Source organism: Anolis sagrei, chromosome 4 (genome assembly GCF_037176765.1).
Source record: "Anolis sagrei isolate rAnoSag1 chromosome 4, rAnoSag1.mat, whole genome shotgun sequence".
Classification (NCBI taxonomy): domain Eukaryota; kingdom Metazoa; phylum Chordata; class Lepidosauria; order Squamata; family Dactyloidae; genus Anolis; species Anolis sagrei.
The window spans coordinates 210879047-211003651 of NC_090024.1; the positions used below are offsets into that span (position 1 = coordinate 210879047).

At 39.4% G+C, this 124605-nt stretch overlaps 3 protein-coding genes across 3 annotated transcripts; 1 reads left to right on the forward strand and 2 right to left on the reverse strand.

Annotated features, from left to right (window-relative positions):
- Positions 1-3144: 3144 nt before the first annotated feature.
- On the reverse strand, positions 3145-56554 carry NCOA6 (nuclear receptor coactivator 6). Its single transcript, XM_060772321.2, has 16 exons — positions 56333-56554; positions 41156-41291; positions 40064-40185; positions 36928-37206; positions 36005-36160; positions 34177-34299; positions 33352-33477; positions 31664-32482; positions 24944-25090; positions 23363-24482; positions 17612-17733; positions 12474-15464; positions 8238-8291; positions 6362-6398; positions 4869-5017; positions 3145-3761 (listed from the first exon to the last, which is right to left on the reverse strand). The coding sequence occupies exons 4-16, from the start codon at positions 37157-37159 to the stop codon at positions 3715-3717; spliced, it is 6123 nt and encodes a 2040-aa protein (XP_060628304.2). The 5' UTR covers positions 37160-37206; positions 40064-40185; positions 41156-41291; positions 56333-56554; the 3' UTR covers positions 3145-3714.
- Positions 56555-59883: 3329 nt separating this feature from the next.
- Positions 59884-100471, reverse strand: GGT7 (gamma-glutamyltransferase 7). The gene is made up of 15 exons (XM_067468147.1): positions 100165-100471; positions 88157-88383; positions 86074-86225; positions 79114-79231; positions 78603-78670; positions 77676-77749; positions 77022-77218; positions 76721-76808; positions 75425-75552; positions 71834-71922; positions 70500-70649; positions 68949-69066; positions 66836-66973; positions 65856-65955; positions 59884-64328 (listed from the first exon to the last, which is right to left on the reverse strand). Exons 1-15 carry the CDS (start codon positions 100397-100399, stop codon positions 64165-64167), a joined length of 2046 nt encoding a protein of 681 aa, XP_067324248.1. The 5' UTR covers positions 100400-100471; the 3' UTR covers positions 59884-64164.
- A 6628-nt stretch (positions 100472-107099) lies between these two features.
- LOC132773358 (ubiquitin carboxyl-terminal hydrolase CYLD-like) lies at positions 107100-120553 on the forward strand. Its single transcript, XM_060772611.2, has 13 exons — positions 107100-107151; positions 107671-107767; positions 110067-110494; positions 112158-112293; positions 112824-112965; positions 113242-113349; positions 114342-114421; positions 114970-115036; positions 115581-115710; positions 116712-116820; positions 117589-117701; positions 119834-120023; positions 120354-120553. The coding sequence occupies exons 2-13, from the start codon at positions 107728-107730 to the stop codon at positions 120551-120553; spliced, it is 1743 nt and encodes a 580-aa protein (XP_060628594.2). The 5' UTR covers positions 107100-107151; positions 107671-107727.
- The last annotated feature ends 4052 nt before the right edge of the window (positions 120554-124605 follow it).

Here is a 124605-nt window from a genome sequence, read left to right on the forward strand (position 1 = left end):
ATCTTCCTAAATAATAGATATATTATCCTACACTGTTTTTAAGATAATGCATTTGAGAGAAAAGCCCACTCTGTATTATCTATGTCTGCATTTTGAATTGATATTCTTCACAATTAATCATATTCATAATTTTTACACCTTTCTTCCCTCTGTATTAATTTCCCCCTGCAAATTAAACTAAGAAGAAAAAGAAATTCCAAAAGTTGATTTCAAGTGGAATGCCTCATCTTCCAACATACCAAATCGCTAAAATCAGTGTAAGCATAAAGGTGCGTACTGCCTTAGGAGCAAACCTCCAAAACTTTAGAATCAACAAGACCATTAAGACGTATAGCTCTTTTCTAGTGCCGCAATCAGGCAAAACTAGCTTTACATCCTAGGCTAACTTATGGAGTAGTACATGTAACTGAAAGTGGCAAGAACTGCATTACAAGAAAATATGCTTCTTTAGGCATATTTTGAAGTACAACTGGTAATTCCAGATATTTCAGTGCTGAACTAAAATTAATTTATTTCCCTATAGTATCAAGTACCATCTCCAAACCAAGCATCTTTTGCCACTAACTCACATAACTGGTGAAATTCTACTTGTTTTGAGGTGAGGTGACCAATGCCACAACTAGACACAAGAACATGTGGAAAGAAAAACATGACTGGAGGCTGAGGGAATATTTTCTGAATTTTAGATGGTCTAATCCCTTTAAGGTACTTGCTATTAAAATTGTCTTTAAACACTTAGGATTCACTCATTTTGCAGCATCAGGCCTTACTTATAGTGAACATATACTAGTCATATAGTATGCATTCTAGCAAAGGCCACTTTGCAAACCATGGTTTTTTATGATTGTTCTCCATGTTACTTGTTTTCCCATGAAGACTCAATGTACAAAGATTTATACAATGCTAAACATTTCAAAGTTACATATTTCCTGTGCTTCTAGTAAGCATTCAAGGGTGAGGATTTCAACTGCAGACTTTCAAACTCTTTCAGCACTGTGAAATGAAAAAAATTCATTGGGATTTCTACTTTTGTACAAATACATACATGCCATGCATAAAGGTTGGTTGTTCTCAATTTGAACCAATATCAATTCAGGATTACACCAATGAATATCCTGGGCTGCCTTTGCAAAATAAAAATATATTATGCTAATAGGCATCTTTGCAGGATGGAACCATAAGGAATATGGATCACTTCTTTTCCTCATATATATAGACAAATCTTGGCTACAACTCCATATTCACTACCAGTATGAAAAAATGTCACCAGCATTTTGCCAAAACTGTTTAAGGACAGCAATCCCTAATTTTCTTTGGAAGGCTCTGATCACAACCAATAGTGCTGGATTTTGAAGGGTTGCCTTAAAACCTATTTTTAAAGATACGTATTAAAATACTATATATCTTCTGTATTAGCCACATACTTTTTGCTTTTTGTTCCTGGTTGAAATAAAATTACCTTATTCAAAGATAAGATATTTCATTAAAATGTGCATGGTGGAGAGGACCTTGAACTTACAGATATTGAATGCAGATTACTTCCCAGCCTTTCGTACTCTAGTCTGTTCTGCAAAAAGTGGACACATGGTTTTAAAGCATGGATGATCTCTATAGTATGCGTTACAATTCAGGACATTACAGGACAACGACTATAATTGGACACTTTGGCTGCCAGAAAAAAACTTCTTGCCACTAATCATTCTTTTCTGGCTTTTAAAAACATATATTGTAGATGTGCCCTTGAGTACAACCCACTAAAGCAGTGGGGAAAGGAGTAATGGAAAAAGTAGGGTAAACGTTTAGGCAACTACCTTGTGTTAACTGAGCAAAGGACACAACTGCCTGGAAAGTTTTCTGTGGTGTGCCTGTGTGTGTAATATGGTCTTGGTTGTTAGATTGTAATGTTGTCCTTTGAGAGGAAAGAATTAATATAATGTGAGGGGAATAAAATATATTTGAACCCTAACAAATATGGAGTATTTAATTCTTATAATATAAGATATAGGCATGACATTTAACAACGGTATAGGCCACATAAAGAATTATCCTTGTAGCATCTACCCAGAGTAGGGGTGTTAAGCTCATTTTCATGGAGGGCAACATCAGCCTTATGGTTGTCTTTCAAAGGGCCACTGAATCCATGGTTGAAGAATCCATGTATACAGAAGGCCAACAATAATTTATTTTAATACATGGTCAGTACTTTTTAGTTTTGATCCAATTTGGGTCTCCGGATATTATTAAACGACAACTCCTATCACTTTTGATTATCCACCTTGTGGACTGAGGATAATGGATACTGTACCCCAACAGCACTTGTGGATCTGAGGTTGGGGAAAGGTTAATGGGCATTTTAAAATTAAACATCATGTTCACAAGTTTTGCATCTAAATTCAAACCCCACCATGCTGACTAAACAGAGCAAACTGCAGCCTTCCAGATGTTACTGCATCACAACTCTCATCAGCTCTAATCATGATGCCTAATGGTGAGGAATACAAGAATTGTAACCCAGCATCTAGAGGGCCACATAAAATGACATGATAGGCTGTATTCGATGAATGGACCTTGACACATGTGACCTAGAGCTTTGTACTGAATTCATTTAGGTACTGTCTCAGCTAAGGAAGCACAAAATCTCAGATAGCATACCCTAAGTTTAGTTAAATAAGGATATAAGTCCAACTCAGAGTGCAAAAGCCCATTTAATGTCCTCCTTTTCCCCTCTCTGATGTGTCACTTTGGACAGTGTCAATATGTACAGTGAGCAACAACCACCAGCTAAAGACATGACAGGGGGCTATCCAATGGCACCAAATTGTGTTTCGTACCACTAGGCCATTCAGCCGGCTCAGTGGCTGACTGTGAGGACTCTCCTGGGGATGATCAGGAGGACCCCACTCCAGATTAGCTCAGCCATATGTGGCCCATGTAGTCAGGCAACATTGTCCTTCCCTGGGAAAAATGAAGGATATCTCCAGCTTGTATTTAACATTCAGCAATTAAGAAAAAGTGGTCAGGTACACTGTGGTACTCTTGACTAAAATAAAGTTTAAATACAATTGTGTTGAAAGCTAATGGCCGGAAGTAGGAACTGTTCTCTCAATGAAAATGATGGAGACACCAAATGCGATACAGTAGAAATTATAGGTCAATGACATTTATTTAGAGCACTAGGTAATGCACATTTCACAAACCCTCCCCACTTCATTTTATTTCACTGGTCCTTTTCTACAAACAAATACATCAAGGTTACTATATAATAAAACTATTTACACTTCCAAGATTGGGCCACATATGACCCATTTAACTGCTATTCACATACAGTACTTGACCAATAGCACAATACATTATTTTAGTATCTAAAAAAAGACAACCCTGTAGTCTAGTTTGTCCTATGAAAAGTGGAAACATAGAAATAAATTTACAATTATCTCATCAGATTTTTTACAACATGCTAAATCTAGTGTGCTAAGTGTTCTCTTTACAAAATCAGAAAATTGAACAATTTCCCCTCATCATTATTTTTTTTTTAAAAAAAACACATTTGCATTTATTGGGAGCAACAAAATAACAAAATTAATTACTATACAGAATTGTAGGGGTTTGGGGAATAGTTTTATATACAGCAAAAAAAAAAAATAATAATCACAGCTCAAAATTGCTATGGGTAAAATTCACACATTTACAAGCCTTCCATATCCACTCAGTAATTCATTTGGATTTTCTTCTTTTTGACTGCATAGCACTAGCATTCGTTTCTGTAGGGGGGAAACGGTTTAGAAAAAATACTTGTGAGACATTCAAGTAATAAATAAATAAAATGGCCGTGAAAGACAAAATAAACATCATTGTTGCATTTTCTGTCTTACATTTTGTCAAAATAATCCACTACTTTCTCCATAAGTTGTTTAATATGTTTAGTTCATGGATAGGAATTGGGAATCTCACACATATCATGAACTTGATTTGTCCTATGCAGAAACTGAAATCAGCAACGTCTTCTACTATGTATTACATCTTAGTAACACTGTAATTCCATATTTTTAAATTTGAAATAAGCCCCACTATGAGATATACTCTTATGAGACTGGAAATAGGAAGACTTATAGGATAAACTAGCTATTGTATTAATTCTACAACTCTTAACATATCTCATTTACATAAAAATGGTGTGCAGAAAGCTCTCCAAGGGAGAACTGGCATAATACAGAAATTTCTTGGAAGAATCTCCAGGTTCTTTCTTGATGAAGAATGGGCCACATCTTTCTTTTACCAATAGTCCACATGCAATTAAATCACACAAATATGAACATCATTAGATGGATAGGGAACTTCCATCTTGTGATCCCACTCTCTGCAGAAACAAGTGGGTTGCAATCTGGCATGTGGAAGTCTATGGGAGTTATTCTGAATTATACCCACTCTTAATTGTAAAGGATTAACTTAAGATTCTGCTTTTTTATTTCATTAAACTGTGATGGGGTCCAGAGGATGGCTTTTAGACGCGCAGTGGTAGGGAAATCTTAGAAATAAATCCAATTTCGCAGATAAGGAGCCAAGCATTTTTCTTCTTTTTCTCATAACTCAGAAGGGAAAACTCTTTTAATCCTTCAAATATTTATCCATGGAAGAACTTTAAATGACTTCTCGAACATGTTTTTTATGAACAAATACTGAACATGTTATTTTATAAATGATATAAACATATAATGGTGCAGAATAGAAGAATGAAAATTACATTCAGCATTTTTAGTATAATACTATAGTTTTAACACCACACACAGTTTAGCCTCAAGCAAATGCAAACATATTAGTTGTAATTTTATATACAAGCAGCTTTCCTTGCTATAAAGATTGTATCTTACCTTTTGTGGTGCTGGATGCTGATGCCGGTCGGGAGGATCTTTTACGCTGACCATTCTCTACAGCTTCTTGCACAAGGGCAGATTCTTCTGTCCTTGAATTTCGTCTACTTGGAGTTTTAGACTTTTCACAACTTTCTTTTGGGTCATTGCTAATAAAAAGTGAGACAATGCAGAATTCATGACACCTGTAACCATAGATCATCAGCACTAAATATTTTTACTGTGTAAATCCTTAGCAATTTTAACAGGGGATAAAAAGGAATGTTGGTTAATTCAAATCAGAGTAGACCTATTCAATATATTGTTGAATGATGAGTTGACACACAGACAAATCCTATTGATATAACAGAATCAGAGAATCCTAGAGTTGGAAGAGAGCTCTTGGGCCACCCAAGCCAACCCCCTGCCAAGAAGCAGGAAAATCACATTCAAAGCACCCCAGACAGATGGCCATCCAGCCTGTTTAAAAGTCTCCAAAGGAGGAGCCTCCACCACTCTCCAGGGCAGAGAGTTCCACTGCTGAACAGCTCTCTCACACAGTTAAGAAGTTCTTCCTCATGCTCAGGTGGAATCTCCTTTCCTGTAGTTTGAAGCCATTGTTCCACATCCTTGTCTACAGGGCAGCAGAAAACAAGCTTGCTTCCTCCTCCCTATGACTTCCCCTATCATATTTATACATGGTCATCATGTCTCCTCTCAGCCTTCTCTTGTGCAGGGTAAACATGGGTTTACTTCAGTCAGGACTAACTAAAGGATTTAGGTCAAGGACTGTTGAATATACTTATTTTAGGTAAAATGCTTCTTATGTTCCAAAAGAAAGCAAGGAAATTTTGCTAGAGAAAATAGTGTAAAAAGGCAGAAATACATAGTATGAGTCCCGTATCTGTAGGGAATACATTCCCAAACTTCACGATATGCAAAATTATGAATAATAGCAACCCCTATTGGAATGAAGGACACCCAGCCCAATAATACTATAGAGTTGTATTGAATACCCAAGAAAACACCTACAGAGGTCATGTTTTGTCAGATATGGATAAACGAGACCATGGATATGGGACCTGGGGGTTGTATTGTACAGGCTTTGCTAAGATGGAGGGGACAGGGAGGTTCAGCCTTTGATCTCATGTTTAGTTTAGGGAGAATAATTATCAGGTTACTACATTTGATTGAGAAGCATGATTGTGCGTGTCATGCTATATAGCATGCAGTCCCTACACTGACATGCAACTGAAGGTTCTTGCTTTGATAAAACCCTAGAATATGTCAATTATTGGAATAAGTTCAGATACAGAAGTAACATGCAGGTCTTCAAAGGAACCAGTCTTCAAATAGCATGAACTATGTATTTCAGACAAAATTTGTAAGCAAACACCCCAGACATAACTGAAAAGGGAAAATATGTCAGAAAAATAGTTTAAATAGTCATATAGCCACACAAACTTGCAGAAAAATATATGCAATTTCCCATTCTTCTACTACAAATTACTTACGCAAGGCCAATGGTAATTGCAGAATCTGCTTCCAGTTCTGAAAGGAAGAGAAAATATTGTCACTAATCTAAACCTGAAACATATATTTAGGGGGAAAATCAATTATTAAGAAATTAGACTGCCGTTTGACTAGTGGGGCACACAATCCTAAGAATTATTCAATACCATCCAAGGACATCACCAAGAAAGCTGTTTTGAATCACAATGCAAAATTTACCAGACCAGATTCACAATTCTATACTTTTCCTGGGTAGAAAGTGATCAGATGAATGATGATGCCTCCTATTGTGATTAAAAGTGTGATAAGATATTTGCCTGCCTCCAACAAAAAAGAGAGGAAATGAAGCTATTTTCCAATTCAAATTTAAATTTGTTATACCCAAGCATATAACCTGTATTGGTCTACTTCATAAAGGTACGGACATCGTTCAAAATGAATTAGGTCTTCTCTAAAGCAACCGTAAGTGGATTGAGCTATCATATTTATAATATTTGAATGTCTGAAAATGTCATCAAAATGTGATAAAATGTTACAAAGTTATTTGTTGATTTATTCATTATAATAAATTTCAGACATCTGAAAAATTGGTTAGCTACTGCCCACATTATATTGAGGCAAATTAATCTCTCAAGTCAAGGCAATGTTCCTCCTGCATGCCCCAAATGTGTAGGTGATGTCGTAGCCATACCTGAGTCCATACTACTAGTTGCCCACATTAAGAAGCCTGTCCATTTGAGGGATAAGGGATATACAGTCTCTATATTTCAGACCTCTAGAGAGTATAAAATGCCCACCTCCTCAAACATACCAGTGATAGGGATAAGCTCACCTTACTTCTTGCAGACACAGAAAATCCAAAATTTAATTATGGATCCATTCTTGTGAACTTTGCACTATTTTTCTAAGTCAGATGTGCACATCCTGCATTCCCTTCAAAACTACAGTGGAGACCCCCATCTGTCCCCTGTCAATCAGAGGAAAACATCAACTTGTTCCGTCATTCCCAACTTAGAATGACCCCAAGGCAAATCTATCACAGGGCTTTCTTGGTAAGATGTGTCTAAGGATGCCCAATGAATCTCCATAGCCAAGTGATTATTTGAATCCTGGTTTCAAGTCGTCTTCCACAGTTTAAACCACTAGAAACCATTCTACCATTTTGGGGGGTTTTTTGCAGCTGCAAAATGGCCATCACTGAGAGATCTCCTCCTCCTCTTTCAAGAGGCCCACTGCAGCCACTCTTGAAGAGTCTCCCTATATCCCTCTCAGTGTGAAAGGCAGAACATTTTCCAGCAAACTCTCTTAACATAATGCCAATAGATGGTATCATTCTTGCCTTATGCATTCTTTTCGTTGTATTTGTGGTCATCTGTGATCTGAGGAGGTGATGAAAGATGAGGTGGGATGTGAGGAAAATGGAGTGGGGAAAACAAACTCCAAATTAACAAGGAAATTAAATAGAAAAAAAACCCAAAGGGAATATTGAAAGGAAATTAGAAAAGTAATTAGAGATTAAATCAGTTACTCTTTGTTTTTTGAAAGACAAAACATGTTTCGATTGTGGGCTGCACTATGGTGTTTCAAAACATGCTTTTCAGTATCTAACTGGAGGTAGGGAGGAAGAAAAGATATGTTAACACATTTTAATCTCCAGCCCCTCAGATGGCAGGGCTACTCTAACGGACGGTTGGAGTGAGCTTGGAAATGTCCGTTACTGCCTGCGCGCGCGCGCAGGAATACCAATAGTGTGATTCACAGGCTGACCACGCGGGGAAAGATACGTTAACACATTTTAATCTCCAGCCCCTCAGATGAAATTTGATGTGGCCCTTGGAAAAGAAAAGAGGTACAACTTGGAAGTAAAACAAAATATACCTGTTCTTTGAACAGTACTTTCCAGTGTGGCAATTGGAGACTGACCTGAAGAAGCTAAAACAAAAGAGATTAAAAGTTACCAATGCACTTTTCAGTTTTTTTGGAAAACAGCAATAAGAATCTATTTACAAGGACTGACAAAGTCAAACATTACTGTTTTATGCTGTGAAGTAAACATGTCCCAAGTGTGGAAACGTTAAAGAGTAAACTTATTTTAAACATGTATTCCTGATGATAAATTAAGCTATAAGCCAGGGAGAAAAGCATTTGAAAACAATCAAATAAATGATATTTGAAAAACTGCCAAGTACTCTTAGCATATTATAAAGTAATGATTGTAACTATGGCAAATTTGGATCTCCTGGAATGCCAAGTGCATGCATTAATCATATTTTTATCCATTAAATATCTCTTAGTTATAAATATGAAATCTAACAAGAATAGTTTAATAGCAGAGTTCACTCTTAGTATATATCCTGATTAAAGAATATAAAGATGGATATGATCAAGTCATGTTCCCTAAACATGCATGCACACAACACATACACAGAACAATAACTGATCAACAGTTGAGTTCTTAATCAAAATCTTGTTTTCTTTTTTAGATAAACAGCTTTGATTAAACATGTTTTATTAGAGACTTTGCTGTGTAATTATTTTACTAAAACTGTATGTACACAGGATTTTTGACTCTGTTAGCTTTAAATTGTTTAAACTGTTTTTATTGCATGTTGCCCAAAAATAATCTCATGTAGGACTTAAAATATATTCACTAACACAAATACCAAACTATTTAACAAAAATAATGGTTGTGATTTGGAAAACCATATTGCATTCTTCATCCAAAACAAGCTACACAGAGACACTTAGCATTCTGTCACCAAGTTACATCATAAAAGACACACAGCCCATATGATATAAGAGGGTCAGGCTGAGATTGAAGCAATCTAGGCTCAAGTCCTGTCACCCCTGCTCTACACTAACACAGAAATGGCCATGTTGGAGGAGGCCATGTGGTAGTTTGCTGAGGTGCCAGGATTGGGAGATGTAGCCATTACATCAGAGGATGATTGCCCACATTGATTATGTAAGAAATTGCTAATACAAGGGGGAATTTCTTCTCTTTGGGTCTCACTCTACCATCAAATTTAACAGACCTTTCAAGACAATGAAAACCATCAGCTTATGCTTATATTCATGCTTATGTCTATGTTTGATGTTTTTATAGTTTTAACGGTTTTTATCTACAGTTATATGTTATTGATTTAGATATGTGGTATTTAGATATGTGATATTTTATATATATATGTGAGGCATTGAATTTGCCATTTATTATGTTGTAAACTGCTTTGAGTCCCCCCAGGGGTGAGAAAAGTGGTATAGAAATGTAGTTAATGAATAATAAATAATAATAAAGAATAAATCAGACATGATAGTTAAATTAAAGACATACACATTACAAGCCAGGGTCCAAAAACTATGAAACCAGCTTCAGTGACAAGAGGCCCTTGGGTTTGTAGGATCTATTTTCTGGAATCATGCTGGTGCAGCATGTTAGTCATTGCATTTCCTCCACAAAATGTAGAAGGAAGAGGACATTTAATGGCTTTTCTCTAACCATATGAAATCCTGTTCTAATCCAATACAGTAAACTATTCCAAAAAGCAACATAATTCAGACCTCAATAAATGATATAACAGTTGTGCTTTATTTAACAGTGTTGCTCTATTTAAACTTGGAAAGCTCTGAACAGACTGCGCTCTGGTACCATGAGATGCAAAGCCAACCTTAAGAAATGGGGCTACAAATGAAGTAGATACATGTAAGTGTGGAGAAGAGCAAACCACAGACCACCTACTACAATGCAACCTGAGCCCTGCCACATGCACAATGGACGACCTTCTTATAGCAACACCAGAGGCACTCCAAGTGGCCAGCTACTGGTCAAAGGACATTTAATAGAATGCCAAGTTTTTAAACTTTGTGTTCTCTCAAATACACTGATTTCCATGTATTCTGTGTATTCTTCTAATAAACATTTAGGAATTACTATCAATGTTTATGAAGAAATTTTTTTTGTCTTTCATTTGAATGTTTCTCTCTTCATCCTCCTTAAATCTACTCATACTATAAACGTTTTAAACCATCCAATAAAACAATCTTGTCTTTCCCTTTTGAATAGATAAATCAGGCCTGTATCTATCATGCCTAAATCTACTCTACCATCATAAAAACAATCTCAGCAGAACACTGTACTGTTTGGTACATTTATAAAGCATAAAAATATAGATGAAAGCAAATCGTAATTGCAAATTAATCCAATGTATATCCAAAATCACAATGTGGTGCACACACCAAAGATTACCATATTTTTACTAGTTGCTGAAAACTATCAACATGATAGCAAACAATAGGAAAGGTTGTTTTTGTTTGAAAGCTTAGAAACAAGAATTATTAAAGTTTGACTGTTACACAGAAATTCAAATTCCTTTTTCAAAGAGCAGGTCATGTCATATTGGGAAACAGAAAGCAACTTATTTGTGTATAAAAAGAAGATCTGTGGATAAGTCGAGGATCATTTTATGGAGAGGGAAAAATGCCAATGGCACTTTATTTCAGAAAAGATTTTAGCACTCTAGTACAGGACTTCTTAAAACTTTTTCAATTCATGACCCCTTTCCACCTAAGAATTGCTGTTGCAACCCGAGAAATTTTTACATGACCCCAGGTATATAAAAAGGTAAACATTTCCCCTGACATTAAGTCTAGCCGTGTCTGACTCTGGGGGTTGGTGCTGATCTCCATTTTTAAGCAGAATAGCCGGCGTTGTCCATAGACACCCCCAAGGTCATGTGACCAGCATGACTGCATGGAGCGCGGTTACCTTCCTGCAGGAGCAGTACTTATTGATCTACTCACATTTGCATGCTTTTGAACTGCTAGGTTGGCAGGAGCTCATCCTGCTCCCCAGTATATAAAATAGGTATAAAAGTTATGCATTTACTGATAATAAATCGGTATTTACAAGGCTTGCTAAACAGAACGATTTTCCTTTTTGTGGAGTACAGTTGAAGCATTTTCTACAAAGTCCACTGTAAACACAACACATTGTTGCTAACAGATTTGTGTAAACGGGTAGCGTTCAAAAATCTTACATTCTTCCCAATTTTTGTGAGTCAGGACAAAACTGTGGTTGATAACTGTTTTTCGCTAACAAATCAAAACACGAAACCCTGTAATGACCCTGGTGTAGTTAAAATAGCAATGGATGAGTTATATCATAGTCCCACAACTTTAGATATCACAGGGAACCAGATTTATCTCTAACAATAGAAACTTCCAATATTTTCCTCAAAGTGAGAGAGGAGCATTATGCGCATGCATACTTATTTTGGTAAAACTAAGCCATGGAGTACTATTACCCCTGAACTGATCCAAAATCTGGAAGGGTTACAGCTTTCTCATAGTGAACTTTCATTCTGAACTTCTATTCCCAACTTCTTTTGTCCTTTTCACACATTACTTTATTTCCCATTTATATATATTTTCATAAACATTCATCACTTTATTTCATCTGATGCAAAAGATAGAAATGAGAAATGGCTAGTCATAGGATGAATTATATACATTAATATTAACAGAAGACTGTTTGACAATGATGCATTTATAAAAAGATCTACAGGGAATATATGTTCCTATGATGCTCAAGCTGCGTAAATCTTTCAATTAGTTCTTACCAGATTCTGTTTACGTGCTATGCACATTTTCTATAGACATTCTCAGGCTGCACATAGGGACCAAATATCTGAATATTTCATGTATTCTACAGAGTTCAGAAATATTTTCCTTTAACATTTGTCTATAACTGCTTTCATTTAATAATTTACTTAAGTGCCATTATATGACTAACATTGACATTAGTGCCTTTGGAGCTTAGATCTCAAGAGATTTGTAGCTATGTGAGCAAAATACTTTTAAAACAGTATCTGAAAATATTGTTAGCATTAATCTGAAAAGTTTTTCTTTTCTTTTCTTTTCTAGCAAGAACCTCCTGCCCTGACCCAATTTATTCAAACATCCAAGCCTCAAAACAAAAATAAATAGCTCCCCCTGCCTACAAATCCAGTTCTAATTCATATTTCTAGTAGCAGAACATCACACAAATTCAGATGCATTTCAGTTTCTTGGTGTCAGGGAAGGTGAAGCAGCCACCCTGGACTGTCGAAGAATACATACCTATATTCTGTGGCAGTTCATGATGAGCTTCTGCCTTCTCGTCCGCTGGTCCAATCCCAACATGCTCAGATGGTAAATTACCAGGATTGCCATTGGTAGTTGGAACTGGGGATATGTTGTCAGTGATCACTGGAGTGGTTACTACTGAGAGTACATTAGTGGAGGGAGTGCTGCCTGCAAGGCTCAGCGATATAGGGGCAGAAACAGTAGTAGTGCCACTTGTATTTAAATGTCCAGTCCCTGAAGTGCTTTGTTTCAAAAGGGTGGGAGCTGGCAATGCCGCAGATTTGTCTTCTAATTCAACAGGTAACTGCTCCATTTCCAGGCTGCTGGGCACTGAAACATCTTGTCCCTGCCCTTCCATTTCTCCCTCCGCTGCATATTGGTCATCTTCTTTCTCAAAGGAATCTGTGACTTTCTTGCATGCTTTGGTCAGCAAAAACTGACCAATTCTATCCAGTTTCCCTTTCCCTTTAGTCGATGACACTGGACTTCGTCTGTTGACAGATCCAGGACTATGTGCATGAGGTGGGGAGACCACAGTTCCAGACTGTGAGGATGGTTCAGCACATGGATCCACAGATGCAGAGCTTTGAGAACTCATCTCCTCTGGGTTAAAATCTTTGATCTGCTGAACTGAAGAATGTGAAGAATTGCTTGAAGGGGCTGCTGATGAGGGTGAAGGAAGTGGAATAGGGGTTGATAGTGAATTAATGACCAATGATCGACTTGTGGGTATACTTGAGACAGATGTATTGGAAGAGGAGCTAGGAGGAGCAGGCCCTGATGTGAACTTTATGTTCTGTGATAAATGTAAAGGGCCAACAACTGCAACGGACTGTGGTATTAAATTAGAATTGGAAGTCATTGGGGTTGCAGGGATTGTACTTGGCTGAGACCCTTTCATAACCTGAATGATAGAAGATGAATTTATAAAAACTGGAGTAATGAACTGAGGTCGAGCATTAGACTGAACTGTTGCCTGTCCTTCAGAAGTCATAACCTTATTACCCACATTAGGCATAGTGACAACAGTTGGCATTAATGCAGGCTGTAAATGGGAAGGCAAAGATGCCGGTGTGTTAGATGATGATGTAATGGGATTGGAAGTTACAAAAACAGTTATCTGATTGGGTGGCAGTGATGTAGAAAGAGAAGCAGAACTAACAGGCCTCTGTATTACTGGAGACATATTCTGAGAAACATTTGAATTAATTTCACCCAGGTCTTGTGACTGAGTTGAACAAGCCTCAGTACTTGGAGGTAAACTCACTGAACAAACAGGTTCTTTGTTACAAGAGAGATCCTGCTGAGGAACAGAAATGGCAGATGCCTTTTTGAATTCATCTGCACAAGTCACTGCTGGAGGCACTTCAAGACCATGGAGACCAGAAGGCTTGATGGTAACATTTGGAGCTCCAGAATTGTCCAGAAGTTGACTTAAGGAGGTGGGTGCCTCCCGCATAGCTGGAGAGATAACAGTGTTGCTTTCATCAAGACCAGGGAGCTTGTTAGATTCTATAGGAGTTTCTCTCTTCTGTTGCTCTTCATGGCCCAGAATTTTGATTTCTTGACTGGGAACACCTTTTGGGTCGATGTTGTGCTGATCTTTATTCACTGGGATGACCTGCATGCTCTGACATGTGGTATCTTGTGAGACACTGAAGCTTTCTTTGTTATCCTCTGGAATACCAGTCATAACAGACATGGGGACAGTGGGATTCTGAGTTGTTAACATACCATTATTTTGAAAACTTCCAGGCATAGGTGGTTGCAATGAAGTTGGGCCAACCATCATACTTCGTTGTAAGTCCATGTTCTGCACGAGTGCTGGATTCTGCTGTGAAGTCAATGTTAATTTGGCTCCTTTTGAGTTTTGCCTGCCAGGACTTGGTGTGGTTTTCCTGCTGGATCCAGGGCTGGATCTCCTACTGTTACTAGGACTAGCTCGCTTTGCCCCACCAGCATTGGTTTGTTTTCCTGAATTTATAGCCATAGCATCTAACTTGTGGGTCTGAGGGGACATAAAACCTGACTGATTATTCATTGTGAGATTTGAAGGTGCTTGCCCAATGGCCTTCAAAGTGGTTGGATTAAGACCCTGTTGATCAAATCCTCTATTAAGACTAGGCCTAGGTGGCAAAGGGATATTTATCTGAGGAGGGAAAAGTCCAGCAATAGAAGCATTGAGTCTCTCTGGAGATAAACTTATTTCTGATGGCTCTGTGCTTGGAGGACGATTATTAGGAGTCTGAGGATAGTACGGTCTTGGACTTGCCCTGTTTGGTGTTTTTGGTCTTGATGTCTGGGATGCAGTAGCAACATTTTGAAAATGGTGTGAGTGAGAGCCAGGTAATGAATTGGACTGCTGTTGAGGGCTTGCACCCTGAGGAACTGACATTGGAGATGGTCCAGGTTTTGGCCCTGCCATCATCAATTGGTTTTGCGAAACTATTAAATGAGATGCTATATTGTTTTGAGGACCTGCTGTTGGAGGGGTAACTTCAGGACCATTTCCTTCTGGAACAGAGGTCACTGATGGGACTTCTCCCAAGGGAGAGCTGGTAGGATTCTGTACATTATCTGCATACCCCATCTTTCGCACATTATTCACCAGAGTCTGATTACTTGCCATTGAAATTCTTTGCTTGTCTGGAGATGGGGGCACTCCACCTGTACTCTGGAGACTGACCATAACTGACATGTTGCCCCCTTGTTGCACCGGCATCCTTTGTGCCTCTACATTTAGAGGGCCCCTAGGCTGGTGAATGCCTTGGGAAACAGGCATTCTGACTGACTTAGCATCCTGTTGCATCATGAGCATCATCATCATCTGTTGTTGTTGCTGATGCTGCTGGTGCTGTTGGGACTGTGCTTGCTGAGGTGTGGGTGGTGGTAGTGACGGTGGCGGTTGCTGCTGCTGTGCATGTTGCAAAAGCTGTTGTGGCATCTGTTGAAGAGATCTTTGTTCCATTGGCTGAGCTGGGTAGCCTAGAAATACAAAGATACATATTTACCAAAACAGGCAACTTCTTTCTAATATTGGCATACAAGATGATACATCATTAAAATAAAGCATTTTGGGTGGGGTGGACCAAGATGTTTCAAATTGACTAGGTCTGAAAACTGCCCCACATGAATTGATGGAAAGAGTACTGATTACAGAACAGTAAGTATTATGAAGTTATCTAAATCTACAGAAGTAAGCAATATAGCTCTTCACTATCCAGATTTGTAATATGACTGATAGTTTGGAAAATTATTTGGAGTACGGGGTGAGCAATGAGATAATAAAATCTGCAGATTATATCAGGAGTATTTAGGATGGAAAAATCTAGCCTGCATTGAATTTTTTTTTAAAAATGCACTGGGTTTCTAAAACACCCTTCCAAGTTGAATAAATGGATGACAAAAAGAGGGCAAAGGCTCACTGATAAAGTGATGCAAACTCCACACTTTAACTTCACAAATTCACCTATAGAATCCAATTTAGTAATGACTAAAAAGTCAGTAGGGCATAGAGGTTTGCATGTTTGAATGACTCTGGAGACCAGGGTTCAAATTCCTGCTCAGCCATGAAAACCCACTGGATGTCCCTGGGCAAATCACACATGTGCATCCCATGAAACCCTGTAATTGGTTTGCCTTATGCGCACCATAAGTAGGAAATGACTTGAAGATACATAACAACAACAAAAATCAGAAAAAGGAACTGCATTCAGCAAACATTTCAGTAGATCAATTTGGCAATAGGAAGGGAGACAAATGACATAACAGGAATTTTTTTAAAAAAGGTACTGGAAGAAATGAATATAAAGAAATCAATTCTTCATTTGCCTTCATGTAGATGGTACAGCTACATTATGAATACTATTGACACTTATAGTTGTCATGCTTTTAAAGGATGCCGCTGAGACAAAAAGTCAACCCCCCAAAAAACAAATAAGAGAGATGGGGTGTTCTCTACAATTATGGGGACTTTTCATTCTAAAAAAAAAAAAATTAAGACTATGGGTAACAAGGGAAAGAGAAATATGAAAGAAGTTTTAAAATTTTGATGCCCAAAAAAGTGAACATCTTCATAATACTAAAAATTAGAATCAGTCAACAAAACTGAAAACCAGGACACCCAGTAGAAAGTACTCCTATATACATAGCATAATTAAATTTTTGGACATAATTATAATTAATTCATTATTAATCTTTATATCCTGCAATTGACAAGTTCTAAATGGAATCAAAAATATTCTAGGAACACGTGATGTGGAAAATAAAGAGCTCTCAACTGATATTAACTCTAATGCCTAAATGGAAGCACCAGAAATAATAATATAATAATAATTTTATTTCTTACCCGCCGTTCCTCATGGCTCGAGGTAGGTTACAAAACAATTAAAATATATAAACACAGCAAAAACACTACAAACACACACACTAAAACTGGTTGACACACCTCCATCCCCAGATTAGGATCCTTGATGGCAACACTTCTGTGTTTTATTTATATATGTGTGCGTTTGTGTGTGTGTGTTTATTCCAATACATACACACACACCTCAATTGCCAAAGCAGTCTGATAATTAAAAAAAGAAAACAAGTTCTATTGTTTTTAAATGTATGTTAAGAAGGAAATACTCAGTTGGAGAAAATGGTGGAATTTAGCTGCAGCATTTGAATTTCATTAGAATATATCAACAATGGAAAAAATGTTTAAATAATGATGAAAGTGCATGTTCAATGTCACATAGCAGAAGAAAGCAGAAGAAAATATATATGAACTAGGGTAGTAACACTTTATAATGCAACAAGAACTGACTGTGTGCCAAAGGACATTAGTAGGTATGTTCCTCTTACTAGTCTTTTATCCTTCAGCGGGATACATTCATTCTTTTTGCTCAGTATAGGGAGCTGTAACCAATTGCATCCTTTGCATGTGTTTGTACATTTGTGTATATGTGTGGTGAAAACAATGTATACAAGCTACCTGCATTATATTTTAAGGTATGCTACAACAATGTGTGCTTGAAATGGCAGAAAGATCACATTTTGGATCAGAATTAATGGCAAAGGAAATCACTCTGAAGCACCAGAAATAATACTGATGAAAATGTCATTCAACATGAAAATGTGTTATTCACCTGGAGGCCTGTTTGGGAATTCTGAAATCTTATGTCCTATGTTATCCAAATTTACATTTTGCTCTCCTGGCAGCGGTGGCTGATCTGTTTCTTCTAGGCTCGCTGGTCGTGGTTCTGAAGCACTAAAGAAAGAAATATGTGTAAATAAATGTCTTTTAAAAATGCTAAAATTATCTTTGCAATCCAGAAAAAAAATATTTGCAGAGTTTTCCCCCCTTATATCATACTTCTGTATTATAGTGAGTTGTTGATTATGGGCAAGATTCTTGGCCAGACATATTAATATCAATCATGTAACTGTCTTCAAAAACATTGTTATTTACAACCCACACCTATTACCTGTTCTTGTATCCCATTTTAGACTAAACCAAGATAAGATATAACTCAATTCTACTCAGAAACAAATTCCATCATGTTCAATGGCATTTCTTCTCTAGTAAAGTGTGTTTTGAATTGCACACTCCGTTTTTCAGATTCATATGTAATGTATCTAAAGGAAAAAGGAGAATAAAAACCCATCTATGGTAAGTATTGTTATTGTCGGAAAGAATTTCTTCACATAGGAAGGCAAGAAAATAATGGCTACCAAAAACAAAACTGAACATATGATCTGGATTTCTTACCTAGACAATAGTGCTTACATGCTTACATACATACATACATACATACATACATACATATTTGACAGCCAGTGTGCTGTAGTGGTTTGGTAACTGGACTACAATTCTGGACATCAGATTTCAAATTTCTACTTGGCAAAGGAAGCCCATTAGATAACCTTGAGCAAGTCACACTCTAGGCCTCAGAGAAAGGCAATGGCAAAACCAGACAGCCAAGAAATTTTGCCAAGAAAAACCTATGAGAAGTTTGCTATGCTGGAAACAACTTGAAGGTGCACAACACCAATGAAGCAATTATACCAATTTAGAAAACATTTCACCTATGCTAGTACTGCCCATTAATTTTCTATAGTCTGTGACAGACTATTACCTTAATTCTGGTTATTCTTAAAGAGATATGTCCAATATTGGACCATCCATCTCATATATATGAAGCATATGCTCCTGTCCACAGGGATGGCTCTTTTCTCTAATGGCCACTTCACCCATTAGACAACAGTTATTTTTAGATTGTCATGACATTAGCAATCTAGCACTGAAGAGAGACAGCATGGCACAATGCAAGGGTTTCCAGATATCAATGCCATAAGCAAGCGCCATTTTTAGACACAGAATCATTGTTTTTTCATTCTATTCCCTGCCTTATCCATTATCAAGCACTTTGATCTAGAACTCAGCCAAAGAATCATAGAATCATAGAGTTGGAAGAGACCTCATGGGCCATTCAGTCCAACCCCCTGCCAACAAGCAGGAAAACTGCATTCAAAGCACCCCCGACAGATGGTCATCCAGCCTCTGTTTAAATAATCAATATTGCCATCAAGGCAGGGCTTTTGAGGTAGAAATTTTGTGCCCCACTCAACAAAACAAAGAGAAGGGCCCTCAAAAGAAACCGAGCTGGCTTGCCACATTTGATAAAGTGGGAGATAACATATTACTCTCTTTCCCATTACACCTTATCAACAATTACCTAATTTTTACAATGGTCGTAATATAGATGCCACTTCAAAGTGCAACACAGTCTCTTTAATTCTGTGCAGCAATGTGGGAAAGTCAATGAAACAAACCTCTCCAGCCACTCCTACATGAACAATTTAAAAATTAAATTATCATTCCAAGGTTAAGATTCTAGATAAAAAAAACCATGTTAATCTGCTGCAGCAGAGATAAGCAATCCCAGGGCAGCAAAAGAGATTCATTTATTGCATCATATTACCTTAAAGGTTACTGGGAACAAGTATTTCTTCATCATGTATCTGATAAAAGTAAAGCTCTTGCAGCAATCAGCAGGGTTTTAAGGGGCAACACAATTCTTTGATAAAGATAAGCAAGAGCATTTTTCAAGTTTTCTGCACAAAGATTTTGTCTCAAGTATATTCAGCAGAACACTCACCCTTATTTTTCACATGGCTATTGAACAGATAGACTGTGAAAACTAACATGTTCCAGTTGCTACTTCGTGCCATTTTCACAACAAGAATACAATGCCGGGCAGGCCAAGGATCAACTGCTCAACTTGAACTTCACTGTTTCTTAAATTTGTCCTGATTGTATGCATTTACTAAATAATTCTGCCACTAAAGGTATAATTTTGCAATGTCAGGTAATGACAGATTTGCAAAATATAGTTATATATTTCCAATGCATTCATGGTTTAAAGGCAATATTAATCTTGTTCTGAGTTTTTAGTATCTAGCTTAATCATTTTTTAACTTAAAACTGCAAAGATTTTGAGGAGGTTTAGTGGTTTTTTATTTTTAAAATGCTTGTTTTAAAAATTATTCCCAGGATGTTCAATAATTTTGCTGAGATTTTCTTTTTTGCATTGTCAAAGGCTTCCACTGCTGGAATCACTGGGATGTTGTGTGGTTTCCAGGATGTATGACCGTGTTCTAACAGCATTTTTTCCTGATGTCTTGCTTGCATTTGTGGCCGAAGATGCCAGTCACAGATACAGGTGAAACAACAGGAGAAAATGCTGCTAGAACATGGCCAGACAGCCCTGAAACCACACAGCATCCCATTTGCATTTTTGTTTCAAAAGATATGAGAAGACCCATTGGACATACAAGGATAGCAAAGAGCCAAGGTTAGAAAGGCAGAGTCTAAGAGAAGACTGAATTTCTGGTTTGGCTTCCCCAAAATTAGGATGCAGAAAGAACAACTAATGAAATGTCTCATAGTTCAGGAGATAATGGTTTAGTGGTCTGTTTCATGGAGGCACTATCCTATTTTTTTAATTTTTTTTTGCTAAAGGGCCGAAAGCAGATTGAAAACATGGAGAGGTACAGAACTAGACATGAACTGCACAATTGCTGCCCAGAGTCACAATAGATCATCCGGTAGAGTAGAATATCAATTTATTCCCTCTTTTTAATTCTTGTATATTTTTTGCAGTATCACTCAACTTTCCCTTTTCCTGGGACCTTATCAGAATCAGTCTTCTCTGCAACTTCTCCCCGTTGCCAAAACAGAGTCCTACGTCCTATCACATGACGCAGAGCAACTTTTGGTGGGATTCCGTGGGGCTCTGTTTTGGCAGCATGGAGAAACGGGCCCAGAGTGCCTTTGGAGGAGTTGGGTGTTACCTAATGCCTAAAGAACATGAAGAGGAAGTGGGGAAAGAATGGGAAATCACCCAAAGACAGGGAAAGATGGTAGGGAATGAAAGAGGATGACTCCCTCCGCTTTTCCCCTGACCATTTGATGAGGTCCCTAGTCTCATCTGATTGGAGATGAGTGAGTTTTATGTGAAAGTATGTAACTTCCAGGGATTTCTGGAGGGAGTTCTATTTCACCATAGACATTTCATGGATCATCCTTCCCACAACATTGGTTCAAACATACCTCTAGAAACCACTGGACGGTAGTGAAAGTAACTTACTGCTCAATAAATCTCCCTTTACTTTACTTTTATTTTGGTCTATACATATCTGTATGATAGTCATCACAACAGGAGGCATAACCTGTCCCCATGCCAGTGAAGTTCTGGTAGTTTCTTCCTTATCTAAATTGCATTAATGATTCTCTGGGAATCATTTGAAAGGAAAGGAAAAGTTGGACATCAAAATAATGTTTAATTAAAAAATGTTTAATTAAAAAAATAAAACTGTCTGGGTAAAAACTTTAATATAACAAATGGAGATTTGTGCTACCTTCTGTTAATATCAAAAATATTTGGAGGAAATATTTGGATTTTTTAAGAAATCAACACAAAGCCTCCAAACTGTATAACCTTTTTTTTTCTGTCACTATCAAAACCACTGCCAACAAAGTACCCATATTTAAATTGGTCAAGTTTTGCTTTTGGGTCACTGCGTTTGGGTCACTCTCTTATCTTTGTTGTCTCCCTCTTAATTCGTGCTCACGGAAGATGAGAATTGACTGTAAGCTGCATGTCAACTGAACGGCTGACAGAGTCCGTGTGGCAAATGTGTAGTAAAAGTACATGTAGCAATCTTGTGCTTCCTTTTCCCTTGGGATAGTTCCATCTGCTTCAATGTGAACACTACATCAGTGTGTTCAATGTGTATGTTTTTCATTAGTAACTTTTCATATTGATTTTAATGCATCCAAGTACAAATAACTTAGTCTGGATCTAACTCGGTATTTAATTGAAACAGAGATTTCTTTGCTTCAAGAATTAGATTTTTCTGTTAGCAATCATGTAATACTTCATTAAGAACCCAGAAGACTCATGTGTGTTGAAGGGCTCTTCAACTTGTTTCCCATTCTGATGATACTTATATTGAAAAATTAATTTTAAACTTTTATAACATTGGAAGCAAAGTTTCCTATCATTTTTCTGTAACAGAAAGCAAACTACATTTTGCTATTATATATTTTTACAACCTATTTTATCTAGTAATATACTGAGTAATGGCAAAGTAAATAACTCTAATATTTTTTTCTAATTAGATAAAACAATAGATTGGGTAAAATATATTATTAGATATATTTTTCAACCAAAATGTATTACATATTTTATTCAAATGTGTTTTGCAAGGTTTCATTTCAATGACGTCAAGTAATAACCCAAATTTATTTGGAAAAGTACAAACATTTTACTCGACCATTGCCATAAAACTGACATAAAACTAAGTCTTCTTCCTACGAAGGAAAAGAACTGTAGAAATAAGGCGAATTGTGTGAAGTCTGGCTCACATAATTCTTTGTGCTAAGCAAATGGACCAATCCTGAACCTTAACACAAAAAAGCAAGCTGAATAAATCACCATGAAATGAATATGTTAATGTGAAATCAGTCTTGATACAGGAATACTTTTTCTGATTTGTTCATTATAATTTATTATTTGCATTATGTGAAAAAATCCATTACTGGACATAAGGATTATGTATAAAATCCACTGTGGAATAAAAAAAGTTTTATCATTTGGTTACAGCTTAGGTATATTGCTTTTTAGATCTTAACAAGGAAACAGTTATTTGTTTCATCATTAAATTTTCAGATATCCTCACGCCATAAGCAAGACTCTATGCCTCTTACCCTGCTCTAATCTCATTGGCTTTCAGAAAGTGTGATCTGGCTAGCAATTTCTTAAAACTCAAGTAGAAAGGAAATTAGATATTACCAACACAAATTTACATTATGATCTGCAAGAAAAGCAGCAAAATCCTGGTAAACAAGGAAAATTGCAAGCCATGTGTAAACATACAGTGGGAGGTGGAGGGGTGGAGTTAAGGAATCTAGGAAAGTGTGATAAAACTGTATTATATAAATGCCTACAGTAGTCATTATCATGATATCTTGTATTAGTATATATATGTATTAGTGTATAGGCAATGTACTAATACACCCGGTAATGAAATGCACCAAGAGGGAATAGTCTGACTTGTATCCTTTCTTTAAAATCTATTTCTATTGCTATTTGTGTATACCTTCTACACCAATCCTATACATGTGTTTTTAAATTGGGAAAATGGCATAATTTTGTGTACTGACTTAACATCTAACTGAAACACATAAAGAGTCATTAATCTTATTTTTATTACTGAAGGTGTCAAATTACAAAACTGCCACTGCTTTATAATTTTTGAATTATTCTTTAAGTAAATACTTAAAAAGTTAAGAAAATTAAACTGTGTAGGGAAAAAGAACAAACAAAACCTACTTAATTTGTTCTACTTGCTGGTTATTTTTCTTCTTCCTTGGAGGCTTTTTCTTCTTAGGTTTATTGACATTTTGATTATTCTGTTTGTTGTTCACACCAAAATGCCCTGCAGATATATCACTTTGCAGCAAGTTTACCAACAATGGGCTTGTTAGCGTGACATCTTTATTGACAGGAAAAGCTGGGTTTTGTCCACAGGAAATCTGATTTCCATTTTGAGCTGCACTAAAAGGGGCACTGAAAGCCATCCCGTGTCCAGCAAAATGGCTCCCTGATGTACTGGTGTTTCCCTGCATCCCTTGCAAGTGTGGAGGCACCATGCTTCCTTGTTGCATGGAAACATCTGGTAGCATTTGTGACAAATTCACATCACTGTTGGTTGTAGTGGTGGCATCACCCAGCTGCTGCGACATGTGAGGGTTCGGTCCCGTGGGTCTCAGAACTTGTCCTTGAATCCCCATAACCTGAGAAGGATTGCCATTCACAGGGCCCTGCTGAGTCATCATCTGTCCTGTGAATTGCACCATGTTTCCTTGCATATTGGGAGTTGGTCCCCTCATAATCTGAGCTGGCCCCGTCATAACATTGGACTGGTTTTGAGCACCAAACTGCTGTTTATTTCCTTGCATCTGATTGGTCATCATCTGCTCCATCATTGAATTTTGCTGTAGCAATACCTGGCCTTGGGGTCCCATCATCTGATTATGTGCAGCCATCATTTGCTGGCCTTGCTGGGAAAGCATCTGTTTGGGCGGAGTCATTCTTTGCTGAGATGGACCAAGATTTTGATTTTGAGGCGCGACCATCATCTGGCCCTGTGGCATGAGCTGAGCTCGAGAAAGTATCATCTGGTTTTGAGGATTTAGAGATCCCTGAGGTTGAATGTTCACCATCTGTCCCTGGGTAGATCCTATTGGTTGGTGCATCCCCATTAACTGAGACTGTGGTCCTTGGGAAGGCTGGCCCTGCATGCTCCCCATGTTGACCTGTGGAACGCCACTGTTGCCTGTCTGCTGGTTGTTCATATTCCCATGGAGTCCCATTAAATTGCTCTGCATCATATTTGATGGACCATGTTGCACTTGCATCTGATTCTGTGAAAGACCATTTCCTTGGCCACCTTAAAATTGATACAGTTCAAGTTAGAAAATAGAAAATCACAGTAAAGTGATATTAATGTGTGCAAGCTAATGAATTGGTTGAGAGAAGAAAAACAATTTCATGTTCACAATACTATTCAAATTCCAATATATCTGATAGCAAATTCTAAAAGTATGTCAGAACGGCTGACATTCTAATAGTCCTGACAAAACTTCTAACTATCACAGATGATGATAACATTCAGAATTAAGATGCAATAAGTGAATGGACTAAAGTGGAATTTTCTGCACTTTCCTTTCTGAAAAAATAACAAACTTTTGAGATCGACAATTCTGCATCATTTAAAACAGCAATTTGTTTAAACTTTATGTATACTGAAATTACCATTGCTATTGCTAGCACTCATGTCAAACATTCTGATATATGGTCAAATACTGCAATTTACCAAATAGAGTAGTAATCCATCAAAATACAACAGACCTGTGTGTTGTGCACTTTGACTCGTCTGCAGTTGGGGTGCTCCAGTACTTGCAGGTGTCCCTGGTGCTGTAGAAGGCACCTGACTTGGCATGAAGTTTTGATTTGTCTGTCCTGAAGGAAAACCAGGTGGCAGACGCTTGGGCATTCCTAAACACAGAAAACACGGTCATAAAGACTCTGTTTATTAGGTTAAGACCTTTCTATTTTCCCCAGCCTTTGACTTTTAACAGTCTACTGCAGAATATTTTTTAATTGAGATGTGATAGTCTATTTTTATCATCACTCTTATATTATAATGATCTTTAAAAATCTACTTTAAATTAATGTTTTAATATAGTATTGTTGTCAAAGGCTTTCATGGCCGGAATCACTGGGTTGCTGTAAGTTTTCCGGGTTGTATGACCATGTTCCAGAAGCATTCTCTCCTGACATTTTCCCTGCATCTAAGGCAAGCATCTTCAGAAGTTGAGAGGTTTTTTACTTTTAATATAGTATTTGTCCAATTGCTTTAACTTTTGTGTTATCCATTATCCATTATTTTAATGATATTTTGCTTTAACATATTGTGAATCTATTGGGAGAAATGTAAAATATAAAATTAACAAATCCATAGAAATGCTAAAAGAATAATGAATTTGGCGGCAAGTCATACAAGAAAAAGTGAATTAGACAGAGCTTAGATGAAAAAGATTAACAGGACTCTTGGTAACAGTATTCATTATGAAATAAATAATTAACTATCAATTTAAGATACAACACAAACTAGTTACAACATAGCAGATAGTAAGGTTGCTTACCTGTAATCATGTTTCTTCTAGTGGTAACTGTGAAATTCACACCTGTGGTATTTCCCTGCGTCCACGCAGCTGACTCAGATCTTTCTTGAAAGCTTTTCCTAATTAGGGACTCCAGCCCCGCCCATCTACTCCTAATAAAGCCAGGCAGCGGGGCTTGGAGCCTTAATTCCGTACCGCGAAAGACAGTCGGAGATAAAAGGCATGACAGAATGTGGGGAGGATGGGCGGGTTGTGTGAATTTCACAGTTACCACTAGAAGAAACATGATTACAGGTAAGCAACCTTACTTTCTTCTGCGTGGTACTGTGAAATCCACACCTGTGGTAGACTAGCGAGCAGTCCCACGGACGGCGGGTGTCATGCTAGTGCAGAAAAAAGTACTGCTCTCCCAAAAGCTGTCTCCTTCTTGGCAGCTAAATCCAATTTATAATGGGAGACAAAAGTATGCGGTGTTGACCATATGGCCACTCGACAGATATCATGCAGAGGCACACTGTGCAAAAAAACCATGGAGGGTGCCAATGCTCTAGTGGAATGAGCATGGATCTGAACAGGTAAATCCAGTCCTGCCATTTCGCAAACTAGCCGGATAGCTGCAACTATCCAGGCCGCCACCTCTGGGTAGAAACAGGAAGGCCCACAGTATCCCTATGGTACTTAACAAAAAGTCGTAGGGACTTCCATAATGGAGCTGTGCGGTGGACATAAAAAAGCAAGAGCCCTCCGCACATCAAGAAGGTGCAAAGACTGCTCCAGGGGAGTAGAAGGATTTGGAAATAAGGTTGGAAGGACAATGTCCTGAGACATATGAAACTATGATGCTGCCTTAGGTAAGAAGGAAATGTCTGTGCCCAGCATGACATCCTTATGAAATTTCAGGTAAGGACTATCGACCCAAGAGCCATAAGCTCGCTAGCGCGACAAGCAAAAGTAATAGGCACTAAAAATGCCGTTTTCCATGATAGATAGAACATGTCAGAAGTGACCATTGGCTCAAATGGTGGTTTCGTAAGGGCGAAAAGAACAACCTCCAACCTCCAAGGGGGGCACAGGCCTACTTGGGGCCAGAAATTTCTAAAGCCTTGCAGAAATCTCTTTACAAAAGGATCGAATAAAGGAGAGGGAAGAGAATGCTCGCTTCTAAACGAATCTATATTTGCCAGATTGACCTTCAAGAATGATAATGAGAGTCCTGAATCTGACAGAGAGATCAAAAAATCCAGGAGGGAAATGGAAACAGACAGAGGCTGAACCCCTTGCTTTTGTGAAAAAATGCAAAAATGACACCACTTACAAATGTAACAATGTTTAGTGGCAGGGCTCAGGGCAAGGTCCAAAATGCCCTTTACTGGTTGAGAGAGGACTGAGGCTGGAGCTGCCACGCCGTCAACCGGAACTGAGTGACCTGGGAGTACGGGACTGGGCTGTTGCTCATAGCCAGCAAGTCTGGTCTGAGTGGCAACTGAATGTAACAGCTGCCTGCAAGTTGGAGCAGAATGACAAACCATGGCTGGCGGGGCCACCATGATGTGATGAGAATGCAATCTACCTGCTCTGCTTGAAGACGAGAGACCACGCTGGACAGCACTGGCAATAGTGGAAAGATGTACAGGAGGGTGGACGTCCAATCCAGGAGGAAGGCATCTCCCAACAGCCTGTCTGGTGGAGGCAAGACGTGCTCCAAAGACAAACAAGTCCAGAAGGGGAGTGTGCCATCTGACAAAGAGTTCCCATGCCTGGGAAGGATGAAGGGACCATTAGTGGTCAGTATAAACTGTCTGACTGAGGGAGCCAGCAAGAGAGTTCTTGATGAATGGCACTGATGGTTATGGTATACCAGTCCCCGATTCTGATGATGAGGGCAAGCAAATCACAATCGTGGTGGTGGTAGTAAGGTGGACTATACTGTCCATGAGGAAATGAGAGATAAGGTGCAGTGCCATTTGTACTGCGAGTAACTCCAAATAGTTGATGTGCTCCATGCCCTCTATGGCCGCCTAAGGACCATGGATGGTGTGACCCTTGAGGTGAGCTCACCACACTGAGAGGGAAGTGTCGGTTGCTAACATCGCCCACACAGAGATTGGAGCAATGAGTCCACTAGTTGAGAGACCTGTGGATGGCTAGAGGGACAATGACACATTCATTGGGCTCATCCTGCATGGGATGAAGTGCCCGAAGAAACCAATTCTGGAGAGGCCGAAGGTGCAAACAGGAGAAAGGAGTGGCAGCTGTGGTGAATGCCATGTGTCCCAAAAAGCACTGGACATCCTTGGCATGGATGTATGGCGTCTGCCAGACTCAAAGAGCTAATGAATGCAGATTCAGAAACCTGTCTGCTAGCAAGTAGGCCCTTGCATGCCAAGAGTCCAATACAGGCCCCATGAATTGGTTGTTTGGATAGGCTGAAGAAGAGATTTTATCTTGATGATAAAAAGACCAAGCGTCTGCTATAAAGACAGAGTAAAGTGAATGTTCCTCTGTAGATACTCACAGGACTGTGCACCAGCAACCAGCCATAAATATAGGGGTAAACTACTACCCCGTGCACCCAGGGATGAATCGGCATACAGCCATCTCCTTAGTAACACCTGTGGAGCTGTGGAGATACCAGAATGAAGAACTTGAAATGAAAAAGCCTGACTGCTAGTAAAAAGTGACAAAAATCTACCGTCTTGTGGTCTAATACCACATGAAAAAAGGCATCCTTCAAATCAATGCTACTGAACCATGTCTTGCTGGATAACAGAGGCAGGATGGTTGGTAATGACAATACCTGAAATTTGCAATATGCAATATATGCATAAAATCCTGTAAGGTCCAAACCTGGCCAAAGCCCACTGCCTTTATTGGAAACCAAAAAACAGCTGGGGAAAATGAAAAAGAAGGAAACATAGAAAGATGTAAAGAAGCTACTGCTCCTTTTGAAACAAAGTAATTACCTCCTGCTAGAACACAGGAGGAGGAGTGGCCCGTAGAGTCCCTACTGGGGACAGTTTGAAAAATTCAATTGCATAAACATGCTCTGTAATCTCCAACACCCATGAGTGAGAAGAGATCTAATGCCATGCATCTAAAAATGATGAGGTGGAGCTCCAAAAACTGGAGCTGAAGGGTTGGAGGCTATGAAAGAAGAGAAAATGCATGCGAAAAAACTATTGGCCCTGATCTTCTTCTTCCCTTTAGTTTGTTGTCACCCCTGGATAATTAAGCTGAGGGGCTGGCCACCACAATCTAGGCTAGATTGTGGTAAAAAGCCAAACTTAGAAGCAGGCTATGTTCTGCCATGGGCAGTTATCCTGCCATTGCTCTGCCTTCTTTGGAGAGGGTAGAGGATCTACACATGCTGGTGGATGGCTGCTGCAACAGCAGCAAACACCTTTAGTACTGTATCGGTGCTGTGCTTAGCCGTAGCGTTGTGATGAGAAGCTAAGGTGAGATACTACTGACAGAAAGCCCTTGGGAGCTGTTGATGTTGTAGGGGAAGAAGATCCAAAGAAGGTGCTGAGCTATGCCACAAGAGCACCTGATAGGCTGCCATACAAGCATGGTAATGAATCATGCAAGTGAGTAGGCTAGCAGTGGGGTGGATCTTCTTATCACAGTGGATTAAACAACTCTGACCACAATAAAGTTCAGTTTAGTAGGCTTAACTAACCACTCTGCTGAAGAGGTGCGTATGCAGTAAAGTGCATTTACAAACTTAGAAATTCCAGACACAGATACAGGAGTTGCCCTTTGTTTTTCTCCAAGCTTAAGCGAACATGGAAGTGCTGGGAGAACTGGGAGAACTGTACTTGGAGCTTGTTTCTGCTGTTGCTCAACTGAGAAAAGCAGATCCTCTAAGCAATCAAGGAGGAAAAATTAGGTAACACATCCCCTAAGGAAGCAGGGATGGAAAAGTCCTCCTCAAGAGTAGGAGAAATCTGCTACTCATAGGAGTCAGAATCTACATCAGACTCATTGACTGGTTGCAGCTGAGGGAAGCACCAGAATGAGCTTAGGAAAAAGTTTTAATAAACTCCTGAAAACCAAAAGAAGGGACTACAAATCCTTGAAAAGGAAAGGAGGGTGCAGTTTGCCTATGCAAAAGAGTAGCAACCTACCTGTTGAGACATGGGCCAAGTGGAGATGGGGCCCAAAAGACACAGTACTTACATTCTGAGCCGTCACTGAAGCTCCCAGGCAGCATGACGCAGAGGGAGGATCGTAGCCCAAAGGCCCCTCCAAGGAGTTATATTCCATGGGCTTAGACCCAAAGCCTTGGCAGCCATCACTCACACAGGTGGCGTGGCTGCCTTGAGCCTCCCCTCCCTGAGGGGGGCAAAAGCATGGCAGGAATTGTTGCAACCCGAAGGCCCCTCCAAGGCGTTATATGCCATGGGCGTGGAGGCAAAGCCTTGGCTAGCCATCACTCACACAGGTGGCGTGGCTGCCTTGAGCCTCCCCTCCCCTGAGGGGGGCAAAAACATGGCAGGAATTGTTGCAACCCAAAGGCCCCTCCAAGGCGTTATATGCCATGGGCGTGGAGGCAAAGCCTTGGCTAGCCATCACTCACACAGGTGGCGTGGCTGCCTTGAGCCTCCCCTCCCCTGAGGGGGGCAAAAGCATGGCAGGAATTGTTGCAACCCAAAGGCCCCTCCAAGGTGTTATATGCCATGGGCGTGGAGGCAAGCCTTGGCTAGCCATCACTCACACAGGTGGCGTGGCTGCCTTGAGCCTCCCCTCCCCTGAGGGGGGCAAAAACATGGCAGGGATCGTTGCAGCGTCCACTGCCTGCTGGGGTAAATGGGGCAGAGAAAGCACGGGCAGTGAGAGCAAGCTGTCCTTAAAAAACAGAGACAGCTGAGAGGTGTGGCTGTAACCCAAAACAAAGTTATTGGCACAAAGCCACAGTGGCAGTTTGTTGCCACAAGCTCTACCAGTTCCTGGGTCTGGAAGGGGTGGTAGGCTGGTAAAAATCTTCTTCCCTCCTGCTTTCTGAGCGAGGGGAACAGAAGGAAAAGAAGGTAAGTTACTGCCCATTGCCAAAGGCAAAAAAGCCTGCGCCTCAGAGGACACGGCATTTTTTTTTGTTTTGTTTTAGAGGGAGGGAGTGGGTTTGTCCTCCCACTAGCCTAAATAGGATAAACAAAGGTCCCAGAACAAAAGTTGGAATTGCTGTCTGTTAGAGTAGTCAAACTGGAGTCCTTGAGTCAAACCAATAGTTGTTTTAGGAGAGAACACCGAGTTGTTGCTGCTTTCGCGGACAAAAGGAATTAAGGCTCCAAGCCCCGCTGCCTGGCTTTATTAGGAGTAGATGGGCGGGGCTGGAGTCCCTAATTAGGAAAAGCTTTCAAGAAAGATCCGAGTCAGCTGCGTGGACGCAGGGAAATACCACAGGTGTGGATTTCACAGTACCACGCAGAAGAAATAATAGGAAACAACAACAAACACAATCATTTCAGAAGCTGAACAAGTAGATATGGCTATTGTAGAACTTTGCTCATTGCATGGTTTTAAACGAAGACTGCTCAGGTGCCTGTTGGTAATATACATCAAGATAAATGTGTGGTGTTTTGTCTCAAGGTCTAAGTGAAATGAAGAATTTCTTGTAAATCTGTGTTTTTACAAAAATGGCATATGTACAGAATAGACACAGCTCACCCTAGAAATCCTGAGCCATATACAATCTAATACGTTAATGCCTTGAAGTTAGCAGAGAATTCACATAAAAGTTATGTACCACGTTTCTTCAATTGTAAGACGCACTGAAGTTCAGTACTACCAAAAACAGCAAAATTACATAAGATACACCTGTAATTCTAAGAGATGTTTATATAGGAAAAAGTGAGTATGATAACTGAATAAATATAGTCATTAACTAAACAGGTAAAACATAAAAAATAGGTAAAAGCATTCGTTCATTAAAAGCTTTACTTACCACCTAGCCCAGGATGTAAACCCTGTGGACCCTGGTTTTGCTGTTGCATCACCATAAAATTAGAAGGTACATTTCCTTGCTGCACCATAGGATTACGGCCAGGAGAATTTACAGGCTGCTGAAACCCTTGGGGGAGATTATTATTCTGGGTGGGTCTTGGTCCCATCTGCTGCTGTGCTTGGTTAACAGTGGGGGAAGATGCAGGAGAGCCCTGCTGAAAGGAAGAGGGAGAGGAGGCAGGGGACTTGCTGGTCAGGTGGGGCTGTTGTAGTGGTGTAGGGACCCGTGAGGGTCCTCCCTGAAGATTCTTCATCTGAGGAGCAGTAAACTGCCCAGAACTGTTTATCTGAGGAAAGTTTGTGTGTGCCTGAGGAGCTTGTTGGCTTCCGAAAGGATATGGAGGTGGAGGGTGGGAGGGGGTTTGTACAGTTGCTAAAGATGGCCTGGCTTGAAGTTGTTGCTGCATTTGTCCAGGCAAAGGGGCCTTTTTCCACCCCTGGTTAACTGTCAATGTGCCTATGTTTCCTTGGGATGGAGGAGGCTGGACTGTTCCAGCAGCCACCTGGTTCCAACCAGGAGGAACTGGAACCTGAGCTGGGGCTGTAAATGAAGGTCGAATCCCCTGTTGCGTCTGCTGATGCTGCTGAGGAGGCCGTGGTTGCTGCTGGTGCTGCTGTGCCTGCATCTGCTGGAAATTGGCTGGGTTTATTTGCCTGTTAACAGGAACTTGCTGTACTGAATGGAGTTGAGGTACTACAGATCCAGGTGGATGGTTCTGCTGTTGAATAGTTAGCCCTGACAAGAGTGGATCCATTCCATCTATGAAAGCAAAACAAAGAATTAAAAGAAATGCTGAGGGGGAAAAATATAATCTACAGTTGGCCTACAGCTGGTCTTCTACAAGAAACAGAAAAACATATTAGCACAATTAGTCTAATTTTCAGAGAAATCATCATATTTTTTGTCATTCTCTCTCTTTCACACACACACACACACACACACACTTAAATAGTGGTTTGTGAAATTTCACAAGGTAGTCAAGTGGAGGCTTGTTACTGGGGAATAACAGATGCAGTACAGACCCTAGTTCCACATGGGATACATTCCCAGACTTTGCTTCGATACGTCAAACTGTGGTTAACAGCCAGCCTTACTATTTTCAGTGGGACAAACAATAGAGATACAGGGAACATGATATAGCTTGAATAAGCGAAACTGTAGATAAATGAAACCGCATATACTGGTTCCACAGATATAGGAGCCATACTATAACTGATTTGGTAAATGCATTAAACCATACTCGCTAAAACAAATGCTACTGAGATGTATTATACTGGATCTTCCATTGTCCCTGTCCTTGCTGGCTTGATTGGAGGAATAGCCCAACACACTGGAAATAGTGGAAAATGTATTTTAGACTGCAGACTGGATCCTGACCAGAATTCTGCTCAAGCAACGGAGGTTTTCTGCCTCCTTCCTTCCTAATACCGCCATCTATGCCTAAAACTCTACCTCAGGGTATCTGAAAGAATGCCTACCATAACACTTAAAGAAGGCACTTCTATATCCAAGCCCAAATGTAGTTGAAAAAAAGTCACATCAATGTATTCATCTTCAGAGACAATTATCCAAGGAGAAGCCAATGGTATTAGAATTACTTTAAGTTACAATTGCAATTAGTTTACTACCTGACTGAGATGCTGGACGAGGTGTTCTGGGCTGCAGTTCAGTGTTAGCTGCACTTGTCATCATTGATGACACATTCCCACTCTGCTGCATCATGACAGTTGCAGGATTGTTTATTCGTATTAAACCTAGAAATGTAACCATAGTTATCATTATGTGAAGATGTAGTTCAGTATATTCATCAACACTGAAATGTAGCTGTCTTAACCAAGACACTTAATCATGTTAATTTCCCCCAACCCCCCTTTGTAATAAATAGAAGAATGAGTTGCTGCATACAAATACAAATTTGAAATTTCTCAAAAATCCATGATACTCTCTGCATCTGTTTTAAGTCTTAAATGAATCTGAAACCACTATGTAATGTAGTCTGACTGCTAACTGTATGTCCCCCACTTTTGAAAAAACGTCATATTCTCATACATACTAAATACACTATGTAGAACTGTCTACAAAATTCCAACAAGTAATTCTATCTACCCATTGCATATTTTTTCTATCACTCATTAAATATTCTCCCATTTCCCATATTTTCTCTGATTTACTTATATATGGGACCCTGTACTTAACATGCATCCAGGCTAATAGTTCTCACTATTTTATGATTTTTTTCAGCATATTTTCACATTCTTGATTTGGGGTGATGATTGTATCTTTTTTGTACATTTTTTCCAGCTTAAATAAATTATCCCTTCAGAAATGCCTCAGCATCTCCCAATACCAAACATGTTACAGGAAATTGAACTGGCAAGGCAAGCTTTAGCACCACAGAAAAAAAAAACTATTGCCCATTTCACAATCCTCTAAATCTGAACAGCCAAACTTGCCTTGGTTTCCTGGCATGGAAAATCCTGTCTCCATTCGTACTGAGTTGCCTTGACCAACAGGCCCATTAATCCTCACATCTTGACCTCTGTTTTGAGCTAATGACAAATTGATGGCACCTTCACCTGAAAGCGATTAGAGTTTGAAACATAATATAAATATGACTTCGATATGGCAAGGAAAGGAGAAAGAAAAGTAGCATTTTGAAAAAGTTATGTGTCAGACCAATGAATAGATGAACAGCATATATCTTAAACAAATAATTATAAGATGTAGCTTGCACACCACTTGGCCTTCCTGTAAAATGCCATTTGAGATCTTAATTCTGTTTGTTTACTTCACTTGTCCCAATCCTGCACACGGGGCTTCCTTGCAGATAAACGTTACCCTGTTCATTTCAATGTCCCTATGCATAGTCCTTTATGCTTAACAATCTTCTCCCCGAATAAGGCAAATTGTAATCTGGTGTTCATGAATCACTGGTGACAATGGCACTTGTGCCATTACTTTTTATGGATTATGTACAACGGTCTTGCAAGGAAACATAACCCAAGCTGTACTGCTGGTTAACAAACGAATCATGTTCCTAGTCAGGAAGCAATATTGTACAGAATCACAAAAGAAACCCTTTATCCAAAGGAAGCTCACTTGAGCTGGAAAGGCATGGAAAGATCTGGAACTTTTAAAGTCAATTTTAAAAAACCCAATATAGGAGCACACGGAGATCTAGGAAAGAGAGTGGAAGAGAGGGAGGATGGCTGGGGCTGGACAACACCTGACTCTTAGAACACCTGACCACAAATGAGAGCAGAACAAGAAACAATTTGTAATCTGATGCTTCAGGGTAAATTATGCTTATTCTGTATGTGGCCGATTGCTGGCAGTGAGAGATTCTGTAACTCTTTAATCTTTCTAAAATGCATCTGAAAATGTGCCTGCAAGCAATACATCTCATTAGCCTGATGTAGTCCTAAAATTAGCATAAAATGGTTTTTTTCTTAATATCACCGTAATCGGAAACACTAATCCCGAGAAGCGGGAGGAAGAAGACTCTTGACTGAATGGATTTGCTTCATTTTACCCGCCACCAGACTTCGAAAGTGAGAATCAAGACCTGCAAGTAAACATTTCCTTCTATATACATGGTCAAAGGAACAGGACAAATTGGTGGCAGACCAGCCAAAGAAACATGTGCTAAATTGGGTAAAGGTTATTAAGACTCTCAAATATGAACCCCCCCCCCTTCCCTTTATCTACTGGTCTAAGAAATGGAGAAACCTTCCACACGTGGAATACAGCAGCTACTTTTAAAAACACAGCTTCATATAAGCAAGGATTAGGAAGGAAAACAACAATATGGTAAATCTATTTTGTAATAGTCCAGGTTTGCCAGCAATAAAGCTCTAGCACCCTTTCATACAGCTGTAGATGTGAAACTGTAGGTATGGGTAAAATGTTTAAGCACTATGGCATATTTATTATGCCTCCTGATGAGGATACCATCTGATGCTACTTACCATCTGATTTTTCTCTTTCATTCAGGCCACCAAATATGATGGGGTGCAGTGACAGAAAAGCTCACAATTTCATGACCAGAATGCACAAGGCAGATTGTGTTTAAACAATAACAGTTGTGATATCGAAACTAACATGTGTAACATACAATCTACTCCAAATCAGGATACCAGGAAGCTAGTAAGATGTGGGATTACTTGGTGTGTTATTCTTTCAATCAATTACTTGAAAAACTGCTAAAAATTTCAATTTTGTTAACAATCTGAACAGAATTTCTCACAGGACAGACAGAGCCATAAACATAGATGTAATTACCTTCAATCTGCACTGACAGAATTCCTAGGTCTCGAAGCTGCTGGTTGTTGTTCTGAGCCAGCATTCGTAGTCGCTCAGCAGCTTCACGAGGAATATTGAAAGTAACTCGTACACTGTTCCAGGGTTCCACCTTCTTCAATCTTAATTTGTCAGATTCTTGTAAAGGAGGAGAAAAAAAAAACAAGCTAGTACAACTACTAAAGTAATGGGTGCTCATATTAGTGAGGCAGCAATATTCTTTCAATTTTCATTGCTTGTTATTCAAACAAACATTTTTTTCATGTAAGTTACCGACTGGCACATGACTCTCAGGAGGAAGTCAATACTGTACACTGTGGACTAAAGCACACAAAACACAATACAGTATATTTATATATATATTTCAGTAGGTTTCCTAATTCAGGAAATGTTTCCAGAAGTAAGTGAACTACAAATAATGTTGCTAGCAATAAATTTTAACTTTTAGAGTGGAATGAAGGTGTAAAAAAGTCAAATTTTAAAAGTAACTCAATTTACTTTAGAGTAACAGCAAAAGTAACAAGATGTGTAACAAGCAAAATAACAAGCTTCTTTTTCAAAATCATAATTTTTGAAAGCACTTTTCAAATTCTGTAATTCAAACGAATGAAAGTAATATATCAACTTTTATGCAGATTAGACAAAGTAACTTGCTCCATCTTGAAGCAAGGACTACCAAAGATGTGAACCACATTATGACAGAAAGGATACCAATGTTTGAAGATATTAGCTCAAAGTTATGTAAATCCTATGCTTATCATACCCATTTCTTATCAAAAGGAATACTAGTGAAGTCTCAAAAGTAATTTAAGCTCTTTGGAAAAATACTGCATTTTCACACATATAAAAATATTATTAAACATATTCCAGCAGTCTCAGTAAAAAATTACAAGAGAATGAAGTACCCATGTTTAAAAGGTCGGGAACGTTATCCAAGATGATGTTCAATTTCTGTTTGAAGTCATCGTCATCTATGTTCCCTTTAAAAGCAACAAATATGGTAGAGTCTCCAGGACTATCAGGTTGTGTATCATCTTCTTCCAGCCCAGAGTCAAGATCCATCTCCAGTTCTTTTATGGTTGAAGAACACAACAAAGTGTAGTTTTCTTTTAAAATAGGTATGTCACCCCAAACCATGGTATGTAATTTGCTATAGTAGGAGCTAATCAAGTGTTAAGAAGAACCTAAGAAAGAACATAAACAATACAAGACATTGTTTAACACATAGATAAATGGGCATTTAAACAAATACACTTTTACTTTGTTCTTAACGTGTTTAGATCTGAGGAGCTTTTCCTATATATTCCTTTTTCTTTATATACAGTTGATGACTGATATATAACTGCTCCCAAATTCATCGTACATTTAAGATGTCAAGTTTGGGAAGAAATAAATTTGGCAAGCAACTTCAGCTAGCTTTTTCTTTCAAAAAGTTGTATTTTTGCCACTATTGCAGCTGGCAGCAGAAAATCTCTTCTCAGCACCTGGAAGCTGTCATTCTGTCCCCTGAATGACCCTGGAATTATTGTATGCTGCAATGCAGTGTGATTTGGAGATGAGTCTGAGAAAAACTCTTCGGCTATTTCTTCCTATAGAAAACTATTTCTTTCCAAACTATCCCACTGAGCTTGGAAGATCTGGGACAGGAGGACCAAGTTTTGAAGTCCTTGAAGTTAAAAAATCATATAAATGTAATGTCCCCTCATTAATGTAGTATACATCCTAGGAGAGAGAGAAACTGCCACTGCTATTCAACATTATGGTAATCCCCTTAAATAGTTCCAGTACTCTTGCAAATCAGTTATTGCAAAATTCTGAACTAAACAATAAAGATTGCAACTATTTTAAAAAAACAACAACAACTCCAGCTAAGATCTAATGGGCGGAATTAATATTTCAGGGACATCAGCACAATTAAGGGACTTCTGATGCTGTTACAGATAGAGGCTCTTAGCATCGGTGCACAAGGTGATACTCTGGCCTATTTGCTTGCTACTGAGAGCCAAAATGTGATCCAGTGTTTGTGGTACAAAACAAACAACCATCTGTGCTGCTACATTCATGCTCCAAAAGAGCCCCTTCACAATGCTAAAGCTTCAGACAAAGAGCATTAGAGTGGCCTGGATGGGCAAGACTGCCCCTTGGTGGACAAGACTGTCCTAGGTGCCAGACCCATTGTATGATAAATACATATATATGGAATTTAGGAATTTTCAGAAGCAAATACATAAGGGTTTTAAAAAACCCTATGTGTCTTTTTCTATCTATTATGGCACATAGTTCTGTTTGTGCCAGAGCAACTAGCAAGGGTGTTGCAATCATTTTATACAGGCAGTAGCACAGTTAGTATACGTATGTGGGATTGCAGAGAGTTATGCAGATTATTAGATGACAAAAGCACAGAACCCAACACAGAACTACATGTGCTTAAGTATACAAATTTCAAAGGGCTAAAAGAAACCTAAATATACAGTACCCAAGTTACAAACATCCGGCTTCATAGTTAAGAACAGGGATGAGACAACAGGAAGTGAGAGATATCTACCCCTTAGAAAGGAAATTCACTCCTGAAAGAGTTATCATGCACAAAAGATGTCTCCACTTAAGCTTTGTCACCCATACTTGTCTCCATAGCAAGCCAAAATTCTCAAAATCAAATAATTCAAGTGAGGTGAAATTGTCTGAACAGGAGCACAGACAGCAAAAGAAACACCACATGGGTGTGACGCCTTCCCTATGCTAGCCAAAGCTTTATATAGGTAGATAGATAGATAGATAGATAGATAGAGAATGGAATTACACTTAAAATGCTGCTCTGAGTCGCCTTCGGGCTGATATGGGCGGGGTAGAAATAATGCAAATAAATAAATAAATAAATACTTGTTCTGCCTTTCATACAAATTCAGATTAAGAACACACCTACAGAACCTGAGGGCTGAGAAAAGTGGTATATAAATGAAGCAAATAAATAAATAAATAAACCTATTTGCTCATAGCTTGTGAACAGCCCATATTGGGTTATGATAAAACTTTAAGTATGCAGTTATATGCACCATTACTGTAGTGTGTGAAAAACACTTCCAAATTTAGATATTAGGTTATACCTATATTTACATTCATCACAAAGTCTTTTTTAACCTCATGTTGAAAATAAATACTTATAAGGGCTAAATACAAAGGTCTACATGTATATTACTTAGCTATCTAATATGGAACAGTTGATTAGCAGAATGAAATTTCTATATAAGGATGTTCCTTGGTGATGTAAAATTTAAAGAGATGCTTTGAAAAATGTGGTAAGTTAGATACATGTTTTACACACACACACACACACACACACACACACACACACACAGTGGGCCCTTGGTATCTGTTGAAGTTTCCTCCATAGATACCAAATTCCATGGATTCACAAATTTTATTACAGTATATACCAAGGCGTAGTAATATGGTATCCCTAATAAAAATGGTAAAATCAAAGTTTGCTTTTTTGCATTTGGGTGGGGGGGGGGGGGGGGAGGGAAGAGATATTTCCCCGCCATGAATGGTTGAATCCATGAATACAGAATCTGTGGATATGGAGGACTGACCATGTGTGATTGACTATAGATTTCTTTGAAGTACTGTTCGCTAAATTAAGGTCCATTTTATAAGTGAAAGACACAAAGATCTTACTTTCCAGAAAGCACTTTTAAATGTAGTACAAATGTCAGCATCCCTTTAGTTAGCAGAACTACCAATGACAATTACTAAGAAACCATTCTGTTAATTCCAAGTGCGAATCTTCTGTACTGTTTCCTGTAAAAGAAGTACTACTAAAAGCACCTATGTATGTTATTTCCAGACACAATAGTTCTTCCTAAAGCTGTACATTTAATAAAAAAATACAGTACTAAAAGACAGGCATATCTATTTCCTGAAGAAGACAAGCATCTGAAAAGGTGTTAGGAAAGAACATCATGTCAGGATAATAATGTTTTCATGCAGCAAAAATGAATGAATGAATGAATGATATCACTAAATAAGGAAAAAACAGCCTACCAGGAGATCCTTCTATTAGAAGTTGCATGACTTAAATTGTCCCAGAAAATTTGAGCCATTACAGCATTCAGGTTGCTACTCTGTCAGGGTTTGATCCTTTGAATTCATCAGCTTTGATAAATCTGTAAATGCAACCAATCAACAATCAATGAGACCTTAATGAAGAGAAAACAATTTCATCCCCATAACCTCTTTTTAAAAAAATCAGCAAATATAGGTAATGTAAACTGTATATTAGAGTTGTGAACTTAAGACTAGTAAAGCATGCATTCAAGCCACAATCCCAACCTTAACTACTCATTATATGTAACAAAGACCAATATTTATTTTAAGAAAACAAAACCTACATTTTAGAGAAGAGAAAGCAGAGGCGGAAGAGATGCTTAACCCCTTTCCCTACTAATCATTTTCCACTCCAAATTCCCTTCCTTGGTGGGGTTTCAAACATGCATTTATCAATTCATACTTCAAGGACACTTAAAAAAAAACCTGTAAGAGTGGGTACTTCTGACATAATCAGTGACTGCATGATGGGCAGCATAAACATGCCTGTAATGAAACCAGCCTCATCTGCATTAATGAGAATAGGGAATTTCTTACAATCTGGGAATCATTTACACTTTTCCTTCAACCGCAGGGGATCATGCTTCTCCTACAACACCACTCCCCAAATCCATCATCAAAATAATAAACTGTGACCTAAAAATCAAAGGAGGGAAAAGAGAAATTTGCCCTTTAAAAGTTATTCCTACCCACCTCAAACTTTCCTTAGAGCAAAACATTTTGAAAAGAATTTTTAAAAAGTTTTTCTCATCTAAACTTGGCCTAGCTAATGAGTGGAATAACATTTATGTGTTAATTAACACTTAAATACACACACACACACACACCACCATACACAGACCCTGGGATGGTAGGGTTTTTACTATTAGGATAAATGCTTTTCAATAACAAACAGCCCCCCCCTCCCCCCGCTTCACAGCTACCTTGGAGGACCACACTTTCACATGCTGTCACATCAAAGTCATCAAGGCATGGAAGATTAAAAACTACATGCATACATACAAATATAAACATTAAACAGATCTTTACTTTATGTCTGATTATGTCCTTGTCTTTCTTACTAGCTGAATTTGCAAACTTCTTCAACATATGTGGTTGAAAAGGGGATTCATTAGCCTTGCAAACATATTAGACTGTGATGTCTTCTAATGCTCCACGTTTAAACCTGAAAAAGAAGAATATACATATATAATGCAATAGTTTCCCCTGAAAGCTATATATTTCAGCAAATACCCTTTCCTCGGTGCATGAAAGCGATTTATTCAGCATCAGGCTACTTGGTCTATCTCACCCACTGTTGTCTCCTTTGAATGAAAGGAGTTGGCGAATTAAAGTGTTGTTCTTTGCCAATTACTTGTCCAAAAATTAAAATAAAATCTCCAAAATGGAGGTGGTGAATAAGTAATATCGCAAAGAAGTTGTCCTATTTTTGTTGCCATGAAAAGTTCAAACAAAAAGATAAACAAACATTTTCCTTGAAATTATTTTTTAGAAAATTGTATAGCCTAAGCATATTGAGCTACACAATTTCTACTAAACCAGTTATACAAAACAAACAAATAAAATAAGCAAGGAAAGTTACTCACGGGCATACAGAAAAAGTAAGTACCACTCTCAATGGACAGTCCCCACCTCCATGTCACCCCGAGTCCTTTCCCATTTTCCCTTTTGTAATGTTTTCCCCCATTCCAAGGGGCTGAAAATCCTCCCTTAAGACTCAGCTATTAGAAACAGAATTCTAAAATATATTCATATTTTAGCCCTCACCCTTCTGTTTCTCACTCTACTCACCCTTGGCCAACCCTAATGGTTTACAAGAATTGAATTGCCATAAAAACATCCTCTTAAGACCTCTAAGAAGTATTTAAAAGTGGGTTCCAAATCAAAAGGTTTAACCAAAAGTATTAGCATATTTTAGACTATAACTAAAAATTCCAATAACTAAGCCTTTCCCTATCGCATTTATTATTAGGAGTTTATCAGTTTTATCAGGAATCTATATTGACACGTAGCCATTTAGGCCTATTAACCAGAGTACTGTGTAATCAGCTGGCTCCCTCCACCCAAGACTGGCAAAACAAAGATCAAATTAGGGAGAAGAGAACAATCCTATCACATGAGAATTTTGTATGGTTCATGGAGAGTGGGCTGGATGTAACCAGAGGAGGTGCATTCCTATTGTCTACAATTACTTCTAGCACTGCATGGTCTGTGTGATTAAGCATAAAATTTTGGCTACAGTGGAAGGATGGAATGGTTGAAGATGAAGGAAACAGACCCTGTGAAAATTGCAGATGCAGAGCAGCTACATTATTTTCACATATTCAATTCTTCTTCATATTTTCATTAGACTAATAAAGGAAACAAGTGTATGCAAATAGATATTCCTTTTCTCCAGTGTAAATGTATGACACTACCACTATGAAACATGGAAATCCTAGGAGCTGAAATATTCTGATATTTTTAACAAATTACTTGCTTTCTTTTCATTACAATTATGAGAGGGGGTGTTCGAGTCCTATCTTAAATTTCTATCTAACTTCAGAATATTTGTGTTTTATTTTTAATCTTTCATTCTAATTAATGTTCAAACTGCTTTCAAATATTCAAGTAGAAAGGTCTCCCTTTTACAAATGCCAGCTGGGTTTTGAACCAAGATTTATTTTTGGTAGTACCAAATCACTACTGGTCTGGCAGGTAGATACTGGAACTGCATTTATTGCTTGAAAATATACTTACAGAACTTGTAAACTTGTAAACATATTATACTATTATACATAGTATAATATGTCAATTCACAACAAGAATCCTCAAACAATGTCTTTTTAATATATGAATTATTGACAACAACTGAAAGGTACGTAATATGGTAATGAAAGCATACGATAAATGCTTAAAATTCCAAGATAGGTAAATCCTATTTTATGTTTCAATAAATGTACAATTAATTCAAGCTCTATTATACATTAATAGTCAACATCAGGTTAAACTACAAATTACATAGTTCCAATGACTTGTATCCTTTTTTCTCTGCAAGAAAAAAAAAACCCATGTATTTGGTTTAAGACAATGGCAGCAGTGAGTCTAATCTCATGTGAGTTTTAAACAGTGTTACCTCACCGGTTGCCTTTGCTTACTTCTTAAATTTAAATGGAAGCAATCCACAGAGCAAAGGAAATGAGACATGGAAAGAAAGTGGCTGATAGAAGTAAGAATGTGCAGAAAACTACAGAGGAAAAGAAGGGGGCAACAATAACAAAGATAGGGTCACAACATCTGCAGAACAGTAGCAGGAGAGTTTGTGCCACTGCTATTGGCCAGGATTTCTTGCAGGAGGTCACTTATTCCTTTCCATATTGCTAAGAAGACTTAACTCAGCCCAACTATTCATCATGGTGCAAGCTAGGTCAATTCCAACAAACATCATTCATGCCATTAACTTTGAAGTCACTTCAAAATCAAGGACCATCACATAACTGGCAGCTGCATATCCCTGAACAGAAATAACACAAAAATTTCAATTACCTATGTAGACGTCTTTTGATTCTGAGGATATATTTTTCCCCATCCCATTTTCTTTTCTTTTTCTTATAAAAGCCAGATTTTGTCACTAGAGATACCTTTAACACAAATAAACAAACTGAGGTGCTAGGATTCTGGAGCAGGGAATTATGCAGGGCGACATCTTTTTGTGGACATGGGTAAGCGAAACTGCAGATATTAGTCATGCAGATGCAGGGGTTTGCATGTGTGAAAATAATGAAGGATACTCAACATTCCCATGTAACACATCTTTGGCTACTTATTATACTGTTTCTTTGACTCCTTATTATACTGGTTAAACCCTTACCGAAAGGTGGTCGGTTCGAATCTGAGGAGCAAGGTCCCGCGTGGTCAGCTCTAGCTTCCCATGCAGGGACATGAAAGAAGCCTCCCACAGGATGGTAAAACAACATTTGGGCACCCCCTGTGCAACATCCTTGTAGATGGCAAATTCTCTCACACCAGAAGCAACTTGCAGTTTCCCAAGTTGCTCTTGACATGGGGAAAAAACCTTATTATACTTTGTTCAGTACATTAAAAGGCTCTATGTTTGGCAATTCATCCCACATTCTATTTCATATTTTGACACACACATGGTATATTGCTTATGTTTAAGTGTACATTCCTGTTTTGTTCCAAGCATGTTCCTCATGGCACTTTTCAGTCCTACACAGTTGAATCTTTCACACTATGGGGAACAATAGTGGGAGGTGATGAATATGCACTTATATCTACATCCACTGATGTTGGGATGAAATCTGGAGAAACAGCAAGTATTTTGGGATATGAATTAATTTAAATCATTTCACTGAAACATTTAATTTTAATTAATGTAATCAGTTTAAATAAGTAGTGAGAAAAAGATTCCATGTAATTGTAATTTTAGTACAAGCACCTTATTGTTTAATATAACCTTAATACATATTTAGAGATGTAAGCTTCATTAGAAGGTAAGTATATATTGAGCAATTATTCTAAATTGTTTGACATGATGCTCAGCATGAGAATGTATGATCTATATGTAAGTTTAAGGCAATGTCTACTAAGTCAAGAGTTGCTAGACAAATATCAGTATATAGAATTATTTCATTCATCGTTTCTTCCCAAAAAGTTAAGACGACTGTGAGCCAGTAAGAACCCAAATAAACCTTGAAGTTCAATATTACTATTGAGAATTGAAGCTGAGTTTGGAAATAGGTATTTTTAAAAGTCTGTTGTTTGTTGGCATGTATAAATTAAATTATTTTTATCTACTTGTTTTATTATTTTAGAATGTTTTTATTCTATTGATTACTGAAAGAGGCTCAAGGTTTATATTAAAATGTATTATTGCAAACAATATGCAGTTGATTCTAAAGGTCAGCCTTATTGTGTGAAATTATGAAACAATTCCATATATATATATATATATATATATATATTGCTTTCATATACTTAATATGCCTCCTTTGTTTACTAAACTTGTTGGATTCATTATTAACAATCAATGAATGAAAACAATTTAAGGGAAGGCTAGTTTCAGCTGGGATATAAAAATCTGCTAACAGTTTTTCTTAAGAAAAAATTGTCTGGATCCAAGTATCTCACAGTTATAAAACAGGGGTTTTGAAATTATGCATCAGTGGCTTAGTCAATATCATAAAAAGATGCAGTCTACTTGGTTCATCTAGCTCAGTAACAGACAGCAACAACTTTCCAGATGTCAGCCAAGAGTATTTTCTAGTTCTAAGTAATTGTACAGGCTTCCCTTTAACATTAAGTCTAGTTGTGTCTGACTCTGGGGGTGGTGCTCATCTCCATTTCTAAGCCAAAGAGCCAGTGTTGTCCGTAGATGCCTCCAAAGTCATGTGGCTGGCATGGCTGCATGGAATGCCATTACCTTCCCACCAAAGCGGTACTTATTGATCTACTCACATTTGCATGTTTTTGAACTGCTAGGTTGGCATAAGTTGGGGCTAACAGCAGGAGCTCACCCTGCTCCCCGGATTTGAACTGCCGACCTTTGCGTCATCAAGTTCAGCAGCTGAATGGTTTAACCACACTGTGCCATCAGGGGCTTCAAGTCCTAGCTGAAGCTTTACTTGTGCTCCAACACTGAATTCTGACATGTCCTCTAATAAAATCCAACAAGGCAGTAAGCTTGAGCGTGAAATAGTAAGTGTGTGAAATAGGAACATTACATACTTCAAGCTTTTTATATCGAACATCTATCGCTTGCAAGACAACCCTTACATAGTCCCAGCAAGGACACCATCAAGGTCACCAACATTTAAAAAGAAATTTCCATACCAATTTTACCTAGATATATTTTGTTTTTGAGTATAATCCTTCAATTCAGTATTTTAAAAACAACAACTTTGGGTTAATCCACTATTTATCTATCTTTTAAAGTGTGAATATTGTCCCTTAAAATATACACATTACCTGCTCATTTTTACATCTTTGTCTCAAATTCCATTTTTATTAGGTTAGGACTCAAGGAAACCTAACTTTTAGTATCACATTTCCCTCTCTTTGAAAGAAATGAAATTTGCTCAGATGGCAAAGCCGCTACCAAATTCACAGTCTCTCAAAGCCAATGTTCTGGTACATAAAACAAAACTTTCTTAATCAGAGAACTGAATAGCACTCTACTCTTGTGTTCAGGTTGAACTGACAAAGATAATAGGTTACCCCAATCCCTTTGACTTCTCTCTCTATCATGTTTCTCTGCTGCCACCAGTGAATTCATAGTAAAAGTCATTTTGTCCCTCTCACTGTCTAGTTTAAACCCTACAGACGCATCTGGGTTCGAACATCTGCTCTTGTTCTTCTTCTGAACCAACCACTATTGTCTTACTAGTGAGGAGCCCAATGTTGTCAATGTCTGTTCAACATCTAGGTCTTATCAATGCATGCTACTGTACATCATGATAATGGTGCATTAGTAGATGAACATTATTAATCACTTAAATCCAACAATAACAGTCTGTAGTATACCAACAGGAAGTATGAATTATAGTAGTATTGACCCACCCTGTTCATTTTCCCGGACAATGCCAATGAATCTCACAGAAACTATGAAGTTTAACACAAACGAACAGAAATGTCTCATTTTACATATTTCTACAACACCGTACATCAAGCAATATTAAGCCTATAGCAGTTTCATTTTTAAAAAGAGCTCTATAAAGCAGGGGATAAAAGTCTGATAAAGGTACGAGAGGCAAAACGATTTAGTCACATGAAAGGTGTTGTAGAAATACAAAAGTGTTCAAATAATAAAAATGCAGTAACAATTTTATTTCCAGGAATACATGCTTATAGCTAATGTAATTACAGCAAGAACCAAGAGCCCGGAAGAAAAAGATATTTGTTGCAATAATCCAGAAAAGCCATATTCTGTGATGTATTTGCTATACCAATGCGAAACATTTTTTCTTATTAAAAGTCTGTACAGTGGGATCTCAATGTCCATCAAAGTACAGTTCCAGGACCACCCACATTGATACCAAAATCGTGAATGTTCAAGTCTCATTATATACCGTGATGTAGTAAAATGTCATCCTTTATATAAAATTACAAACAACTCAAATACTTCCAGACCAGATACTACAGACAGCTGCGTTGTTGGTTCTAGAATGCACGTTTATGAATTGATTTTGTCCAAACTTGATATTTGGATTTGACTGATGTTCATGTAAGTTTGGTATAAATCAACAAATATTGCAGGATTTATCTCCAAACTGCTCAGGGTCCATTTTACATTAAACATAATGTAAATTTACCCCCTGCTTTATAGAGCTCATGTAACTGCTTTCATGATCTCAAAATGTCTATATTTGTACAAATACAGATAAGAAAAAATATAAATGAAGAAAAATAATGATAATGCAGTCTGATTTTTTTAAAAAGGAAGGGGGGAGAGCAAAGAAAGCAGCCTGCTTCTATTAGAAACCCACCATAGAGTAACATGAGGAAGCACTCCCATCCTATAACCCTTCCTTTGAGCAAGACAGAGAAAGAAATGCAGCCCTCTCTCCTTCCATACATTCTTTTTTAGTCCAGGAAGCTTTCAGAGCAACATAGGGAAGTCATAATAATGCAACTTGCCTGTCATTTGGGGTACTCAAGGCAGAGCACAACAGAGCAGAAGCAGCCATGTCTCATAGGGACTTATTACAGACCCTCTCCTTCTCTTTATGTCTTCCTAAGCATATCTGCTCTAGGGTTTACCCAAGCTTTGTGAGCCTTGCATACTATGCCTTATTAAAAATGGCCGCCATGACTCCACTGTACTTCAAGCATTAAAATGACAGGAAGCACACTGTATTTCCAGCATTGATCCATGGAGAGATCAATCCAGATGTGCGTGTGAAGTTTGCCCAAGGTCAACCAATGGGTTTCCATGGCCAAGCAGTGAATTGAACCCTCCTCTCTGGAGTCATAATTTAATGCTCAAACACTATATCTACTGGCATTTTTCTATTCATTTGATTCATTTGTTTTGTTTTATGATGATGTAAACCATCCCAAATGAGCATTTTGTCAGAAATGATACATTCTAAATTGTAATATAAATGTAACAATTGGAAACAGCTACATCATACACCTACCAAGCTAAAACAAGCACTACAATGGATGAACTCTGCTGCTATTTGGTTTAGATTTGAAGCTGTAATATTATTGAACTAGGGAACCCAGGAAAAGAAGACTTCAGGTTAAGGGAGGGAGTTTTTCCAGGCCTTCAAATTGCTACGTTTTAACAGTGTGGAAGAATAGAAAGAGGAAGAAAATTTACAAAAAAAGATTCCTCTATTTCATTCTCTGTAGTCTCAGCAGCAGGAAACAGCAGAGAGCCAATGCTTGATATAATCCCATATGTTGTGTATAAAGCAAAGTTTATGGTTTATAGCAATTTGTTATTCGTAGACATTTTCCAGTAAAATAATATACAATGTTTTGCTTTCTTCACTAAGTCTATATCCTGCCAATATTTGTAGAAACACAGATGGATTTCTTCAAGTTTTTCTCAATTCCTTATAAAGTGATATCAATTTCCAAATTAAGTCTCCGGAGGCCTACAAAGTCCAGCAGATTAACAATACTGAAACCCAAACTACAATGTTTAGCTCAATACAGATACTGTACTTTGCTCTTTTATTTGATATTGAGAACACCACAACTAGCTACCATAAGATAAAGCTTTTCAACGTGCAAGAAACCCTACACTATCCAAAGGTTTCAACAATCTCACAGCACTAGCCACACTTAAAATTTGGCTAATCAGACTCTTAAAATCCATTGTACTAACTACATTTAATCTCCAGCACTATGAATATAGAGTCTTCCATGTTTCCTTTTCTCTCTGTTTTAGGTTAAGTCAGAAGGTTCTGCATTTCAAAAAAGACAATGAGCACTGATTCAAGACTCCACCAGCCCATTAATCACTGCAAGATGGGGAGAAATCATAAACTGTCCATTTCTGCAAGTTTGAACTGATAGTTTAATATCTATTATCTTCTCAAAACCTGTACTCTACATTATGCAGCCATAGAGAGAAATGTAGCACACGAGGCCCAGTTTTTGAGCTTATTATCTATGCCCCCTCCCTGTCATTTTGTACTACCAGATCTGATTAAGAGTTCTGGACAGGTCAAAATTTCCCATCACCTCGGTGCTATTCATAGAATCATAGAGTTGGAAGAGATCTCATGGGCCATCCAGTCCAACCCCCTGCCAAGAAGCAGGAAAATTGCATTCAAAGCACCCCTGACAGATTTTTGATACATTTTAGTGATCAACATTTTTATACATGTGCTTGCTTTCAGGTCACCAGTTGACCTATGGAGATCCCATGAATACTTAAGTGTTGGTTTTGCCAGTTCCTTCTTCAAAAATATAGCCTATAGTACCTGGAATTTGTTTGGACTGACCCTGTTTAGCTTCAAATATCAGATGGAACCTTTAGAGTCCTTAGACAACTAAAGCTCAACATTACATTCATATATTTTATATAACATTGTTTTATAAATTTGCAATAATTTATGATACTAAACTTTTGAACTTTTACAAAAGCTGCAACATGAAATCTTATAATGAAAATAAATTATATACTTCTAATTTAGAAATTATTCCTCTTCCCTGTAAGAAACTTGTGTCAGCTTCCTGAATTATGCTGATTTAGATTTTTTTTTTCCCTTGCTCCCACAGAAGATTATAGGATCTCCTATTTCACGGGGATTTCAATGGTTTCTGTCTCTTAACCTATATAGTTAAGCAAGTACTAAAACTTAAATGCAAGATATCCTCAGTATAGTTTTGTCTACACAGTCCTAGCCATTGTCTGAGAGCACATGATACAACAATCTTACTGAACCTAAGCAGATCACTGGTCCTGATCACTGCCTGGTAGTCTTGATTTCTATAATGGAACAAAAGCAGATATAAATAAAACCATGATATCAAAGTAGTACCAGCACCCCAAAAGCACACAAATTCTTCCACTTTCCCTGTGTATAAGGCAGAGAAAATAAAAACAGGATACCACAACTGGATTTCAACTTTAGCTTAAGTGATGTAAAAGATTGTCAAGATTTCCCCATAACAAAATGATCCTGTTTTTAATGGATGGCAACTAGTTTTAGTCATACCAATTATGACATACATGTTTCCTGGTTTTATTCTGCGTATTTTCTAAACTGTAACACGGGCTAACAATCTGATCAATAATTTAGTTTTCTAGAGCAGTGCTACTTCTTGAAATGGTGGTATTTGGAATGGGGCTGATCCCTTCGCGACTGGCTCAGGGACCAATAGGAACCAGACTCCCTATGGAATCTGTAGGAGGTGGGGAGGATTAAACCTTGTGGGCACTAATTTTGTGCCAATCCCTCGTACATGGGGGGGGGGGGTTGCTGTTTCCCCACATGAAGCAGGACCATTCTAGAACACTGTGAAGCCACTGGTCCTGGGAAGTGAACAATTCCTTCTAATAGACAGCATCTCTCACATCTCACTTAAGCTGCCGAGTTCCAGTGTCCTAATTCAACACTCAAGCCATTGGCTTTCATAAGAAAGTATTTTGACTATATAGTGACTATTTGTATATATTTGATTTACTTTATTTTTGTTCCATTTTTTATAATGACATAGGGGCTCGAGACAGCTAACAGCAAACATATCACAACATAATTTTTAAAGGTCAAGTGCATTAAAATATGAATATAGAAAATAAAAAAAACAATTACATATTTCATTGCATGAACAGAAACAATATGAAAATACTTTTAAAACTACACTTTAAAACTATTTAAGGTCATTTAAAAGTATATATAGACACCACAAACTTTAACACCAATAAATATTCAAAATTAGATTTTCCTTCACTATTTTAAATTTTGCAATCCTGAACATTACACTTTGACTTCTGGAAGATAAAAAGAAAAATCAAGACTACAAGAACAAAGCAGAAAAACTGAAATCATCAGCCAAAATTTATAATCCTAAGAAACCATAATATTGAATTATTCATTTGTATTTATTTATTTTAAGAAATGATATATTTCCAGAATAAAGCTATTCTACACCAAAATATTTTCATTTGCAAAGACAATATGGCCTGCCCTATGAAATGCGCTGCCACTGGTTTTATGTAACTCTAGGTAGACATGCAAAACAAAGAATTAAAACATATTGTCTGAGAAATTTATAAAGCACCAAGTGAAACTATGTGCTGTAGTTCTCATGGTGCTGAATGTTACTAATTTTGGAAGTCAATGTTACTCTGGAACAAATACTTCCAAAAAAGACAACAACCAAAAAGATTAAACCACAAGTTCTAGCAATTCTTATACTCGCCAGTATAATAATTGCAGTCTAGTATGTCAAATTTTAGAAGACTTCTTAGGATAAGGGCATCCTTCCTGGAGCATCCAATATGAGCCATGCTCCTCCAGGATACTGAATTCGATACTGAAGTACAACCCCCTATATCTGCAGGGGATACATTCCCACACTTCACACGAATAAGTGAAATTGCAGATAATATGAAAATCCTATTGAAATCTAGAACTGGCAAAGGATACCACAAAGGCACACCGGAGGCCATCTTTTGACAGAAGAGGATAAATGTAAACACAAATACCAATCCTATACTATACTATAAAACAAAGATGGTAGCTCTACTGATATTTCTTAACAATGACTGCCAGAACAATGGACATAACAATATTGCATTATCCAAGTTAGCCTAAGTTACAAACCAACATCTCTACCTGACAACTGGCAAATGGATACATGAATTATTTAATGGAAAAAGACACTACAGATAAATTACTCAGCCTGTATTCACAGGGGCTTTAAAAGAAACCTAAGACCTGACCATATATACAATTTGGGGAATAATTAAAAGCAACTAGCTTAATCTCAACATGGGTAGCAGACAATCCAAATGGAATTTAAACACAAAAGTAGTACTACAGAGGCCTGGGTGCATTTCTGGTCCTCTATGATGTGACCATTTTGACTGAAATCAAAAAAAGGCAACAGGACTCAGGTGAAACAAAACTTAAGTGATACAGGTTACATTCCAAAATCCAAAAACCTCCAAAGTCATTCGAGTGGCTGAGATAGTAACATGTCTGCTTTCTGATGGTTCAATGCACACAGACTTTGTCTCATGCACAAAAATATGGTGTATAAAATGACCTCCATTTATGTGTATACTGTGTCTATGAAACATCAATGAATTTCATGTTTAGACTTGAGTCCCATCCACAAGATACCTCATTTATGTATCTGCAATTATTCTAAAATATGGAACACTAATGGTCCTAAGCATTACAAATGAGGGAGAGTCAACCCGTATTTTGACATGGAATAGAATTGCCTAGGCTATGGGGGTTATGGCCAAAAGGAACAGCCACTGTGCTTCATATCTCAGAGCCACTCTGTAATCCATCCTTCATAATAAAGGACATTTAAACAAAATGGAGAAGGGGACCAAGTCCTAATGTATGTATGTATGTATGTGTGTGTGTGTGTGCGCATCTGCTTCCTTTGGAAAGTATTGGGTTGTTTAAAGCCAGACTCCAAATATATATAAATACATATATACATATCTATATCTATATATTTATACACACACATACATGAGGGTTACCCAGAAAGTAAGGTTACAAGGCACATAGCTCTCACAGGGGAGGTTGGTATAAATGCCACGTAGTGGGAAGCCAGTGGAAGCAATCGAGTAGTGCCAGTCATCAGTAGTTCATTGACTAGCGTTGTGGTGAAGGTTAGAGATGAGCGTCCTCTTTCCGTTACCTGCCAAGTGCGAAGCTCGCACTGTAATATGCTACCTAAATGCTAAGGGCATGAACGCCACTATGATTTATTGCAAGAAAAATCATGGCATCAGTATTTCGGGACAGAAAAGGGGTTCTGCTCATTGATGTTTTGGAAAGAGATGAAACAATCAATGCTGCAAGATATTGTGAGACCACGAAGAAACCTCACAGAGCCATCCAAAAAAAATGTTGTGGGATTCTGATGGCGGGAATATGTCTCTTTCATGACAATGCATGTCCACACACCGCTTATGCAACACAAGAGTTGTTGACTTCATTTTGGTAGATGTTTTATGCCACCCCACCGGAGCAGTAGCTATTGATCTTCTCACATTTTTATGTTTTTTAACTGCTAGGTTGGCAGAAGCTGGGGCTGGCAGCAGAAGGTCACGCCGCTTCCCAGATTCAAACCTGCGACCTTTCGGTCAACAAGCTCAGCAGCTCAGCGTTTTAACCCACTGCACCACCAGGGGCTCGTATAATCCATGTAAGCTTCATTAAAATATATTCATTCTTTGTATATTTTTTTTCAAAAAATTGTAACCTTACTTTCCAGATATCCCTTGTATGTACATATAGAAACACACACATACATAGGCTTACACTTCCTTTAGGAAGTGTTGGGCAACTTTTTTTTTTTAAAAAAACTTTATTTATATCCACCACCATCTCCCAAAAGGGACTCAGGGCAGCTTACAAAAGCATGTATTAGGCCAGGTTTCATAAACACAGATGTGTAAACATAGATAGTGTCTGCGCTTTCTTTGGAAGGTGTTCAGTGGCTTTAGGCCAGAGACCATATATAAAATACATACATACATACATACAATATATACATACATATATGTACACATAGAAAAAACCCACACCCATACAGGCTTGTGTTTCTTTTGGGAAGTGTTAGGTGACTTTAGACAAGATTTCATATATATAAATACATACACATAGATATGTAAACATAGATAATGCCAGTGCTTATTTTGGAAGGTGTTCAGTGGCTTTAAGTGAGACACCATATTTAAAAATACATACATTCATATATATACACATAGAAACACACACACACTGAGGCTTGCACTTCCTTTGGGAAGTGTTTGGTGACTTTAGGCCAGATTTTATACACACACACACACACACACACACACACGTGTAAACTAAGACTCCTTCCACACAGCTGAATAAAATCCCACATAATCTGCTTTGAACTGGAATACATGGCAGTGTGGACTCAGATAACCCAGTTCAAAGCAGATATTGTTGGATTTTCTGCCTTGATATTCTGGATGATACGGCTGTGCAGAAGGGCCCATAGATCGTATCTGTGCTTCTTTTGGAAGGTGTTCAGTGGCTTTGGGCCAGACACCATATATAAAAATACACACATATATGTAAACATTGATACACAGATAAACACAAACACATCTATATGTCTGCCTTCCTTTGGAAAGTTTTGGGTTCCTTTAGGCCAGCTGCCATATAGACATACATACATACATACATACATACATATAAACACACACACATATATGTCTGTGCTTCCTTTGGAAAATGTTGGGTGTGTTTAAGCCACTTCTCTCTCTCACACACACACACACACATTTATATATGCTTCCCTATATATAAACACAAATATATATGTGCCTTGTGTTTCCTTTAGAAGGAGTTGGGTGTCTTTAGGCCAGACTTCACACATATACGTTCATATATCTACACGGCTTTAGGCCAGTCTCCCTATATATAAACACAAACATATATATGCCTTGTGTTTCCTTTGGAAGGTGTTGGGTGTTTTTAGACCAGACTTCACACATATACATTCACACATCTACACCTTCCTTTGGGTGGTTTTAGGCCAGTCTCCCTATACATAAACACAAACACATATATGTCTTGTGTTTCCTTTGGAAGGTGTTGGGTGTCTTTAGGTCTGACTTTAGACATATACATTCATATATCTACACCTTCCTTTGGGTGGCTTTAGGCCAGACTCCCTATACATAAACACAAACATATATGTGCCTTGTGTTTCCTTTGGAAGGAGTTGGGTGTCTTTAGGCCAGACTTCACACATATACATTCATATATCTACACGGCTTTAGGCCAGTCTCCCTATATATAAACACAAACATATATATGCCTTGTGTTTCCTTTGGAAGGTGTTGGGTGTTTTTAGACCAGACTTCACACATATACATTCATACATCTACACGGCTTTAGGCCAGTCTCCCTATATATAAACACAAACATATATATGCCTTGTGTTTCCTTTGGAAGGTGTTGGGTGTTTTTAGACCAGACTTCACACATATACATTCACACATCTACACCTTCCTTTGGGTGGTTTTAGGCCAGTCTCCCTATACATAAACACAAACACATATATGTCTTGTGTTTCCTTTGGAAGGTGTTGGGTGTCTTTAGGTCTGACTTTAGACATATACATTCATATATCTACACCTTCCTTTGGGTGGCTTTAGGCCAGACTCCCTATACATAAACACAAACATATATGTGCCTTGTATTTCCTTTGGAAGGTGTTGGGTGTTTTTAGGCCTGACTTCACACATATACATTCATATATCTACACCTTCCTTTGGATGGCTGTATGTCACTCTCCCTATATATACATAAATATATATGTGTTTCCTTTGGAAGGTGTTGGGTGTCTTTAGGCCTGACTTTAGACATATACATTCATGTGTCTACACCTTCCTTTGGGTGGCTTTAGGCCAGTCCCCCTATATATAAACATATATTGTGCTTCCTTTGGAAGGTGTTGTGTGTGGCTTTAGGTCAAAAACCTAACATACACGTAGGTTAACACAGATACACGTATGATCCATGTATGTCTGTGTTTCCTTTGGAGGGGGTGTTGCGTAGCTGTAGGCCAGGCTCCGTGTATTTAATACATACATCCACGTCCACACTGCATGCACACCGGTTCCCAAGAGTGGCAGCCCCACTCGCCTCTTGCCTCCCTCCCTGCCTCGCTGGAGCCAAACCCGCCTCCTTCCCCCGCCTCGGGGGTCTCTCCAGGGCTGGGGCTCGGCCTGGGCCTTCTTCCCGGCGACCCCGAGCAGGCCTCAGCGTCGGCCGCCGCCCGTCCTCCTCCTCCTCCTCCATGGCTGTCAGAGGAGAAGCAGCAGCAGCAGAGAGAGAGAGAGAGAGAGGGCCTTGCGTGGCCAGAGAGAGACCCCTTCCTCTCTCTATTACGCCTCACGACTGAGGGAACTCACCTCCCTACTAGGCCCCGCCTCATTTGCACAAATACATACAGAAAGAGAGAGAGAGAAGGGAGGGGGGGAGATACCCCACGCGAGGGACTCCCTCGCCTCACCTGAGGGCGCCGCCGCCGCCGCGCCTCACAGCGCCGGGTCCAAGGCCACTCCGCTTCCTCCGTTTTCTGCTGGGCGCCCGAGGCGAAAAAGGGGCAGGAGGAGCCGAGAGGCGGAACGGAGGGAGGAGGAGGAGGAGGTCAGCCCGAGTCCGAAACTCCGGGGCGCCACAGACCCCCTCCAACCCGGCCGCGGCTCCGCCTCCGGGAGGGAGGGGCGTGGCGGATCACGTGACCCCCCCGCTCGGATGCGCGCGCCTCGCTGGCTGCGCGCGCGCCTCCTCCTGCTTTCTTTTTCCTTTTCTCTTTTTTACTGACTGGGGAGAGAGGCGCGCGCGCCCGCTCGCAGGAGTTAGAGCGCGCGCGCGTGCGTGCGTGCTGCTACTGCTGCTGCTGCGCTCGCGCTCCCAGCCCTATTTTTTTTCCTCCTCTTCCTCCTCCAGAGCAAACCCCCTCCCGTCAACTTCTGCTTTTTTTCTCTTTCTCTCCAAAACACAGGGTGAGCAAACCCAGTCTAGGACTCCACCCCCCCCCCCCTTTCAGTTTGAATTAAAGGGCCAACGACCCCTTCCACACAGATGAATAAAAACTTCACGTTTTCCGCTTTGAACTGGAATATATAGCAACATGGATTTAGGACCCTTCCACACAGCCCTATAACCCAGTATATTAAGGCAGAAATCCCACAATATCCGCTTTGAACTGGGTTATCTGAGTCCACACTGTGATATATTCCAGTTCAAAGCAGATCATATAATCACAGAGTTGGAAGAGACCTCATGGGCCATCCAGTCCAACCCCCTGCCAAGAAGCAGGAATATTGCATTCAAATCACCCGACAGATGGCCATCCAGCCTCTGTTTAATGTGGGATTTTTTTTCAACTGTGTGAAAGGGGCCTCAGATAACCCAGGGCCCTTCCTCACAGCCCTATAATCCAGAATATCAAGGCAGTAAATCCCACAATATCTGTTTTGAACAGGGTTATCTGCTTTGAACTGGGTTATCTGAGTCCACACTGTGATATATTCCAGTTCAAAGCAGATCAAGCTACAAGGCGTAGAGCTTTTTCGATCTATGCTCCAATTCTGTGGAACTCATTGCCTCCATATATTAGAGCAATGTCGGAGTTGTGACCTTTTGCAAAGGCACTCAAGACTTGGCTGTTTGGTTGTGCATTTAAGTAATCGGATCAAATTTTGCCATAGTCACTGCTGAATGTTTTTATGTTGAATGTTTTATATTTAATGTTTTATATTGTGTATAAGCTATTTTAAATTGTAAGTCGCTCGGAGCACTTTGGTGGAGAGCGACTAATTAAGAAATAAAGTGATGATGATGATGATCATGATGATCATGTGGGATTTTGTTCAGTTGTGTGAAAGTAGCCTCAGATAACCCAGGGCCCTTCCTCATAGCCCTATAATCCAGAATATCAAGGCAGAAAATCCCACAATATCTGCTTTGAACTGGGTTATCTGGGTCCACACTGTGATATATTCCAGTTCAAAGCAGATCATGTGGGATTTTGTTCAGTTGTGTGAAAGGAACCTCAGATAACCCAGGGCCCTTCCTCACAGCCCTGTAATCCAGAATATCAAGGCAGAAAATACCACAATATCTGTTTTGAGCAGGGTTATCTGCTTTGAACTGGGTTATCTGAGTCCACACTGTGATATATTCCAGTTCTAAGCAGATAATGTGGGATTTTGTTCAGCTGTGTGAAAGGGGCCTCAGATAACCCAGTGACATACTCATGGGTTTAGTTGGTTAGTTTCAAGATAACATCCATAACAATATGAAAGCATAAAACTATTCAAGAGACATTTTGTGAATACGTACTATAAAAAGAAAACTGTTTTTATTTCAGCCTTTTTGTTATTGGTGTTATTGGGAAAATGCATGAATACATTACATTTATTTTCTGTACAATCAGACTCATGGATGTGATTACAATGCATTTAATGTTATTTATTTTAAATAAAGTGATGCTGTACTGTAAACATGACATACAGTAGCTACATTTGTATTTATGAATTGTCTGTTTTTCAATGTTTACAACATTTTTTAAAAAAAGAAAAAAAACTCCTCTTGCAATTTATCTTCTGATAGAAATAAACAATTGGTTTCCAGCCGCAAAATAAGTTTATGTGGTGGTCCATTCCAGATATTATAATAATTATCTAGATTAACTGAGATTTTGCTTTTTACAATCCAGACATTATTCAACCAAACACTTCATAAGACAATTTGCTGAAACAGTAGGAACACACAAACTGGAACAATCTGCATTTAAACTGTAGGCCTAAGAACTGGAGTAGCCTATTATTTGGTGTCCTGCCATAGCTGGTCAACTAAAGTTCCTATTTAATAGAGGGACTAAGGTGGAAACTTGAAGAGAAGTTCCTATGGGACTGACATTTTAAACTACAGATGAGATGCCCTATTGTTTAGCTAATTTCAGATTCATTATTATGTCTTGTAACTCCAACCATGGGCATGCATTTAATGGACGATGAAAAAAACCATCCTAACTGTCTTTCACCAGTCTAAATCTGAATGCATGTAGGCTTTCCAAACTCCTGATTTAGGCTGTATCACACTTGCTAGGGAGTTGTCCCATTAAATTCAGTGCCAAAAATTATACTTTTACCATATTTTCTGGTGTATAAGACGACTGGGCATGTAAGACAACCCCCAACTTTTACAGTTAAAATATAGAGTTTGGAATATACACGCTGTATAAGACTACCCCTCTTCCAACACACTGCATTTTTTAAAAAAAATATCAGATTTGATTGCAATATGGTAATTTTCCTATTACTGTACTGCCTTCTCTATCTCTCAGATCTCACACATGTGTGCCTGCGCCGCTTCCCTGCAGTCCTCAGGAGCGAGATCTGAGAGCCAGAGAAGGAGGTATGGTAATAGGATACAAGGGCGGGCCAGACGGGTAAAAAAAGGTGTGTTTTTCTGGGCACAGCACCACTCTATATCTTTTTTCCATACCCCGGATGTCCTGGATGTCTGCAGCTTGCTCCGCCCTTCACTTATACCTTCCTGGTGAGGCGCCCCCTCACCTTGTCATCAGAACCGCATTAAGTCACTTCTTTCCACAAATCCTGGTGAGTGGATTTTCTTCTACCTTACTTGCACAGCGCTGCCCTTGCTGCTTGCATATGGCGGGGATGCGGCCACGGCCATTTTTGAGCTTCCCTCACCATATGTGGCAACCACAGATTCTCCAGTCTGGCTCGGAAGTTCCAGCACCCACCCTATAAGAAGACACCTGGCATATAAGATGACACCTGACTTTTGAGAAGATTTTCCTGGTTTAAAAAGTAGTCTTACACATCAGAAAATACAGTAATTAGTGCTATGTTGTATAACCAAAATCATATAGACTATGTTTTTGGTTTTGAAGGGAAAATACAATTGCATCCGAATTTGTTAAATACATTAAATAACTTCTTTCTCCAAGAATTGGTGCATCAACTTTTTAGTATACTTTCAGCTCCATCTTGTCTTGTCCTTTCTTTTCTTTTTCCTTCCTTCCTTCCTTCCTTCCTTCCTTCCTTCCTTCCTTCCTTCCTTCCTTCCTTCCTCACTCCTTCCCTACCTCCCTTCCTCCGTTTTTTAAGAAGCCATATATTTAGCTGTTAAAATATAACACAGAATGAAATAAACTTAAAGACATGAAGTTGAAACATAGCTATTTGGGACAAAAGGGACACACTCCAGTTTACAGCACAATGGAGAACTAAATGTTAAACTTCATGCTATAAAGGTACAACACGCAACCAAATTTACTTCCCCTCCCCCCGCCCCCAAAACCTAAAGTAAGCATACTAGGATGTCTGTATGCAAGCAGCTTTCCCTCCCACACTTTTTTTTTTTGCTAAATTAACACTACCCACACGCATGAGGGCTAAAAATGAGGAAAGGACTTCCTCAGACTCCAATGGAGTAGTTGTTAAAACCGCCAAATAATGACGTGAGTTAGTGGGAGAGAGGATCCAGTAGGATAGTGAAGGGACCTCACCGTGCACAGGTAAAGCACGCCTTATGCTTGCTTCAGAATAAAAAGAAATTAATGTTTAGCTGGTGCCCTTAAAATAGATGTGCAGCCTGACCCTTCCTTTACTACTTCATCTAAAAAGCGCCATTCCATCTTTCATGATTATGCTGTGTTGAGTGTGATGGAAGGAACTGACTCTGGGAATTAGATTTTCTATATACATACAGTCAGCACATGCCTAACATGTAGTTTGTTTGATGTTAGTGGTGCTGTACAAACATTCAAAATCTTGTGTAGGCCATTAGCTATTTACAATATAACAAGTGAATGAGCCCTTAAACAATGAATGATTGTAAACTACATTGAGGTCATTGACTGACTTAAAATTTGGATGTAAAACAAGATCAATGATGGCATCTGCAATACATTAATACACTGACACCTCTTGTTCTATAAGACAACACTTTAGACACATTTGACCTTCTGAGGTTCTGACTTCAACTCACAGAAGAGCCAACCAGTTCTGGACAGAGATATGGGAGTTGCAATCCAAAGAGCCATGGTACTGGAACTGAAGGTAATGGAACTGAAGACAGGTATTTCTAATTCTTTGATTTAGATAGTGTAGAATTAATTGCCTTTTTGTCTTTGGAATACAAGGAGGGAGACCTTGCACTTGCATAAGCTATGCATGTTCAACTAAAGATATATATAGAGCTGTAGTTTCTATGGCTTTGTCAGCACAGTCATGGCTCCAGCAAATAGCAACATCTCCAATCACATAGATGGAAAATTCATTCATACAAGGTATAAAGAAGTGGTTTGTCACTCTACTCCTTGGAGCCACTACACATCATTGAGAGAGTTTCTATTACTCTACTTTCCTGTATTCAGTAGATGTATGATTTTCATAGGAAGAGAATTGTCTGCAAGTGCCCATCATCATCTGCAGGGAGAACTCAGAGCATCCTGAAATGTGTAAAAACATCTGCCTGGAAGGATTGTGGAGCAATTTCCCATGTCTGTATGAGAATTAACTTCTAAAAAACGTACATCTTGTTTAATACGTTTCCAACAATGTTAATGGCAATTAGATAAACAAGGACATACATTCAACTTGTTAGTTCTAACCAGAGTAGATCTGTTGAATCAATGGAAATTTGGTAAATTAGTATTTATATACATTCCATTGATTCATCAGTCTGCCATAGTTGTGACTAACATGTGAATTTAGGCTGAGCTCAGCTGATGGACACTTTGGAAGAAGTTCACCTTCAGTTAATGAAAGAAAGTGAGATTTCTCAGGAGATTAGCTACAAATTAATTAAACTATTATTCTATAATCTATTGTGCAGGGATAAATTTCTACAATTAAGCCTCAGAACATGGTAATATGCAATGTCTTGTTTTTTTTCTTTTAACATACATGAAGCAATCATGACTGAGATGTATAACTTGCCATTTCAACACAACTCAAGAAGCAAGATCAAGAGATAGTGAAAATGACTGTGGATGAGCTTCAGTCTTTTTGTTGTGGATTCTTCTTCCACAGACTATGAAATCTTAATTTAATATTTGAAAATCAATATTAAGTGAGAAGGTTCTAGGGATTGTCTTGTTTGTTATACTGAACCTTGGTTTAAAATTCAGTCTCACTGGTATTTTCTAGGAAATATCATGAGAAGACATGACTCACTAGAAAAGACAATCGAAGGTTGTAGGAAAAGAAGACCATAATCCAGATGGATAGACTCAATCAAGGGAGCTACAGCTCTGAGTCTGCAAGTCCTGAACAAGGCTGTTGATGACATGGTGATTCTAAGATCTCTCATTCGTAGAGTCACCATAAATCGAAGATGACTTGATGGCAGTAAAACAAAAAAAGCAAATATGCTGAAGTGGACTTTTAGCATTATGGAAAACGAAAGGACTAACAGCAGGGCTACATTTTAGTGCAAGATGACACTGAATCTGCCTGAGTGCTTTCTGCATTAAAAATTGCAATGTTTTTTTGTTTTTTTTTCTGATAGATTAGGGGGAAAACACAGGAAAACTGACAGACATCTTCCCCCAAATACTGGTGATGACAGAAACACTATGACCTACTGTATGATATCAACATACTTGATGTGGCATCCACATTTCTTGAAATCATTAATAAGAATCAGTTACATTTATGCCTCAAGAGGATCAAGGTAAAGTACCCTTTCCCCTTGCAGCAGACAGACAAAACAAGGATTTAAAAAATTACATTAATATACAAATAGGAGCTGATATTATTACAACAAGTATGCTGGTTCAAGTCATTTGACCCACAGGGAATATTTAAGAATGTCTGGAAATTACCTCATATCCTCAATTTAATTACTTGGGAATGAATTATTTGGAAAAGTGAACATTCATTATTGAATTATCAGAAATAAGTATGCTCAATATAGAAAGATCTTCTGCCTGGTTTTCAACACACTTTTAAGACTGAACCACTCCTTCTCTTAGTCATTAAAGACAGAGGTACCATTTAAGGAGCATGTGTAAACGTAGCTCACCTTTAAGCTGAAATGTTTGTGGCAAATATATCTAGGAGGTGATCAAACACTGTGGCAGCCTCCCTTTTCTAATAACAACATCACTGCGACTCAAGATGGGGCAGCCAAAATAAATGCCTTCCCATCAAAAGAATTGCTATTGTCAAAAGCTTTCATGGCCAGAATCACTGGATTGCTGTAAGTTGTTCAGAATGTATGGCCATGTTCTAGAAGCATTCTCTCCTGACGTTTTGCCTTCACCTATGGCAGGCATCCTCACAACCTGGATACCTGCCATAGATGCAGGCAAAATGTCAGGAGAGAATGCTTCTGGAACATGGCCATACAGCCCAAAAAACTTACAGCAACCCAGAAGAATTGCTCTTCTGTCACCTGATCTCAAATATCTGTCAACAGAACTCTTCTACTAGCTATGATCTACTACTAGAAGAAGAATAACGCAGGCAGAAAAAGAATTAGGTTTGGGAGGAGGTGAGTTAGTCCAGATCAAATCTCCTTCAGTCCTTGGACACCACCACAATGCATTCCTAAACTGGGAGCAGTTCAGGTTAAGCATAGCTTCAGTTGGCCTATTGTCAATTCCTATTAGGCATGAATTATCAATAGGACTAGCTGCCTTTAAAAAAAAAGAAAGCAACACAGATCTCTGTGTTTTTACCCCTTCCTTACAATGAAAAAAAAAATTGCAAAACTGTCTCAGAAATTGGAAAGGAAGGAATTAATGGCATCACAACAGGCACTGTATGTATTTTCTTCTTTTAAATTAATGCATGTGGAACAGAATTCTTTTTTTAAATTCAACAAACGTACTCGATCACGGTAATAGTATGTGTATTTACAAAGTGGTGAATCTGCTACCACCGCTCCCAAAATGGTAAGTTTGAATATACCAAGCGGTTTACTGTTTGCATGTTCTCAGTGCTTAATTTGGAAATATTTCACCATTATGCATCAGATGAGTGGAATCAATCCTAGACAGGGTGCTGCCATAATTAAAGCTACTCCCTGTGCTCCTAATTATAATAATGCCTGAGATTCTTAAAACTCAAGATCATAACAACAAACATAAAATTCTAAGGGCTGTATTGTGCCTTTTATCAGCCTTCGCTGCTGCATTGTTTTAGTGCTGGGGGGATCTATTTAGCAATGTAGAAACCCACAACAAACACTGTTTGTTCCACATAACGGGGAATTGATAACGGGATTGTTTGGAAACATGCACAAGGTATTTTGGAAAAAGCCATTTTTCATGAACCAGCCCACACAGAATCGCTACAATATTGTAGCCCCTGCTGCATCCATACTTCTTGGGTCTTTTACACCAATTATGAAGTTATTGGTTCTTCTAGCTCCATGAACCAGAGAGAGGACGTCAACTTTGTTCACTTGTTGACCTCTGCTTGTGAAGTAGTTGATATCTTCTTCGGGAAACTCACCTAAAGAGAGAATTTTAGAAAACAGTTATTTTTATTGAAGAGGATTCTTCCTGTCTCTCTCCATCAGGAGTGGACCAAGACATTTTGCTTCTAAAGCAATCTTCTCCCCTTTTCTCCCACAATACTCCATATACAGAGCAAAAGACATCATTGCCAGAAGAATAGCATTTTCCACTGCTCTTGAAGACAGAAAGCTAGCTCAGGAAACACTGCATAAACTATCAATATACAAAGGGATTGTGTAGCACCTTAGAGACTTGGGGCTTTATCACACAATACAAGCAAAGTGGAAGTGCAGCAAGATAATAGTACCTTTGGTGGTGTCTTACCACATGATATTGTCACTGCAATTGTTCTGTGGGACCCGGGGCCCTTCCACACAGCCATATAACCCGAGGTATCAAGGCAGATAATCCACAATATCTGCTTTGAAATGTATTATCCGAGTCCACTGCCGTACGATCCAGTATAATGTGGATTTTATACAGCTGTGTGTAAGGGCCCTCAGCTTTGATATGTGATCTAATGGGTTGAGTGGAGCTGAAGGCCTTATATCCCAGGCAGCCCTGGCTTCTTTGCTTTCATCAGATTATAAGATGGCGTTGTAGTGCTATAAAAGCATTGCAGTGCTACAGCTCTATAATGCCATGAGCTGTCTTAAGCAACAGAAGAGGGGCTTGGGAAATCACTGTCGGCAACAGAAGAGGGGCTTGAGAAATCACTGTCAGCATAGTCAGTTATCTAAAAATGTTGTTTGATGAAGCTTTGGTACAGAATAGTTGCTTAACCACGATTGCATTTACTACCATGTGTTACTGGATCAGATTGCAAGTGGTTTCAGTGATGATAGGAAGGTAGTCATATAACCCCCAACCAAATTTGTTCCCCTGGAAGGCCTGTGTGATTTTTCTTTCACAACTTATAGAGCTGATAGCTATACAGGAAGCCCCCACTTATCTGACAAGTTTAATACCAGAGCACAGTCAGAAAGTAGAATATGTCAAAAAGTGGAACCCAGAATATTTTAGCTTGCAAATTCATTTTGACTGCTGAAAAATGTAAATAACACAGTATACATATCACTTTTGAATACATTATAAAGCTAAAATTGCTTTTACATGCATTCAAAAGTGATTCAAAGAGTAGTCCACTTTTTCTGTAGGCAAACTTTGAGAGTGTGTAAGTGTATGCAAGCAGTCCCAAGTGAGTCTTGAAGGCAAGAACTGATGAAAGAGCGAACCTCTTGTCAGATTAATGGAACTTGTCTATAATTTTCAATCATTGAAAAAGTGAGGTGTCAAAAAGCAGGGCCACAATAGATGGGGAAAGCCTGTATAATTGTTCTTCCATCTTTCAAAAGCTGTCCTGTTTAGCAAAGAAAGTTTCCAAGACAAATTTAAAAGGGTTATTCTGCAAACTTTCTTAGCTGGTCTTTAAAAAATTTCATTTAAAAAAATTCACAGACAAAACTGTGTATGCATGTATTTTTGATACAACGTAAGTGCAGTAACAGAAGCCTGTACTTACTATCAACTTCCAAGATATTAGATTGTATCTGAGGATGAAGCCGGCCTAATGAAAGACTCTCACTCAGGTTTTTGTTATATGTTAAAACATTCACCAAAACCTGTTAAAAAGAAAAAAAAAATAGAATATGAAAATATTAATAAATTGTTCATGGGAATCTAGAGTCCTTTCCATTAGACTTTAAAGTGAAAACTAAGCACGGGAAACAGGTATTGCTGGACTGCAACTCCCATCAACTATACTGGATAAAGCTGATAGATATTACAGTCTGACAGAATTTAGAGGGCTACATAGTCCACATTCTTGATGCAGCATATTTTGATTATCAACATCATCATCACCATTGTCAGCCTCTCACTTTATTTCTGTGACTTAAAGCAGCATATGGGCAGAAACATCTTGACCATGATAGCAAGCCCAGGCCATACCTGACATATGTTTGAAGATATGCCTGCACACTGGTCTATGTATACATGTTTAAGAGATGTACAGTCCTCCCTCCATATTTGCAGATTTTATTAATATAGTCTCTCTGGGATTCTAGGTTCTCCAGTGTGATCCAGTTAACTTCAGAATCTTGATCAGATATGTTTTCTGTCTAGGTGGATAATACTTGATTATGCAGAAGTTTTGGGATATTAAGTTCCACAACCCCTCATCAATGGACATGCTAGGTGAGGATGTTGGGAGGATGGTAAAAGTTTCTCACTGACACAGAGGAATGTGTTCTATGGAATAGTATCCAACCATCTGAACAGCCACATGCTGGCCCAAGCATGTTTACCATCCAAAACAGAGCCCCAATGGTGCCTTCCTCCTAGCCTAAGTCAACATCCGTTTAGAACATCTTGCCTTTTTGTACATTCACACTGCAGTTCTTTCTTTCCCCTAGTCCCTTTCTCATTGTGAGTAAACCACTTGAAACAGGGCACTTGATTTTAGGGCAAAACTACAAATGTACTACAGTGCTTGGAACTAACCTGTGTAATGCTGCTCAAAGCTTTGTCTCCACCATTGGCTCCCAGACAAAGGTAGGTTCCACACATTCCTTCTGATGGCCGAACAACAGTGGGTAGCAAGAAAGATAAAGGCCTTTTCCCTGGTTGTATAGAATTCATCTGCAAGAAGAAATTTCATCATAATTATTAACTATGGGCCCTTCCATACAGCTATATAACCCAGAATATCAAGGCAGATAGTCTACAATGCCTGCTTTGAACTGGGCTATCTGAGTCCACACTGCCGTATAACCCAGTTTAAAGCAGATGATGTGGGATTTTATACAGCTGTGTGGAAGGGGACTATATCAACAGCCCTCTTCCCTGTTCCAAGTTCTTGCTCATGTGCATTAATTTTGTGTGAGCATGGTATTTTGTGCACCAAAATGTGCTGTGAATAAGGCAGTTTTTTTTCCAGATGTGTTGGGCTAAATCTCCCATCATCCCCATTACCCAGCCAGTGCTATGCTGGATGGAAATGATGGAAGCTATTACCCCAAACATCTGAAAAGCATCAGGTTGAGGAAGGCTGGGATGGGACATCATTCACAGGCCCTCTTTAGATAACATATAGCATTACCTTTATCTAACAAACTTTTAAAATGTCATCAACAGCCAACTGTGTTTGCTTGTTGCTGAGAAACAAAAGGGCTTATGGTACCTTAATGGTACCTGATGAAGTCCACAATAGTTAATGCCAAAAAAATCTTCTAGCTTTTAAGGTGCAGCAAAAAAATTTGTTTCATATATTGTCCACTGGAAGATGAGGTAGTTGCAAGATGAAGATGGTTTTCAGGCTAGGACAAAGCTCAATTTCAGACCGACCTTTACCTTGACAGAACAATGTATGCCCACAAAATGCCCTTTTATTTTTAGGCATGACTTGAGATCTCTATCTGAGCTATTTATACCAACTTCATACCAATTTACTGGTAATTGTTATGGCTCCATTCTAAGGATTAGTGGGATTTGTATTTCAGGTGAGTAGACTAAGCTCCCCAGAAGCAAATTCTAAGTGACTCTTCAAACTACAAATCCCAAAATTTCTTAACATGGAATTAAAACAACCAAATGATGTGAATTCTATATTGTTCTCTAATGCAGATATAGTCTAGGAGAGTGTGTGGACAGTGTCATTATAAAGTCTAGATATTGAGTGGCACTGAACCTTGTGTTATTTGAGTGGCATCATTGCATCCATTTTGTTCACATATTGGAAGCACAATGAAGTTCATGACCAAGCTGCTTTCTTGATTGAGCATTTTCTAAGATGCATAGTGAAATTAGAAGTATAGTTTTTCACTTCACCTACATATGGGGATTTGATTGAAAATTTATTGTCAAAACCAGAACCGCTCCTGATTAGTTTCCAAGATTCTAAGATTGGAGATAGGATCTCGTACCTTTAGAGCAGTGGTTCTCAACCTGTGGGTCCCCAGGTGTTTTGGCCCACAAATCCCAGAAATCCCAGCCAGTTTACCAGCTGTGAGGATTTCTGGGAGTTGAAGGCCAAAACATCTGGGGACCCACAGGTTGAGAACTACTGCTTTAGAGTATTTCAGCCTTGATAGCAGCTTTATAGGTACAAAATTTGGAAAGGTCAAATTAGATTACTCTTCAACTAAAAATTATGACCTACTGACATCAGTAGGTTTGCATTTGACTCCGTGGGTGGCCAAGGCTAGATCGCGGTTTGCTGCTGAATCTAGCCCTGTCTAATGAGGTTGTCAATCAAGGAAGTCACAGCTCTGGATTTGCAAGACCTGATGACAGGGTGACATAGAAGACTCTTATTCATAGGTTCACCATAAGCCAAAGTTGATTTGATTACAGCTAACAATTCTACACTCTAAATTCTTGGATTCTGTAAGATGGCATCATGGCAGTTTAAAAGCCATCAAACTGCTATAACTATGTTTGTGTAGATTCAGCACAATTTTTCATGTATGAAACCATAAACCTCACAAGAACTGTGAGGTTCCTAAACCTTAATTACCTTGGATATACTTGTATTTGATTAATAGGTTGCACCACATTTACATACAGTAATGTCTCCTTGCATTATGTGTGTCAGATTGATTTCATAATTTATTACCAAACTGGGACTGGAATGATCTTCAGTTTCATTCATCCATGAGAAGTCCAGCATCTGACTGTTTAGAAGGATTCCAGATGAAGTCATTATTCCACTTCCAAATGGACGATTCAAGGAACTGAAGAAAAACACAAAGCATGGTGAGACTCCGAACCTTCAGTGTTTTCAATGGAATCCTGGAAATTGTAATCTTATAAGGTATTTAGTCTTCCCTGCCAAGGAGTGCTTGTGGCTCACCAAAATATAAATCTTATGAATCCAAAACATTGAGACATAGCAGTTAAAGTAATCAAACAGCATTAATTCAACTTAGTGAGAAAAGAGAGACAATGGATGCCTCTAGACAGTTGAATTAATGCAATTTGATAACATTTCAATTTGTCAAAGCTCAATGCTGTGGTATCATGTAGTTTTGTAAGGTCTTTATCCTTCTCTGCCAAAGGTTGCTGGTGCCTCACCAAATTAGAAATCCCACGATTCCATACTGCAAACCCTAGAATTCCATAGAGTTGAGCTTTGACAGATAAAGTGGTGTCAAACTGCATTAATCCTGTAGAATTTAGCTGTATCATGACACTCAATATGTTCTGTCTTTGGGGCTATATAAATAATGGAACAATACATCAATTACTATAATAACATGCTTAAAAGGTAAAAACATAAATTATATCCATATTTCTAATTATCTTATACATACCAATAGTTCAACAACACTTACAGAGATCTCCAGTAATTTGTTTTTTAAGTTGCATCTGGGGACCTTTTACACTGTACAAATATAATTCTAAGATTCTGCCTTAATTAACATAGCAACAGCACATGGAATCCTGGGATTTGCATTTTAGAGTGAGGTATTTAAACCCCCTGGAAGAGAGCTGAGTTGCCTCATCAAGCTACAAATCTCTGGATTCAATAAGATGAAACTATGGCAGTTAAAGTGTTTTGATGATGTACTGTGAAAGGGTCCTAAGTAACTAGCAATTGTTTTTCTGGAAGAAAGTACAACTTGAGGAAATTTAGAATGGATTGTCAGAAGCCTCTGTCAGTATTGTTAACCCACTGGAATGCATATTGCAACTGCACACATGGGTACAATTTATTTTGGTGCTTCATGAAAATATTCTAATAATTATTCTATTGTTCTTTTTAATAGTCCTAAGGAAGATCATGATTATCTGGTTGACATGTGTTGGGCATTCTATGTGCATTTACTTTAGGGTTGACATAAGTAGGAATTAACTTGAAGGCACACAACAACAGCAACAACAGCAACAACAACAACAGAAGAAGCAGCAGCAACAACAATATAAATTATTAAATGAGAAATCACTGTCTTTCCATGAAAGGCATCTTTATTAGAACTTTCAGAATCTTCCAGCAACATAGTGGATTCCAGGAGCTATAGCCCCAAAGAGTTATTCTTCTAAACTCTATCAAAATCCGCTCTGTACATTTTCTCTCTCTGACTAATAGTGAACTGTGATTAGAAATGGGAATTATGCTTTCTAGTATGTCTACTTCTGAACTGTATAAAACATATATTTTTGTTACCTTACAACAGCGACAATGTAGTCATCTGGTCCCATGACAAGAACTTGACTAGCAGAAGGTCCACTTTCCATGGAAAAATGCGGGATGTGAAGATCAGAGGGGAAAGGCTGAGAGTCAATCTGTTGACGGAGGAAGTTTGCCTTAGATTTACTGCATTGAAAAGAAAGAGGTGTTTTAAAGACAGACTAGAAAAAAGAAGAAAGTGGTACATTTTAGACGTTAATTTCCCAAATAAGCCAAGAAACAGTATTCTGTATAGTACTTATGAGTTTTGCCACTGCTTTACTTCAGCATATTTTTCCTATTTTATAATCTGCATTTTAATATAAACAGCTCAGAAAACTTTACCATATCAAAAGTAAAGGGTATAAATCTAGGAAATCAGCAAATAAACATGATACGTGTTGCTGCAGTTATTCATCATGAAGTACAAAAGGACTCTTGCTGGAAATTCATCGTTTATCAAATACAGGCAATCAAAAACAATTCGAAATGTCTATAAAACGGCAGATAACAATGGGCCCTGAAAATTGGTAACAGAACAAAATAATATTTTTTTAAAAAACATTAAGGGAAAACCTTTTCCACATCAAAATCAAATGAGCACTGAGTATACTCACTATGGAGAAGGGAGGAAAAAACAAAACCAAAAGGCAAGCTGAGGAAGGAGAATGGAATGGGATATCTTGGAAAAAGTCATAGCTGACTAGTATTCAGCATTGGTTCCCACTCACAAATCTTCAGACCAAAGGGTTTTCTTTTTGGACTAAAGCTTCTAAAATACCCAGCTAGCATGTCTGCATGCCACTCTGGTAGCTATTGTACCCAAAAGGTAATATTATCAGCTCTCCAAATTTGCTGAGACAGGATTTGGGGGAGCAGGACCCCCACAGAAGTAAGAAAACAATGAATATAAAACTCTTTTTAACCCGAGAGAGCACATTTCAAGGAATCTCTAGATCCTCCAATGGAATTCTGTGGTCAACTTCCAACAAATTTGTGCTATTTTATTAGAACTTCCACTAAGTTTGTGTTACTTTACTTTATGACCAACTTCCATCAAGGTGATCATAAAGTCGCACCAGAAGGTTTAGAGATACCACATTAATTAAATCATGAACAATCAAATCCACATGTTAAACCTGAAAATGTGGAGGTCCAACTGTATTTACCCTTTACTGGCTATTTGCTTTCTAAATTGTTGAATCCTGTTGCAAGTGTCCATAGCAGAGAGCTGCAACTTTTTGTGCCTTTGAAAATGAGTAATCCCTGACCATCATGATCCTGAACATAACAACATGAAAAATAGTTGTATGTGATATGTTTAGACTTACCTCATCATGTCTTCCACACTGTGAGAAATGGATGCATTATAGAATGGGTCTCCCAAGCTGCTAGCTAGTGCCAGAACTACTTTCAGTGTCTACATTAAACACAAAAGGAAGAAGATAAAACTAAGATGTGAATACTATGTGACTCTCTAACCTTCTCTTCTCAATGAAAGATGGTATGGGGTGTTACTGTAGCAAATGATACAACTTCCTTTTGTTTGATCTTCATGTTCTATTCTATTCATAGATCAAGCTAGAGAAGACAGTTTGTGTATCTGATGGTTACTATTATCTTTTTAAAAAGAAAGCAGTAACTAACAGCATTCTTTTAGTTCAAGCTGGACATAATGTAGCAACATCTTTGGACAGATAGTATTTATTCCCTTCCAACCCTAGTTCTTCTTGCTAGATACACCAGGAAACAAAACTGTAAGTAACTGGAGGAAGTAAGGGCTTAAAAAAATCCTTACAAAAGATTGATGAGTGCCATTTACAGGTACTAGAAGAGAAGCCACAAGGAGGCGCCTTTAGCTTAATATATGCCAAATTATCACCATGTCTTCCATGGGGATAGAACAAAGAACACACAAGATTGCAACAAACTAGATTGCACAATTTTCTGTTCCAAAAGCATGAGTCTTGAATCACAGAACTGGAGTCTATTAATGTCTCCATGCAAAGCCTCTAGAATGTTAATATTCTCCATTAACAATGTCTTGAACACGACAACTTTCAGTGTGCTTATCTTTATAGAAAGAAAAGCATGACTGGCCAAGGAGAACCAAAAGCCTAAACTTCATGCACTCTAACTGCACAAAAGGCATTGGCATCATCACCATCATCATCATCATCATCATCATCATCATCATCATCATTTCAGATCTGAAATGTATGCAAAATTTCAATTAATTGTGATTACACTAATCAGATACAGAGAATCTCTGTTCCTTCAAAGAACTTCATGGAGTACCATACTATCTGAAAACAAAAATGTGAATGTAACAGTTTGATTATGAATTATAACAGCCTATTTGGAATCCACACTGATCCATTGAACATAATATAATGTTTAATGACATTTCACATCTTTGTATCATTGTAGCAGTGGATACTTGTCCTTTGTACCATAATATCTGACCACAAAATTCTGCTAGCTAAGACTGATGAGAGTATGAAGTATTTAATTGTACAGGGTTTTTTTGTGATAATGTCAAGGTAATTTCATAAGTTTGTGTAGTAAGAATATACAGCATGACCCCCATAACTACAAGGGAAATTTTCTTAAACTTACTGTGGAAAACAGGAAAATATGGCTGTGAACCCTAATAAGATAAACAACTTCCACAATAAGTTATCAAAGGTCCCTTCTACACTGCCATATAAAATCCATATTATTTGCTTTTAACTGGAGTCATATAATCCAGTTCAAAGCAGACACTGTGGCTCATCTCATCTGATACTCTGGATTATATTGAAGTAAAGAAAGAACCATAGTGTCACACTGAAGGACCTAGAAAATGTCTAGAGAGTTATCCTATCTAGGAATTTGCTAGGTTCTCAAGGGCATCTTTATGGTAACTTCTGGGGGAAACATGCTATAGAATCACCTGGAGAACCTAGACAATTTCCAGAGAGGGTCTACTTTGTCAGCTGTGGATAGATGAAACCAGAGATACCCATCTCAAGGGCATGGGGCTCATATCATATAGCATTTAGACAGCTAGCATAGTGTTATAGGTTTAATGTTGGACTTGAACTTCAGGATATAAGGTACTGATTTCCTGATCAACCATAGAAACCCACTAACTGACAAGTCACATTCTCTCAGGCAATGGCAAACCTTCTCTGAATAAATCATAGAATCATAGAATCATAGAATCAAAGAGTTGGAAGAGACCTCATGGGCCATCCAGTCCAACCCCCTGCCAAGAAGCAGGAATATTGCATTCAAATCACCCCTGACAAATGGCCATCCAGCCTCTGCTTAAAAGCTTCCAAAGAAGGAGCCTCCACCACACTCCGGGGCAGAGAGTTCCACTGCTGAACGGCTCTCACAGTCAGGAAGTTCTTCCTAATGTTCAGATGGAATCGCCTCTCTTGTAGTTTGAAGCCATTGTTCCGCGTCCTAGTCTCCAAGGAAGCAGAAAACAAGCTTGCTCCCTCCTCCCTGTGGCTTCCTCTCACATATTTATACATGGCTATCATATCTCCTCTCAGCCTTCTCTTCTTCAGGCTAAACATGCCCAGTTCCCTAAGCCGCTCCTCATAGGGCTTGTTCTCCAGACCCTTGATCATTTTAGTCGCCCTCCTCTGGACACATTCCAGCTTGTCAATATCTCTCTTCAATTGTGGTGCCCAGAATTGGACACAATATTCCAGATGTGGTCTAACCAAAGCAGAATAGAGGGGTAGCATTACTTCCTTAGATCTAGACACTATGCTCCTATTGATGCAGTCCAAAATCCCATTGGCTTTTTTTGCCGCCACATCACATTGTTGGCTCATGTTTAACTTGTTGTCCACGAGGACTCCAAGATCTTTTTCACACGTACTGCTCTCGAGCCAGGCGTCACCCATTCTGTATCTTTGCATTTCATTTTTTCTGCCAAAGTGGAGTATCTTGCATTTGTCACTGTTGAACTTCATTTTGTTAGTTTTGGCCCATCTCTCTAATCTGTCAAGATCGTTTTGAATCCTGCTCCTGTCCTCTGGACTATTGGCTATCCCTCCCAATTTGGTGTCGTCTGCAAACTTGATGATCATGCCTTCCAGCCCTTCATCTAAGTCATTAATAAAGATGTTGAACAGGACCGGGCCCAGGACGTAACCCTGCGGCACTCCACTTGTCACTTCTTTCCAAGATGAAGAGGAAGCATTAGTGAGCACTCTCTGTGTTCGTCCACTTAACCAATTACAGATCCACCTCACCGTAGTTTTGCCTAGCCCACATAGGACTAGTTTCCTTGCCAGAAGGTCATGGGGGACCTTGTCGAAAGCCTTACTGAAATCCAGGTACGCTACATCCACGGCATTCCCCGCATCTACCCAGCTTGTAGCTCTATCGAAGAAAGAGATCAGATTAGTCTGGCATGACTTGTTTTTGATAAATCCATGTTGACTATTAGCGATGACTGCATTTGTTTCTAAGTGTTTGCAGACCGCTTCCTTAACAATCTTTTCCAGAATCTTGCCCGGTATCGATGTGAGGCTGACCGGACGGTAGTTGTTTGGGTCATCCTTTTTTCCCTTCTTGAAGATTGGGACCACATTGGCCCTCCTCCAATCTGCTGGAACTTCTCCCGTTCTCCAAGAACTCTCAAAGATGGTTGCCAATGGTTCCGAAATGACTTCCGCTGGTTCCTTCAATACTCTGGGGTGTAGTTGATCTGGCCCTGGGGACTTGAACAAAGGTCATCATAACAAAATTGCTTAATTAGTGATGAAATTCTTTCAGTTATAACCAGCAGTAACCCAAAAGGAAATGTTGTCAATGACATTGTAACCAAACAGATGTGCAAATTAACTGTTAGTTATACTCCTACACAACTCCACTATCTTCACAAAACATAAAAGGAAGCCAATGTCAAGTCATACCTCTGTTATCCACTGGAGAATATTTTCCCTGGCTACTTGGCTGGTAATGTTAAAACCCTCAAGGATGTTCAGAGCGGTGATCAGAGCAGGGCCAACATGTGGAGGTGATGGACTCAGGACAAGATGACCTGTTAAGACCCCAAAAGAAAAGCAAAAGCAGGATGAGGTCGTGGTCAGTTTTTGATATGCAATGCAACAATGCCTGTGCTGGGGAGTGGGTCGAAAGAGGGAACAATGTAGTGGAAACAGATAATTATAAATACTTTAGGTGTGTCTACACGGACGAAATAATTCAGTTTCAACCTACATTTTCCTGGTTCATAGTGATCATGTTAATCTCAAACAGTTAAATGAGATGAGAATGGCATTACTAGCCACATGTTTTGCCTATGCAAGCTCACTTCGGTTTTCTTTTAAAAAAAATAATTGTGATTAAAGGTTTTCAGTATGGGGGGTACATCCAAGTTACAAGAGTCTTTCACTTAAACTTAACCATTATATAAAAACAGTTTTCAAGGGCAGTTCAGCAGTAAACATGTGTGGTATACTTCACGTTATTTCCAGCCACTCTAGTTTTTTTCCTCATGCATGCAAACATATGTATGTCTGCATTATATACGTAGGCCTTGATAGGACATCGGTCATCTATTAAGATTTGTGTGTGTGTGTGTCAAGAGTGACTTGAGAAACTGCAAGTTGCTTCTGGTGTCAGACAATTGGCCAATGCCATCTGCAAGGATGTTGCCCAGGGGATGCCCAGATGTTTTGATGTTTCAGCATCCTTGTGGGAGGCTTCTCTCATGTCCCCACATGGGGAGCTGGAGCTGACAGAGGGAACTCATCTACGCTCTCCCTAGATTTGAACTTGCGACCTGTCAGTCTTCAGTCCTGCCAGCACAAGGGTTTAACCCATTGTGCCACCGGGGGGCTCCTATCTTATTAAACTAAGCAGGTGGTATTTAAATGCTGATAGAAGTGCACTTAAACTTATGTGCAATTATTTGCACAAATGCACCATCAAAAATATTGGCTGTATAACTAATAAACAAAATATAAAGAATAAGATACAGGCAAGCTGGGTTTTTCACCTCTTCGCCATAAGTATCCAGAGAAAGCAACACCATACTAGTCCTTTGAAAGCATGCTTCACAATGAAACCTTAAAAATGTCAAGGAATAGCCACACTTAATATCTCTTATTTGTTCATAAAATTGATCCACATATAAGGCCATAATTTAAGAGACTGCCATCCTGGCAGAAGGCATGCCAACAAATGTAAAAGTTATCCCATGTTACCTTGATATATTGTATGGACTGGATTGTCCATCAAGACGGTGTAGTTACTAAAGTCTTCTTCAGACAAGGTGCCTCCATATTTAAGGACCTATGAACAAGATTAGAGGAAGGGAAGAACTGAGCAATATCTTATGCAAGGCCAAAAGAAAATTAAGGCTTAGCTGAAAACAATTACAGTTTTCCTATAAAGTATACATTGAAGACATGAACATGCCATAAGTGGCTGGTATCAAACATTCAGAGCCATGAAGAAAGAAAGAAATCAAGAAAGAAAAAATGAAAGACAGAAGAATGAATTTACCTCTGAAATAATTTCTTGTGTCACATTTCCACTGTAGAAAGCTGAGACCCCTCCTGACCCAAGTAAATGTAAAAGTGCAGCCAGATCAGGCCTTCTCATAAACATGCCAGGCAGCAAGGGCTGGCCATCCGGAATGAAAATCTCTTTGAATCTGTCTGAGTAGTTATGCTGTTCTTTCACATCTCTGATAGCCATTGCTTCAGAAAATAGAAGAGATAATAAAAGCATGATTAGAAAAACAAATCCTCATATTAATTCAGAAGTTTAAGAAGTCTCTTTGTGTTTAACTAAACTATAGAATTAATGCATATCAACACTGCTTTATGGCTCAATGCTCTGGGATCATGGGAGTTTTACAAGGCTTTTAGCCTTCTTTGCCAAAGAGTGCTAGTGCCTCACCAAACCACAAATCTCAAAACAGTGAGATCAAGTGGCAGAAAAAGGAAAGCTGTTTGACATAAAGTATCTCAACTGAGACATCGAAACAGCATTGATCACTGAGCCATTGAGGATTTCAGAGACCATTTTCTGTGAGAATGGATGCTTGAGTCGATAGTTTGAGCCTCAGAATTTTGATTTTGCCAGCCTTGCAAAAGATGGTACAGCTTGCAGATACATCTCTGCCTTGTGCCTGATCATCTATGATTCACTCACCTAAATCATGTGTGACATTGAATCCATCTTGGGCTACATCTGCAGCAAGACCCAGCAGCTGTCTCCATGGCAGCCTAGCAAACAGAGAAGTATGCCATGACTTGGCAGTCATCAGCTGGCTTACCATAGTTTTCAATAAAAGGTGAGATAAATGTTATTGAATGAAGTTGCATTGCAAATGTAAGTCCTATTCATACTGTGCTATAACTGAGATTCATAAGGCCAATCAATCATTCATGGGGAAGAAAAAAATGATTATCCAAAAGGTTATAGTTTGTTTTGTTTTACAATTATTTTCATAATATTGTTATATTCACATTAACTTCTTCATTTGACTGTTTTGCCCTTGCATTTTGTTGTTGTAGTTGAGTAAAACTCTTGTCACAACAGTTATGAAAATCACTTCTCACATTGCACAGCCGCAGAACCATGCTTATTATTAAACATACACCAATCAAGAATATTTATTTGTTCCTAATTCCTTGAACAGTCTACATGGGGGTGACATTGATACATTTTCACTTTTGTGTGTACTGTGTATGCTATTGTATGACTTCAAGTTGTTTCTGACTTATGGTAACCTTAAGGTGACTCTAAAAGAGAGGTTTCTTAGCAAAATTCCTTTGGGGGAGGGGGGTTGTCATTGCCTTTCTCTGAGACTGAGAGTGTGTGATTTGCCCAAGATTACTCAAAGGGCTTTGCCAGCAGAGTAGGGATTGGAACCGTGGTATTAATCTAGCATTTAAACCACTACAACATATTAGCTCTCTTTTCTTGTATACATAAAACCGTTTATAGGTACGCCTTAAAAATATAATGTGTGACTCTTAACTGGTCCCAGTTGTGTATATAGCCTGTAGGAAATAACAACTCCAAAAACCACATTATTATTACATGAAGGCTTTGCATGGGAAAGGTCCTCCTTACCTCCCATAAGATTGATGTGCTTCATGGAGCCCTTTGACCATGCCTGGAACGCCAACCAGGAGGCCCGGCTGGACAAAAGGAAGGATATGGATGAGTTTTGCAAGAGTTCAGCTCATGTTAATTAAGCAGAGTCTAAGTTTTAAGTAAATCCCCTTTTTTGCAATATCCAATTAGGAAACACAAGGCATGCAAAATAACGTACAGATGCAAATTTTAAATAATGTAGTCTTGAAGGAAAAGGGTCCAAAGATTTCAAAAGTGTTGGCAGTGTTTCTATTAGCTTTCTTATTATTACAGGGGACAGGCATATAATGAGAGATATAATGAGAGAGGAAGAGCCCCTGTAATTACTTTTTTTAGTCACTTTCAATTGCTAGAATGGTGTAATTATTTTAATGTACACCACTTAGAAATTGTAATATGACAAGTATACAAGCCTGTATTGCAAATATGTTGCATAAATAAATACATTTACCACCGTGCTTCTCAAAAAGTATAGGGCCTTTCAAACCTTTGTTTCCCAAGCCTTCCTAAGTCCCTCTTCTTGGATATTGAATGGGGCAGTCTCTCGGAAGTCAATCACCCGGCTCTCATTCTTCCGGATATCATGAACCAGCATTACTCCTCCACTGCAATAATAAAGGCATGCAAGAGTGAAATAGATATTGAGAATGCCTTATCACCTCATGAGCAAAGTGTGTTTTTATGTTTGCAAGGGTTCAGAACATGTTAATTAAACAGTGTCTCAGCTTTAAGTAAATCCACTTTTTTAATCCAATTAGTAAATATGAGGCAAGCTAAATAATGTACAGATGCAAAGTTTTAAATAATGTGGTCTATAAGAAAAAAGGTCCAAAGGTTTCAGACGTGTTGGTAGCGTTCCTATTAGTTTTCTTATTATTACAGGGAACAGGCCTATAATGAGAGATACAATCCATCATCCTTTTACAGAAACATGTTATGTGTTTTTAGCAGATATAATAGGACAGATGGATCAAGAACGTGTCTAAGTGAAATGTACACCCTACTTTTCCATGAATGAGTTTGTCAGCTATACTATATAAGCACCATCTTGTCTTCACTTTGGCAATAACCTTGTCAAGTAGGTCAAGGTGAGAGAAGTAGGCCAGGTTGAGACTAAGAACATCCAGTGATTTCGTACCTTGTGAGGACTCGGATTTCTAAATTCCCAGCACTCTAAGCATTAATTACAAAGCCTCTATGCTTATTGCCTTTAGTCCTAGTTCTGGGGTTAAATAGAGAAGGTCAGCTGCTACAGGCAGAACATTAGAGGAATCAGCAATGGGCAGCATGATTACTTATTTAAATTGTTATATTTGTATTTTTATTGGCAGGGATGGAGATGGTGCCCCACACAATCAAATGTCTAGACATGTTCTCTTTCATTTTCCCTCTTTTTCTCATACACACCCTGCCTGGTCTCAGTCAGATAGGGTTTTCAGGTTGCCTTTGCATTTATAGTGACCTGATGAATTGAATACAAATTTCATACCCCCCCCCCCCTATACTAATTTGGGAGGGATACTCTCAATTAATTGTCTGTGGCCTCACTTTTAAGATCATTTCAACATATTGTCAATCCTCTCCATCCCCCCCCCCCCCCCATCCCACTTTTTCTCTTTTTTATCCCCACTGCATTGATGCAAACTGAGTTCAGCTTGCAAAAGTTGTTTGCACTCAATTAACCCAGCAGGACAGAGAGAGGTGGCCGGAGAATAATCTTGCCCTTCCCAGTAGACTCAGGCAAAAGCACACTGCTGCAGCCTCTCCTAGCTTGTGTGTTCTTCCTCATTTGTAACTTTTGCTATCTTAACCACACTCTTATGTTACTTGGCCATGTGGATCCATGCTTTCATCTGTGAAATGCTGGAAGGTCTGGGTTTTCATACACAAATGATATGTAGAGATGGTTTGCCATTTCTTCCCTTTGAATGTAGCCTTTTATGCAGGCGCTAAAAGCTCAAAGTTTCTCTGTCCATCAGTGTTTGTGTGAAATGTGATTTGATTTTTAAATGGAGTTCTGACTCTGCATTCTTTCCATTTCTTCAGCACTTAGCAGAAAGAGCCACTTATATCCCTCACAAGCATATCAACCATCTGCCTTCTCAGATTTTGGGAGCTTTAGTTTTCCAAAGCCTGATTCTAATTTAGACAGGCATTGGGCTCTCTCCATCTCCTCCTCCCTCATGGTAAAATTCAGAACTTTTGTCCTTAAAGGCTCTGTAATTGTCAACAAATCTTTGCCAAAAAGCTAGGTGTAACCCTGTAGCAATCAAGGAACTTTGTGCCCTCCTTCTAGCAGAAGGTATTTATGTTGCTTCCCCTTGTATAACCAGAGTATAAATCAGTGCCAGGTCTGTTCATCCCCACACCCAATCATCAAAATGCCTAGTTTGTTGTTTGCCATGTATCATCTGTAATAAACTTTTGATGTTGCTTCCTGTTCTGTATCAGCAATAATCCACAAAAGTGGATTATTTCTGATAATAATGAGAAATGGAGCTGGTTGATGCTAGGTACTGAACTCTGAAGATCGCACTTAGGACTACCTGGATGGAGAAGTTCAATGAAAGTAGGGTATACTTGTCTCATCAGTGAGTAACCAGAGTTGGCTTTAAAACTTCTGTCATTACAGGGTAGAGTGTTCAGGTCAGAGAATCCAGAACTTACAACTCCCAAGACCAGGTATCCTCAAACTGCGACCCTCCAGCTTTTTGGGCCTCCAACTCCCAGAAGCCCTAATGAGGTTGTTCAATTGTCAGAAATTCTGGGAGTTAAAGGCCCAAACAGCTGGAGGGCTGCAGTTTGAGGATGCCTGCCCAAGACCATCTGGCCAGAGTGGCTACCTGAGGGACTCTGAGAGTTGTAGTCCAAAAAAGTAATTTTTCTCATTTCAAGGCAGAGAAAAACCTGAGTTTGAGGTTCTTCCAAAGGCAGGGTTTCTAGTTCTAGTTTCCCAGTTCCAGCTCCAGATATCATGTGGACATCATGACTTCAACATAATCCTGCTCCAGACTGAAGTAATAGGGGTTGATCTTAATATTTCAGATGCTTTCACAACAACCTCAACAACAAAGAATCATTGACTACCGTGAAGGTAAACCATTTTATTTTAGTTTGCATATTTGTGAGTATATGACTTCCTTAGGTTATTAAGCTTTCTGCCAGTTTTTGTCAGGGGCCTGTTAAACCCGCCAAAATGCGAGACCTCGGACAACTCGGTGGCTCGCTGTGAAGCATTTGCTCGATTCTTCACGGATAAAATTGAGCGGATTCGGTCAGGCTTTGACGTCATGTTAACGGCAGTCTCTGGGGATGTAACGAGAACATCTGCTTGTCCAGCTTTGTTGGATTCGTTTCAATTGGTTCAGCTTGAGGATGTGGACAGGATCCTTGGAGAGGTGCGACCCACCACATGCATCCTAGACCCCTGCCCATCCTGGCTAATAAAAGAAGCCAGAGGGGGTTTGGCAGAGTGGGTGAAGGTGATGGTTAACACCTCCTTACAGGAAGGAAAATTTCCAGCGAGTCTAAAACAGGCTGTTATAAAACCGCTGTTGAAGAAACCATCACTGGATCCCACTCAATTTGACAACTATCGGCCAGTTTCCAATCTCCCCTACTTGGGCAAAGTCATGGAACGTGTGGTGGCAGCGCAACTCCAGGGGTTTCTGGTAGACACTGATTATCTAGATCCGGCACAGTCTGGCTTCAGGCCGGGACATGGAACTGAGACAGCCTTGGTCGCCTTGGTAGATGATCTGCGCAGGGAGCTAGACAGGGGGAGTGTGTCCCTGTTAGTTCTGCTGGACCTCTCAGCGGCCTTCGATACCGTCGATCACGGTATCCTTCTGGGGCGCCTCATGGATATGGGGCTCGGAGGCACTGCTCTGCAGTGGCTCCGATCCTTCCTTGAGGGTCGATCCCAGAAGGTGTTACTGGGTGACACCTGTTCGGCCCCACAACCGTTGTTGTGTGGAGTCCCACAGGGTTCTATTCTGTCCCCGATGTTATTTAACATCTACATGAAGCCGCTGGGAGAGATCATTCGGAGTTTCGGACTAAGATGTTATCTCTACGCAGATGATGTCCAAATCTGTCACTCCTTCCCACCTGTCACCAAGGAGGCTGTCCAGACCTTGAACCGGTGCTTGGCTGCTGTGTCGGACTGGATGAGAGCTAACAAATTGAAATTGAATCCAGACAAGACAGAGGTCCTACTGGTCAGTCGTAAGGCCGAACAGGGTATAGGGTTACAGCCTGTGTTAGATGGGGTTACACTCCCCCTGAAGACGCAGGTTCGCAGCTTGGGAGTGATCCTGGACTCACCGCTGAGCCTGGAACCCCAGGTCTCGGCGGTGGCCGGGAGAGCTTTTGCACAACTAAAACTTGTGCGCCAGCTGCGCCCGTACCTTGGGAAGTCGGACTTGGCCACGGTGGTCCACGCTCTTGTTACATCCCGATTGGATTACTGCAACGCACTCTACGTGGGGTTGCCTTTGAAGACTGCTCGGAAACTCCAACTGATCCAGCGTGAGGCAGCCAGATTGCTCACTGGAGCGACATACAGGGAGCACACCACCCCCCTGTTGCGTCAGCTCCACTGGCTGCCGATCCAATTCCGAGCACAATTCAAAGTGCTGGTTTTGACCTACAAAACCCTAAACGGTTCCGGACCAGTGTATCTATCCGAACGGATCTCCCTCTACGTCCCACCTCGGAATCTAAGATCCTCTGGGGAGGTCCTGCTCGCGACCCCGCCTCTCTCACAAGTGAGATTGGCGGGGACGGGGAGCAGGGCCTTCTCGGTGGTGGCCCCCCGCCTATGGAACTCGCTCCCCGGGGAGATTAGATCGGCAACGTCCCTTCTCTCATTTAGGAAGAGGCTGAAGACCTGGATGTGGGACCAGGCGTTTGGACACCCAGGCAGTTAAAGAAAGACCTGATGACGAGCTGGAATTGGACCGGATGGATCTACGGAACTCCGAACTCTGAGCTCAGGATTAGCCTACTATTGTGTTTATGGTGTTACTATGTATTGATGATCTAATTTTAATTTTGTAATTGCTTACTTGTTTTTATATTTGTATGTATATGTGATAAGGCATCGAATTGTGCCTTTTTCTGTAAGCCGCCCTGAGTCCCCCCTTGGGGGTGAGAAGGGCGGGGTAAAAGTGACGGTAATAAATAAATAAATAAATAAATTTTTCTCCCTGACAACACTACTCCTGACTGTATTTTGCATATCACACATTTATAAGACTATGATTTCACTTTGTCAAGGCTGCATCCTATACAGTTCCTGAGATTTGTATGGCCCGACAGTTCCTTGGATAAGCATTCTAAATATCTCTTTTTGAACAGCAAATACCATGGATCCCAGAGGATGGGATCATGGTGGTGAAAGTGGAATCATAGTACTATATTTGTGAAAATATGGAAGAACTGCTAGTTGGAGATAATGGGAGCTGCTGACCAACATGAGCATCAGTTTAGGAAAAGGTATCCTTTGGTTTGTAGTTGTTCTATACTTAACTTGTGTTATACTAGCATATATAGAAATGCTATTTATGTCAAATTGTCAGAAGAATTGTGAAATAGGCATAATTAACCTATTTTCGCCTATTTTCATCCACATTTAAAACTGAGGGATTCTGTGTTATTAAATCAGTAATTCCAGAAAGACAATTTCAATTATTTTTACTTCTGCTGTATTTCTTTTTCTGGCTTTTCCCCTCACTCCCAGTCTTGGACATTACTTTGATTTGAGCAGTTTCAGTGCCAAACTAGACTTTCCAGTTTCAACAAAAGTTCTCAAATCCCATCTGATCAGCCATGATCGGGTGACACATTTTATGTAACAAGCCCTAGAACTTCCTGATATTTTTGCCACCTGGAGCTTGAAATCTCTCTTGCGTAATAGCTATTTAGAACAAACATTCTGATGGCTGAAAGGAGGCAATAGCTCTGGGCAAGAGGCCAAGATTATAGGAGGGAAAGGCTGGTGAAATTGACATTTATTGAATCTGAACTTTAGAGTGCAGAAACATCACCAGCATATTTGCCATGAGTGAGCAAAACCATACCATGTTTTTGAACAGCTGCTTGTCTTTTGGATGAAGATGGGCAACAGTCCTTCCATCTTCATCCATTCCTCCACTCAAGGGACCACCCAACAATACTTTTCAACTTTTCATCAAAAAAGAAGGACTTTGCCTTTTGAAAGTCAAAGGGAAGAAAACTGAAACATTGACTTTGGCCTATGATGGCATAATTAGAACGAGCTCACCATGAACAATGAGGATTGTTCTGTTGCCAAGTTAATTATATCCTGAAAGACATGGAGATTGGTCAGAAAATTGGTTGTTCCCTACTTTGTCTTAGGGGAAGGGTTCAACGTGGACCTTCAGATGCTGCTGAACTGTAACACCTAGCATGCCTCGCTTTTGGCTGTGCAAGCTAAGCCAATGCAATTTGCTGTCCAGCAACATCTGAAGGCACACACTTTGTCTATAATTTGAGATAATTACAGTGGAAAGTCCTCTATTTGAAGGATAGCCAGAAGGCAGCCCTCTGTGTTTAGGCATCCTGTGTTTGAAGACATTTTCTGTTTAAAGAGTTGTTTGATTAATGACCAAGAACTACAAAAAGATAGATCATAAGCTTGACATTGCCCTTCAACATTTGGCACCTAGATACCTGACTGAGTACCAAACATGCAAGTAACCTACAGTGTTCCCTATGCCATTTCAATTCAAATTGTAGTCAATGTTTCCATTGTAATATGTGCAATAATTAAACACATTTTTAATGAAAATCTGCATCCCTCCTCTTGTTTTTAGATGATATATTTTCTTTATTTTCTGGGGAATACACGCATGGCTACTTGTGTGGACTGATAACTTTGTGAAAGTTTCTGGTTTTGTATTCCAAACCTATCATCCTACTTTTCTTTTAGGAATTTCCCATGATTTGAAGACACATACACAATAATCCTAGTACAGGAGCATTTAGAAAAATATGGATGGAAGCCACCTAACCTCATTGTAACAGTCCCAGGAAACACCCAAAGCTACTTTTATACATACATACACCTGTCTCTGGTTTATATATAAAACTAGCCGTCCCCTGCCACGTGTTGCTGTGGCCCAGTCTGTGTATATGTGTGTATGTATATATTTGTGTATATGTGTATATAGGTGTGTTTGTGTGTATATATATTTGTGTGTGTGTGTGGTTTTGCGCATGTGTTGTAATGTATTTTTTGGCTTTTTAAGTCTTTTTTCTTGTGTTTTTCAGTGTTTTTATGAGTGATGGTCACTCGTTGGCCTAATGCGTGTATTCTGTCCAAATTTGGTGTCAATTGGTCCAGTGGTTTTTGAGTTATGTTAATACCACAAATGAACATTACATTTTTATTTTTATAGATAACTTAAAAGTGGGTACATACCCGCCAAGTCCAGCTGTGTGAGGATTAAGAATTCCTGAGCATAAGGCTGCGGCAATGGCTGCATCCACCGAGGAGCCTTGCTTGTTCAACACCTCGATCCCCAAAGCAGTGCAACGGGCAGCATCAGTGACTACGGCACCCTGATGAAATATCTGCGGGAAACCACATTGTGTGATTATGACACTATGTGCTGGTGACTGGTTCTTCAGAAAGGGCTAACATTGCTAAGCCTTGATTTTATCCAGACAAATAGTTTTATTTTAGCCAGTAAGGTTGAGTAATTCCACAATAATTTCTGCAATTTTTCTATGCCAATATGCATTTATTCCTGAGGCTCTGGAAAGCTCCTATTGGTCACTGGTCTGTTTGAGGAAATAGAGTCAGCCTTCTGTGTCTATGGAGTATGCATCCAAGGATTCAACCATCCACACTTTTGCCATTTTATGTAAACAACATCATTTTACTATGCTGTTGTATATAATGGGACTCGAGCATCCCTGGATTGTGGTGTCCTGGAACTGAGCCTCAGCAAATATAGAGAACCCACTGAATAAGGCAATTTCTTTTTTGGCTGAAAAGAGCAACATATTTCGCTATTTTAATCTAATTTGTCTCTCACTATTGCTGTGAGGATAAAAACTGGGAGACGGAATTATGATGAAAAAGAATTTACTGGAATCACATCTTTTTGGAGAAATACCAATTATGTACTTCCTCATACGAACAACTGGGAAGATTTCCCTCAGAAATCTTCACATTTAACAACAACAACAACAACAACAACAACAACAACTTTATTTATGTCCTGCCACCATGTCCCAGGAGAGGTTCGGGGCAGCTTACAAAAGCACGCAGTACAGTAGAAGAATACACAAGGTACAGTAAAATACATCAACATTTCTAAAACAATAACAATGTCAATTTACATAAAACATATAGACATAGAACAGCATATTCAAACTCCTACTGATTTAAATAAAACACAGCAATAGCGGACTTAAAATAGGCCATATCAATTTCAGTCACATAAAGTGCCGAAGTCAAGCAATTCACTTGGTCCAAGTTTTAACTGATGTTTTAATCATGTTAACTGATGTTTTAATCATTTCAAAAACCTAAAATGCATGCCGGCATAGAAAAATTGCAGATAGCTGTGCATCTGAAAAAAATGGGTGATATTAAAATGGATATATTTGAAAAATACACACAAATATATGCAAACCAGTGGGGAAATTGATGAGAATGTGCACATTGCCTCAAAAAACAGAAGCAAATTTATATGCAGAAATTTATAAAAGATCACAACCTACTGTAGAAGTGGAACAGAACAGAAACAAAATGGAACAAAACCAGATTTTGTACCTAGGTGAAAATATATGTCACCTGAAGCTGCATATATTTTCACCTAGTAACAAAAGGATGAGATAAAAATGTACATTTTGTCAGCTCTTGTTAAAATGACCACTTGTAATATTGAAACAACAACACTGGAAGTTGCTTATTTGAGGGCCTTCTACACTGCCATATAATCCAGAATAACAAGGTAGATAATCCACATTATCTGCTTTGAACTGGATTATCTGAGCCTACACTGCTATATAATCCAATTCAAAGCAGAAAATCTGGATTTTATGCTGTTGTGTAGAAGGGATCTTAGAAGCCAGAACCATATTTACTGTGAGAAAACCACATCATAAGATGTGTCAGGTTGCACTTGTACATACAAAATAGCATGTATCCATGGAAGACTAATAGTGAAGGTGGTAAAACCTTAATGTTAGACTAAACTCCTTGACAAATAGCTCCTTCAAATGCTTCCTGATGGTGGTAAACTCATAGCATTGAATATATCAATAGCTATTTTAGCTACTAGAATCAAACAGTTATGTAAACTTCATTTCTTTTCAAAACTGACACAGTAGACTAAGTACAGCAGTTGCCATAGTTATGCTTTCCTTACAGAGCTATACAATGCAAAGAACAGAGCGTGCAAAACTAGAAGGAATTATTATTTTTCACCCACTTCAATGTACTCTTCCTATCAAGAGTGGAAGGGAATCCTGAGTCAAGTGGCTCTTCTTACCTGAGGGTCTCCAAAGTAAATCTGCATGATTAAGGCCACCGTGACTCCTGTAGCAAAGGTTAGGCAGGCGGTGATAATCACAGTCAAACCATCCTGGCGACAGCTGCAATCCCCAGAGAACGGGTCCTTGGTGGTCTCCTGAAGGGGTGAGCCGTCCTGGCTGCCCATCTCCGATGAAGAGGAAGGCAGGCGCTGAAGGCGAGCAGATTTTAAGAAAGAATCGGGGTCTTCGTTCAAAAAGGAGAGAAAAGCAATAGGTGTGAATGAGAAAGAGAGATGCTCAAACACATACACACTCCATTTCTTAATATTCTTCCAAAGTTAGTACAATGAAGAACTCATACTAAACCTGTACCTTCTCTAATGAGTTTGCTGCTCAAACAGAAACAAACTCAGATTCTTAATATTCCTCCAAAGCAAACACAATGAGATACTCATATTAAGCCTGCACTGCTTCCAATGAGATTACAGCTCTGAGTGTTTCAAAAAAAACCCTTTCAGGCTCAGGTGCTATTATGCAGTCATGTTATACGGACTTCCTATTAACCCTGTTGACAGCCTTATGACTGTAAAAAAACAAACAAAAAGCATGCCCCTGTGATGCCACTATTATGTAGTCATATTACATAGACTTCCTATTAACCCTGTTGACTGTCTTATGACTGTAAAAAAATTAACAAACAAAAGCAAGCCCCTCGTTTTTCCTTGTTTGCAACTTGACTGATGTACAAAGTGGTTAGGGGTATCTAGAGTTTGGAAGTAATTAGTTACAATTAACTAGTTACTTGTAAATATTTTCCCAAAAGCAACAATATGACTGCAATAGCTCACAACATAACAGTTTAAAGAATGTACCAGTAAGGCCTTCTTGCGGACCAACATGAGAATTTCGGGGGGGGGGGGGGGTACATGCCTGCATAGTTACTGCTCTGCAGAACTTGAATGAGTGATTTTTGGTCTTACATTTTCAAAATCATTTATGTTTATGCTAGATGAGGAATTCTGGGAGTTGGAGTTGCTCATTGAAGTTCTGATGCAACATGTTCTTAGATCAAGACATTTACAACTGTGTTCACTGCATAGTCTCAATTGTTCTACAGCCTCTGTATCTACCATGTGGACAAGGATCACTGATGGATGAAGCCCACAATCCACACTGATTACTTTTGGAAAATGTGAATCTTCATAACCATTTGGGATATGGGCTTCATAACCTTTTTGGAAAACCACTGGTCAAAGGAAAGGCATGACTTTTTTAGAAGTCATAACCCTTTTTGCAAAATGCCATTCACCAGCATTCATGCAAGGCAGTTAGGTCTTTCAGCTGTTAAACTGATGTACCTAGGTATGTCTTTGAACTGCTAGGGACAAACACATGCCAAGGCATAAAAATATATATTCAGCAGAGTTTCAGATGTGTTTCTTGAAGTTGCCCAAAAAAATCTACTCCCCCTTAAAATATATTTACCCTTAAACTATGCTTTCAAGAGACGAGACAAACAGTCTTCTTTAAAAGTAACTGAGTTGGTTTACTCACAAAGCTTCATGTATACATCATACAGGCACTTTGCTTATGAATCCAGTTATGATAAGATTTTAAGTAGTTTCACTATGTAGGTAACACAGGGCATCTTCCTTAGAATCAATCGTTCATAGTCCAATGGAATCTTTAAGCATGCATCTTACTGAAGTCTAAATTGTACTGTTCCTGCATTAAAAGTCTAAAGCATATAAATGACATCTACTCTTAGGAATCTAATGGCTTCTACAAAATAAAATGGAGTCTTGAGTACTGAACATGCCCAGTTCCGATCATATGGCCTGCAGCCCCTTCCACAACAAAGATGTTAGATAAAATTGCGAATCAATACACACATATAATACAGCATATATACATATACATATATATATATATATATATATATATATATATATATATATATATATATATATACATAACAAATAACTAGTGGAGGCTCAAGAAGGTTGCTATTTCCAAAACTTACAGACATGATAGATGATTGATATGAGATAGTTGAAATAATTACTTTCCTCAAAGTGGTCAATTCCTTCTTTGCACCTGATGCTTTTCCTTTAAGTTGAAATCATCCCACAATAAAATCTGGGATCCAACAAGTGAAAGATGCCCAGCAAAGTAAACAGAGGATAAAGATGTTTTTCTTGTATTTGGAAATTGAAAAGAAAAACCTGCTTCTAAGCAATTGTTCCAGCTTTATTGAATGGAAAGCTGAGTGCCATGCCACATCTCCAATTAGTATGAAATCGGGCACTGCGCCCCACCCTTGGCCATGACTGCCAATTCAGAGCAATGGGAACAATTGTGTGTGTTTATTTGCTTCCTTCAAACTAATCTTCAAGTGATATGACATAAATTAAACTCACCCAAGACATTTAAGTTTAACCCATCTTGGCTCATTAAATGACATGACTTGGACATGTTTTTCATGAATACAGGAGGGAAAGCAATTCATATTGTAATTAATTCGTATAAGATTATATTTTCTTAAAGCTTGCAAGCAATGTTTCCAACTAAAATGAGTATGTTGCAATAATTTACATTATAACACAGTAGTCTGACTAAATATTAAAGGCAACAGGTCTTCTAAGCCAGTGGTTCTCAGCCTTCCTAATGCCGTAACCTCTCAATACAGTTTCTCATATTGTGGTGACCCCCAACCATAAAATTATTTTTCGTGCTACCTCATAGCTGTAATTTTGCAACTGCTATGAATCATAATGTAAATATTTGATATGCAGGAGGTATTTTCATTCACTGGACCAAATTTGACATAAATACCTGATACACCCAAATTTGAATACCAATGGGTTTGGGTAGGATTGATTTTGTTATTTGGAAGTTGTAGTTGCTGGGGTTTATAGTTCACCTACAATCAAAGAGCATTCTGAACTCCACCAATGATGGAATTGAACCAAACTTGGCACACAGAACTCCCCTGACCAAAAGAAAATTCTTGAAGGGTTTGGTGGGCATTGACCTTGAGTTTTGGAGTTGTAGTTCACTTACATCCAGAGAGCACTGTGGACTCAAACAGTGATAAATCTGGACCAAATTTGGCATGATACTCAATATGCCCAAATGTGAACACTGGTGGAGTTTGGGGAAAACAGACCTTGACATTTGGGAGTTGTAGTTACTGGGATTTATAGTTCACCCACAATCAAAGAGCATTCTGAACCCCGCCAATGATAGAATTGGGCTAAACTTCCCACACAGAACCCCCATGACCATCAGAAAATACTGTGTTTTCCGATGGTCTTTGGCAACCCCCCTGACACCCCTTCATGACACCCCCAGGAGTTCCGACTCTCAGGTTGAGAAATGGTGCTCTAAGCAAGTCAGACCTAGTTAGTACTTTGAAGACAGTTAATGAATGCCAAGTACTGTGAGCTGTATTTCTGTGGAAGGAATTGGCAAACCATCTCTAAGTATACCTTACCTAAGAAAGCTCTATGAAATATGTGGAGTCAACACAACTGGGTGACTTGAAGGTACATACACTGTAAATTCTGTCTGAATGTACTTTGCTAGAATCCTAGTTACTTCAGAAGAACACATGGAATTAAAAGTCCATCAAGTAAGGTATCTCAATTTTGTCTTTTCGTTCTGCTCTTGCTAAAGAGGTACCCGGGTCAGTTTTCTAGTAGTAAAAATAACTTTTTAAAAATGTGTATATTCAAGAGACATTCAAGTCTCTTTAATTGGCTCCATACAAATACTTTTTTTTTCAGTGACAAGAAAGAATTTTGGATTTCCCAGAGCATGACAATTAACTAATGGTGACATAAAATAGCATCGTTATGCTGCCATTACTAAAAAAAATGCCAAAACTGGTACAGAACTGTCACTTCTAGTCAATATTAATCAACGTCTTGCCATTAATTTATAATTAGGTGGACAGAAGGTAAAAGTTTCACAGAAAATCAACAGCCACCAGTCACAAAAACTATGCTTGGGCTTCAGGTTTAGAGCAGTTTCAGATATTAGTCTTCTTCAACATATGTAGAGATTTTATAGATATTTGACACACTGACATGTCAATATCTGAAAAATTAGACATCAGTTTTTCTGATTTTTATCCTAATGTCTGCTAATCAAAAGCTCAAATCATGCATGTATTTTCAAGTGCTTCTTTCAAAACTTTAGATAATACAGTACCTAGAAACTTAGACCCATTCAGAGCCTTTCCATTTCATATGGGGAGGAGGGGACAAGCATTTTCTCTCTACTGTGCCAAGAAAGAGTTATTATAGTTTTATTCACTGGCTACACCATTTTGATTTTCTGGAAACTCACCGGGAACAGCAGATGATGAACTAGCACTGGCACTTGGACCACTATTTTGAGTGGCAATTATCTTGTTTAACCCTTTAATCCAAATCACACATAATGCTTTTCTTATTTTATGTGTCACTACTTCCTTTCCAACTGGTGCAGACACTTCCTTACCTGTTGTTGTGATGTGTTTTCAAGCCACTTCCAACTTATGGCAACCCTAAGATGATCTTATTTTGGCCTTTCTTATTCTATGGCTATTTCTTATTAATTAAAGGTATTTTTAAAAACCATAAAACAGGTCTTGTGCCACATTTAAATTTCCCTTGAGCGAAGAAACCAGATAAAGGCAATGGAATGATGTTGTATTTAAAGTAGAGGTAGGAATCATGTGGCCCTCCAGATTCTGATGTACTGCAACTCCCAGCATTCCTGACCACTGCTATGCTAGGAGGTACTATGCTGGAAATTAGATTTCCATCATCTGTACTGGGATGTATAATTCCCACCTTTAAAGCAAATTTGCTGCTTTTCATTTCAAACCAAAAAGACACATGCATTCATACAAGATTAGTTAAAGTATTTAAAAATCCAATCCCATGGTAAAAAAAAAAAGAAGAAGTGGATGAATGGGGATTGAAAATAAGCTTCAATTAAACTGGCTGATCAAAGCAATATACTGTTGTAGACCAGCCACCAGAGGCTGATGGTTTTACTGATGATTTAGAGAGGATTGTGAGCTTTCCTGTGACACAAAGTGATGGGCTCTCAAATCTGGGAAATTCCATTCTGGGAAATAATGGTTCTCTCTGTGACAAAACTAGCTTAGAAAGTACAGGGCCTCAAAGGCATTCAGGGGAGTCAGAAGTAGCAACAACAGATAAGGAATCGAGAGAAGAGCGGAGTGATAAGGATTCCAATGGGAACTCATCTGTAGCTACGGAGATCAACAAAGGTTTTGTTTACAAATCCTAGCTGAAAATAGATTGCGTCATTCAGAGAGATTATGTGGAAACGTTGTGAAGGAAATTCATGGGGAACAAAATGAGTTCATAGGTGAAACAAGAAGTTATTTACTTTAAGGCCAGTTCAGGCAATGCTGCATTAGAGTGAGAAGCTACATCTGAATTCTTTTGTTCCTGGTTCAAGTCAAGCTTTGATTTTGGATTTTATATATATCCTGGAAGTTTTCTATGTTCCTGGTCATGTACTCCTATTCAAGTTTTACTAGTTATGCCTTCTTGATTGTGGACTTGCGCTGTATCTGTGATTTGCGGCTGTTCCTGGACTTTGTCACCTCTAGAACTTTGTGAGACATTTGGATTATTGTTTGGTTATTACCTGTTGCTAAACCTTTTAAGATTATATATCTTCATTTCATATTCCTGATTTTATATGATTTTAATATGTTTTACATTAAACTGTTTGCTTATATTCCTAGACTCTTGTGTGGTGTGGTGGTCATAGGTGTTTCCAGGTCTGGAGTGCAACAGATACAGAAAAGCTGAAACACAAATGGAAATACTGCTTCCTACATAACCAAAATGTTTAGATGTAATAGTCAAGTACTGTACATCTGAAATTGCATTTCTCTTTCTCTCACGTGACTGCAATAGGAGAGATACTCTTTCAACTTTCCAAGTGTAAAGTCATTCCCACTATTTTATCAGGGTCAATGCCCATTTGCTAAGGAAAGCAATAGATACCATTACACAGGACCATCAGCACTTCTTTAACTCACTCAAAACATGACAATAAATTATCACATGTTTCGTGTTTTGTAGTTATAGTGAGCAGGGAAATTAATGTCTGTCAGCATCTTTAAAACGTATAGTCGACTAAAGAAATGATTATTAGGTCTCTAAAGAGAAACAATGTGTGTTTACAAAGGAGAGACATCTTTGATTACCTATTCAGTATATTTAGCACCAAGATGAAGATCTCTGAGCATTTGAAATAATAATAATAATAATAATAATAATAATAATAATAATAATAACAAGAATTCTACCTCATTTTAGTGAAAATACTTGCATGAGATCCCAGGTATTTTACACGCTGTCAAGCATTGGAGCAAAGTTCAAATAAGCAATCTTTCATAACTTAAATCAAATGATGCACAGGCACATGAAAGAAAGAAACATAAAAATATTGACATATAAACCATGGTTTTATGGAAATAAAATATTTATTGACATGTTCAAACTTTAGACATTTAGGATGATAACAATAAAAAAGCATGACTTCATTCACAAGATGGGAAGATCTGACCAAATTGAAAATAAATATGATAAAGCCAGGATGGAACAACAAAATGAAAGAAAGCGCTGTCTTTATGGAAGGCCCCCCTGGTGGCACAGCAGGTTAAACCGCTGAGCTGCTGATCTTGCTGACCAAAAGGTTGGTGGTTCGAATTTGGGTAGCAGGGTGAGCTCCCGCTGTTAGGTTCAGCTTCTGCCAACCTAGCAGTTTGAAAACATGCAAACGTGAGTAGATCAATAGGTACCGCTTTATGAGAAGGTAATGGTGCTCCATGCAGTCATGCTGGCCATATGACCTTGGAGGTGTCTACGGACAATGCCAGCTCTTCGGCTTAGAAAAAGAGATGAGCATCACCCACAGAGTCAGACACAACTAGACTTAATGTCAGGGGAAAACCTTTACCTTATGTAGCAGTTTTTAATGTCCTGAATCAGAGATATTTAACATGTTCCAAAGCAGAACTGGAAGAAGTGCCTGCAACTTGTGCTCCCTATCTCCTTCCATGTATTTCAAAGCAGGGCTGGAATATTTTGTCCATTATAACTGCTGTAAATTCCTGAAGTGATCTTCCAGACTCAAAAGTTGCCTCTGGGTGAAAAATCAGTATATTTTTCTTTCTCCATTATAAGTAGAGGCACGGAAAGAAAAGGTATGTGGTTCATTTTCATTACAGTGTTGGGATCAACGGTTATTTTTCAACCAACTGTTAGATAGATATGAACAGCAAGCATAACCCTCTTATATGAAGCAACTCGGAGAAAGAAAAGAGTCAACAAGAAAGGTTAAACGCTCTATCTGAAGATGCTGGAAAATGCATCAATATCGTCTGACTCCAGATAAAGTTTGCCCATTTAGTTGGCTTTGGCTGGCATCTTGCTTGTTAGTCTCTAAAATAGACTCATTCAATCTATTCTTGAATGGTGAGTCAACACATAGTTAAATGTAATGAATTCAATTGGTTTATTTTATTCAAGACTATAATAGGATTTAGGCCCTATTTTTACAGGCGGCAATCAATACATGTTGGCTTGTTCATTGATTTGAATGTGTTGGGTTGTTTTTGCAAATTCTCTGACTAATGATTTCCAATCTGATGACTTTCCAGAATAGGGCATGCTAACAGCTCTAAATATGCAAGGACTAAAAGTGTAGAACAGGCAGGGAGTAGACAAACCCCAAGGTCTGTATGTAATCTGGCACCACTGTAAAAGTGCATCTACACTGTAGAATTAATGCAGTTCAACACGCCTTTAACTTTCATGGCTCAATATCATGGATCCATTGAAGTATTTAGTTTAAGGAGTTCTTTAGCCTTATCGGCCAAAGAGTGCTGGTGTCTCATCAAACTACAAATATCAAAATTCCATAGTATTAAGCTAGGGTAATTAAAGTGGCATCAAACTGTATTAATTCCACAAATGCACCCTCAGTGATAAGAAAATTCTAGTAGGACAAGATTTCAGATCGCAATGAGGCTTTTAAGAGTATCCACCTAACTGAATAAAGGTTAGAAGATGCATTCACAAGAGGGACACAATGCAACAGAGACAGATCACAAACTGGGCACCTCTCTGAACAATCATAAAACTAATTATCAAAATGGCTCAAAGTGTCAAATATGACTTTCTTGCCATCCTTTGTGATTTAATCCAGCGCTTGGCATTCACAGGTTTGTTCTCTCCGTACTTGGGTCCAAAGCTAATGGCTGAATGGGGACCAGGCCAAATGGAAGAGTTCCCTTCTTTCTTTTCTCTCTCCACTACCTCTTCTCTTTTATCTCTCTCTCTCTCTTCTTTCAGCTAATGGGCAAAAGCCAGATTATTCTTGCAGAGCCCTGAACTGTGCATTAAAGGATGTTTTCTAAAATATAGGCCAATGGCTTCATGAGATCAGAAGAAGGACTGAGCACCAAAAGGGCGAAAAATACCTGCACTCTCCTCTTCAGCCCCAAGCTTCCTATGTCAGGTTTCCTGACACATTTCCAGAGAGATTTCCATGCACTCTCAGGTACCTTCTACATAACTGAATAAAATCCCACATTATATATTCCAGTTTAAAGCATATATTGTGAGATTTTCTGCCTTGAAATTCTGAGATATTCTGTGTGGAAGGCCCCCCAAACTCACATTGAAACTTCCACACTTTCAGGGCCCTTCCACACAGTCATATAACCCAGAATATCAAGGCAGAAAATCCCACAATATCTGATTTGAACTGGGTTATGTGATTCCACACTGCCATGTATTTCAGTTCAAAGCAGATAATGTGGGGTTTTATTCAGCTGTGTGGAAGGGGCCTCAGATGAATGTGGAAGTGGAGGCCAGCATGCAATGGGATATCATGGTTGCAAGCATGCTCCACACCCTTAAATCGCCCTATGTTCACTTGAATACTTACAGAGGAGGAAGATCTCTATGTTCTTTGTAATAGAAGGGACTAGACTCAACTAAATCTAGCTTTCTGAAGATCAAAGTTGGAAGACAGCTCCATTGTGGAATTAACATTGTGTGGCACCATTTTAACTACCATGGCTCAATGTATTGGAATAATGGGAGTTGAACAGGTCTGTAGCCTCTCTACTAAAACGTGCAAGTGCCTCACCAAATTTCAAATCCCAGGATGCCACAGCACCGAACCATGGCAGTTAAAGTGGTGTCAAACTGCACTAATTCTACAGTCTAGTACAGGCATCCTCAAAATGCGGCCCTCCAGCTACTTGGGCCTTCATCTCCCTGAATTCCTGACAATTGAACAAGCTCATTGGGGCTTCTGGGAGTTGAAGGCCCAAACAGCTGGAGGGCCACAGATAGAAATATGGTAAATGAATAAATAGATGCACCCTAAGAAAGCTTTTTTCATATGAATGTTCAGATTTCTCAAAAGATCTTGAAAAGTTCAGAAGATAATGATGGATAATGAAGACGGGGGTCTGATCTTGTGTAAAAAAAACAAAACATTACTGGGAGAGTTTGTTGGGCAAGGGGGATACTTAAACCAAGAGTAATATTCTTCAGAAACAACATGTTATCAATGCATATGGAAGAATGGCAGTTACCAAACAACAAAGTCTGAAAAAGTAATTTTGAAAAAGCTCTGAGTCTACTGACTGGTTGAGGTAGCTGGAGTCTCTCAAAAAAGTAACTTTCTGAAGTTCTAAAGTATTCTAGGCTGCAGAAATGGGAGTCTCATCTTTTTCCTAATAGAGGGAAAGCTGTTTAAGGGATCTGAAAAGTGGAATAAATGAGAAAAGAAAAGGATGGGAAATGGCAAGAAACATGATAACAGGCAGCAGCAACCTTGGGCGCACCTATATTGTAGAATTCATTCAGTTTGATACCATTTTAACTGTCATGGCTCAATGCTGAGGGATTATAAGAGTTGTTTTATGAAGTCTTCAGCCTTCTTTGACAAGGTGGGCTGGTGTCTCACCACACCACAGCTCCCACGGTTCCATAGTCATGAGGCACGTCAGTAAAAATGCCATTCACTCTACAGTGTAGAGCAGGCCTTCTCAAACAGCGAACTTCCAGCTGTTTGGGCCTCCAACTCCCAGAAGCCCTTGTCAGCTTGTTCAATGGTCAGGAATTCTGGGAGCAGGGGGGCCGCAGTTGGAGGAGACCTGGTGTAGATGCCTTCTCTGCTAAAGAGGGTGTCAGTGCCTCGCCTAACTATTTATTCCATAGCATTGAGCCAGGACAGTTAAAGTGGTGTCAAGCTGCATTCATTCTACAATGCCTCCAAAACTCTGGCTTTTCGGGGGGTTTGGAGTCCAGCTCCCACCATCCCTGTCCATTGGCCAAGATAGTGGAATATGCTGCCTTGGAGTGTGATGGAATCTCCTTCTCTGGTGGGGTTTTAAAGCAGAGGCTGAATGGCCAACTGTCAGGAGTGCTTGGGTGGTGTATTCCTGCAAGGGGGATCTAAAATGTAGATGTGTACATTTCATCTTAGGAACATACAAGCATATTGAGCCCACTGTAGCACTGCAGCACACCCAAATACCTGGGTGTCATTCTGGACCGTGCTCTGACCTATAAGAAGCACTGCTTGAATATCAAGCAAAAAGTGGGTGCTAGAAATAATATTGTATGAAAGCTGACTGATACAACCTGGGGATCACAACCAGACATAGTGAAGCCATCTGCCCTTGCGCTTTGCTACTCTGTTGCTGAATACAAATGCCCAGTGTAGAATACATTTCACCACGTTAAAACAATGGATGGGGCTCTTAATGGGACATGTCGCATTATCACAGGATGTCTATGCCCCACTACTCTGGAGAAATTACACTGCTTTGGATGTAGCAGCTTATAATGAAAGGACCAAGACATTGACATCTCTGACATATCCTCTGTTCGGATATCAGACAGCACGCCAATGCCTTAAATCAAGAAATAGCTTCCTAAGATCTACAGATCTTAGGAAGCAGGAACACCACAGCAAGTGAGAGTCCAAAAGTGGCAGGCTAAAACCCAGCACCTCAATTAGTGGCTGAGACAGGATGAGAAACTTCCTCCTGGGCACAAAGAAGACTGGGCGACCTGGAAGGTGCTAAACAGACAGGATCTCATGGTGCACAATGGCACTATGAGATGCTGAGGTAACCTTAAGAAATGGGGCCACAAAGTGGAGTCCATGACATGTGAGTGTGGAAAAGAGCAAACCACACACCACCTACGACAATATAACCCAAGCCCTGTCATATGCACAATAGAGGGCCTCTTCACAGTGACACCAGAGGCACTCCAAGAGGCCAGCTTCCGTCAAAGAAAAATGCCAAGTTTTTTAAAACTTTGTTTGTTTTCAAATGCACTTTAACTGTACCCTCAAGGTTAAAGGTGAGGTAAAGGCTTTCCCCCGAAAATCTTTAAAGAGTGGCACCTATTGATCTACTCACATTTGCATGTTTTTGAACTGCTAAGTTGGCAGAAGCTGGGGCTAACAGTGGGTGCTCATGCTGCTCCCTGGATTCTAGCCTGCGACTTTTCCATCTGCCAAGTTCAGCAGCTGAGCGGTTTAGCCCACTGTGCCACAGGGGGCTCCCTCAACTTGCTTCTAAACAAGGGGGATGGACTGGATGACCTTTGGGGGTCCCCACTGGGAGTTGAACTCCAAAGCCCTTAGAGGAGGAGGAGGAAGAGGAGGAGGAGTTTGGGAGTCCTTGGTGAAGATCAGAGGATGTTTGACATGGGAGGGAGGAGGGAAAGGGGAGAAGGAGGGAGGGAGGCAAGGAGGAGGGTGGCCTTGGCTGCAGGGGAGCCTGCACCACGGAAGAGCCCTGGGCAGGTGCCAGGAGCTTCGAGGGCGGGATGACGCAGGAAGGGAGCATGATCCAAGGGAGAAGATGCTCGGAGGAGGATGGATGCATGGATGGAGGGAGGATGGAGGAGGGCAGCAGGCAAGCGGGTGTTTCCCTCCTTCCCGCTCTCACCGGTCTCCTGCTCCCCGAGGAAGGCATCCTCCTCCTTGCGGGAGCGGAGGCAGCTCTCCGAGCCCCCTCCTCCTCCTCCTCCTGCTCCACCCGCCGCCTCCTCCTCGGGCAGCCGGGGAAAGCTGGTGATGCTCATGTAATCCACGGGCGAGTAGGCGCCCAGGCTGCTCTGCTGGCTCGCCTCCTTCTCGGCCGCCGCAGCCGCGGCTGCAGCAGTCGCTGCGCTGCTCGCCATCCTTCTGCCGGGAAAGCCAAGCCAAGCCAAGCAGGCAAGCAAGGAGGCAAAGCGCGCTCGGCTCCGGAAATGACGTCAAGGGGAGGCCCCACCGAGCAGGTGCTGGAGGGAGGGGCGGGGCAAAGAGAAAGGGGCGGGGACTTCACCTGTGGTGGCCCCTTGAAAAAGGGAGCAGCGCCCGCTTTCCCCGAATCATGGTACCCACGCTCTATTCTGCCTTGGTTAGACCACAACGGGAATACTGTGTCCAGTTCTGGGCACCACAATTGAAGCCAAAATGTGTCTAGAGAAAGGCAACTAAAATGATCAAGGGACTGGAGAACAAGCCCTATGAGGAGCAACTTAAAGAGCTGGGCATGTTTAGCCTGAAGGAGGGAAGGGTAATAGTATGATAGCTGGGTCTGGAAGCTTCGAGTATTACCTGTTTCCGCTTCCTTTCTTCAGGAGCGCTGATTGCACAACACAGAACAGAACATAAATATTATAGAAGGAATGTAAGAGTTCTTTAATAGTAAAACCCGAACCCAAACTGTGCAGGTACAGCTGTACCAGGAGCTCCAATTTTGTTTGCTTTGCACTGAATGTTTGTTGTAGTCCTAAGTTTCAGGGACTCTGCAGATAGGTGGCTTCTTTTGGCTGCAATCATAGGGCAAGCCACCTGTTAATTATCGTTAGGTTCCCTGGTCCCGTCCCCTTTTTGGGTTTTTGGAGGGAATAGGAGCCTTTTTGGGGTCAGTCCACACAGAGAAGCTTTCCATGCAGGACATAATAACAAGAGCTCCTGTAGAAAGCTTTGTCTTCTACAGCTTGGCCAGGGTTATACAGCCCACAGCTTGGCCGAGGATCATACAGCCTTACAGCTCCTTTGCAGAGGGACTTCAGTCAGCCATCACTGAAACCTGAACTCCTTTTCCCTGGAGGTCTACAAAGCTCTGCTTGGTAAGGGCCACTCGCGGAAGCCAGACGCAGTTGGTACCGGGTGCAGGGGCTCCACGCCATCAGAGGCAAAGACAGACTGCTCAGATTAGAAGTTAAGGATTTCCCCATTAGTTACAATTATGAAGATAGTGCCTGTTCCCTGTGGACAAGATTGAGAGAGAGCCAATAGACTGTTAAGAAAGCCTTAAAGTACCTGTTTGTTTTCATTAATAAAGAACTTTGTTGAACCTTTAAGCAATCTAAGGACTCTGTTTAAGGAAATCCAAAGGCCTTTAATCTGATGCAGCCCCGGCGTCCCGTTGGGCACACAGAATTTATGTCCTGTCTACAGACTTATGCACAGGCCCAGCATGCGACAGCACACAAACCCTTACCCTAAATCTTACCCTAACCCAAACCTTAATCCTAAACTTTACCCTAACCTTAACCACTAACCCTAACCCATATCCTTATCGTCCCTTCCTTTCTCTCTGGACCACGTGGTTGCTTCCCTTATTCACAACCACCATTGCGGAATGTGCGGAATGCTTGGAGCTTCCGGACCCAGCAGTGATACTATCCCCGAGAGAAGGCTGAGAGGAGACTTTAATTTCCATGGCTCCATGCTGTGGAATTCTGGTAGTTGTAGTTTGGTGAAGCATCCATACTCCTTGGCAGAGGAGGCTAAAACAACAAATCCCAGGTTTCCATAGCACTGAGCTATAGTGCTTGTTGCCTCACCAAGCTACAACTCCCGGGATTCTACAGCCATGGCAGTTAAAGTGTCAAACTGCATTAATTCTACAGTGGAGATGCACCCAAAGTGGGACCAACATTCACAGGCAGATGAAGCTTAAGACCTTGTAAGATTGCAACTTTTGTGATGGCAGTTAAAATGGTGTCTAAACAGCATTAAATCTACAGTCGAGATGCACACTAGCACGTCATTTACCACTTTTGTGTGTTCCCATAAAGTTCTCTAGAAGTTGTTGTAGGTCAACAGAAGTGTCTGTACTTGCTGTGTCCACATGGGTGTTGCTACACTGCTGCCAAAATCCACAGTTTACTGCTATATACTGGTTTCATCTCAGAACCACTAATAGGATACAATAGGTTACAACACACACATCAAAAGTGCAGTTAAAAACTAATGAAACCCATAAACTCCATAAAGGTGAAATGTGATATATTAGCTTGGCCTCCGCTTGTTATGGCTTGCCCAATTAGTATGTTTTCCAAGAAGAGTTTTGGCTAGACCTTTGCTGGCTTTTAAATCACCTTCATGACAATTGACCTTATATGTGGGGCAAAGACTCTCCTTCCAAATGCGGAAGACAGTTTTGAAAAGTTACTTTGGAAGACTGTGACTCCCAGAATCTGCCAGCCTCCATGACCACATTGTGTGAAGGATGTGGAAAGAGGTAGCCAAACAAACATTTCTAAGATCCATGAGATTTCTTTTCTTACAAAAGGGAACAGGAGGCTCCTCTATTTATTTATCATATCAAGAGCGAACCAAGAATACAGTGCAATGTATTTTTAAAAACACAAAGTTTAAAATTTTGGCATTATATTGAATGTCCTTTGACCAGTAGCTGGCCACTTGGAATGCCTTTGGTGTTGCTATAAAGAGGTCCTCCTTTGTGCATGTGGCAGGGCTCAGATTGCATTGTGGTTTGCTCTTCTCCACATTCACATGTTGTGGACTTCATTTTGTGGCCCCATTTCTTAAGGTTGGCACTGCATCTTGTGGTGCCAGAGTGCAGTCTGCTCAGTGCCTTCCAAGTCATCCAGTCTTCTGTGTGCCCAGGAGGGAGTCTCTCATTTGGTGTCAGCCATGGGCTGAAGTGCTGGGTTTTAGCCTGCCACTTTTGGACTCTCACTTGCTGAGGTGTTTCTGCAAGTATCTCTGTAGATCTCAGAAATACTCGCAGAAACACCTCAAGAAGCAAGAGTCCAAAAGTGGCAGGCTAAAACCCGGAACTTCAACCCATGGCTGATACCAAACTCCTCTGAGATTATATGACTGAAAATACAGGGATAAGGGATTAATCTTTATTCTGATTGATGTTTCTGGCTAATTTTCTGAGTGTTTGACCATTAGTCATGGAGGCTCATGTTCTTGGGAAATGAAATTCAAAACCTCTGAAGGACATACATCCACACCCATAGTTAAGGGGGCAGTTTAGGGGTTCAAACCACCCCCAAAAATTTTCAGGTAAAAAAAACCTGGTTTACTTATGAATTTTAACTGGCTAATCAAATCCTCATGTCAAGTCTATGAGAAGCAAAAAATAGAGTCTCTCCAGAACTGCAAGCACTATCCCAACCAATTTTTGGTTATTCACGCTATCATTACCTACCTTTTTACCAGTTTACATTGAAATAGCAACAATAGCTGATACAGTGGAAGCGATCATAGTGGAAGTGATCATAGTGGAAGCTGCCAACATGTGGTAGCTGGCAGGCATAGCCTAAGGCACAGAATGGGACAGGATAGATTATTTGACCTGGATGTGCAAAATCCACAGACTCCATTGCCAGGATATTTATTTCTTGAGGATAAGAAGAGGCATCTAAGATTTGAACTCAAATGGTTCAGTACATTTCCCCAGTTAGCCTACTAATTGCATGCACAAAGTGTGCTCTGTAAGTACTTTGCGGTGTTTGGAGGAGAAGTTGGGAGTAAAGATGGTCATCAGCAGCTTGGTGTATTGGTTGCTGAACCATTTGTGAGATGCAAAAATGCAATATAAGTCTTCACTGGACATCCAAAAACAGAGTACCATCAGAACAACTTGTGCTTGCCTGAAAACGTATTGCTAATTCACAGTGGGAAAACATCATGATGTAACCCTGTCATCACAACAGAGGAAATAATAAAGCAGAAGAAAACAGAAAGAAACTTCTGCCAGTTGTGGAAATGATTGTCCTTTGTAGCCAACAAGAACTGACTTAAAGAGGGAGCAATGATTCAGGACCTATTACCTATGAAGAACCTTTGCATAATGATGGTAATTTTAGGGCCTTGTTGAGATCCCGTGCCAGATCAGGAGACACTGGCTTGAAAATTCAACTCAGGAAAAAAGTTTCAATCCCTCCCAATTTTCTTTTCTTGCTACAGGCCTGCATACATCATACCTTGTATTCCATTCCATATTCAGTTTTGCAGAGAATCAACATTTTGAAACTAAGCAATAGCAAGATGGCTACCAAAATTAGTTTTGCTCAATTGTTGTGACCTCCCCTGTACAGTGTATATCATACAAAGTTAGTGTAGCTGTAGCCTTCATGCTGATGGAAATCTCATTGGGAAAGTGAACACACACAACAATATAGTCGGTCCAACACATTTGCAAGTTGACTTTTGAAGATTTGAGTTTTCATGGATTGGATTAAAAATCTTCTTTCTAAGAATACCAGTCTTTCAATGGGACTCCATTGTCAAAAATCTTCATCATGCTTGAAGACTTGTGCATTTATAGTGAGAACATCTCTCTAGGTCCTCCGGTGCAAGTGTATGGTTGGCTTTCAGCAGAAGTTTACCATAGTCTCATGCTGGAAGTCCAAAAAATTCCTACAATGATGTTGTTTCAGGTTAAAAAATAGCAATTTATTTATGCTTAGGTTTGAATATACCTCACAACTTCTGAGGATGCCTGTCATAGATGTGGGTGAAACGTCAGGAGAGAATGCTCCTGGATCATGGCCATACAGCCTGGAAAATTCACAGCAACCCAATTTCTTTCTTCACAGTTTTTCACTATCATGGGGCTCTTGTGCCCCAAACTCTAGTGCAGTATGTCTAAATTTGGGGGTCAGGACCCCTGGGGGGTGGTAGCAGAGGTGTGTCAGGTGGGTTGCCAAAGACAGTCAGAAAACACAGTATTTTTGTTGGTCATGGGGGTTCTGTGGGAAGTTTGGCCTAATTCTATTGTTGTGAAGGTCAAAAGATGAGGAGAGAGAGCAGAAAATGTAGCTGAAAATAAGAAATAAAGAAATAATATTTTCAACAGCAACATTTTCAGTATGCACACACAATATTTCCATTTAACATGACCTGCTCCTTTATTATTGATGCAATTACAGAATACCTTATATGCACCCAATGGAACATAATGCACCATCTCTGGTGAATCAGACAGAATGAGGCTACCATAAACAATAATTATCTGAACTGGTATTGTGTGTGTTGTTTTAGAGTTATATAAGCACAAATTCGCTGGGATCACATCTTACGTAGAGTTGGCCTGGAGGTTGTTTGTCAGTCATGACTTTGTCTTGCAAATATGTTGGTTTCCATGGAGAAATTCTGGAGTCTCTCTATATTTTTTTACTTCTTTGTACAATAACACACCTTTGAAATGAGGATTAGATGATTCAGAGCAGGAAATAAAGCAGCAGAACAGCACCTAGGTCAAGCAGAACTAATGTAAAATAAGAAGTTCACCTGCTTAACATTGCTTTCTTGGAGAGCTTGGGAAAATTTACTTTTTGGAGAATAACTCCCAGATTCTCCAAACCTACATGTTTATTAGAGTCTAAAAAGTAACTTTAGAAGTTCTATTTCTTTATGTGTGCCATATTGTAGCTAGAAATGAATAAAGGTTCGAAATGCCTTTTTATTTACCATACCACTGTGACTGTGAAGGCCTTTGGGGAATCCTCTTGGCTGTATGTTATTATCACATCATCTGTTAGTTACATTGCACAGAAAGATTGTGCCAAATCTAAAGTCATTTGGTGGTCTTTATGAATGAATGTGCACCTACAATGCAGAATTAATGCAAGTTGACACCTCTTTAATTGCACTACTAAATGCCATGGAATCATGGGAGCTGTCGTTTTGCAATATCTTTAGACTTTTCTGTCAAAAAGCGCAGGGGCCTCAGCAAACAACTCTCATGATTACATAGCATTGAGCCAATGCAGTTAAAGTGGAATCAACCTGCATTAGTTCTACAGTGCAGATGAACCCAAAGTAAGAATTTAAATCTAGACTTCGAATTTGGACTCTAATCTCTACATCTGTACCAGGCGTGGCATTTGCTCCCTCTGTACCAAGTGCTTGGTTTGGGTATGATGTGTCCTTACTTGGGAAGGAGTGGAGCCCCCGGTGGCACAGTGGGTTAAAGCCCTGTACCGGCAGGACTGAAGACCGAAAGGTTGCAGGTTCAAATCCGGGGAGAGGCGGATGAGCTCCCTCTATCAGCTCCAGCTCCTTATGTGGGGACATGAGAGAAGCCTCCCACAAGGATGATAAAAACATCAAAATCATCCAGGCATCCCCTGGGCAACATCCTTGCAGACGGCCAATTCTCTCACACCAGGAGTCACTCCTGACACACACACACACACACACACAAAACCTTGGGAAGGAGACATCCCTTGCAGCTGATTTTCAGGTACCTTGGGAAAAGATTACCTTTCAGAGATTCTCAGCTCCCAGAATCTGCAACCAAAATCTGAAAGTTGTGAGCCAAAAAAGTAAAACTCTGGTAATTCAGAGAGAAGAGATGCAAGGTTTGCCAAATTGAAAATCTTTGGTTCTGTAAAGCAAGGTGAGAAAGATTATGCAAGGCTATATTCACATACAAATCTTATTATGCATTTTGCAAATTGTAAATGCTTGCAGCATTGATTCAAAAGTAATATGGGTTTCATATCAAGGGTGTGACTATGCCAGGATTGCGTTGTTTTTTAGAATCACCCTGGAGGGTGTCCTGTCCTGCTACGCAAGAGGCAAGGCACACCCTTAGTACTATTTATAAAAACTGCAAATCAGGCTTTTAACCGTAACAGGCAGGTCAGAAATAGGATCCCTTCCAGTCCAGGTAAGTAAAGTTTTGCTCTATAGAGTTAAGGAAGGGCAGATAGCAGAACAGAAATATTTGGGTTTAAATGTATATATACATAAAAATGAAGCCAAGAAATTTGTATGTTTGTGTATTTAGTTCCCTACTGATTGAATAGTAGAAAGAAAGACCAAGCAAGTAAGCAGGCAAGCAACCAGCTTGGGCTAAAATGTGAATGAAAACTACTTTAACATCAAAATGTAATTGCAGTGTTATTAAAAATCCTGTGGTCCTCTCTCTTCCAATACTTACCATGATGTAATGGTTTGAGCATAAGTCTGAATAAGTCTGACCAAAAACCTATGATAGGTTCACCTTAAGGTCACCACCATAAGTTGGAAATGATTTGATGGCATACAATAACAACATACAACTGATTTCCAGCATTTCAAGGACAGAGGAAACTGAAGCAAGTTTGCTGAATGCTGACCTGGGGAATTTCATAATCTTGGTTTAGAAGTCCTGCATTCATATAAACTATATGTGACTATTCTACAGGTATCCATTTAGGAGAGACTAAAACTGCAGCCCATCACGGTGTGGTAGAGAAGATCTATGAGGCTGAATCAAAACACCTTTCTTCCTAAGGCAAAGGGTAAGTTGATGGCTTTTCTGTATTCAAATGTGAGCTGAACTTCATTCAGTGCTTGCAATGGGATAGAGTCTTTCATCACATTAAGAAGATGCAGGGTGAGCTGTTGTGTCACAAATAGTTCTGTCTCACTATAGAGAACAATGGCAAGGGTGCTCTGGAAGAATGGTTGTCGGGACTGTCACTGCTGTCCCCAAACACTGGCCACCAGAGGTTGTTGTAAGAGCCTGCCTAATGGAAGAACTAGCACTGATGTGCAAGTGGATGTCTGGGTGACTTTTTTTTGCAATAAATTCACAAGGATTTCCGCTTTCAAGTGTTTTATAATAACAGCCAAAAAAAAAAAAAAAGGGAGTATAGTCAGCCCACCTCATTTGTGGTGTAACTTTTGTAGCTTTGATTATTTGCAAATTTGATTAATATGTTCTCCCTGGAAATCTCCAAGTTTTCCAGCATGATCCAGTGCTCAGAAGTTGGCCAGTTGCCTTCTGGGAGAACCTAGAGATTCCTAGAGAGGTTTTCTCTCAGATTTTGAAGGAAGATTTTTTAAATCCACAGTTTTTCCATCTTTGCGGGGGTCCTGAACCCTATCTTTGCAAAAGTGTAGGGCCTATTGTATCTCTGAAATTGAGACATTTTGCAGATTGGATTTTTATGTAGATGAAGTGTCATCTGTATTAAGTTCTGGTATTCAAAATAAAATGCTGGGCTCAGCATTTTATTCTATGGGTATGTAAATTCTATGGGTATGTAAACATGCAAATGTGAGATCCAGCTGGTGAATCCCAAGCTTGCAGTGAAAGAAAAAAAAATTCCACAAATCTGATGTTTGCTTACTGTTTATCCATCACTTTTCATCAGGTCTAGCAGGCACTTGCCGCTGTAGCCACTAGTGCTGAATACTACTTTAGCTCAGATGCAAGTTTTTGAAAATTTAATCAATTAATCAAGTGAAATTATTTTGCTAGCTAGATCCCCTTTCAGTGAGATCCAGACCTGGTGATAAGACCAATGATCCTACATTGAGGAGAGGGAAAGTAAAATAACAATTGTTTAAGGCACCCGGGGGCCCCCGGTGGCGCAGTGGGTTAAAGCGCTGAGCTGCTGAGCTTGTTGACCAAAAGGTCGCAGGTTCGATTCCAGGGAGCGGCGTGAGCTTCCGCTGTCAGCCCTAGCTTCTGCCAACCTAACAGTTCGAAAACATGCAAATGTGAGTAGATCAATAGGTACCGCTCTGGTGGGAAGGTAACGGCGCTCCATGCAGTCGTGCCGGCCACATGACCTTGGAGGTGTCTACAGACAATGCTGGCTCTTCAGCTTAGAAATGGAGATGAGCACCACACCCCAGAGTCAGACATGACTGGACTTAATGTCAGAGGACAACCTTTACCTAAGGCAACCTTATTAATGAATTGCGATCCCAAGTGCCCATCCACATCCGTGAGGACAATGCATGATGGACACCCATGCACAATACATAAGTACCTCTTTGTGTGATGAACAATGTGCATCTATGCTGCATGCAGAATCCTACTTCTTCAGCCTTGAACATAGCTTTAACACATTGTTTCTGTAGGGGAACCCAATTATACATAAGACACCAATAGGATTCTAGGCAGTGTAAACTTTGTATCTGTTTTTAGTGTATTTTGTTTAGCTTTTTCAAAATACTTTTTATTGATATAGTAAAAATAAAACATAGCACATATATAAAATCATAGACTCATAGGGTTGGAAAAGACCTCGTGGGCCATCCAGTCTAACCCCTGCCAAGAAGCAGGAAAATCACGTTTATACCCCCCCCCCCCCCGCCCCCGCTGCTGCCGACAGGTGGTCATCCAGCCTCTGTTTAAAAGCCTCCAAAGAAAGAGCTTCCACTACAGTCCGAGGCAAAGAGTTGCACTGCTGAACAGCTCTCACAGTTAGAAAGTTCTTCCTAATGATGCATAACCCAATGAAACAACGTAAGATATCACAAAATGGTTATATTTTTCAGCTATGAACACAAAACACATAGGTACATGGAAAAATTAAGTTGATGTCCAACTTTCTTATTATTGGTTTACATGTAATATTAACTATTCTATGCCTACAGAAAAATACTATAAATTTCTACTTATAATCTAAAGAAAAATTCTCAAACCCCGCCAGTCTTTTCTCTTCTCTCCAGCAGGAGTTTCTTCTGTAGGGAATCTTCATCTTCATGAGACACCAACAGGATTCTAGCTGGTGCAAACTTGGTTTTCGTTTTTTAAAGCCTCGAAGCAACCTTTTTATGACCAAGAAATTTCTGTATTTACAGGTTGCATTCCAGTCATGCAGTTTGTGGCTGAGAAAAAAGAGGCTTTTGTTGTCACTCGAGAAATCCATGCAGGCCGAAAGAAGATCCCCTTGGGATGTATAGGCTGCTTTCTAGAGGATAAGCACAGCATGGGTCGCATTGTTGACCTGAAATCAAGGCCTGTCATAACCCTGATGAGTAGTCACATCAAACCACTCAGCCGTCATGAAGCTGGACTCTTACTCACTGTTGAGAGTCCACAAAAAAGGCATGACCTGCTTTCCAATGAGCGGCTCTTCACCGCTATTTGCTGCCTGCAAATCCATGATGTGGTGCGTGTGAGATACAATAGAGTGGTGACAGTCGGCATTGTAAGAAGCTTCTGGGAACAGCACAGGAAGCCTGGCAGTGGAGAGCTGAAGATGCTCCTTATTGAGGTGGAGCTGCTGGTGAGGCCACAGCTGGTTTAACAATATTCTGGATGCTGTCCTGATATACTTGTAGTATATTGTACCATATACATGTCTATTCAGAAACAAATCCCATCATCTTCAATACAGTTTATGCCCAAGAAATAGGAGATAGCTCCATAGATTTAATGACTAATTAATGCAGAGCACAAGCCTTGGAATTTCTTACTCCTGCCTGCCCTAAATCTCTGCATCTTACCCTGGGACCAAATTCAAATTTGAGAAAGGTCCCGAAGACCACATTTCCTCAGTGAGTGAAGATAAGGGCACTGGGTAGGGCCAAAGCCAAGACAGAGCAATATACAGTTCTTACTAATGTACCGCTGGTTGTTTTTATCACTGAGGATACAATGCGTAGGTCAGTGTTGTGTACACCTTTGAAGACGGTTTGGAAACTGCAGTTAGTGCAAAGGTCAGCTGCCAAATTACTAACTGGGGCTAGCTATGGGGAACATATTATGCCCCTACTAAAACAGCTTCGCTGGCTTCTGACTAGTTTCCAGACTCAATTCAAGGTGCAGGTTATTACCTTCAATGCCCTATAAACTTCGAATCCAACCTATCTTCAAGATTGCATATCATTCTATGAATTGACCTGGACTTTGAGATCAGCAGGGGAGGCTCTCGGTCCCACCACCGTCTCAAGCACAGTTGGTGGGGACGAGAGATAGGGTCTTCTCTGTGGTTGTGCCCCAGCTCTGGAATACCCTCTCAAAAGAGATTAGGTTAGCCTCCACCCTTTAATCCTTTTGATCCAGCCAGGCCCATAGCCAGGATTTTGATTCGGGGGGGGGGGGGGGGCTGAGTTTGATGGGGGGGCTGAGTCTGAGAGAAAGAGGGTCTACCCTAGAAAACCTTTTGTATCGTTACCCCAATACCCTCATGCATATGGAATATATTGTGTATGGTGATCAGATCATGATATGAATAAACATAACAGTTGAAATAATGTACCAGTAAGGCCTTCTAGCAGACCACCATGATAATTTCGGGGGGGGGGGGTGTTAAGCCCCTCAAGCCCCCCAAGCCCTCCCCTCCCCCAGCTACATGCCTGGATTTTTAAAGTAGGCTTTTAGCGTCCTGGAGCCTGAAATGGGGCCATATGAGATAGACACTCTGGCACTTTAGTAGTGAATCGATGGCAGCTAGTTTTAACTAAAGATTGTTTGTGTTTTTAAAATTATGTTATTTTATTTTTATATGAGTTCATAGTAATTGTTTTTATAATTTTTATGTGATACTGTTTTACACTCATGTACTGTTTATGTTATGCTGCACCTCGGGGTGCCTTGTAAGCCGCCCCAAGTCCCTTTTGGAAGGTGGTGGTGGTGGTAATAATAATAATAATAATAATAATAATAATAATAATATCTATTGAGGAGAGAGCACCAGTACAACAGCCTTCTGGACAGCAAAACACAGTTCATTTGTATGTGTGAAGAATTGTAGCTGCTTCATATCTGCAAACCTTTTTTTTTGTAAATCATGATCACCATTATAATTTTGTAATATAATTTGGAAAAGTAGAATTGCTTCTAAGCTTAGTCAGCATTATCATGCAGCAACAAGAGTATTTTAAAGAATTAATTGCAGAAAATGCCAGCAATGATCCTTTTTTTCTCTGTTTCTCAAACTGCATCAGGATTCAGGGATTATTTCCCTCCGTGACCGCTTTTCTAAGAGACTGAAGGTTGATGCAAGCAAGATCATTGCTGTTAGCTCCAATGTTACATATTCCATTGGATGCCAAGAGATCAGCCAAGAGTTTTACAAGAAAGGTGAGAGCCAGTAAGGTGTGTGAGTAGAGGGCTGTTATTTTCAATTTTTATAATATTTACAACAGAAATCTTCCATCTGTTGTCTTAGATAACTGATTAGTTCTGCAGCTAGCAAGGTCGTCAATTAATAAAGTTTTCCTTTGTGCTAATGCAACTTTAGCAGGCCAGAAATGGCTGTCCATACAATGCAAGGAACTCTCACAAATCTCTTCCAGTAACAGAGTATATTGCCCTCTGTAATAAAAGTCATTTCTTCATTTAAGTAAGTTTCTCAGGGCTTTTTCTAGCTTTACGACTCATATTAACTGCTATGGCAATATTTGGTGGAATTCTGGGATATGTAATTTAGGGAAGGATATTTAGAAAAGCAAGATGAAGGCAAATCCAATCCCCTTCTGAACAAATCTTGCCAAGAAACCCCATAATAGGCTTGCCATAAATCATAAATGATTTGAAGGCCCACAACAACAATTTAGAAAGGGCTGATGAAGGAACCCACTGCCTGATGCATTTACAAATTATTCTTCCAGGGGACAATCACTTGAACCAACACTTGGCAGAAGACAGTGCTGCAGTCCTCTGGGAACAGGAAGTCCTCAAGAAGATGGAAGGCACTATGAGGGGCATCCAAGGGCACAGCAACTCCTGCTACCTAGACACAACTCTTTTCAGGTGCGCCTAATGTCACCTGAAGATGGGGCCTAGTTCTGTAATCTCTTTTTTATTACACACATTTTCTCTCCCACCTAATTAAAAATGGCCAACTGGACAAGGGTAGTAGAAGTCCTCTGGAGGATGTTATTATCTGAAGGCAACCCATTGGCTAGACCAGCTGTGACCAGCTTATAGCAGTCTCTGGTTGTCATTTTAAACTTCACTGCAGTTATGAACATACTTCATATTTCAGCTGATAGGTTTATTGTGTGTTATGTGTTTGTTCCATTGCAGTTTATTCGGTTTCTCCACTGCCTTGGATGCCATCCTGTATTCTACCGAGGTGGATGACAAAACAGCACAGCAAATTCTGAGAGAGCAGATTGTGCAGCCTTTGAGACGGTGAGTTTCATAACATTTCTCTGTGGCCCTAACTTGTATGACAGGATTTGGTTTTCATGTTTTCAATATTATGTATTACTTACAAGCTCAATAATATGGCTATTGATTGACAGTGGAAAACCTTTCATAGGGAACAACACAATATCTTATTCAAAGCATGGGAACATTTGTTGTTTTGGGCTACTGTGTCATGAATGACTTTTCAATAACTTTGAAGCATAGGTTCTTTTTATTGCAATTTCCAGTGTGAGAAGGTATATCAGATTACAGAAAACATTTAGACATAGAATGACATTAGACATACAGACATACAGATTCTATGCAACTACATTGGATTCACAATTACATTGGTTAACAAACAAACATAGGGGAATTACATTTTCAGTCAGCATTCACACACATGTACACACATTCATCCACATGCATTCAAATGTTACCATATCCTTTTCTCCCTCCTTGGAGAAGCACCTGTAAGGCCAGACCTTGTTTTCCTGCAGCCTGCCAATGCATAGTTCCAAAACTTCCATAACACCAAAACTTCAAAACGCTGAAAAGGTCCATTGGTTGGTTGGTTGGTTTGGTTGCATGCTGCAAGTCACTTCTGTTTGATTCGGGTATGAGAGAATCAGCTGTCTACAAAGATGTTGCCCAGGGGACGCCTGGATGTCTTGCAATCCTGCGGGGTGATTTGCCAGAGATTAGCAAGAGTTCCTGAACTCCAGTGGCAAATTTTCAGAGAGGATTTTTGTAATGCAAAAAACTACCTGTTTTCTCAGCCTATTCTTCCAGTTCTGCAAGGCATGTACTTGCAGTCATCCCCAAACACTGCACTCTTTACTCTTCCTCTGACTAAATCCCAAACTGTGAGCAAGTAGGAATGACCTGTACTCCTAGTTGATCTGGATTATCTACTACCTGGCATTCCCTGTACCTTACTTATTAACCATGCATGGGTATCACACAACTAATATAAATCTCTTGAATCTTCCCAGGCATGGCTATGTGGAAGCCAACAAAGTAATGAACTTGAGGAAATTGCTGAGGTGCGACAGTTTCATTACAGAAGAAAAAGGTGAGTGATAGTGGCATGATACTGTATTTAGCAAGAGACAGATCTGTCAAGCTTGATCTCCTAGATTCTTTTCCAAACTAGCACTGTTTACCCCCCTGCCACCAATCTCATTCTATCTTGGTCAAAACTAGGAAAATATATTGCTTGGGACTGTAGCTCCCATAGTCACTAAGCCAGCATAATCAATATACATGTTTGTGCATTTTTGTGCATGTCTATTTTTCAAATTTGGGGATGTATTGGATTTTATTGGCATTTTCCAAGATTATTGAGCATAGTTTTCTTATGTGAAGCATACCACAAATTGAGATACCTGGCGCAAATTGTCAGTCAAAATATTTGGTTTTACACCAGAGTGCAAATCTCTGAGAAAACTAATTTCTCGCCAGTGGTATTATGGTCGTTGCATCATATGCAGTTACTTCTCTACTTTTCCTTAAAAATACAGATCCATTGTGCTAATACTTTAAAATATCTGGAGAATATATCCACAGCAAAGGAGTAGGCAGATGATATTATGCTCTTCTAATAGCTGTTCTGGTTTATAGACCCAGAAGAATTCCTGAATGTCCTTCTAGGAGAAGTCTTGGCTGTAGAATCCTTGCTCAAAATCAGGTAAGAGTCCATCTTGGTAAGGGATGCTAACATATGAGAATGGTGAATTCTGGTACTCAATTCTGCTACTTGTGATAAAGCTCAGCGCAGGCTGAGAAATGTAGCCAAGAGGGGAGTGCAAGAGGGGAGTCTAGCTGCTGTAATTAGAATAAATCCAATTTATGGCAACCCACTAGAAACAAGAGTATATGTGTCAGTCAGTTGGTAATACAACTCATGGTTGCCCAGTGTCAGCGAAAAGCCAACCCAAGCCCTGGAACCCACAAATTGGCCTTAATTAGCAAAATGAGCAATGTGTGACTCAGGTTGCCTGTTAACTTATGGCAAATCCATGAATTGCATAATGTTTTCTTACACAAGGAATACTCTGAAGTGGTTTTGCCAGTTCCTTCTTGTTGCTAGTCTCCTATCTAAATGCTATCCAGGGCTGACACTGCTTTGCGTCCTTGATCAGCTGGAATCAGCAGCCTTTAGAATATTTAGGTGGGTAAAATATATGTTTTTGAACAACTTTCCCATTGCTTTTCCCCTGGAAAAAATGTAGAGCAGACAATGAAGTCCTCAAGTATAATTGCTATCAGATCCTTGCAGAGAACAATTCAACGGTTAAAGTACCTACTGTGCAGCAACTCCTGGAGCAGTCTCTACTCTCCTATGGTCTTCATCTGAATGAGGTACACTGTGGGCTGCAGACAAAATTGTGCATATTTGTGCTTGAGATTATCCCTTCCTGATTTGAGTGAAATGCCCTCTTTCTGAGGATGCATCTAAACTATAGAATTAATGCAGTTTGATAGCAGTTTAACTTTCATAGATCGTTATGAAATCCTGGGATTTGTACTTTGGTGAGGCACCAGTCCCCTTTGGTAGTGTAGACTAAAGACCTGGTAAAACTTCAGCTCCCATAACATAGAGCCAAGGTAGTTAAACTGGTCTCAAACTGCATTAATTCTATAGTGTATGTGCACTCTCTGTCCTTTTTAGTCCATTTTTCCTAGAGCTCAAGGAAGATGCTGTGCTAGAAAGGTATGCTGTGGGAAAATAGAGACATGGGCCAGGGAGACTTACAGAGATTCCTCATGTTGCAAATAAACAGAGCTTGGAAAAAATTATTTGTGGATTTGCTGTTCAGATTTCCTCTGAGAGATTCTGTTTGATGTAGCCTGGGAATGATGACTACTCCTAAGCTTCAAGAACAGTATGTAATTGTGTTTTGTTGTAACATTCAAAATACTTTATGTTTCATTTTATTTGATCTGATGATACTCCTTTGGCTGTCATTAATCCCAACCCACATACAGAAAACTGAAGCTCAAATATAATGGTTTGTCTGTGAATATTCTGTAGGTGACTTGCTATTTGAACACAAATCTCTGTGTTATTATTATTTATAGCTCTAGGGGTAATGATATAGATGATGTTGGACTTCAAATTCTCATAGGCTCCAACAAGCAAATAGTATGGGAAGATGGGAGGTACAGTCAAACAGATAAAATAAACTAAGGTCCATAGAAATCCAAAATTTTTCAAACTAGATATTTTTGTTTTTGATGTTTTAAACATCTCAAAACACAAATAACTACATTCAAGGCAGGAACTTCTTTTTATATTCTGTCCTGAGCCAGCTGCTATATCATGCCTAAAACACTTTTTAAAAGAGATCCTTCTATTCCAGATTCCTTCATGCTTCATCCTACAGATGCCTAGGTTTGGAAAGACATATAAGAAGTTTTCACTGGTGTATCCTTCTCTGCAGCTTGACCTCACAGACTTGGTAAAGCAAGGTAAAGAAGCCCAAAACTAGTTAAACTTTTGATGTTGTTCATGTCTGAAAATGTATAATGGTTAGTATGACTGACCATTTTACAAATATAGAAGATTTCCCTGGGTGTTTTGGAAGAGAGAATAAAGTAACATGCAGGTTAACCTTTTGGAAGTGATATCTATGGATTTGCAACACAGAATGAAATGTTTGCTCAGCAGCAAACAATAGCATATCCTCCTTTCCCAACTAGATGCTCTCCAAATATTAGACTTCAGCTTCTGCCATATACAGCAGAATAGGTATGCCATTTACACTGGGCATGGCTGGGAAGTGCCTGATCAGAGAAGGCTGTCAGGTGAGTATTTAGTCTCACTTTCAAGTATGGAAGCTGTAGAGTACTGGGCCTCTGTCACTAGGTAGATATTTTAGAATCATTTTAAGCATCACAACATCTATCCAGTGATGTGAAAGAACTAATTTACAGGCAATCCTCAAGTTACAAACAAGATAGGTTCTCTAGGTTGGCGCTTAAGTTGGATGTGTATGTAAGTCAAAATAGATACATTTTAAAGTGTAACTCGGTCTCTCTCTCTATATATACACACACATACACGTTTTGGATAACACAGGGAAAATTTTACAACATATTTTATAGCTGCAGTATCTATATCAGTGCTTGGTACAGAAAGAACCCTTGGAGGAGAACTATATCTGGTTCTGGAATGAGGCATGTTTCCATTTTTAAGGAAGGACCTAATAATTCTAAATTCTGGTTTTATGATTCTAGCTTCTCCTGTGTGTTGTGTGTGTGGTGGGCAGACTTCGTATGGATGTTCATGGTGCCAGCCTGACACCCGCCTGCACCCAGAATACATGAAATTCTTTGGGAACATTTCTAAGGTAGGAGGAAGGAAATAATGTCAGTGGGACTAGAGAAGAAAAAATTGCTACCAGACCTCGGGGGGGGGGGGGGGCAGTTTAATATTTTCTTGAAGGTTAATCTATATATTTGGTGAGCTGAAGCTACCAAATTGATTGATAGCTGTCTTAGCGAATCTGCAGCATAGGTGTTCTGATTGCTGATACTTTAACAGCAGCAATAAAAACTAGAACAACTTATTGAGTCTCTACTATGACTGGACACACTGACTGCTAATCTCTTAGCCTCTATTGCTTACCTGTAAAATAGCAATATTAGTTCACTGGCATTCCCCTCTGCCCCCCCCCCCCCCCAATGTGCAATGAGAAGTTGTGAGAGAAATAAGGTTGAACACTGTGAAAGCCATCCACTGCATGGTTATCAGCTCCTCTCAGTAGACTCAAATCAAAGAAAAGCTTCATGAGAACCACCACTCCTCTTAACGTTACCCCAGCAATAACAAGAGTATCTCTCTGGGCAGCTAAACCAGGAAATCCCAAATTGCTGGCCCCCCATGAGGGTCTGCCTCCAGGGGTAAATCAAGAATGAGCAACTTGGAAGTTCCTGAACAGACTCAGAAGTGGAATATGCAGATGAAAAAACAACCTGGCAAAATGGCACTACCTAGAATAATGCTTCTCAACTTGTGGGTACCAATATGTTTTTGGTCTTCAACTCCCAGAAATCCTAACAGGTGGTAAACTGGCTGTGATTTCTGGGAATTGTAGGCCAGAATACCTGGAGACCCACAGGTTGAGAAACACTGGCCTAGAAGAATCCTCCACCTTGTGCGACTGTGGAGCAGAACAAACAACTCCGCATCTGTATGCTTGTCCACAATGCCCTGCCTCATGCACAGAGGAAGAATTGTTTAAAGCTACAGACAATGCAGTCACTGTTGCCCTTTTTTGGTCAAAAATTATTTAGCCACTTGTGCTCCTTCTATTTTTATCAGTTTTATACTTATTTATACAATGCCTTTGACACAAAATAAATAAAAGTTTGTTGCTTTTGATAAATTTTCCATACATCTTTCTAGACACATTGAGTCTGCAGTAGAATCCCTGTTCCTAATAACTTAAGCATAGTTTTCAATGCATGGTTTGGGGATGCAGTAAACAAATAACACCAACCCTCCCACACCACCTCTCTCTAATTAATGAGTATCATGTTTCTAATAAAGAAAGGAAGACAGTAGACTTCACAAGCCCATGGGCTGCCCAGCTATTGTCCTGGCTTTCTTTTCTTTTGGAAAGGTGACAAATTGACTTCAATTGGCAGTGAAGGCCTTTTCCCACAGCTTCATAATTTGCATATCCTCCTACCTTCCTGGCAACATAATGACATGAGCGTACAGAAACCACCCAATTTTTACTGCTGGGAAACTTAAATTATATCTAAACAGATCAGCTTTCCAGAATCTAAATTGGGCACAGAACATTCAGATTATCTCAGACAAAAACACATGGCTCCTGGACAAGGATTTCCAGTTACAGTGGAAAGGCAGCCATAGGAATTTGTAAAGTCCAAAAGAGGCTGACACTCCCAGAGCTGGCCAGCATGGATTGGAAGTGATAATGCTTCACTTAAATTCACAAGATCAGAGGAGTTGGACTATATTCAGTATTTTAGTAATGGAAACACTGTTAAGAGGTGCCAGTGTTCTGTTAACAGAATTTGAACAAAGAGCAGAAGGAACACTGAGCTCAATGTCACTGTGCTAAGCATCGTCTGAAACAATCAGAATTAAACTCTTTCTTCTTTAAACATAATTACTGTATCTAGATATTTCAATGTTTAGTATTGTCAATTGAACAAACAAATTTCAAAGCAACTGATTAGAAATCAACAGGCTAAAATAATGTATGAAAATCAAGCTTGAGCGAAGAGACAAGTTTTGACTTGCAATTGAATTGAGAGTAGCATCAGCACAAACCAGGCCTCCAAACTCAAGCCATTCTTCAGGGAGTTTGACACCTGTTCACAGTTGAAAACAGTTTCCACAAGTGGTAGAGCTTTCTTCAATGGGCATGACAGCACTGGATAAAACTCGAAGATTTTGGTATGTTCTATTGTGAGGATTAGGATTGTAATCACTGTTTATTTCATCCAGGCACATTCTCCTTGGAGCAGACTGAAGTGTTCCGGTAAAGAACTGAAATCCAACAGCCCTTCTGCTAAGCAGCCCACATTGGATTTGTTTGCAGTTCTCTGCATTGAGAAGAGCCATTATGTAGCTTTTGTAAGATATGGCCCTTCTCAAGCATCCTGGCTTTTCTTTGACAGCATGGCTGGCACACTGAGTAAGAAAAACTTTTGGTACTTATTTCTGCAGGTTTTTTTTTAATGAAATGCATTACAAAACTGAATGTAAAAGACAAACAATGTGCCAAAGATGTTATTTTCAAAATTAGCCATCAGAGAGTATCAACTGGAAAATTTAGGATGCCAAGATGTGTGCCTATTTGGACTACATAATTCTTTTGTGAGCTACAAAATAAACGAGATAGCATACTTCAGTAATACATGAACACAACTTGACACAGTTGTTTTATTGCCCATTGTAGCATACTTGCACTTTTGTTTCTATTTTCAAAATTGCTTTTAATGTCCTTGCTCTTGTTTTTCTTTAGAGAATGAGAAGCAAACAAATATCCCTGTGGTAAAGGCCTGCCCTCAGATTGGACACTATTTGGCTATGTCACCAGCGGAATTTGCCACTGTGGATACTAACCAGATGGACAAGCTTTCCAGAAGATTCTTTTGTGATGCTTACACATTCATGTACCAAGAACCAAATCACAGCTCTTACAAATATCAGTTCATAAACTGAGGTCTTTGTGAGACTTCAAAAACTCAGAGACCCAGAGTATCTCTGTAGCAGACAGAACCACTGATGTGGCCAGAAGCAATAGACCTTCCACAATCAGCTTGGAGTTAAAGACATTGGTTTGTGTTTTAGCAACTCAGTGCTTTGAATGCCAGATTTTCTGGACATAACAATAACATAGCCGTTTTCTAGACTTCTCCCCAGGCAGACACATTGGCATCAGGTTGCTGGTTGAGTGATCCAGTGTGTTTAATCATCCCCACTGAAGATGTGTTATGCTACCATACTCTAGGAACAGCCCAGCAAGGTACAGCAGGGAGAGACTGAATGCAGAACGAGCTTTTGAAGATGGAAGTCCTTCTGCTGATGTCAAAGACATGAAGGATACAAACATGCAAGACAATGGGGAAATGGTTTCTGAGAAGAATGTTGCCAAACAAAGCATTACAGAAGATAGAAGCCAGCACCAGTCTGAAAAACTACCTCATGTACTGAAGTGGCTTATTTTAATCAAATACAGAATGTCAGAATTCCTTTTTGTCATAACTACTTCTTAAGTAGTTAGGAATAACCGATGGCTCTGAGTCAATGCTTTTTTTTGGGTAAACGTATGCTAAAAATAACTGATCATAGTCATCGTTAGTTCTCAACACACTGAAAGAATGCTTAACTTTATTGACTCTGTCAAGTATTCTTTCAGCATGTTGGGCAGAGGCAGAAATGAGTTAACAACTTTCTATGTTTGTTATGTAACAAAACTAGTTTTGGGTAGTTCAGTGTCCAATTATTTCACACATTGCTTCAAACCACTTTTCTGGGTTGATCTTTTTGAGCTGAAAGTGCTGAATACAGATTGGCCAGGCACGGTGGTTAGAAGATCATCCCTGCAAACCATTTTAATATATCCTCTAAGGGCTCTAACATAAAACCAGGCTGAAATATTTTGGGAATAAATTCAGTGTACTTCCAGCATCTTAAAATTGGTCTCTCTTGTGGATAGTAAACTTAGTAAAAAGCCACAGAGGTTCCTTTGTTCCAATGGCTAGATGGAAATTATTAAGAAATAATGGCAGCAGACATATTTTGCTTGAAAAAATTCCCATCCCCCACATTTATAACCAGCCAATAATCAAAGAACTGGTGATGGAGAGAAGCTCTTCTTCCCATCAGATGTTCTCTTCCTGGAAAGCAAACGAAACACATAAAATATTCTCTTCAATCCTAATTTTTTCTTCTAGGCCATTCTGTTTTACTGATTCTGCAGGAGGAAAAGCCATCCACTCTAACAAAGTATAATGCTCTGAAATCAATTAATTTATTAATCTTATGCTCTAACCAGGAAAGCTAAACTATGAGTAAAAAACTCCAATGGTCAGTATCTTAATAAATTAATTAGCAAGCCATGCCCAGGTTTTGCTTTAACCTATCATGTGTATGTTTAGATTTTGTTTTGTTTTATTTTATTATATCATTAATAAAATGTATTTATGATTTTAAAAAATTAAAAATCTCATTTTTTCAAAGCTCTAATTTTATTTTTTTATCCACTCTGTTTTAAAAGCATCTGGTTAAATTATTTTGGGCCAATACACAGAAACTAAAGGATTTCCATGGAATGCAGGGTGGGGGCAACTTTTGAAACTCACTGAAGTTTTAGCAATGGATTATAATATGATGCACAGTTGAGGACATTTTCCTCATGAATGTCCATCAGGAATTTTAAATCTCAGCAGAACGCCTCTGGATTAATTTATCCAAATATAAATGGAATTTTTCAATTTGTGCAAGAGCTTTTAGGCAACAGGTTACTTTTAGCCAATGAATTGCGACTGGATTACTGCAGCATGTATGAGAAATTTGTCCCTACGTAAAAAGAGTGAGGATCAGTCAAGCTTAAATTTCTGATATCGCTCCTGCTTTAGTCATGTCATCATAATGGGCTCCAAAATACAAACACATAAAAGCTCTAGTCATGAGTGCTTCAAAAGCCCACAGCATACTTGCATAGGGATCTTTGAGTAAGCAGAGGATGCATGCATGTGATACAGAATGCTTATGCAGTGACAATGTAATTCAAAATCCAAGCCTGATGGAACATTTTTGTAGTGCAAAAGACCACAAACTCACTGTAAAATTGTGAATTAGTTCAAGCAATGCAGTTTTTTTCTTGCTAGGACCAACGGCACTGACAAAGATGAGACACTTAGTAGGACAAGATGAATCACACATCCAAATAAGATGGGACACGGCTCATCCTATGTATAAGCTCAGCACATGTCAGCTACTGGTATAACAATACAAGAACACCCTAGTATTGGGAGGAGATACGTTTATTAATTCTGGATAAGATTCATGCAATTATATTGCTAGTAGAGCTACATATAGTAAGGCCTTCCACTTCTCAATTTGTGGATCACCAAGTTACCATGCTGATCATGACAGGTGCCACACAGTTTAAAAATGTTTACCTTATTTAGCATCACACTCATGAATGGGACAGTGCTATTCTAATATAGGAAGCCATGATGAGCAATGCCCAATGCCCAACTCTCCTTGCAAAACATTGTCTAACCTGGGAAATGTGGCCACTAACCCAACTGTATGGCTACTAGCTGCAGTTCTTTGATGAAAGAAGGGAATATTTCACACAGTTTTGTTCATTCCAAAACAAAGACTTGTCTCAAGTTTGGTCATCTACTTGCCAGAAGGAAAAACATGCTTTGACATAACATATTTGCATGTTGCGGATTGTTGTTTCCACTAATTTCTCCTCTCTTCAGCTGCAACACTCTGTCTCCAACCAACACTGAACATCATTCCAGAAACTTCTTCAGTCTTTATAGTTGCCCTTGTAGGGACAGAGGAGGAATGAAACTTCATTCAAGGGACTTTGGATCCAAACGATCATTCCTAGAAATATTGCCCTCTGACATTATAAAACACACTGGAATTATGCTTTCTTGGAGCTAGAACACTCAAGTTACAAAGTCAGCACTAGCAAACAAATCTATGATCAGATTGTTTAACTAAAAGCTGCAACAGGTACCCACTGCAATGATAGAGATCCAATGCAAAAGTATTAAGAGATACCAAGACCAGAAAAAATGTCATGCCATTTTTTGAAAGAAGAGAATGCCACCAAAAGTTAAACAATATCTCATGCCAGCTTTTTAACCATGTGACATTTATTAGAGTGTTCATGTATAAAATGTGGTGTATGAACAATGTTTCAAGTAAACAAATTCAAATGCAACTTAAGCTCAGAAGAGATCAAACTTATTGGGGGGGGGGGGGACAGTTCTCAACTGAGGAGGAGAATTTTAAAAATTAAGCTACATTCCAAAAGACCTTTCAAAGAAACAGTAGTGTTATGTCTCTTGCAGCTCAAAACAGAAGGGGGGGGGGGGGGAGAAAAACGTGGTAGCACTTTTAACACTAACTGGTTTTAGCATGAGCTTCAAATGCAGCAGATTGTGATCCCGATATTAAAGCTCCAGGTAATAAAGCATATTTCTACTGTTGTAGGCATGGAACAGGTTCTAGAAATGTGCAAACGTAAAAGGTTTCAGAATGATAAACATCATGTCCCTTGCCCAACATTCTCAGAGCTGGGTGAGGAGATACAGGTCTTTTCTTTACCTACAGTGGTTGATGTGTGAAAGTATTAACACTGCATACCAGAAATCGATTTTGCTGGGTTCAAAACTCTGAGAAAATTCCTTTCTCTATGCCACTGGTTCCCAACCTTTGGTCCTCCAGGTATTTTGGATTTCAGCTCCCACAATTCCCGACAGCTAGTAAGCTGTCAGGGTTTTCTGGGAGTTGAAATCCAAAGCAAATGGAGGATGAAAGGTAGGTACCCACTGCTCTATACAGGAGACTCTCAGTTAACTGACACATGCGGACTGGTAGATGCCAAACAACTGTAGTTTCTGTTTGCTTGAGAATTACTACTCCAGTAGGTCTAATACTATAACCCATGATATACCATACCATAAACTCTGTATTGACTTGATATTAATATTGAAATACAATAATTGAAAGGAAATTATGAC

Coding starts and splice junctions, on each gene's coding strand:
- NCOA6 (XM_060772321.2), bottom strand. CDS start 37,159: ATGGTTTGGGGTGACATACCTATTTTAAAAGAAAACTACACTTTGTTG. Junction 33,478..34,176: donor TTCCATGCCAGGAAACCAAG/GCAAGTTTGGCT, acceptor TTACATTTCTAG/GTTTAATACGAATAAACAAT. Junction 24,483..24,943: donor TCAAAGTGCACAACACACAG/GTCTGTTGTATT, acceptor ATCAATTTTAAG/GTGGCCAAGGAAATGGTCTT.
- LOC132773358 (XM_060772611.2), top strand. CDS start 107,728: ATGAGGCTGAATCAAAACACCTTTCTTCCTAAGGCAAAGG. Junction 113,350..114,341: donor ATTGTGCAGCCTTTGAGACG/GTGAGTTTCATA, acceptor GAATCTTCCCAG/GCATGGCTATGTGGAAGCCA. Junction 115,037..115,580: donor GAATCCTTGCTCAAAATCAG/GTAAGAGTCCAT, acceptor GAAAAAATGTAG/AGCAGACAATGAAGTCCTCA.
- GGT7 (XM_067468147.1), bottom strand. CDS start 100,399: ATGGCGAGCAGCGCAGCGACTGCTGCAGCCGCGGCTGCGGCGGCCGAG. Junction 88,384..100,164: donor CCTCGGGGAGCAGGAGACCG/GTGAGAGCGGGA, acceptor TTTTGAACGAAG/ACCCCGATTCTTTCTTAAAA. Junction 69,067..70,499: donor TACATTGTCGCTGTTGTAAG/GTAACAAAAATA, acceptor GTTTTTCTTCAG/TTCCTTGAATCGTCCATTTG.